Here is a 144,179-nt window from a genome sequence, read left to right as displayed (position 1 = left end):
AAAAACGCCTACTTTTCCTTCCAGGACTAAAGAACAGATATCTATTTTACATTCCAGCACGGGTTTCAGAGTTCCATACAAAGATAGAATCTATACCCTTGGCAAATAACACTGTCTGGATTACCTTAAACATGTCACGAAGCCTGATTTGGCTCAGCAAATCATCTACTAACGACCCCACTTTCCCGGCAGTGTTTTTTCCTGACACCAGGAAACATAGTCTTCCTAATGTTTCCAGATTCCTCATATTCATGTTTTAAGATGTTTTTGCAAATTGTCCTGCACTGGTTTTAAAGTTAGATTTCCATTTCAGTATTCATGCTGCAGTTTAAGGAAAACTAAATCCTCTTACAAATCATGTGTCAACAATCCGAACAGACCATTGTGGCCGAATGTAAGCAACCCAGAAAGATAAGTCAAGTGTACGCTCCTAGAATTTAGTCAGACCGCTAACAGCAGGTCGTAGATGATACGCTCTGATAGACGGCTACTTAACATTGCTTGGAAGATCTCAATCGTCAGCCTTATCTTTTTTGCTAATAGACTCCCTCACAATAAAAGAGGAAATAGAATTCAGAAATAAAGGAGACATTTTAGTTGCTCCTTCTCTTGCTGTTCATCATAGGTGCTTTTCCTTGCTGCCAGCTCAGTACATATGCAGGTTTAATGTACTTGGATATAGGTAAATCCAGACACAGGTGTGTTTTTCATCAACTAGGAGACGCCCGGGCTTGATTTACACTGTCCAGCCAAGCTAACCAAGCCAAAGTCCATCCAGCTGTGCTGGCCGTCCTGCATCTAAATCCCCCTTTATACGCTGTTTGCCGTGAACACTGCTGTGTGAAAATCGGTCACCTAGAAATGCAAGGTGAAATAAGCAAACCTCACTTGCACCCTGTACTTGGTCGCGGAATGTGCCCAGTGTACTGTGGGGCCAGTGTGAGGAAAGCAGGAGAGACTCCATCTTGAAGCCTGTCATCCATCCTAAAGACAGGATTCACACTGGGCCTGAACCCTGCCCAAGAGTGAAGAAACCGTTGCTAGGGAAAACCAGGTCTCCTGGAGACTTCCGTCCCTACAGATGGCAAACGGAGATTGTAGCTGAGGTCAGGCTGCCCCTGTTAGATTAACTATGGAGGCATCCCCCTTTTTGTATAATCATTGTTCCTCACCTTTAACCTTAATTGCTTGTTCTCCTAGCACCTACCTGTTATAAAACTCAGTCATGCACAACAAAGAGGTTGCTAACATGCAACCAGTCACGTAGTGGGGGGTATAAAACTGGGCCTCTCAGAAACATCAGGGTCCTTGTTGGGAACTGATTCCCCTTGGATCTGCTGGCGTAATAAACTGTACTCCACTGTCTTGAGTGTCCTCCGAGGTGAGCTTTACGACTCCATATCCCACAACATACTCAGTGCCGAAGAAGAAAATGGGATGCGAACATCCATTTGTCCCAATTCAGGGCTCCATTAGGGTAATTATAAACCAGTGCCCCTGGTGTGAATGGAATACACGATACTCAAAATGCTGCTCCTTTGGGGGAACCATTATATTCATTTTACAACCACCCCATCCACGTAAAGAAAACATCCTTCCTCTTGTTAGTCAGAAAACAACCCATCAAACTCTCCCTCAGTTGAACTAGGGGAAACATTTTACTCTAATACGTGGTCTTGATATTTTCACCTTTAAAGCTTTAATATTTTCCTGTTGTGTGCACTCATGCACCGCTGGCTTCCACACCCTTGTGTATCCCTTTGTCATACCAGGGTCATGGCAGCTCACCTTTTAAACAACCCATACTGAGCTGGAGCAAGTTTGGAGAAACAAACAGCTCACCTTTTAAACAACCCATACTGAGCCGGAGCAAGTTTGGAGAAACAAACAGACATAGCTGGCAAACAGGAACTGAGAAGTTCGTTTTCTGTGAGTTACTGAGATCCATGTAAGGCTTTATTTCCTTTTTACTACTCACATGTTTTACCTATCAAACACTAAGTGGGGAAACTTCCCTAGTGATCCAGAGGCTAAGACTCCATGCTCCCAAGGCAGGGGGCCTGGCATTTGATCCCTGGTCATGGAACTAGATCCCACACACTGCAACGAAAGGATCTTGCATCCCACAGCTAAGATCTGGTGCAGCCAAACGAACAAAAATAAGTAAACATATTTTTAAAAAACACACAAACTGGTTTGCTGCCTTTCTTTGGTAGCCAGAAGGAAGTTAACATACAAATAACTCCATGCCTTTGCCTATATCTCTAATGATTGATCCCAGGAGAACCAGTTCTGGGAACATTACTAGACAGGGTCTTAGGCAGAACCATCACCCAGTGGTCTCTCTCTCTTCATGTGTTTGCCTTTTTTAATTTTATAGACCAGCCCAAAGAAAAACTCCTTCAGAAATGAGTGGGGTTTTTTTCCCATGGACCCTGTAATGTTGTGCAGCATTTTAAAGACACTAAACCCTTGGCTTCTATTTATTATGATTTACTCTTACACACGAGCTTCCCAGGTGACACCAGTCGTAAAGAATCTATCTGGTAATGCAGGAGATATGAGAGACCCAGTTTCAATCCGTGCGTCTGGAAGATGCCCTGGAGGAGGGCCTGGCCATCCACCCCAGTATTCTGGCCTGGAGCACCCCCTGGACAGAGGAGCCTGGCGGGGTCCATGGGGTCGCAAAGCATCAAACGTGACTGAAGCGACTTAGCACGCACGCACACAATCTTATACATATGGAAATAGTACCTCCAATTAATCCTAGTTCCTTAAAGATATTTGGGCATTTTGTTCCCATAATATCCCATAGTGTTAGGCAGGAGTTACATAAACGTTGAAAGAATGAAGGAATGGAAGAGTGAATGAGTGAACAAACTGTGTCTTTGTTGGCCCCTCAGGTGTTCTGTTTTTTGTTTTCTTCAGGGAATACTCTGCTTGACTCACTGTGTGTGTGTGTGTGTGTGTGTATTTCTGTGTGAGTGTGTGCACATAGCACACATGTACATGTAAATTATTCCAATTTTTACCTCCTGATATAGTCTGGTTCGAATCTTCAAGACTCCGTGCATCTTCTCTCAAGTGGCAGCTTGCCAGCCTCCTCATTTCCACCCTGAGTTCCAACCACCCTCTTCCAGAGTCATGATCCAGCTTCTTCATAGGTTCCGAAAGCAGAGGAAGTCAAGTCGTGGATAACTGGAGAGTTAAGTAAAGTACGACATCAGCTGTTAGATAAGGAGAATGAAACCACTGGAAAGAGTGAGATGGCTATAAAATTAGTTCCTATGCAACTTTTATTACATGCAGTCACCACTATATCAATACTTTCCCATTGTATAGCCTCTTTATCCCCAAATTATTTTTGTAGCCATCCATTAATTAACATTCACGGTGTTTGTTTGTTTTTAACATTCACGGTGTTTTGAGTCATATCACTTGATTCATTTTGTGCTATCTTGAAAGCTGTCATATACTGGAGTTTCACCAGCCATATTTCTGAAGCAGTTTGAGCCAAGTCTCAATTTCTCACTTCCAGAATTGTATCCCTATTAATAAAAGACACACATCACAAGAATGGAGTTGGGAGAGGAGACACACTTCTACTCTTTCTGTGTTGAAACAAGATTCAGAGTCCTTTAAAAGAAATGAGAAAGGACAAAATGCTCAGGTGTGAAAACTTAAAACATTGTATGAAAAAGCCTCTTCCTTAAAAGGTAAGGAGAGGAACATAAACTAAATTTTTGATCTTGTTGTAGAGATAACTGTTCTATAAAAACAATTATTCATAAACTTCCAATGTTCTGCCCACCCTTCCCATGTAATAACTCCATTTAATTAAAGTTGTCACTTATTTGTAAATGCTTTTTTAAGAAATAGAAACAAGAACCCAACAAATAAATAACCAAATTTGGATGATTTGAATATGTTTGGAATGTTGAGAATCTATTTACATTTTAATAAGGTATTTCTTCAGTGCAGGTATTAGATAAATCTCCACAGAGATGAGGCTAGGACACAGAATTAAGAAGAAAGAAGCGCCCTTGACAATTTGGAGAAAAGGAAAGATAAGCAGAGTGGTGTTTAATAGAAACAGATGTGGATGTAATCCCTTTAGGAAGAAAAAAAAAGCTGTACAAATATAACATAAGAGATAGGGAAATGGCTTTAAACACAAAGAATGAAAAAACCTGGAAGAGTTTTGAGAAACCCAAGCTCAGAATGGCTTCATGACTCAGACTCTCTTCCAAGTCACATCCCAACATGGTGTGTTATATGGATAACTTAAAGAAAGACATGGTGTTATACACATTATATTATTTATAAGAAAGAGTAACATGGGTTTCTGAAAGTGGAAACAGAGGGCTGAAAAAAGGAGGGTTTGTCAGCCTAAAATGAACACATCATTATATATATATATATACAGTCACAGACACATATTCTGGTTGGCACATTTCTAATCTATGACCAGTGACAATTGTTTTCTAGTCCAGCAAGAAGGATTTGAATCAACCATAAGGATAAACCTATTGATTAAGATAGAGCATTAAAATACATTAATGGGAGTCAAGAATTCTATTAACTCTATTTTCTTTTAAAAATGATTACTTGTACTTGTGCAATGCTTTGCACACTTTGTTGTTTTTTAGTCACGAAGTCATGTTCAATTCTTGTGACTCCATGGACTGCAGCCCGCCAGGCTCGTGTGTCCATGGGATTTCCCAGGCAAGAGTACTAGAGTGGGTTGCCACTTACTTCTCCAAGAGATCTTCCCGACCCAAGGATTGAACTGGCATCTCCTGCACTGGCAGGCCGATTCTCTACCACTGAGCCACCAGGGAAACCCTTGGATGCCTTGCAGGAGTATAAGTAGATCGAGACTTATAACCCTACCATCAACTGATACATGGTTAATGGTTAAGTGATGAGGAGAATTTTGCAGAAAAGTTGGGTAGGACAAAATGTCTCCCAGTCCACTTTGACTCAGAATAGCATTCCCTCACTTTTCAAAAATATTTTCTCTGCCTGAGAAAATATTTCCACTCTTTGTTTTATGTTGTCCTCAATTTTAAGGAATTGAGACTCTGTGACACCTCCACATTGCTCTATAAAGAAAATGAAATGAACAGACAGGCTGTCACAGAAAACTTTTACTGGAGAGGATTCAGAGAAACAGGTATGCAAATCTTCCTAAAAACAATAGAAAGTAGCAATTCTGATTCTTCTAAATTTTGATCCTTCACTCCTGCGTCTCAGGCTGGAAGTCACAACTCTAAACACACCTCTCGAAGTACCCTTCATTGACAGCTATTACAGAATACTGTGAACAGTATTATATTACAGTGAATCAACTATGCCCAGTGATTCAACTAATTCTAAAGCTGTGAGGTGTGTGTGTGAAGAGGAAAAGTTAAAATTTCACCTCCTGCCTCTATAACTCAGCTTGCCCCTTGTAAAGCCTGGATCACGTAGGTCACGTAGTCTCGGAAAGTGGGGACTTGCAGTTCTAGGAACTGGAGTCTCTCTCACTCACCTTGTCCTGCTGTTTGCAGTCACCCAGCCCCTGCAAACCGGCTTAATCATGCCTGTCCAGGTGAGGCATCCCCCTCCCCATCTTGACCACTGTTCCCGTGCACACAAAACCCCTTAGTTTAAACCAGCCTACTAACAGCTAGTGTTGCCCACTACAGTCTGTCTATAAAAACCCTGTAATCCCTTTGTTCGGGGCTCAGAGCTTGCAGTGTTAACCCCTCTGGGCCCGATGGCGTAATAGACCAGAGTTCTCCCGCTCTGCAAGTGTGGTGCTTGGTTTCTCGAGTGCTGGTTTCTGCAACAGGCTCAGCCGCTCAGTCTTCCCTGACTCTTTGCAGCCCCATGGACTGTAGCCCGCCAGGCTCCTCTGCTCATGGAATTTTCTAGGCAAGAACACCATTTCCTTTTCCAGGGATCTTTCCAACCAGGGATTCTTGTGTCTCCTGCATTGGCAGGCTGATTCTTTACCACTAGCGCCACCTGGAAAGCCCTAGCTTTAAATCAGTTCAGTTCAGTTCAGTCGCTCAGTCGTGTCCAACTCTTTGCGACCCCATGAACTGCAGCACGCCAGGCCTCCCTGTCTATCACCAACACCTGGAGTTTACCCAAACTCATGTCCATCGAGTTGGTGATGCCATGCCATCCAGCCATCTCATCCTCTGTCGTCCGCTTCTCCTCCTGCCCACAATCCCTCCCAGCATCAGGGTCTTTTCCAATGAGTCAACTCTTCACATAAGGTGGCCAAAATATTGGAGTTTCAGCTTCAGCATCAGTCCTTCCAATGAACACCCAGGACTGATCTCCTTTAGGATAGACTGGTTGGATCTCCTTGCAGTCCAAGGGACTCTCAAGAATCTTCTCCAACACCACAGTTCAAAAGCATCAATTCTTCAGCGCTCAGCTTTCTTCACAGTGCAACTCTCACATCCATACATGACCACAGCAAAAACCATAGCCTTGACTAGACGGACCTTTGTTGGCAAAGTAATGTCTCTGCTTTTCAATATGCTATCTAGGTTGGTCATAACTTTCCTTCCAAGGAGTAAGTGTTTTTAATTTCATGGCTGTAATCACCATCTGCAGTGATTTTGGAGCCAAAAAAAAAAAAGTCTGACATCGTTTCCACTGTTTCCCCATCTATTTCCCATGGCGTGATGGGACCGGATGCCATGATCTTCGTTTTCTGAATGTTGAGCTTTAAGCCAACTTTTTCACTCTCCTCTTTGACTTTCATCAAGAGGCTTTTTAGTTCCTCTTCACTTTCTGCCATAAGGGTGGTGTCATCTGCATATCTGAGGTTATTGATATTTCTCCCAGTAATCTTGATTCCAGCTTGGGCTTCTTCCAGCCCAGCGTTTCTCATGATGTTCTGCATATAAGTTAAATAAGCAGGGGGACAATATACAGCCCTGACGTACTCCTTTTCCTATTTGGAACCAGTCTGTTGTTCCATGTCCAGTTCTAACTGTTGCTTCCTGACCTGCCTACAGGTTTCTCAAGAGGCAGGTCAGGTGGTCTGGTATTCCCATCTCTTTCAGAATTTTCCACAGTTTATTGTGATCCACACAGTCAAAGGCTTTGGCATAGTCAATAAAACAGAAATAGATGTTTTTCTGGAACTCTCTTGCTTTTTCCATGATCCAGCGGATGTTGCCAATTTGATCTCTGGTTCCTCTGCCTTTTCTAAAACCACCTTGAACATCTGGAAGTTCACGGTTCACGTACTGCTGAAGCCTGGCTTGGAGAATTTTGAGCATGACTTTACTAGTGTGTGAGATGAGTGCAATAGTGCGGTAGTTTGAGCATTCTTTGGCATTGCCCTTCTTTGGGGTTGGAATGAAAACTGACCTTTTCCAGTCCTGTGGCCACTGCTGAGTTTTCCAAATTTGCTGGCACATTGAGTGCAGCACTGTCACAATATCATCTTTCAGGATTTGAAATAGCTCAACTGGAATTCCATCACCTCCACTAGCTTTGTTCGTAGTGATGCTTTCTAAGGCCCACTTGTCTTCACATTCCAGGATGTCTGGCTCTAGGTGAGTGATCACACCATCGTGATTATCCGGGTTGTGAAGATCTTTTCTGTACAGTTCTTCCGTGTATTCTTGCCACCTCTTCTTAATATCTTCTGCTTCTGTTAGGTCCGTACTATTTCTGTCCTTTATCAAGCCCATCTTTGCATGAAATGTTCCCTTGGTATCTGTAATTTTCTTGAAGAGATCTCTAGTCTTTCCCATTCTGTTGTTTTCCTCTATTTCTTTGCACTGATTGCTGAGGAAGGCTTTCTTATCTCTTCTTGCTATTGTTTGGAACTCTGCATTCAGATGCTTATATCTTTCCTTTTCTCCTTTGCTTTTCACTTCTCTTCCTTTCACAGCTATTTGTAAGGCCTCCCCAGACAGCCATTTTGCTTTTTTAAATTTTTTTTCCATGGTGATGGTCTTGATCCCTGTCTCCTGTACAAAGTCACGAACCTCCGTCCATGATTCATCAGGCACTCTGTCTATCAGATCTAGTCCCTTAAATCTATTTCTCACTTCCACTGTATAATCATAAGGGATTTGATTTAGGTCATACCTGAATGGTCTAGTGGTTTTCCCTCTTTCTTCAATTTGAGTCTGAATTTGGCAATAAGGAGTTCATGATCTGAGCCACAGTCAGCTCCTGGTCTTGTATTTGCTGACTGTATAGAGCTTCTCCATCTTTGGCTGCAAAGAATATAATCAGTCTGATTTCAGTGTTGACCATCTGGTGATGTCCATGTGTAGAGTCTTCTCTTGTGTTGTTGGAAGAGGGTGTTTGCTATGACCAGTGCATTCTCTTAGCAAAACTCTATTAGCCTTTGCCCTGCTTCATTCGTACTCCAAGGCCAAATTTGCCTGTTACTCCAGGTGTTTCTTGACTTCCTACTTTTGCATTCCAGTCCCCTATAATGAAAAGGACATCTTTTTTGGGGTGTTAGTTCTAAAAGGTCTTGTAGGTCTTCACAGAACCATTCAACTTCAGCTTCTTCAGCATTACTGGTTGGGGCATAGACTTGAATTACCATGATATTGAATGGTTTGCCTTGGAAACGAACAGAGATCATTCTGTTGTTTTTGAGATTGCATCCAAGTACTGCATTTCAGACTCTTGCTGACCATGATGGCTACTCCATTTCTTCTGAGGGATTATTTTTCCATAAATGTTAAGTAAAATTTCTCCACCAATAAATTTATTGTGCATAGTTGTGGTTATGATACACACATTTATTCTGCATAGTTGTGATACAAAAAAGCAAACAGCCTTCAGCTAGAACAGTCACAGGGAGAGGAGCACAGCTGCACGGTGTAGGATACATTTCCCTACCACCTGAATCCCCAGTAAGCCATGCTTTCTGCCTCCTAATGCAAGGAGAATCTTTAGAGGATAAAGACAGCAGCGGGGCCAAGTCACAGTGAAATGTTCCCGAAGCTAACAAGTAAAGGATCAGCATTTTGTGACGCCTATTATAGATGAACAAAGAGTATAATAAAGGAAGTCCATTTCAAGTATATGTAGATTCAGAATAAATTCTCTACATGTGATCATTATTACTAAAATTAGTGTTGCAAGAAGGTTTATGTACTCTAAAGAAATCATTTCAGCATCATCACAAAATATTGCATTAAAAACTTCATCTGTGCTTTTATTATTAAATAATAATAATTATTATTTGGCTGCACTGTGAGGCATGCAGGATCTCATTTCCCCAGTCAGGGATCAAACTCACACCCCCTGCAGTAGAAGCGTAGTCTTAACCACTGGATGGCCAGGGAAGTCCCCATTCATGGTTCATAAAATACAGCAGACAGTGGATGTTATCTATTATAAAGTGAGAAATCGGTACTCAAGGAGGCCAAACTAGGCAAAAAGCACCTTTTCTAGAATCTGTATTAACAGAGATTATCTCTCTCATATAATTCTTTCCTTAAATACTCTGAGGAGCTTTGAGCAGGTCTTCCTATTTCCATGGCAGTTTATTTCATTAATGGTATGGCATATCGGCTACGACTAGCAGTTTGCTAGGTATCATCAGCTAGGTAGGAAAAGCACTTAAGAGTCTACTCACAAGCGCCTAGATGGGGACACTTCACACACACACACACATACCAGCGGTGTGCATGGATGTAATAGTCCAAGCATAAGGACATGAACTTTGCCTTGGGGGAGAGTAGAAATGGGAAGTGTTCCTCACAACAGGCAGGAGGTGGGGCGAGAGGAAACAGACCGAAGGAGCCTCCTGTGGCCCCCGGGACTGGGAGCAGGAGCTGGGGCTCTAGGGAAGGAGGCATACAAGGTTGGCTCTGCACACACTCAGTCAGAGGCTGGACGAGGTGCTACCACACCGGGCCTGGTGCTGCAGCTCCCTCATCAACCACAGCTCTAGCTGGGAGCAGAGAAGGACCTGCACACAGAGGAGTGCTTGAAGTCGAGAGAATGTCAGCCCACTGGGGGGTTATTATGTCAAACGACACATCATAGCATCATTGCTACCACATCATGAGATTTTCCTTCATGTTTACACAGTCAAGGGAAATCTAAAACTTTAGTGCTTGGATGAGCACCTTGGGTCATGCACCTTGGATCAGCCTATTCAACAAACCATCATTTCCAGCCACAGTCCTTTTGCATTTCTTCCTGTCCGTTTCCAGTAACAATCTCACTCTGACACTCGCCCCCAGAGCAGGAGCTGTGCCCAGCAGACTCTCCTGTTTTGATATTCCCCACGTAGCTTCAGGAAAGTGGCCGGAATGATTGAAGCCTATTAAATACCTGTTGTGGGTCTGTAGAAATCACCAGGAAAATATCACATCTGTAACTATCACCAAGTATTTCAATTTAGTAGTTAGAAATACAGGCTTCTTATCAAAATGGATTTTCTCTTCCTAGAGAGATAGTTAAGCCAGGATTCCCAATTCTTATCCGTGCGTATGTGCATGCTAATTCGCTTCAGTCATGCCTAACTGTTTGTGACCCTGTGGACTGTAACCTACCAGGCTCCTCTGTCCATGGGATTTTCCAGGCAAAAGTACTGGAGTGGGTTGTTAGGCCCTCCTCCGGGGGATCTTCCCGACCCAGAGACTGAACCTGCGTCTCCTGCAACTCTTCCATTGCTGGTGGATTCTTGACCGCTGAACTACCAGGGGAGCCCCAGGTCTTATCCATTTTTCCTTAAAAATTAATTGCTCTTAATAAGTGGTGCTGATCGGGAGAAAGGACCTTGGATGTGGGCTGATTCTGTCCTGCTCTGTCACCTCCTTGCCCCAGATCAGTGGAGAGCTGAGTGACTGCCATGTTGCCAAGCAACTCTGTAAAGACTATGACTCTTGTTAATTAATGAATGAACGAACTCTGAAGGGCACTTAGACAACATGGGCTATCTTGTCCTGCCAGGGCGGGGGAAATACCACAGGGACACAGTGAGAAGACCAGTCACAGAAGGAGTTGGGTGGACACAGTTTACACAGGCAAGATTTCCTGCCATTTCCCACAACAGGGATGGGCCATGAGGGCATTATGCTAAGTGAGATAAGCCGGATGGAAAAGATAAACACCATATGGTATCAGTTAGATGTGGAGTTTTTAAAAGCTGACCTTGTTAAAAACAGAGAGTAAAATGGTGGTTTTAGGGGTTGGGGGTGGGGTGCTGGGGATATTTGGGAGATGTTGTTTGGGGGTACAAACTTTCAACTAGTAGATTAGTAAACCCTGGAGATCTAATGCCCAGCATAGAGATTATAGTCAACAATACTATATTATAAACTTTAAAGTTTCTGAGAGACTAGATCTCAGTTGTTCTCACCACTAGAAAAAGAAAAACATGATAATTATGTGATCAGATAGGGATGTTAGCTAATGCTATAATGGTAATCTTATTGCAATATATAAATGTATTAAATCAAAACATGGTACTCCTTAAACTTACACAACGTTATATGTCAATTATATCTCAGTTTAAAATTTTTTTTCTGAAGGAGGAAATGGCAACCCACTCCAGTATTCTTGCCTGGAAAATCCCACAGACAGAGGAGCCTGGCGGGAGCCTGGGAGTCCATCCGGTCCCAAAGAGTTGGACATGACTGAGCAATTAAATAAAAAATTTAAAGGGATACTGAACCAAAGGAGTAAGGAAAAAGAAAAGTTAAACCACATACAGGTGCCTCATATCACATACCCTCTACAGAAAGCACAGTAGCATCTGAATTCTCCTGAAAATGTCTCATTTGGAAAGAGTAAAAACTCAGATACCCAATTTGTTTCTACACTTTCCCAGGCTTTGTCATTTTTCAGAAAATACTCTGAGGAGATGAGCAGACTGAACTGGCAGAAGGAGTGTCTTTTCTCCAGGTAGACTCTCCAGTCCCCTGTCACTCTCCTCGTGCTCTTTGAAATCAGTAAGTGCACACCTACTCTCTTTATTGCTGCTGTTTGGATTTCGTGGGTATCTATTTCATGCTTTATGCAAGTAAATGTTTCTGAGTAAAATGCTTCACTGATAAAAGTAGAATTCTGAAAGAGATGGGAATACCAGACCACCTGACCTGCCTCTTGAGAAACCTGTATGCAGGTCAGGAAGCAACAGTTAGAACTGGACATGGAACAACAGACTGGTTCCAAATAGGAAAAGGAGTGCATCAAGGCTGTATATTGTCACCCTGCTTATTTAACTTCTATGCAGAGTACATCATGAGAAATGCTGGGCTGGAAGAAGCACAAGCTGGAATCAAGATTGCCAGGAGAAATATCAATAACCTCAGATGTGCAGATGACACCACCCTTATGGCAGAAAGTGAAGAGGAACTAAAAAGCCTCTTGATGAAAGTAAAAGAAGAGAGTGAAAAAGTTGGCTTAAAGCTCAACATTCAGAAAACGAAGATCATGGCATCCGGTCCCATCACGCCATGGGAAACAGATGGGGAAACAGTGGAAACAGTGTCAGACTTTATTTTTTTGGGCTCCAAAATCACTGCAGATGGTGACTGCAGCCATGAAATTAAAAGACGCTTACTCTTGGGAAGAAAAGTTATGACCAACCTAGATAGCATATTCAAAAGCAGAGACATTACTTTGCCGACTAAGGTCCGTCTAGTCAAGGCTATGGTTTTTCCAGTAGTCATGTATGGATGTGAGAGTTGGACTGTGAAGAAGCCTGAGCACTGAAGAATTGATGCTTTTGAAGTGTCGTGTTGGAGAAGACTCTTGAGAGTCCCTTGGACTGCAAGGAGATCCAACCAGTCCATTCTGAAGGAGATCAGCCCTGGGTGTTCTTTGGAAGGAATGATGCTAAAGCTGAAGCTCCAGTACTTTGGCCACCTCATGCGAAGAGCTGACTCACTGGAAAAGACTTTGATGCTGGGAGGGATTGGGGGCAGAGGAGAAGGGGATGACAGAGGATGAGGTGGCTGGATGGCATCACTGACTCAATGGACACAAGTCTGAGTGAACTCTGGGAGTTGATTATGGACAGGGAGGCCTGGCGTGCTGCCACTCATGGGGTCGCAGAGTCGGACACGACTGAGCGACTGAACTGAACTGAACTTCCATCACTGTAAGTGAGGAATCACCATCATTTTGCGCATTAATTTGCTCATGTTTTGGGAAATTTGTTTGGATCCAATTCTCTGTTTGCTATCACTTCTATTACATTTGAAGAATTTTGTTTAGCCTTTCTTGTTGTACACGTCGGCTGGGGACAACTCCTATACATATTTGTCTAAAGAAAGTCTTTTGCCTTCATTTCTGATTTTCAGCCAACTTAACATTCCAAGTAAACAAGGATGTTTTCCTGTACCTTCCAGCACCACGGAGATGTAATTCCATTGTTCCCTGACTCTCATAGTTATTGACAGACATCTGAAATTATTCTTATCTTCACTGCACAATATGTAATGTATCTTTTATTTCTAATTGCTTTTAAGACATTGTTTTAAGCACTGGTTTCCTGAAATTTTAGTATGATGTGGCTCCATCTGTCTTCTTTTTCTGTATTTATCTAGCTTTGCTGGGTTCACTGAAACTTTAAGATCTGTGGGCTTATAGAGTTTATTAATTCTGGAAAGTTTTCAGTCATTATCTGCTTAGAAATTGTTTCTCATTCTTTATGTTCCAGGACAGCAATTAAGTGTAATTTAGACCATTTGACATTGTCCCAAAGATCACTAGGACCAATCACGGTTTTTTTTCTTATGTGTTTATTTTTCTTTTCCTACATCTTAAGGTTCATTGATCTTTCCCTTTACAGTGGCTGCTTTTAGTTCTGTCTAGTAAAATTTTCATTTTGTATATTCTCCTTTTATGTTCATCAGTTCATGGTTTATTTTTATGCCTTCCTAATTACATGTAAAGTGAAGATTTTAAACATAATGATTTAAAATAACTGTTTTAAAGCACTTGAGCTAATTTCATCACCTTTGCTGACTTCTACGTACATATCTATTGCTTGATTTTCTCTTAGTTAACCATAATTTTACAGATAAAAAATATATATACATACATTTGTGTACATATATGTATTTATGTTTATATAATACCTATATAAAATATATATAATTGTATATTGTTATGAATAATAGTATTATATATTTATTTTAATATATATGTTACTTCACATATCTTATAATTTTTTGTAAGATTTTAAGTGCTACATTGTTGAGTGTCAGACTGAGTGCTGAAATTTTAGGGGGCAAGCAATTGATTAACTTTCAGATCAGTTTCTTGTTAAGCTTTATTAGGGCTGAATTAGTCTTTATTCTAGGACTAAGTTAGCCTTAGTACTAAGGCTTAACCTTTCTGCCACCTCTATTGAATAATTACCCAGGTTTCAATAAGATTTCCAGAGAAGGCAATGGCACCCCACTCCAGTACTCTTGCCTGGAAAAACCCATGGATGGAGGGATCCCTAGTAGGCTGCAGTCCATGGGGTCATGAAGAGTTGGACACAACTGAGGGACTGCACTTTCACTTTTCACTTTGATGCATTGGAGAAAGAAATGGCAACCCACTCCAGTGTTCTTGCCTGGAGAATCCCAGGGACAGGGGAGCCTGGTGGGCTGCCATCTATGGGGCTGCACAGAGTTGCACATGACTGAAGCAACTTAGCAGCAGCAGCAGCAGCAGCAGCAGGAATGAGATTTCTCTCCTCCAGCTGGACAGAACTTGTCTCCCACCACTGTGTGAGTTCTGGAAGTTGTTCTTTGTGTTGCCTCATGGAGTTTCATCCTACATGTACATATTCATCCTACATAGTATTCAGCAACAAATTCAAGAGGATTTCTATTCTGATTTCTGGAACCGTTTTCCCTAGGATTTCATCTTCTTTAGTACTTTGCCCTACAAATTTCACCTATTTCATCCGAGAATGCTGTACTCTGCCTGGGCTAGCCTGTCCTATGCCATGGTCCACAAAGGATTTCCAGGGTGCTTGTAGCCAGAACAAGGGTAACTTTCACATCATTTATTTTCCTTTTCCCTGGATCACAATCCTTTACTACCTATTGCCCAATTTATGAAAACTGTTATTTCATATGTTTCTCCAGTTTTTAAACTCTTTATAGCAAGAGGACAAATCCACTACCAGTTACTTCAACATGACAAGAAGTGGAAAATCTATAGTTTTAGTAGGTAAGGTATTCAGAACAACCTAAATGGGTATTTCTGACTCTGAGTCCCTCATGAAGTTGCAGATGACTTGTTGGACAGGACTACAATAATATGAAGGCTTAAATGGGGCTGGAGAGTCAATTCCAAGGTGATTCACTAATGTGGATGGCAAGTGCTACCGCCTGTTAGCAGGAAGTCTAGTTTCTCACCTCCTGCACCCAGTCTGCTTGAGTGTTCTCCTGGCACATCAGGTGGCTTCTCTCAGAGTGAGTGACCCTAGAAATACTAACACTTTCTATGGCCACCAAAACATATAAAACACAGGGATAAAGTGCCTTTGATTCTTAGGAAATGACCAATCACTGACAGTCTCTTTAATACAAACCACACTGGATTGCATTCAGCACACATAGAAGAACCAAGTCTCTCAAATTCTTCAGTGAATTGCTTATTATGAAAAAACAAACCGAAGTTCAGCTTGGTTCAAACAAATGCAACCCCCAAGGAAGCTGAGCAGCATCCTGTCACTGTCCTCCCTTCCTTTCACAAGAAGGCTGTCATTTCAGAGACTCTAGAAGAAAATATACCCCCAAGAGCCACAAGAAGGCATGAGAGAATCTGAGTGACACACAAAGTCAGGATCCCCCCAGATAACTAGAGCCCTGATACAACACTCCCTTGGCACATCTGAGTGCACTTGGCTGCCCTTGCTGTTCATTTTCACAAGGCTAAAGCCAGCAGCCTCTTTCTGAGAGTACTGCCAGTTCATGCTATCACCGCAAAAATATAATAAGAAAAGAAAAGAAAGCCCTTTCTAATGAGGGGAATGCCAAGGACTACGAAAAAGATGATCAACCAGATGCTACTTCACTATAAATGGTCAGTTTAATAAAGGGCAACGCTGCTTTTGCTTTTAACTGGAGGCAACTTACAAACCATGTAACATTTTTAAATGCATGCATTTCCTTAGACTTTATGTATTCATTACAGAAAATCCACTTTTTGCCAAACACATAAGACTCATAGCTCTTAGCAATAAATTTAGCATTTAACATGCAGAAGACTAAGCCGGTAAGTGAACAGAGAGGGGAGATTCACACTGAACTTCTATGGCTCACACAAAAGTGAAAGCATATATATGTATATGTATATATATATATATATATATATATATATATATATATATATATATGCCTTTCCTGGTGGCTTAGACAGTAAAGAATTTGCCTGCAATGCTGGAGACCCAGGTTTGATCCCTGGGTCAGGAAGATCCCCTGGAGAAGGGAATGGCTACCCACTCTAGTATTCTTGCCTGGAGAATTCCATGGACAGAGGAGCCTGCAAAGAGTTGGACATGACTGAGGACTAACACCTTCTTTTTTTTCATATACATATATATAACTTAAAAGAATATTAAAAAGCAGAGACATTTAGCCAACAAAGGTCCATATAGTCAAAAGTATGGTTTATTCCAGTAGTCATGTACAGATGTGAGAGCTGGACCATAAAGAAGACTGAGTGCTGAAGAACTAACGCTTTTGAACTGTGGTGATGGAGAAGATTCTTGAGAGTCCCTTGGACTGCAAGGAGATCAAGCCAATCAATCCTAAACGAGACCAACCCTGAATTTTCACTGGAAGGACTGATGCTGAAGCTGAAGCTCCAATACTTTGGCCACCTGAAGCAAAGAGCTGACTCACTGGAAAAGACCCTGATGCTGGAAAAGACTGAGGGCAAGAGGAGAAGAGGACAACAGAGGATGAGATAGTTGGATGGCATTACTGACTCAAAGGACAATGAGTGTGAGCAAACTCTGGGAGATACTGAAGGACAGGGAAGCCTGGCATGCTGCAGTTCATGGAGTTGCACAGTATCAGACACGACTTGGTGACTGAACAACGGCACATATATGCATTCATACTCATATTATACATCAACTGCCATTTAGCTTTTCTAGATGAGAATTAGAGAAATAAACAGGTGCAAAGTCTAGCGGCCAGTTCACAAGCATTTACTGCTGCCTGACCTGTACCTGCGTCTACACTGTTGATGCAGATGTTGAGGTGTTTGCCTTCAAGAACCATTAACTAGGCAACACACACACAACTAACATGCTTTCAACTATACAGTATATATCAACCCCCTGACATGTTATATACCCTCTGCAAGACTCTAAGGGTTCAAAAAACAAGAGAAAGATTCTGACATTGACGTGGTCCAAAAAGAATAAGCCAGAATTAAAAAGGGGACATTGGGTGAGACATTAATACCATTTCTGTGATTGTCTAAAAATAAAAGATTAATTAATTTAAAAATATGTTTGTAGAGCATATGTTTCTTGGTTGATGGCTGGATATTTGATAATCATGAAATACCATAGAGATTCTATGCTAAGAAGATGTTTTAAAAATAAAAAAGGTCATCATTTCTCAGCCTTATTTATGTTCTCATTAATGCACTCTGGCATTTATAATGGCAATTTGTAAATAATCTTTAAACATCTAGTGATCCAACCTTCTTTTAATGTCTTAATTTCTACCATCCATAGCTGTGTTCTCTAATAGGGGAGCCATATTGGCTGTTTACATTTAAATTTGACTAAAAGTGAAAAATAAAATTCGTTTTTCAGTCATGCTATTCTCATTTTAAATATTCAGCAGCTATTGTATTACGATTCACAGGTGTCACAGTGGTAAAAACTCCACCTGCCAGTGCACGAGCCACAGGAGACATGGGTTCAGTCCCTGGGTTGGGAAAATCTCCTGAAGAAGTATCATAAAGAAGTTGGATCACAAAGCAAAGGAATTCCAGAAAGACATCTACTTCTCCTTCATTGACTACATGAAAGCCTTTGACTGTGAAACACACAAACTATGTAAAATTCTTAAGGATATGGGAATATCAAATCACCTTACCAGTCTCCTGAGAAATCTGTATGTGGGTCAAGAAGCAACAGAACTGGATGACTGACTGGTTCAAAATTGGGAAAGGGCTAAGACAAAGCTGTATATTGTCATCCTGCTTATTTAACTTCTATACAGAAGTTGTCATGCAAAATGCCAGGCTGGATGAATTACAAGCTAGAATCAAGATTGCTAGGGGAAATATCAACAACCTCAGATATGCAGATGATACCTCTCTAATGGCAGAAAGTGAAGAGGAACTGAAGAGCTTCTTGATGAGAATAAAAGAGGAGAGAGAAAAGCTGGCTTAAAACTCAACATTCAAAAACTAAGATCATGGCATCCAGTCCCATTGCTTCATGGCAAGTACAAGGGAGAAAAGTGGAAACAGTGACAGATTTTATTCTCTTGGCCACCAAAATCACTGTGGATGGTGACTGCAGCCATGAAATTAAAAGATGCTTGACCCTTGGAAGAAAAGCTATGACAAATCTAAACAGTGTATTAAAAAGCTGAAACGTCACTTTGCCAACGAAGATCAATATAGTCAAAACTATGATTTTTCCAGTGGTCACACATGGATGTGAGAGTTGGACCATGAAGAAGGCTGAGTGACAAAGAATTGATGCTTTTGAACTGTGGTATTGGAGAAGACTCTTGAGAGTCCCTTGGACTGCACAGATCAAATCAGTCAATCCGAAAGGAAATCAACCCTGAATATTCATTGGAAGGATTGATGCTAAAGCTGAAGCTTCAATACTTTGGCCACCTGATGCGAAGAGCTGACTCACTTAGGAAAAGACCCTGATGCTGGGAAAGACTGAAAGCAAAAGGAGAAGGGGGCAGCAGAGGATGAGATGCTTAGATAGCATCACTGACTCAATGCACATGAATTTGAGCAAACTCCAGGAGATAGTGGAGGACAGAGGAGCCTGGAATGCTGCACTCCATGGGATTGCAAAGAGTCCGACATGAATTAGCCACTGAACAACAATACCACTGTATTACAGAATATTTCCATTATTGTAGAAAGTTCTATTGGACAGAATTAGTTTATTGATTTCTAACATAAGAAAATAATCTTCCAACTCAAATCATATTGCTTGCCAAGCATGTTTCCATTGCACTTCATCTGTTTATCTTTATTAATAAGTTAACTTTTTACTCCAGTGGAGAACTCAATGCTATTCATCTTATGATTATTAAAATAGTAATTGATTAATAAACATGTTCCCTATGCTAAGTCTATTCTCTACCCAGTATCACCACCATTTGAAGACATCATATTAAAACTACACTTTTATGTCTATCAACAGATGAATGAATAAATAAGTGGTATTCCATTACACAATGGAATACTCAGTCAATTCAGTTCAGTCGCTCAGTCGTGTCCAACTCTTTGCGATCCCATGAATTGCAGCATGCCAGGCCTCCCTGTCCATCACCAACTCCCGGAGTTCACTCAAACTCATGTCCATCAAGTCAGTGATGCCATCCAGCCATCTCATCCTCTGTCATCCCCTTCTCCTCCTGCCCCCAATCCCTCCCAGCATCAGAGTTTTTTCCAATAAGTCAACTCTGTGCATGAGGTGGCCAAAGTACTGGAGTTTCAGCTTCAGCATCAGTCCTTCCAAAGAACACTCAGGACTGATCTCCTTTAGAATGGACTGGTTGGATCTCCTTGCAGTCCAAGGGACTCTCAAGAGTCTTCTCCAACACCACACTTCAAAAGCATCAATTCTTCGGCGCTCAGCCTTCTTCACAGTCCAACTCTCACATCCATACATGACCACTGGAAAAACCACAGCCTTGACCAGACGGACCTTGTTGGCAAAGTGATGGAAAACTCCTCAGTTCTGCCATTTGCAGCAACATGAATAGACTGTGAGAGCGTTATGCTAAGACAAAGAAGTCAGACAAAGGCAGACACTATACAGTATCACATGCGGAATTAACACACTAATGATTTTGACAGAAAAGAAGCAAACTTACAGACACAGAGAACAAACTCGTAGTTACCAGCAGGGAGAAGGAAGGGACAGGCAATATGCAGGACAAGGGATTACAAGGTAGAAACCATACAGTATAAAATAAGTTACAGGGATATATGGTATAACACGGGGAATACAATTAATATTTTATAATAACTATAAATGGAATATAACCTTTAAAAATTGTGGATCATGCTACTGTATACCTGTAACTTATAATATTATGCATTATACTTCATTTTTTAAAGCAACACTTTTAAATTTTTAACATTAAATTTGAAATACCATTAAAAATTTAAAATTGGATATGATAAAAATCAAATCAACTACCTATCTTCCTTATGAAACTCTCTGTGGAAGACACACTGAAAATGTATCCCTCCCTTCTTGGAAACTTGCAAATGGTTTGCTAATGAAAAATATGAAAATTCTGAATCTTGTACAGTATACTTCTAGATTTTGTTTTCCACAGTAGAGACTGGGAGAAATAGATTTGCATATGTTTCTTCAATTAAAGGAACTTTCAGATTGCTTTTTAAAACTCAAACTTTTATAACATCAAGTATAGTGATAATTTACTTGTTACTGGACAGAGAATTATCAGATAATGATCATTGGACTCAGAGCTCCTTCTTGGAAATTTTATTAAAATTGTTAATATTAGATAGGAGAAAATCCAACATGATAAATTCGAATATTCCACCAGACAGGGAAAGCCATATAATAGTGCATGTCATAACTTTATTTTTGTGAATAGGTTTTATCTGTGACTTTACCCACAAGAACATCTTTCTGTCAAGGACTTAAGATGATTCCCTGGTGGCTCAGTTGGTAAAGAACCCGCCTGCAATGTGGGAGACCTGGGTTCAATTCCTGGGTTGGGACGATCCCCTGGAGAAGGAAATAGCTACCCACTCCAGTATTCCTGGCCTGAAGAATTCCATGGACAGAGGAGTCTGGCAGGCTATCCAGTCCATGGGGTTGCAAAGAGTCAGACACAATTGAGCAACTTTCACTTTCACCTTATTTCCTTGGCAGATAAAGGCAGTTTTTCTGTCCTGTGTTTGATATCATGTTTGCCCAGATATTCATCTTCTACATTTCCAAGTTCCTCAATTAAGTTTGGGGATGTATCTATTCCTTGGGGATACTGCAAAATCTTTTCCCTAGTATGGAAGACTATCCAGGCTTCCCAAATCCTCTAACCCACAATTAGATTAAAATTTTAAATACACTATCAGTATAACTAACTCAGGCTTCCCAGGTGGCACTAGTGGTAAAGAACTCACCTGTCACTGCAGGAGATATGAGATGCAGGTTCGATCCCTGGGTCAGGAAGATCCCTGGAGGACGGCATGACAACCCACTCCAGTATTCTTGCCCGGAGAATCCCAGGGACAGAGGAGCCTGGTGGGCTACAATCCATAGGGTCGCTAAGAGTCAGACCTGACTGAAGCGACTTAGCATGTATACATGCATAACTGTCTCTAAGAGGAAAAGAACCTCACTCCTTTATGTTGGACACTTCTGAGTTAATTGTGGCTCAGCTGAACACAAAGGTCTTGGAAAGAGACATGCTCCCTATCTGGGGATTTACTTTCTTATGATTGCATTATTCTAATTCTCAGTAAAACTTAGTTTACTAATAACTGAAGAAGTCTGTCTACAATCTTGGGACCTTTGCTTTCCCAACACTCTCATCACACACTTTCTCGTCTTCAGCTCCAGGCAGATACACGCAGAGATCAAACATCAAACTCCTTGATCACAATGGCTGTCATTCTCCCACTAGAACAACTCTCCCCTTCTCTATACCAAAGGGCTGGTATGATTTTCCTGTTAAATATGCCAAGGAAGTCTTTAAAGGTGTCTGTCAGTTGCCAATATGAGGTCTGCCAGACAGGCGTGCTGCCTTCAGGAAGGAAGCAGAAAATTTCAGAGTTGCAACATAAAAGGCGGTATGACTCCAGGAATCCAGGAAAGAAACACCCCATTGGAATCTCAAATCTGGATTTTCATAATATGTGAATGTATAGGAAAACAGTTTGCACAGAAGCCTTGAAATGAGAAGATATAGCTTTATTTCCAAAACAAGACTAATGGGTCATTAAACTCAGTGTTCAGTATAGGGTAGAGAAAGTTCCCCATGAATTTAAATGCTATTTCTGGCAGATTTTCAGTGAAATGGAGACTTCCTACTAGGATAACATATTGATATCCTTTTTGGTAAGTATATCAGAAAAAGATAAGTATATCAAAAAATAGAGATGCTTATAACTTTGACTTCAGTCTTGTCTCAACTACATAAAAGGAAAGCATATATTTAAGATGCTGTTGCAGCTGCTGCTGCTGCTGCTGCTGCTAACTCGCTTCAGTCATGTGCGATTCTGTGCGACCCCATAGACGGCAGCCCACTAGGCTCCCCCATCCCTGGGATTCTCCAGGCAAGAACACTGGAGTGGGTTGCCATTTCCTTCTCCAATGCATGAAAGTGAAAAGTGAAAATGAAGTCGCTCAGTCGTGTCCGACTCTTCGCGACCCCATGGACTGCAGCCCACCAGGCTCCTCCGTCCATGGGATTTTCCAGGCAAGAGTACTGGAGTGGGTGCCATCGCCTTCTCCGATGTTTAAGATGAGTCACTGAATTTGGGAAGGGAGTTTCTGAAGTGGTCGAGACTCTAGAGACCTCTCAGCAGCTACAGGTCCACATGATTGTTTCTTCAGAGGAAGGACTAGAAAAAAGCTACCTCAAGTAGTTGGTCTATACAAGCCTCCTTTCAGCTCAGCAGCTGATTCATCAGATATACTTCTTGCTGTGCACAAGGGCTTTCCATCTGACAGAATGAAATTTGGCTTAGAAACCAGAGTTCAGATTGCTGTGTTTTCTGCCTTTCAAAATATGCTCTCCTAGTTCAGTTCAGTTCAGTCGCTCAGTCGTGTCCGACACTTGGCGATCCCATGAACTGCAGCACGCCAGGCCTCCCTGTCCATCACCAACTCCCAGAGTCCACCCAGACCCATGTGCATTGAGTCAGTGGTGCCATCCAACCATCTCTGTCGTCCCCTTCGCCTCCTGCCCTCAGTCTTTCCCAGCATCAGGGTCTTTTCAAATGAGTCAGCTCTTCAAATCAGGTGGCCAGAGTATTGGAGTTTCAGCTTCAACATCAGTCCTTCCATGAATATTCAAAACTGATTTTCTTTAGGATGGACTGGTTGGATCTCCTTGCAGTCAAAGGGACTCTCAAGAGTCTTCTCCAACACCACAGTTCAAAAGCATCATTTCTTTAGAGCTCAGCTTTCTTTATAGTCCAACTCTCACATCCATACATGACTACTGGAAAAACCACAACCTTGACTAGACAGACCTTTGTTGGCAAAGTAATGTCTCTGTTTTTTAATATGCTGTCGAGGTTGGTCATAACTTTTCTTCCAAGGAGCAAATGTCTTTTAATTTCATGGCTGCAGTCACCATCTGCAGTGATTATGGAGTCCCCAAAAATAAAGTCTCTCACTGTTTCCGTTGTTTCCCCATCTATTTCCCATGAAGTCATGGGACGGGATGCCATAATCTTAGTTTTCTGAATGTTTAAAGTCAACTTTTCACTCTCCTCTTTCACTTTCATCAAGAGGCTCTTTAGTTCTTCTCACTTTCTGCCATAAGGGTGGTGTCATCTGCATATCTGAGCTTATTGATATTTCTCCTGGCAATCTTGATTCCAGCTTGTGCTTCTTCTAGCCCAGCGTTTCTCATGATGGACTCTGCATATAAGTTAAATAAGCAGAGTGACAATATACAACCTTATTGTCAAATGGTCTCCTGAAGATCCTGCAATAAATAAACCACCTCTCCTTGCAGTCATCCTCTTATACTTTTAAGCAGAAACTAGAAAGTTTCACAGCTGAGCTCTGTATCAACCTTATAAAAAGTCGAGAAAAAGAATGCAATGAATTTAATTTTAAAATAACAGATAAATCAGTTCCTAATGGTCTAGACTGATGGGGAAACAGTGGAAACAGTGTCAGACTTTATTTTGGGGGCTCCAAAATCACTGCAGATGGTGACTGCAGCCATGAAATTAAAAGATGCTTACTCCTTGGAAGGAAAGTTATGACCAACCTAGACAGCATATTGAAAAGCAGGCATATTACTTTGCCAACAAAGATCTGTCTAGTCAAGGCTATGGTTTTTCCAGTAGTCATGTATGGATGTGAGAGTTGGACTGTGAAGAAAGCTGAGCACTGAAGAATTGATGCTTTTGAAACGTGGTGTTGGAGAATACTCTTGAGAGTCCCTTGGACTGCAAGGAGATCCAACCAGTCCATCCTAAAGGAGATCAGTCCTGGGTGTTCATTGGAAGGACTGATGTTGAAGCTGAAACTCCAATCCTTTGGCCACCTCATGAGAAGAGCTGACTCATTGGAAAAGACCCTGATGCTGGGAGGGGTTGGGGGCATGAGGAGAAGACGATGACAGAGGATGAGATGGGTGGATGGCATCACCGACTCAATGGACATGAGTTTGAGCGAACTCCAGGGGTTGCTGATGGACAGGGAGGCCTGGCGTGCTGTGATTCACGGGGTCGCAAAGAGTCGGACACAACTGAGCAACTGAACTGAACTGAACTGAATGGTCTAGAGTATGATTAATAAAAATTGACAATAATAGAATATGTGGGAGAAATATTGCTGGTTTCTTTTGAGATGATAATAGGATAGATTACTTGCTCAGAAAATGTTCAAGGATTTTTGGTTGCTTAAGAATCAGTTAAGGTAGAATGCATGCTTTATGAAATAAAAATTCAGATAATTATCTGAAAACTATCACATACTTGAATAAGTGAAGGGAAACTGTATATTGAAGAAGAATAATATAAAGTCACATCACTCTGTTTATGTCATATTTACTCCTACTAGAATAAATACATTTCAGTTCAGTTCAGTTCAGTTCAGTCGCTCAGTCATGTCCGACTCTTTGCAACCCCATGAATCGCAGCACGCCAGGCCTCCCTGTCCATCACCATCTCCCGGAGTTCACTCAGACTCACGTCCATTGAGTCCGTGATGCCATCCAGCCATCTCATCCTCGGTCGTCCCCTTTTCCTCCTGCCCCCAATCCCTCCCAGCATCAGTCTTTTCCAGTGAGTCAACTCTTTGCATGAGGTGGCCAAAGTACTGGAGTTTCAGCTTTAGCATCATTCCTTCCAAAGAAATCCCAGGGTTGATCTCCTTTAAGATGGACTGGTTGGATCTCCTTGCAGTCCAAGGGACTCTCAAGAGTCTTCTCCAACACCACAGTTCAAAAGCATCAATTCTTCAGCGCTCAGGCTTCTTCACAGTCCAACTCTCACATCCATACATGACCACAGGAAAAACCATAGCCTTGACTAGACGGACCTTAGTCGGTAAAGTAATGTCTCTGCTTTTGAATATACTATCCAGGTTGGTCATAACTTTTCCTCCAAGGAGTAATTGTCTTTTAATTTCATGGCATATTTAAGTCAAACTAAATAATAACAGACAGTGATTTTATATATATACATACACATGTGATATATTATATATACACACATAGAGAGGCCTGGTGTGCTGCAGTTCACGGGGTCTCAAAGTCAGACATGACATGGCGACTGAACACCACCACCACATGTATGTGTATATGAATATATTCCAATTATACATACAAATTTTATATTTATATAAATATATTTCATGGATGTATGTATAACTTATTTGGAATTAAACTATAATTCTAAAATACTTCATTGGAAGATTTTTAAATGATATGATAAAACATCAATAAATTAAGTGAAAAAAGGGTATGAAAATACTGCATTAGCCAGAGTTCATTCTATAACATGCTACACAAAAAACAAAACAAACTTTTTTGCCAACCCAATATTTTTATCATTCACTAGAGTAAAAAGTATTAAAATTCACATATACCATACATATTTATGATATTATAATACATAATATATTGTGAAACCAAAACTGGAAATGACACTTCAGCATAGATTTCACAGGCTTTTTTAACTTTTGCTCTTCATTATGAAAATTCTTAAATGTCCATCTTAACAAAGATAAAAGTAAGTTCTTAATGAAGTTTTATAAAGTAGATTATACTAATTATTTTAAGGAAAACAGTTACCACCCAAAGACCATGAGCATAATTTGATACACAAGCCTCCAATCTTGTTTTCAAAATGTACACTAATGTGTTTCTATTTCTGAATGATTTGTTTATTCATGGTGGTTCAAATTCAGATAAATAATCATTTGCATGTTTACAATATTCTTTCAATATTTCACATTGCATTAGGGTTTTTTTTATATTTTGTATTGTGCTGTCTCCTATTTTTCTGTCCACAAACTACTTACATCCAAATGGGCTTTCCTGGTGACTCAGACAGTAAAGAATCCTCCTGTAATGCAGGAGACCCAGTTTCAATCCCTGGGTTGGGAAGATCCCCTGGAGAAGGGAATAACTACCCACTCCAGTATTCTTGCCTGGAGAATCCCATGGACAGAGGAGGCTGGTGGACTTCAGTTCATGGGGTCACAAAAAATTGGACACAACTGAGTTAGTGCTTAAAATTCTCCAAGCCAGGCTTCAGCAATATGTGAACCGTGAACTTCCAGATGTTCAAGCTGGTTTTACAAAAGGCAGAGGAACCAGAGATCAAATTGCCAATATCCGTTGGATCATTGAAAAAGCAAGAAAGTTCCAGAAAAACATCTATTTCTGCTTTATTGACTATGCCAAAGCCTTTGACTGTGTGGATCACAATAAACTGTGGAAAATTCTTTAAGAGACGGGAATATCAGACCACCTGACCTGCCTCTTAAGAAACCTGTATGCAGGTCAGGAAGCAACAGTTAGAACTGGACATGGAACAACAGACCGGTTCTAAGTAGGAAAAGGAGTACGTCAAGGCTATATATTGTCACCCTGGTTATTTAACTTATATGCAGAGTACATCATGAGAAACGCTGGGCTGGAAGAAGCACAAGCTGGAATCAAGACTGCCAGGAGAAATAGCAATCACCTCAGATATGCAGATGACACCACACTTATGGCAGAAAGTGAGAAGAACTAAAGAGCCTCTTAATGAAGGTGAAAGAGGAGAGTGAAAAAGTTGGCTTAAAGCTCAACATTCAGAAAACGAAGATCATGGCATCCGGTCCCATCGGTTCATGGGAAATAGATGGGGAAACAGTGGAAAGAATGTCAGGCTTTATTTCTGGGGACTCCAAAATCACTGCAGATGGTGATTGCAGCCAAGAAATTAAAAGACGCTTACTCCTTGGAAGGAAAGTTATGACCAACCTAGACAGCATATTAAAAAGTAGAGACATTACTTTTGCAACAAAGGTCCGTCTAGTCAAGGTTATGGTTTTTCCAGTGGTCATGTATGGATGTGAGATTGGACTATAAAGAAAGCTGAGTGCTGAAGAATTGATGCTTTTGAACTGTGGTGTTGGAGAAGACTCTTGAGAGTCCCTCAGACTGCAAGGAGATCCAACCAGTCCATCCTTTGGGAGATCTGTCCTGGGTGTTCACCAGAAGGACTGATATTGAAGTTGAAACTCCAATACTTTGGCCACCTGGTGCAAAGAGCTGACTCATTTGAAAAGACCCCAGTGCTGGGAAAGATTGAGTGCAGGAGGAGAAGGGGACAACAGAGGATGAGATGGTTGGGTGGCATCACCGATTCAATGGACAGGGGTTTGGGTAAACTCTGGGAGTTGGTGATGGACAGGGAGGCCTGGCATGTTGTGGTTCATGGGGTCAAAAAGAGTCGGACACGACTGAGCAACACGACTGAGCAACTGAACTGAACTGAACTGAGCAACAAACACTTTCACGTTCACTTATATCCAAATGAAGAAAGAGGAGGAGTAGCAAATGCTACAGAAGATCAACTTTGAAACCACCATTCTGGATACCCTTGTGGTTTATAAGAAGTAGTTCATAAGGTCTCTGTAATCAGAGGTCAGTGTGTTTTATTTCCATGGTACTCCCGTCAAGAGGCCTGTTACTTAGCAACTATGACACATTATACATATCATAACAAACGCTTCTGGAGACTACAAGGTTCTAGGTAACCCAACACCTACAATATTCAGAAAGGATTCCCCAGGTTGGGTTTTTATTCATGAACTGTGCATGTTTATTTACATTTATGCTGTTGCTGTGTCCCTGAGTTCTATATTTTGGTTCCCCAGTTAGGAGGGGATATAAACGTTTAACATACAAGAACACAATGGAAAAATGAAGGTATAGTTAGTGTGCATGTAAGTAGCAAAATGCCACACAACTCTGTTTGAAGTCAGCACTTCTTTTTCAATAACTGAGCATCAGATTTTTTTATCCTAGAAAAATGGAACTCTTCTTGGGTGCTTTTCAAGTCAGTCAATACCACACACACTGATTGAACAGCATCTATGTATGTGCCAAGCTACTGTTGCTGGTACGGTAAATTATTCTATAGTGCAACATGTTATTTGGAGGAAAATTGGCACTATTTGCAAGGAACTTTGGGTTTAATTTGCATCTAAAAATTTTAAATACCCATAATTGTATACAGCCAGGAACACTATCCATGGTTAAACTGCATATTGTTCCTATTGTTGCTAAGATGTGAGGACATTTAACAATTACTACCTTACGCCACATGACGTTGCACATCCGAGAGCAAAGATCACTCATGGCTGAGGACTTGGCATTGAAGACTTTAGGGGTCTTGATGAACCACCAAACAGATTAACACCCTTTCATCTCATGCCCACTGAATTTCCCTTTGGAGAGTGCCTCCTGCCCAGGCTTTTGCAGACTCATCCAAGGACTGTCTGGCTCAATTATCTTGGTCCTAGCTGTCTGTAAGCAGAATCATATTTCAGAGGTTCAAAGGGCTCTGGGGCTATCCATCAGGCCAATTCCATTTCAAATATAAAAAAAAATCATGTGCACTCTGATCAAACTGACATTTCTCCTTCCTTACATGTCAGTAGCACAAAAGCTGAAGCTCCTTCCATTTTGAGATTCTGAACTTCGATCTTCTTTTAATGTAACAGTCCTTCCACTAAATCCTTTCTTGGGCTCATTGGCTGGTTCTATTGAAAATATTCTAACCTTGTACCCCTTTCTTGTTATGAATAAAACAGTTATTCAAACCCTATTGCTGAGAAATTTTTTCACAGTTCTCCAGCACTTTCATACTGCAACTCTGTTTCAATAGTAAAAAAAAAAAAAAAAAGAATCAAGACTCTGGAGGGAAAAAATTGGTGCTTCAAAGAAACAACTACGCATTGTCTATAGCATGTCTCCATATCATCTGTTTACAATTCCATGGCAACTATTCCATATCTTTGTAAACTATGGATAACTGATGCCAGGGAAAAATAGTTCTTATCTATAGTTACGCAAATCTGCCCGGTCCAAAGAGACTTAATTGACCTCCCTCCTCCACTGTGGAGAAGCCAATATTTGCTTTTGAATCTGTTAAGCATCTACTTAACCAGTAGCTCCCTAAACTACCATCCTAATCTACAACCCTAATCTACGACCAGTAATGCTGGAGAAGCTGAAGTTGAATGGTTCCACGAAGACCTACAAGACCTTTTAGAACTAACACCCAGAAAAGGTGTCCTTTTCATTATAGGGGACTGGAATGCAAAAGTAGGAAGTCAAGAAACACCTGGGGTAACAGGCAAATTTGGCCTTGGAGTACAGAATGAAGCGAGGAAAGGCTAATAAAGTTTTGCCAAGAGAATGCACTGGTCATAGCAAACACCCTCTTCCAACAACACAAGAGAAGACTCTACACATGGACATCACCAGGTGGTCAACACCGAAATCAGATTGATTATATTCTTTGCAACCAAAGATGGAGAAGCTCTGCACAGTCAGCAAAAACAAGAACAGGAGCTGACTGTGGCAGATCATGAACTCCTTATTGCCAAATTCAGACTAAAATTGAAGAAAGCAGGGAAAACCACTGACCATTCAGGTATGACCTAAATCAAATCCCTTATGATTATACAGTGGAAGTGAGAAATAGATTTAAGGGCCTAGATCTGATAGACAGAGCGCCTGATGAACTATGGAATGAGGTTCATGACACTGTACAGGAGACAGGGATCAAGACCATCCCCAAGAAAAAGAGATGCAAAAAAGCAAAATGGCTGTCTGGGGAGGCCTTACAAATAGCTGTGAAAAGAAGAGAAGTGAAAAGCAAAGGAGAAAAGGAAAGATATACCCATCTGAATGCAGAGTTCCAAAGAATAGCAAGGAGAGATAAGAAAGCCTTCCTCGGTGAGCAATGCAAAGAAATAGGGGTATACGATAGAATGGGAAAGATAAGAGATCTCTTAAAGGAAATTAGAGATGCCAAGGGAACATTTCATGCAAAGATCGGCTCAAAAGGACAGAAATGGTATGGACCTAACAGAAGCAGAAGATATTAAGAAGAGGTGGCCAGAATATACAGAAGAACTATACAAAAAAGATCTTCATGACCCAGAAAATCATGATGGTGTGATCATTCACCTAGAGCCAGACATCCTGGAATATGAAGTCAAGTGGGCTTTAGAAGGCATCACTACGAACAAAGCTAGCGGAGGTGATGGAATTCCAGTTGAGCTCTTTCCAATCCTGGAAGATGATGCTACGAAAGTGCACTCAATATTCCAACAAATTTGGAAAACTCAGCAGTGACCACAGGACTGGAAAAGGTCAGTTTTCATTCCAATCCCAAAGAAAGGCAATGCCAAAGAATGCTCAAACTACCGCACAATTGCACTCATCTCACACGCTAGTAAAGTCATGCTCAAAATTCTCTAAGCCAAGCTTCAGCAATATGTGAACCATGAACTTCCAGATGTTCAAGCTGGCTTTAGAAAAGGCAGAGGAACCAGAGATCAAATTGCCAACATCCACTGGATCATCTAAAAAGCAAGAGAGTTCCAGAAAAACATCTATTTCTGCTTTATTGACTATGCCAAAGCCTTTATCTGTTAAATATCTGGGCCTAATCATATCAGAAGGGACTAGGGCCTTAGGCCCTGAGAGAATTAAACCTATACTAAATCATCCCCTACCTATGACTTTAAAAACAATTGAGGGGATTTTTGGGAATCACAGGTGATTTGGATTCCAACTTATGGGGAACTTGCCCAGCCTTAAAGCGTCTGCCTGCAGTGCGGGAGACCTGGGTTCAATCCCTGGGTCAGGAAGATCCCTTGGAGAAGGAAATGGCAACCCACTCCAGTATTCTTGCCAGGAGAATCCCACGGACAGAGGAGCCTGGTGGGCTACAGTCCACGGAGTCACAAAGAGTCAGACACGACTGAGTGACTTCACACAAAGCCTTTGACTGTGTGGATCACAATAAACTGTGGAAAATTCTGAAAGAGATGGTATTTGGTATTCTGAAAATACCAAACCACCTGACCTGCCTCTTGAGAAACCTGTATGCAGGTCAGGAAGCAACAGTTAGAACTGGACATGGAACAATAGACTGGTTCCAAATAGGAAAAGGAGTTCTTCAAGACTGTATATTGTCACCCTATTTATTTAACTTATATGCAGAGTACATCATGAGAAATGCTGGGCTGGAGGAAGCACAAGCTGGGCTGGAGGAAGCACAAACTGGAATCAAGACTGCCAGGAGAAATATCAATAACCTCAGATATGCAGATGACACCACACTTATGGCAGAAAGTGAAGAAGAACTAAAGAGCCTCTTGATGAAAGTGAAAGAGGAGAGTGAAAAAGTTGGCTTAAAGCTCAACATTCAGAAAACGAAGATCATGGCATCCGGTCCCATCGGTTCATGGGAAATAGATGGGGAAACAGTGGAAACACTGGCTGGCCTTATTTTGGGGGGCTCCAAAATCACTGCAGATGGTGACTGCAGCCATGAAATTAAAAGACACTTACTTCTTGGAAGGAAAGTTATGACCAACCTAGACAGTATATTAAAAAGCGGAGACATCACTTTGTCAACAAAGGTCTGTCCAGTCAAGGCTATGGTTTTTCCTGTGGTCATGTATGGATGTGAGAGTTGGACTGTGAAGAAAGCTGAGCACCGAAGAATTGATGCTTTTGAACTGTGGTGTTGGAGAAGACTCTTGAGAGTCCCTTGGACTGCAAGGAGATCCAACCAGTCCATCCTAAAAGAGATCAGTCCTAGGTGTTCATTGGAAGAACTGATGTTGAAGCTGAAACTCGAATACTTTGGCCACCTCATGCAAAGAGCTGACTCATTTGAAAAGACCCTGATGCTGGGAGGGATTGGCGGCAGGAGGAGAAAGGGACAACAGAGGATGAGACGGTTGGATAGCATCACCGACTCAATGGACATGAGTTTGGGTGGACTCTGGGAGTTGCTGATAGACCGGGAGGCCTGGCATGTTGTGGTGCATGGGGTCGCAAAGAGTCGGACACTACTGAGCAACTCAACTGAACTGAAGCGTCTACTTGATTTCCTTATCGATTCACGAGTTAAATAAAATCTTTAATCATTATTCATTTTATATCTGCATGGGAGTCACACTTTTATCTTTTTTTAAAGTACCATTTAACAGCTGCAAATGAGGAAAAATAAGCGTAACAAGGTTATCGATCCCGGAGTTTATAAGAATGAGATGGTAAAGAGGACATATCCAGCAAGAGGGGGTCAAAAGTTATATTCTCTCATGCTTTTCTTAGCATTAACATGCCATAATTTAGTGGGAATGAAAATAAAGAGTTATTTTAATAATATTCTCTGAAAGTAATATCACGTTTACATTGGGAAATGATTACAGGGTGATGGTTAGTATCTGAAACCATTGTCAAAGCAAAAATCGCACCAGACTTAGTTAAGCAGGTAAGGAAGCCTGTATTCAAAGCTACTGACAGAGGGAAGAAAGACAATCTGAATGCAGCTCTGCCGAAACAATGGGCAGGAGGGTTTAAAAGCCGGGCTGGTGGATATCATAGGTCATCTGTGTTCACTAACTGGCCTTACCAAGGAAAAGGAAGGCTGAGAGAATTCAACACAGAGAGAGGAGAAGGCAGTGTAAGGATAGAGAGCAGCGAGGGATATGAAGATCCTGGCCCTGAGGACTAGTGCCATTCAGCCCCTAACCAAGGACTATCCAGGGCCCACTAGAAGCTGGAAGAGACGAGAAATTACTCTCCCCTAGGGCCTCTAGTGTGAGGAGAGCCCTGGCAACATCTTGAGTTTGACCCAGTGATAGTTACTTCTGACTTCTGGTCTCCAGAACTACAAGCGGATAAATTTCTGTTGTTTTAAGCCACCAAGTTTGTGGTAGGTTGTTAGAGCAGCCACAGGAAAACCAATACTGATTTTGGTACCAAGGAGTGGAGTATTGCTGTAACAAATACCTAAAAATGTGGATATGGCTTTGGAGTTAGTAATGGACAAAGGCTAGAAGAATTTTGAGGCACATAATAAATAAAACCTAGATTGCTTTAAACAAACTACTGATAGAAATATAAACATTAAAGGGACTTCCCTGGTGGACCAGTGGCTAAGACTCAGCATTCTCAATGCAGGGGCCTGGGTTTGATCCTTAATCAGGGAACTAGATCCCACATGCTGCAACTAAGACTTGGTGCAGCCAAACAAATAAACAGAAATGTTTCAAAAAGAAATATAAGCATTAAGAGCTCAGAAATAAGGGGGAAGCACAAAAGGGGAAGCTCGTATCATCTAGGAGAATACGCATATTGTCGTAAACAGAATATTGCTAGAAATGTGAACATTAGATGTGCTCAAAGTTCTCAGAAGGGAATGAGAGACATCCTGGTGGAAAAATGGGAAAAGGCAATCCTTGTTAACAGTGGCAGAGAGCTTCACTGCACTGTGACCTACTGTTGTGTGGCAAATAAAATCTTGCAAGGGATGAATTCAGATATTTAGCTGAGAAGAATTCCAAGCAAAACCCTGAACATACAGCCTGGCTTCTCCTTGCTGCCTGTACTAAAATGGTAGAGGAAAGAGACATATTGAGGAAAGAAATATTAAGCCAAAAGAAACCAGGACTTGATGATTTGGGAAATTCCCAGACTATCCAGATTGCTAGAGATACTAAAATTAGGAGGTTCACTGTTACAAAAGTGTCCTCTGGAGAGAAGTCCAGAGGTATGGCTAGAGAACCTTTCATCAGTGCAAAAGAGATTAAACATGAGTGAAGGGACGAATAGCTGGGGGGCTGGACAATCTAAGTGAGAAACGATGGCGCAATGGTTGGACAGTACGTGTGGCAGTCCAGCACAACAGGATGAAAAGCGGCTGGATTCTAAATGCATGCTGAAGACAGAGCTGACGATGTTTTCTGACTGACTGTAAACGCTTTGGGAGAGAGAAGGGTCGAGGGTTATTCCAAGGCATTGGGTCTGGGTAACTGGAAGGATAGGGTTTCCCGGGTGGTGCGGGGACAAAGATCTGCCTGCCAAGCAGGAGACACGGGTTCAATCCCTCGGTCAGGAAGAAATGGCAATGCACTCCAGATTACCTGGGAAATCCCATGGCAGAAGAGCTTGGTGGGCTACAGTCCACAGGCTCACAAAAGAGTCAGACATGAATGAGCAACTAAACAACAACAAGAAAGACAAAGCTGACATTTCCTGAGATACAGAAAAACACCAGGAGCCCAGTGTTTAGCATAATAGATTACTATTTCCCTTTAGAAAAGCAAGTAGAGATTCTGGGAAGGTAACTGAATTTCAGAGTCCAGAGATCCGCATCTCGGTCCGGACCACAGCTATAAATTTGGGGTCATCAATAGAGAGAGAGATATAAAGCCATGAGGCTGGAGGAGGTCATCAGGAAGCGTCTGCACATACAGAATAGAAGAGGTTCAAAAGCGGAGTCATGGGAGCCTGCAAAATTAAACGGTCAAGAAGAGGGGGAGGGGGCAGCAGAGGAGAGCGAGATGGAGTATGGCAGGGAAAAAACCAGGAGAATGTGGAGTCCTGCTGAGTCAAGAGAAGAAAGTGTTTCAAAGAGGAAGGATGATCAAAAGTGTCAGGTACTGCTGAGAAGGTCAGAAAGAAGAGGCTGACAGTGTCCATGGTGCTTACCAGTCCGGAAGTTACTGGCGATGTTGACTAGAGACGTTTTGCTGTGATACTGACATGATGATTTCGGTCGGAGATAAGAGAGGGAATTTAAAGACAGTACATGTAGGAAATGAAATGAAATGGACTGGAAAGTCAATTAATTTCGCTTTTTAAAATAATCCACAAATTTGGCCAGAATAAGCTCATTACTGACTTTAAAAAGTTTTGCTAAGATGCACCAGATGGCTTGAGGTATGGAGGAAATGAGTAACCAACATGGATCATTCAATTAGAGAGTTTGCTAATTAAAGAAAGAGGTAGTAAGTGCATGGTAATTTCCAAGAGCTAAGGGGAAAGCAAATGTGATTGTTTTCATCTGTTGAATCTGTTTAGTCTGTGAGATAAAAATGGAGAGAAAAGAGACTGAATGGGGTTCTTGAAGAATTGAATGGGGTTCTTGAAGAATTGAAAATGATGCAAACAATAACCAAAAAAAAGCCAAGTGAAGGAAATGACTTTGGTAAAGAAGTAATTTCTTCCTCAGAAATACTAGGGACAGATGAGAAGGTAACTGCACACCAGGCTTTCTCAATCTCAGCACTGTTGACACTTTGACCTGGATAATTTGTTGGGATGGCCTCTCTGCGCTTTACTGGACATTTAGCAACCCTGATCTCTACCCACTAAAAGCCAGCAGCACTTGCCCTCTGTCATGACAGCCTCAAATGTCTCCAGACATTGCTAATGTCCTCAGACAAAATCACCTCAGGGCAAAATCACCTTGGTTGAAAACCACTGATATAGAGATAAATTGAAGAACAGAGAACTGCATTGTGTGTGGTCTGAGTCCTATGAGAAATTGGAATGGTAACTTCATGTGAGCTATTAGGATGGCCTGGGTGATTAAGAGGAGAACTTCTGGGAAGAATAACAATAGATACTATGACAGCTTTGCTTTGTGTCGACCCTGGAACTGTCGTCTGCCAGAATGCCCTTCCCTGTATAGTTCTAGACTCATGTGGGCCACAAGAGACATTTTACGTGAGATTTGAAGGTGGAAGGAAACAGCCACCACATTCATTTCACACTTGGAAGGCTAAAGCAGAGCCCCAGGCAGGACCGCGGCTTGCATACACTGCCACTCGCCTGCTGGCCCGCTTGCGGTAAAGCAACCAGCAGCCCACAGCTCCTCCAGCTCCTGCGCCAGGTGCCTCTTTAAGCACTGTGATGAAGGGCGCCAGCTGCCCCAGCAGGTCAGCCACCTCGTTGAAGTGGGAGGCCTGGGAGCAGTGAGAGAGCCACGTGGGTCCCAGCTCACCTGGGAGGGCTCCAGCCCATCCCTGCAGTTTCCAGTTTGTGCTTCCTCTCCCCTCTCTCTTGTCCATCTTTCCTCCTAATCACCAATCCTACTGATTTGGGGCTGCAGCATCCAACACAGAAGCAGTAACTGTATATAAACTCTTCAGTGTGATCTCTCAATTGTCTCAGGTCAAATCCCACATTCTATACCATTCATTTACTACTGCCTATATGTCAAGTGTAACAACACTATAACTTACATTATAGTGTCCTTATTTTATTGGTGAGGAAACTGAGAGCCGGGAAGACTGACTCTATCAAGGTTCCACATTTAGTAAGTGGTGAAAACACAGAGCTTGAACAACACCAACCTTCCTTTAAAAAACCCTCTCTCCTTCCATCCGGCCAGCCTAAGAAATAAAGGAGGGGTAGAACATTTCTAAATGAATGACCTTGACAAATGACTCCACACTGTACTCTAATAATGGTAGGAAATAAATAAAAGCCCTTTTCAAGACAGCACTTAATGATGTTTTAGAGGTAAGAGGCACAACAGTTAAAGATAAGAATTACCTGCTCTTCACAGATACGAAATAAGAAGAGTCTCAGTCCTCTGTTTTCTATTACTGCATAATGCCTCTGAGACACCAGCGTTTGGGGGCAGCAAACGGCCTGAAAGTTTAGAAGGGGCCTTAACTAATCCATCAACACTCAGCCTACTCAGGACCAGGGCACAGTGACCAGGGCGCTCATGACTATTATTGTGCCTCGGCCAACGCCCTGGCTTCCTCTTTCCCACCTCTCACCCCAGGGGCACAGCTTCTAGGCCTCTCCCACACCGGCTGACACCGACATTAACAACAGCAGCCACATTCTCTGTACACAAGGACTGTGGCAACAGACCAAGATAGGACAAACCTCGCTTTTTACTTGCTGGCATTGTTCAAAGCAGCAGCAAAACCAGAAAGGTGAAGAAATTGTATTAGGTTGTCTGGGTGAACAATCTTATGTGCCCATATCTCCACGTCTACTACAGCATATGAAGTCCTGAGGTACAGAGATCAAATCTATGAATTACTTTCCAAAAAGGCAAGAATGATAGAATATCATCAATGGAAGGGAATTTTTCTTCAGGTCACTTAATCCATTCCAAGTGAATGAATCCATTCTAAAACTAACCAAGTAGTCATCCATGCTCTTCTTTCCCCCTTCAAATCCCACACCACCATTAACCAATTCAAAAGGAAGCCCTTGTTATCTTCTGAGAGCAAAGAGCTAAAAGCTAGAGGCACTCCTTGCTTTGAGCTAGACTATACCTGCCTGTGATTATGACCCAACGGTGTTGGAAGAGTCATTTTGCATCAGCCAGAGTATCTCCACCCATCATAGGCCATATTTATTATTTAATGCATGTTCTATAGTTATAATAATGGCAACAGTAATAAGACTGATATGAAACCAGCTATTTTGTACACCAGTTTGTTCCATCAGTAAAAAATTTTTAGATCAGTTACTGACAGCACAAATGATTATTGCTTTTGCCATAACTTTTTTCACTTTATACCATAGTAGCACTATGGTTAAATTAGGTAAAAAGGCAGTAATTATCTTATTATATTTATCTATTGTATTCATAGTCATTTTGAAAATCCTCCTTTCCTTGAATTCCACAGAAAAACTATTCACTTGAACAAAGTTTTATTTGTAAAGTTATAGTAAATGTAGGATATGTGGGAATTTATCTTATAAAAATAAGCTTCAGATTGAAGCCCACTTTAAGATCACAGTTTTATTATCTGAGAAAAGGATAAAATTTTGAAATAGAATATCTTCACCAAAACTTGGGAACAGTTTCTATAGAAATTGCCAATTAACTCTTGCATATTGTCTCCGGGTTTCTGAAGACCTCAGTGCAAGATGGACTCTGGTACGTGTTATGGCCCCTTTAAGCGTTGGAGAGGTCAGGTCACAAATAGTTCCTACCGTATTTTAGATCGCACAGTCATCTGCGAAAAGCAGAAGGAAGGGCTTGTGGTGACCATTCTTCTGCTTTGCACCCAGAGCATAGTCTCTCCAGGAATGCCTTGTATTTCACCTCATCAGAGTCTGTCTCCACGACGAGAAAATAGATGGTGCAGATACTGACAATATAAACGACCTCAAGAAAAAAATTACAGACAGGGCTGACATGTTGAAGCAAAGAGTTTATCAGGATTAAGAGCCAATTCATCAGGGAGTTCCCTGGTGGTCCAGCGGTTAGGACTCTGCACTTCCACGGCAGGGGTCCTAGCCAGGAGACAAGACCCCACAAGCCATGCAGATTCATCAGTTTCTGATTCATCAGTTTCATTTCTCAGTAACTGGGTTAGTACCTGTCCTCTAAATAAATCTGATCCTAGGATGACTGTGCTCTGATCAGTTACAGGTAAAATATATTCAATAGGAAAATTAAGATGGGATTGTTTCTTTCAGATAAAAGAGCAGAAAAGTCCTAGAGGGAACAGGCTAGAAATGATAGGAAGCTAAGTTTGATAATTCAACTTTATATGGCAGTACTCTATGGGAAAAAACACAATTTAGTGGGATTCAATAGTTTTCTTAAATTAAACTATTTGTTAGAATTAAGCTGTGCTCTGGGTTTTTAAATCAAAATGAATATGCTGTGGTAATTGGGGATATGAGAAAAAATAAATTAACACTACTTGGAACATAGTTAATGTGTCTGAATTTATGCCAATACCTGTTTGTGAGAGGGAACAATATTCTAGTAGATGAAAGCTGCCAATTATGTTTTAATAGGTTCATGTACAATGATAGTAGAATTATAATACTGATTTTCTTCTGAATACTCCAATTTGCACTGTTTTCCTCCAATAATTTCTGCTTCAATGACTGTATATTGATCTTCACTATGTACTATTTGTTCTCAAATTAAATACTCTATTTCTAAAGTTGTGGGAGGGGAGAGGAGTACATACATGAAAGACTAATCCAAATTCTGGTGAAACCACACACTTTGAGCATACATCAGTATGCTATTTCATTTTCAAAATAATTCCTGTGGCTTTTTTGCCTTGAACGTTCAGGAATTGGCTGCCCAATGCGTTTGTATTTATTCACCTCGCTTTCCTTCATATTTGATCTTTGTTTCTTGCCTTTAGTCATTTCACGGCTAATTAAATCCCTCTACCTTCTAAGTGAGAAGAAAAAAGACAAAATAACGTAAGCTATTGTAGTAGTGTCAAAGGAGAAAAAAAAGTAGAAAGGGACTAAACTGTTTCTCCAGCGTCAGTGCCAGTTGACCCCAGGTCTGTCCGCTTCCTCAGCACTGCCCCTGGGGATGAAAAACCCTTGACACGCAGCCCAGCTCAGAGATGAAGGCACATGTGCCGAGCCTGGCTGCGCGTGTGAGACGCACACGGATGCACCATGTCTCAGGGCTGCCGACAGTCCTGCCTCCCCAGTACAAGAAAGCCGTGGACAGAGCATGCTTACTGGGCACTCCCTTCATTCCCTCCAATTTCTTCTAAGGAATACAGCTCTGCCTTCTTTTCCTGATGGATAATCTGTACCTGGAGGGTCTAGAGTATTCCGTACCCTTGCTCCCATGTGGACAGATTTCTAACATGCTCAGTCGGCTCCCCATCACATTCTTGCCTGCTTCCTTCCCCTAGGGCCTAGAATTTACATATGTAACATCAGACACTGTTTCAGAGAAGACACACCACTGGGAAATCCGCACCATCTATTTACAACAAGTATTTCCCACCTAGAACTCCCCACAAGCACCCTGCGGCTGGTGTACACGACTTCGTGATTAAACCACCACCACACCAAACCAGGTTCGTTTGCCCTACACAGAGCAAGCCGGGTGCTGAGACGCCGAGGTTTGCAGCAGAGAAGAGGTTTACTCTCAAGGCAGCCAAGTGAGGAGAGGAGACAGAAGAACAAATCTCAAATCTGCCTCCCCCAAGGCAAGGGGCTAGGGATATTTATGGGACAAAGCTGTGCATCCTCCGTCACTTCAGCTGTGTCTGACTCTGCAACCTCAAAGGACTGTGGCCCGCCAGGCTCTTCTGCCCATGGGATTTTCCCGGCCAGAATACTGGAGTGGATTGCCATGCCCTCCTCCAGGGGATCTTGCCAACCTAGAGATTGAACCTATGTCCCCCGCACGGCAGGCAGATTCTTTACCATCTGAGTCACCAGGAAAGCCCATAGGGTAAGGTTGAGGTGTGGGGAATTGGGGAAAAGGGACTGGAGATAAGAAAAAGATGAGGTAATCATTATACTGGGCAGGTGCTTCTGAGCTATGAGCTTCTTCATGGACACATGTTCAGAAAATGGCAGGGTCCCCAGGCACTGAGGGTGGAGTTTGGGGCCCTCTGATGTGAGAAGGTCATCAATTGGACACTCATGATTGCCCAGTTGGAGGATCAGTGGTCCCGACTAGTCTTAAACAGCTCAAGCTCAAATTGAACATAGCTGACTCCAACTCCCTGAAAACAACTCAGGCAAACATCTTATTCTTTAGGTGATGTGAGGCTTGGAAGACATGAAAACTTTTTGTTGCAACGATTAAAGTGAGCTTGATTGATGAAGCCAGTTTACGGGTTTCACAGATCTAACTGATGATTATCCTCAGTTTCACTAGAATACTGTTCTCATCACCCTTCTCTCAAGGACAATGTTCTGGAGATTTTGCCACTTTATTAAAGGCAACACAGCCTTGGGTTTGTCCACTAATTACCCCCTGCCCGTTCCTGGTGCTCTCCACACCCCTCAGCAGCCAACATTCAAAGTCCTGTAGCAGCTCACATATTTTAGGCTGATTTAATGTCATCTTCTTGTTCCTGTTTTCTATTCCAGATCACCAAGATGTGACAGCAATTACAGTAGTAGCTGAGAACTGATGTTAGGTTTCTCTACAGTAAGTTTCTTTTTAGCAAGGTTGGTAAAATATGCACTCAAACTAGGAACAAAATATTGATCCAGCCTCCCTTTGATGAATATGAAGAAGGCCTAGAGGGATTCCAACTAACTGAAAGAATTAACCAAGCACAGATTTGTTTTACTTGGTCTTGTGACAAGGAAATTGGGGATCCTTTTCCCAAAAAATACATAAAGTCACTCTGTCTTATTCATTGCTGTGTTCCTTGTACCCATCAGAGTACATTGCCATATTGGGTTTCTATAAACATTAGTTAAATAAAAAAACAAATGGATGAATACAGGATCTCATGCCTGAATTAAGTTATCAAAAATAACTGAATAAACATCAGTTATGGGCAAATAATGAAAAACCAGTGAGGTGCTACCTAAACAAGCAATATAAAAGTTACAAGAGAGAATGGGATATAATGAAGAACACAGAAAAAAGTAAACTGATAATTTAGGACTAGTTTAGCCTTAAACCTGGGGGAAGGTTTAGCATTAGATAGAGACAAAGGCATTCCTGGCACCGGGAACAGAATACATGAATATTTGCATGTGCTTAAGAGCATGGACCAATGAGAAGAAATGCTCTGCTGGGAGTGGGAAATGTGTGGGAAACACTATCTACTACACAGATAGTAGGTGGACTGAAGGCAGAACATGGAGATCATTTTAAAACTCAGTCTAAGGAGCACTTGAAAAAGCACCAGGTCTGGTCTGAGTGAGATGTTTTTTGTACGTCTGGACATACCTGTCCAAAAGATGCATATTTCTTTCTCATGCTCTAGGTTAAACATAAGACCCCACAATCGGCAGGAGCAATAAAGAGTTGAAGGGCAGATGGTAAACTGGGTAAAGAGAGTCACAGTCAAGTGGAAGACACAGTGACAGGGACAATGATATCAAATGATGTCAATGTTATCAAGTGCTGGTTCTCCAAATTATCACCAAAGCAGCTACTGATAAGACAAAGCACAGCTAATCCCTTGCCACGGTAAGCGAGGACACTAGGTCAGCAGAGCCTTAATAATATCCTGCTGCTGCTGCTGCTGAGTCGCGTCAGTCGTGGCCGACTCTGTGCGACCCCAGAGACGGCAGCCCACCAGGCTCCCCCGTCCCTGGGATTCTCCAGGCAAGAACACTGGAGTGGGTTGCCATTTCCTTCTCCAATGCACGAAAGTGAAAAGTGAAAGTGAAGTTACTCAGTCGTGTCCGACTCTTCGCGACCCATGGACTGCAGCCTACCAGGCTCCTCTGTCCATGGGAGTTTCCAGGCAAGAGTACTGGAGTGGGGTGCCATTGCCTTCTCCATAATAATGTCCTAGGGAAGGACAAAGTCAGGATACTTACTGAAATTTTGAAGTCTGGTTTAAAGCAGGTCTTACAATGTGGAAGCTTGATTATGATTGGGCAGGAATCATGATGCAATACTTTCAGACTAGTAATAGTTGAGGACATAGCAATGCAAGACTTCTGAGGTGAAGATTCAGAGAGTCTGGTGTAAACTGTCCACAGATGCTTCCTATTAGTGAGTTGATGGAACTCCTTGGAAGTCCTTGGAGTGAAAAGTAAAGTTATTTACAGCTCATATCATCCAGGAAAAGAGCCTCATGACATACTGAAGTTAGATCAAAGACGGTGGGATAATAAAGTCATGTTAATGTACTAGTGAACTGCATAGATGGTTTCAATTCTGAGTGTACACGCATGCAAAGGACACAGGAAGCAGAACCAAAGAAGAGTTCTGAGCTCTGCTCGGTAGATTCAAAAGAGTCTTCAAAGAAAAGGTGGCCTCTGCACCATGAGCTAAAAAAAAAATGAGCAGAGTTTGATCTGTGTACAAAAGGAAGAAACGATTCAAGGAAAGGGCATAATGTTGTGTAAGAAAAAGGGTGAAAGAATGTGTCTTTCACCATAGATTCTACAAGCAGAACCCATCACTGTTGTTCTAACATACAAATTGATGCCCTTCTACTGTGTTTATTGTAATTACTCAGAGTATTTTGTTGGGAAAGAAATTTTTGCATAAGGATGATGTTTTAAATTATTGCTGAAACTACTTTCATGTTTTATGATGAGCTTAAAAACAAATACGGTTTGGGGATGCAAACTTAAAATCATGTGGGATTTTTTAAAATATTCTTTTTTAATAAACAAATTGTTAAAACACATAGAAAGTCGTTCCACCTAAAGAGAGTAAAAGAGAAAGGAAGCGTGGAGCTGCCAGCAGGGTTTGTAGTTTCTCTGATGCAGTGCAACAGCATTTCAAATCCTCCAGGAAAAAGAAGAAAATATTCTGTACTCATGAAAGCCAGAGTGGAGGCCATTTAGCTCTCTCCTCCATGTCAGGGAACTTTTAGTAAACTAACTTAGGAGAGTAAAAGAGAAAGGAAGCGTGGAGCTGCCAGCAGGGTTTGTAGTTTCTCTGATGCAGTGCAACAGCATTTCAAATCCTCCAGGAACAAGAAGAAAATATTCTGTACTCATGAAAGCCAGAGTGGAGGCCATTTAGCTCTCTCCTCCATGTCAGGGAACTTTTAGTAAACTAACTTAGAAATAAACCCAAAGGGATTATGATCACTGTGCATTATAAAAAAAGGGATGGCCATAAGGAGATTTAATCAGAAAATAAACTTCAAAAACATGCTTTGATGCAAGAACACTGGGAAACCAATCAGCATTTGATGCTCTTAGTAGCCTCTCCTAGAAAGCACCTTATCCCTCTGATGCCTTTGTGCGATAAAGGTCAGGGCACCCCTCCATGGCCCTTCATGAGTTGGTCAGACCCAGGTCCCCCAGTCAGTGATGAGCACAGCTCTGATTCAACAAGCTGCAAACCTGCAAACCCCACACCTGAGAGCCCAGACATTCAAAACAACCAGCTAATTAAACCTGGAGCAGCAAGCTATCATCATCCGAGATTCATGGGCATCCAACAAGCAGAAGAACTAGCAACACGGCACTCAGCAACAGCTGTCACCTGCTATAATGTTCTTTAATTATCTTAAAATCTCTAAGAACTGACAAATGGGTGACAAAATGCAATTTTCTGTGTCAGGAAGCGAGAGAGAAGCCCGTGTTTCTTTGATGAGAGGAAATACTGTAAACCATCTCTCTCTCGGCTCTCACTGGGGAGAGGGTGCCGTCGTCACTCAGCTCTGGTCTGTAAACACACTCGTTGTTGTTGCTGTTGATGTGTAGTCACTCGGTCATGTCCGACTCTTTTGAGACCCCATGGACTGTAGCTCAGCAGTCTCCTCTGTCCGTGGGATTTCCCAGGCAAGAACACGAGTGGGTTGCCATTTCCTCCTCCAGGGGATCTTTCTAACCCAGGAATCAAACCCCCATATGCTGCATTGGCAGGTGGATTCTTTACCACTGAGCCGATCAGGAAAGCCCATATAACACACTCATTACAGGACTCGTGGAGGGACACGTTTCCTTCTTTACAAAGACTGAAGAAGAGAAGCCAGGATGGGCACTGGGCTATGACAAGCCGGCCCCCACAGGCTCAACATGTCTTTCAAATGCAGCCCCAGCTCCAGGGCTAGCCCCACTGTGGTGCTTGTGTCTCATGGACATGCATTCCTGGGATGGACCACTAGCAAAGCCAATCCAAGTTCCCTGGGGTCATGTCACGCCCCTTCCCATATGCCCACTGGCATGGCCAAAAAAGTTTTTTTAAATAATAATTTTTAAAATGATAAAATAAAATAAATTAGTGTCAATTTAGTAAACATTCAGTGAACATTTCTGCTCACTATAGTATAATCATTTAAATTTTCTATTTAAATTATTTTAAGCAATTAGCATATTATTTTAAATTTCTATTACTAGTTAAATTAGTCTGTTTTTATGCTCTTTGAGATACAAGTTCTCTGGGAACAAGGACAAGACTTGTTAAGTGATTTTGTTCATGTTACTTTGATAATCAACATTTTGTATTTGGTCATTTTAATAATAAAGTCAACTGTTCTCTTCAAGACAATGTAGTCAAATTCATTAATTTTTTCCTCCTCTATTTTCATTCTTATTATCCACTCCATCAATGCTTCTCACTTTATCATTTCAGAGCCCACAGGTGAAGGCATCTTAGTGTACAGTACAAGCTTAGACCTGTTAATTGACACGGTACCTGAAATGGACATGCCACTAACCTAAAGAGATAAGAGGAGATCATTGCTTTCTCCAATCAACTTCCACTAAAAATGCAGGTAAGGGCATGAAGCTGATCCAGAAGAAGGTACAGCACCAGAATGCTGCCCAAGTTATGACCAAAGAAATCTATACTCCCAATTTACCTATTTTGCTTAAAGGAGAAAAAACTTCCAGTGAAAAACATACCCATTTTATATATTTAATATAACTGGGGAATATTAATACTGGAAGGAACCATTGTTTATCTCTGAAAAATGAAAGTGAAGCTATAAGAAAGAGCAAATTACAACAACCCTGATTCCCAAAGAAACGAACTCAAGCTTCCAAGCATGGACATTTAAATTACACATCACAGATGCTTTGGTGCCTTTCAAAATAGAATAAATAAAGAGGAATGTAACAAGGATCATTCTCCTCTCTCCCCATCTCTGCAAGGGTGGCCTTCAGTGGAACTTGGCCAGGAACACAGATAGCCCAGGCAATCCTGATAATCTAAAAAGGCTGAAGAAAGATGATGTACTATAGATATAAAAGATATTCTTTCACCGTGTCAAGTCAGTCTCAACAGACTGAAATTTGTTTTCTATTGTAATGCATTCTTATTTGTGAAATAATATCAAAATCTGAAAAGCACTTCACAGTTTACCAAATATTTCCATAGACCTTCTTTAGCACTGACAGCATCTGGACAGAGATAACGGGCTGACCAACACAGACCCATGCTCCTCGTTCATAACGCAAAGTTGGCGGCAAGAGGTGGCCCTGGCTGGGAGCATGTGATGCAATGTGGGCCAAAGCGATGTCTGCCATCTCCAGGCTCAGAAATTGAGTGCTGGGTGTTCAATGCCTTATGCTCTCACCTTTCACCACACAGCCAACTGAAGGCAAAGGACCCAGTGAAAGACACCAGAGGCATCCTCAGAGATGGGGAGAGTCACATTATAACAGGAGCGTCACACAGATCTGGGATGTAAGCAGGAGACTATCGAGATTTGCAGAATTTTTCTTGTTTCATTAGCTAGTGAAAACAACACACTGCCGAAAGAAATGACAATGCAGGTGCCAGTCAGGGCCTAGTTCACATCAGGCGTTCAACAAATGTTGGATAGATGGATCTGTCTGTCCATCATCTGGATGATGAATGGATGGATGAATGGCAGGTAGATGGACAAATGGCAGCCCTATTATATTCTAACCTATTAAATCTGGAAATCATAAAGTTTTGCCACAAATACAACACTCGGTAGTGATGTCAGTTTCTAACACATGTGACCTGGGCTGATGACTGTTTTAAAGAAACACGGCTGACCTGTAAAATTGTAATATACTTTTCAGAGGAATATCAGAGAAAATTGTAAATGGCACTAATTAGAGACTAAACCAAATAAGGTCTCAAAATATCTCCAGACTAGTAACCAGGATTTTCCCAAATAATTCAGAAGAAATGGGGATTAGGGTACTAATACATAGGTTTAAGAGCACTGGGCTTTGAGAATAGGAAGATGGTAATTCAGATGAAGGTTGCACCACATACTAACTGTGTAACTCCAACTGAATCCCCTACCCTCCCTAAGCTTCACCTCTCACATCTGTAAAACGGTAATGAAACATGAAAATCAAAGTAGAAAGTTTAGCATGGTGTCTGGCACATAGAAGACACTCAATACATGCTAGGCTATTATTCTTGAGAGTGACTCTATACACTGTTACTGCTAATTAAAATATATTCAAGTTACCCTGTCACAATGGCAGGTAATTTCACAGATATTAAACCATACAAATTAAAGGATTCCTCCAATTTTAAGCATAGTTAAAAGACAGTCAATAACTAACTCATATTGCAGAACTGGAAGCTTTTCAAGGGTGGCTATCAGTGGCTGCTGTATGATAATTGCTGGGCTCTTCTTACAAATTTAACTTGTCAATCCACTGGTTGCTAGCCTTTTCTGAACATCAAGGTCTGTATTCCTGACATTCTCATCTCACTCATTTCTCTCCAAACATGCTTCCCAGTGTTCCTATCACCATCTTCCAGACAAGCCATAATTTCTGCTTTCGAGCATTTTCTTGGACCTCCCCAGTTTTGTGAACCACCTTCCTCCTATTCTTTAATCTCCTGGGCAAATATCAGACTCAAGGTCACACTGGTAAAGCCTCCTGCAAACTTGAAATACTTGGCAAATGTCAAGGCTCTTAGCTCTCTACATTTACTTATACCACAGTGGAGATCTCCTCTCTTCAGATTCCGAGAGCACATATGATCCACATAAAACAGAGTATTTACTCCTATACTCTTGTATATTGATAGTTACCTATTTCACTTTTTTATCCCTCTTAAATAGGATTGTCAATTTCTCGGCAGCCTTAGTACCCTCATCTGTGAAATGAGGGCATTGTATTAAAGGTCTCCTGGTTTCTTCTTACTCCCAAATTTTTACTATCTCCTGAGGCATTTTGCCTGTGAAGACCAAAGCATTAAGCACAAAGATGGGCACGTTTTAGCTTAGTCACTGTGTAAAGAGTTAAGAGAAAAGACGTGTGCACGTTCAGTCGCTCAGTCATGTCTGACTCTTTGCGACCCCACAGACTAGCCCACCAGGCTCCTCTGTCCATGAGATTTCCCAGGCAAGAATACTGGAGTGGGTTGACGTTTCCTTCTCCAGGGGATCTTCCCAACCCAGGGATCAAACCCGCATCTCCTGCACTGGCAGGCAGATTCTTTACCACTAAGCCACCTGGGAATCCCAAGAGAAAAGTGATAAGCCATCCTTAACAAAACTCAACCAAGGTCAGGTCTAAAGTGAACCTTTTTAGTGTACATCAGCATATAGAACAACATTCACAAAGATTTTCTCTCGACAGATTTAGCTCTAAGGTTAAGAAAATTCATGGCATTTTTCCTCCTTATTTTTGTGAAACTGAAAAGCAACATAGGGCCAGGCAGCCTGATAGAAACTTTCCTTTGCCTACAGGAGAGAGTGCTCTCTTTTCAAAGGTTTCCTCAAATGCTCCGGGATTTCTGCTGCCCTCACTTACAAAAACCGACTCAGGCATAATTCCGCTTTCTTCTTTCCTCATGCTCAAATTGATTCGCCATGAAATAAGTAAGATGTAGCTTTTAGGGTCCCTTATTTGAGAGAATTCTAGCAATTTGTCCATGTGGTCCAACCTTATCTTCGACAAAGGAGGCAAGAATATACAATGGAGAAAAGACAATCTCTTTAACAAGTGGTCCTGGGAAAACTGGTCAACCACTTGTAAAAGAATGAAACTAGAACACTTTCTAACACCATACACAAAAATAAACTCAAAATGGATTAAAGATCTAAACGTAAGACCAGAAACTATAAAACTCCTAGAGGAGAACATAGGCAAAACACTCTCCAACATAAAGCAGGATCCTCTATGATCCACCTCCCAGAATACTGGAAATAAAAGCAAAAATAAACAAATGGGATCTAGTTAAAATTAAAAGCTTCTGCACAACAAAGGAAACTATAAGCAAGGTGAAAAGACAGCCTTTGGAATGGGAGAAAATAATAGCAAATGAAGCAACTGACAAACAACTAATCTCAAAAATATACAAGCAACTTATGCAGCTCAATTCCAGAAAAATAAACGACCCAATCGAAAAATGGGCCAAAGAACTAAATAGACATTTCTCCAAAGAAGACATACGGATGGCTAACAAACACATGAAAAGATGCTCAACATCACTCATGATCAGAGAAATGCAAATCAAAACCACAATGAGGTACCACTTCACACCAGTCAGAATGGCTGCGATCCAAAAGTCTACAAGCAATAAATGCTGAAGAGGGTGTGGAGAAAAGGGAACCCTCTTACACAGTTGGTGGGAATGCAAACTAGTACAGCCACTATGGAGAACAGTGTGGAGATTCCTTAAAAAACTACAAATAGAACTGCCTTATGACCCAGCAATCCCACTGCTGGGCGTACACACCGAGGAAACCAGAATTGAAAGAGACACGTGTACCCCAATGTTCATCATAGCACTGTTTATAATAGCCAGGACACGGAAGCAACCTAGATGTCCATCAGCAGATGAATGGATAAGATAGCTGTGGTACATATACACAATGGAGTATTCCTCAGCCATTAGAAAGAATACATTTGAATCCGTTCTAATGAGATGGATGAAACTGGAGCCGATTATACAGAGTGAAGTAAGCCAGAAAGAAAAACGCCAACACAGTACACTAACACATATATATGGAATTTAGAAAGATGGCAATGTCCATGTGGTCCAGTGTTGCACAATTTGCAAATGTAAGATACTTTATTCATAATTAAATGACTGTCGTCTCTTTTCACTCTGCTTTTTCCCCTTTTTACTGCCCTTTGCTGAAGTGGTAGTGTTGTGACCTGGGCACATGTGAAGACAAGGTAAAAAGATGTCAGTTTATGATACATAGTTGGGAACACAGTCAGCTCCTGTTTAGTCAGATGTTTTCACATGGTTCACCATCACTTCTGTAAAGTAAAGCTGTAATAGCTTGTCCAGTAAGTGGCAAAGCTAGGATTCAAACCTAAGTGTGTCTGATTCTAAAACTACCATATCATCTTATTTACTCCTATCATCTTCTTTGGAATCTGTTAACAAGTCTGATTCCTTAATTTAAGTATGATGCTCGATGCTCAGCCACTTGCCAGCATCTTGTACCTCCACCTCTCAATCTGGTGCCAACAGACCACTAACAGCTACCACTCCCCTACCTGTATAAACAACTCTATCCTTGTTGAACTCTTTTTCTTTTACAGATTGTAGTTTGGTTTATCTTTCCTCAGGCTATAACAGTTTTGACCAGTCACATTTATGTGAATTCTTACTAATTTTTTCCTGCTGCTACTGCTGCTGCTGCTGCTAAGTCGCTTCAGTCGTGTCCGACTCTGTGTGACCCCGTGGACTGCAGCCTACCAGGCTCCTCCGTCCATGGGATTTTCCAGGCAAGAGTCCTGGAGTGGGTTGCCATTGCCTTCTCCTGTAACTGCATAGTGATACACCAATTCAACTTACTGCTATGGGGGAGAAACACCATTTAATGAGACATGAAGACAAATTGACATAAAGCATTACCATCAATGAAGATAATATATAACTCATATTATACCACTACTACAAAGGCCACAATGAAAAACTGGGTTATGTTTGCTGTCAAATTTAAGAGTTGTCCACTAAGAAAACCTAGAGACAAAGATCAACCCAGTAGTACTAAAGACCACCAGCACCCAGATTTTGCTCTCTAAATGTACGTAAATATAATTTTTTAGTTTAAAAATTAGAGCACCTTGGGAAAAATTACTAATTACAGGTTAGGGCAGGAACTATCCAAAACTAGACCTTTTGTCGTACCTGCAACAAGAAAGATTACTGACATCGCAGTGGTCCCTCCTGTGCTGCTTACCAAGGTTTCACTGTGATTTCAGTTACCCCCATGGTCAGCTGCAGTCCAGAAATATTAAATGGAAAATTACAGAAACAAACAATGCACAAGTTTTAAACTGTGTGATGTTCCGAGTAGCCTGATGAGATCTCGTACCATCCCGCTCATGAATCACCTCCTTTGTCCAGCATATTCCCCCCTGCGTTAATCACTTAGTAGTCATCTGGGTTATCAGATCAACTGTTTCAGTACTGCAGTGCCTATGTTCAAGTAACCCTTATTTTACTTATTATTGGCCCCAAAGCACAATAGTAGTAATACTAGAAATTCAGATATGCCAGAGACACTGCCAAGTGCTTCTGTAAGTGAAAAGGTGTCTCAAGTTAATGAGGAAAGAAAAAAATGCTATGCTGAGGTTGCTAAGACCTATGGTAAGAATGAATCTTATATCTGTGAAAGTGTGAAGAAGGAAAAAGAAATTGGTGCTACTTCTGCTAATGCACCTCACACTGCAAAAGTGACGGCCACAATGTGTAACAAGTGCTTAGTTAAGATGGAAAAGGCATTAAATTTGCACAGTTAGATAGTTTGAGAGCGAGAGAAACCATATTCACATAACTTTCATTACATTATATTGTTCTGACTGTTCTATTACTATTTTAGTATCAGTTATTGTTATTAATCACTTACTGTGCCTAATTTATCAGTTAAACTTTATCATAGGTACGTATGTATAGGAAAAAAACATAGTATATGGATATACAACTCCATACTACTCAAGGTTTCAGGTACACAATAGGGGCCTTAGAAAGTATTCCATGGATAAGCAGGGACTTCTATATTGAGGTTATATCACAAGAACAGAGGAGTCAATTAGAAGAGGCTTCAACTGACCAAAGTATTGATAAGAATAAAAACACACAAAAATGTTAAAATTCATGAGTTTTAAATATTACTAAAACAAAAAATGAAACCTTCACTAATCACCTTTTAAAAATGCTCAGGGGACTTCTCTGGTGGTCCACGGTTGAGAATACACCTGCCAACGGAGGGGACATGAGTTCGATCCCTGGTCCAGAAGGATTCCACGTGCCAGGGACACCCCCCATGCACCACAACCACCGAGCCCGCTGTGCGCCCACTACTGAGCCCACACACCCTAGAGCCCAAGCTCTGCAACAGGAGAAGCTGCTACGATGAGAAGCCCACACACCATGACGAGAAAGTAGCCCGACTGCCACCACTAGAGCAAAGAAGACCTAGTTCAGCCAAAAAGAAAATTAATTAAAAAAAAACAAAGAATAGGAAGACTGGTAAGATTTAAAGAAAAACACTACAGAATCAACTCATTTTGGTAAATAAAGTAAATTAAATATTCAAGCTGCTTTTTAAAAATCATCTATACACAGGGTAACCAGATACTTTATTAGGAAAATTGTCTCTCTATGGAATCACTCCAAGAACTATAACAGGAAATGATTGAATAGTAACATTTGCAAACTCCTAATGAAGACAGGCAGTGGTCATGAATGGCTTCAAGCAGTCCCAAAGAAAGACAACCAGACACCTTGTACCTTATGACAAAAACGCATAACACCATTTATGACAGTCAAGTGTCTGCCTGCAGTGTGGGAAACCTGGGTTCGATCCCTGGGTTGGGAAGATCCTCTGGAGAAGGAAATGGCAACCCACTCTAGTACTCTTGCTTGGAAAATTCCTTGGATGGAGGAGCCTGGTAGGCTACAGTCCAGGGGTCGCAAAGAGTGGGACACAATGCAGCGACTTTCCTTTCCTTTCCTTTTGCCAATAAAATCAAATCTAAATCAGATCAAGCCTCTGGACATAATTATCAATATTTTGAGAAGAGAGTACACAGAGGAACATAGTTTGTGACATCTTTAAAATATGATTAGGAAAATCCAAACAATAATGACAATACATAAGTGTATGTTTTTACAGCACTTTTTTTACACTTTTATAATCAGCAAAAAATAAAAATGTTTTGGAACTATAAACAGGCAGTATAACAAATAAAGAAACTTAGCTTACTTGTGAAACTATTATTACCTAAACAAAAAGATTCTCTCCTTGACAAGATTATTCACCAAAAGACACCTTGGAGAATGAACTGAATTGGTGCATTTATACTTAGTCACAGCTCCTTGACTTATGGTCCTACATACGGAGAAATTCAAGAATGAAGTTTTAAAGGCTACACAGTCAATGGAAGACCCACTTGTACTAAGTAAAAAGTGTTTTTAAAATTATATCACTGAAAATATTATACGTTGAAAGAAAACATATACATTTGCAAAGATATCATTTAAATTTTATCATTCTGTTGTTGTTGAGTAAGTAAGATGTGTCCAGCTCTTCGCAACTCCATGGACTGCAGCATGCCAGGCTCCTCTGTCCTTAACAATCTCTCAGAGTTTCCTCAGATTCATGTCCATTGAGTCAGTGATGCTATCGAAGCATCTCATCCTCTGTCATCCCTTTCTCCTTTTGCCTTCAATCTTTACCAGCATCAGGGTCTCTTCCAATGAGTTGACTCTTCCCATCAGGTGTCCAAAGTACTAGAGCTTCAGTTTCAGCATCAGTCCTTCCAATGAATATCCAGGGTGGATTTCTTTTAGGATTAACTGGTTTGATCTCCTTGCAGTCCAAGGGACTCTGAAGAGTCTTTTCCAGCACCACAATTTGAAAGTATCAATTCTTCAGCCTTCAGCCCTCTTTATGATCTAAGTCCCACATCCATACTTGACTATTGGAAAAACCATAGCTTTGACTATACAGACCTTTGTTGGCAAAGTGATGTCTCTGCTTTCAATAAGCTGCCTAGGTTTGTCACAGCTTTCCTTCCAAGGAGCAAGCATCTTTTAATTTCATGGCTGCAGTCACCATCCGCAGTGATTTTGGAGCCAAAGAAAATAAAATCTGTCACTGCTTCCACTTTTTCCCCTTCTATTTGCCATGAAGTGATGGTACTGGATGCCATCATCTTAGTGTTGTTTTTTTTTAATGTTGAGTTTCAAGCCAGCTTTTCACTCACCTCTTTCACCTGCATCAAGAGTCTCTCTAGTTTCTCTTCACTCTCTGCCATTAGGGTGGTATCATCTGCGTATCTGAGGGTGTTGATACACACATGCTTAAAATCAGGGGCAAATGTATCTGTGCTAGCCCAGCTTCCTGCAGGTCTCTTCAGAGTGCAAGTCACCACCGTGCATCATCAGGGAGAACTCCCCTTCGTCTGCAGAAGGAAGCGGCACCAAAGAGCCAAGGCAATAGATCTGAGTCCTAAGGCAGGAGACCAGAAGTTGCAGGCGAGATGTAAGTACGTGCCACGCATGCTGACTTATGCTAGGGCCTTGTGTTTTTTATTTATTATTTTTTTAATCTTTTATTTTTATTTTTACTTCATTTTGCTTTACAATACTGTATTGGTTTTGCCATACATACACTGACATGAATCTGCCACGGGTGTACATGAGTTCCCAATCCTGAGCCCCCCTCCCACCTCCCATCCCATATCATCTCTCCGGATCTTCCCCGTGCACTAGCCTCAAGCATCCTGTATCCTGTTTTTTATTCTATTAATTCTATTTTATTATTTAACTCTGCCTTGCATAACCAAAAAAAAAGATAACTTTGTAAGTCTTTGGCACCCTCTTTTGGACAACATGATTATTTCAAAGCTGAAATTTGTTTCAATAAAAAGGATTTCTGAGTATGTTGAAGGCAAATTGAAATCAGATACATATTTTTATGTACTTTTGTTTTTATAATGAACAGACTTTACTTTCAGGGTGGTTTTAGGTTTGTAGAAAAATCGAGTAGATAATACAAAGTCCCTATATGTTCCCATTCCCACACAGTGTCCCCTGTTATTAACAGTTTGCATGAGTGTGGTATATTTAAGTTAACAAAACAATATTAGCACATGATTACTAACTAAAACCCAGAGTTTACAAAAAAGTTGTACCTATCGATCTTTATAAATTTCACATATCCACTGTCACAGTATCATATAGTTCCACTGCCTTAAAAATCCCTGTGCTTTACTCCGCCTCTCCACCCGACCCCTGTAACCACTGATCTTTTTACTGTCTCTGTAGTTTTCTGTGTCTCTGTACTTTTCCAGAATGACATATCATGGATAATAAAACATGTATCCTTTTCAGACTGCTTTCTTTCACTTAGCAATATGCACTTAAGAGTCTTCCATTTTTGGTTTCCATAGTTCATTTCTTCTTGTCACTGAATAATATTCCATTGTATGGAAGTGCCAAAGTTTATCCATTTCCTACTGATGAACATCTTGATTGCTTCCAATTTGGGCAGTTATGAATAAAACTGCCATAAACATTTCTGTGTAGGTTTTTTTGTATGTGTTTGCAGAGTTTTCAACTCATCTGGGTAAATGCCAAGGAGTTTGATTGCTGGATTATATGGTAAGATAATGTTTAGCTTTGTAAGAAACTGCCAAATTGTCTTCCAAAGTGACTGTACCATTTTGCATTTGCACCAGCAAGGCAAGGAGTTTGATTGCTGGATTACATGGTAAGATAATGTTCAGCTTTGTAAGAAATTGCCAAATTGTCTTCCAAAGTGATTGTAACATTTTGCATTCTCACCAGCAACAAATGAGAGTTTCTGTTGTTGTGCATTCTCACCAGCTTTTGTATTGTAGGGGTTTTTTTGGATTTTAACCATGTATATTTAGGACAAATCCTACTTGGTTATGATGAGCAATTTTTTATTCATTATTGGATTTGCTTCGCTAATATTTTGTTGAGGAGTTTTACATGTATGTTCAGAAGAGATACTGGTCCCTGGTTTCTCTTTATAATGTCATTATCTGGTCTGGATGGTGAGTATAATGTGAGCTCCATTGGATATGTCAGAAAGTGTTCCCTCTGCTTCTATTTCCTAGAAGAGGGTGCAGAGAATTAGCGGCATTTCTTCTTTAAATGTATGGCGAAACTCACCAGTGAAATCATCTGGAGCCACTGCTTTCATGTTTGGGGTTTTATTTATCAGGGATTCAAACTCCTGAATAGATACAGCTCTATTCAGACTATTTCTTTCCGTTTGAGTTTTGATGTCCAATTGGTCCATTTCATCTGTTACCAAATTTGTGAGAATGGACTTATACATAATATCCCTTTATTACCCTTTTATTGTCCATGAGATCAGTAGTGATCAGTTCTATTCGTTCTTTATTTCATGTATTCTGATGCTCTGTTGTTAGGAATATGCATATTAAGGGTCACTTTCCCTTTTCACTTTCATGCACTGGAGAAGGAAATGGCCACCCACTCCAGTGTCCTTGCCTGGAGAATCCCAGGGACGGGCGAGCCTGGTGGGCTGCCGTCTGTGGGGTCGCACAGAGTCGGACACGACCGAAGCGACTTAGCAGCAGCAGCAGCAGCAATGACCTCTTGGAGAATCGGCTCTGTTTTAATTATGTAATACCTCCTTTTATCCCTGATAATTTTCCTTGTTCTGAAGTCTGGTTTGCTTAAAATTAACATAGTTACTCCAGTTTTGTTTTGATGGATGTTAAGATGGTATATCCCTGGAGAAGGGTATGGCAACCCACTCCAGTATTCTTGCCAGGAAAATCCCATTGATAAGAGGAGCCTGGTGCACTACATTCCATGGGGTCACAAAGAGTCAGACACAACTGAGTGACTGCATACAGCACAGCACAGCACGATTGTGTAACTTTCCACAACCCTTTACTGTTCATTTACCTGCATCTTTATATTTTAAGGGCTTCTTTACAGACACTAGATAGATCTGAGTCCTGTTTTTTAATCCCTTTGATAATCCCAATTTAATTGTTATATGTTATATGTAAACCATTCACATTTGAAGTCATATGTGGATAGGTGAATTAAAATCTACCATCTTTCCATTTGTTGCACTTTTTTTATTCCTTTGTTTAAACTTTCCCTTTTATTTAGTTTGAAAATATTATTTTATTGCTAGAATCAATAGATTCAATAGAATCTTATTCAATTCAATCAAAATGATTCATAGATTTCATATTCATAGTCCTAATCCCCAGAATCTCAGAACGTGACTCTATTTGGAAATAGACCCTATTGGGGTCTTTAAAGAGGTCATTAAATTAAAATGAGGTCATTATGATGGTCCCTAATCCAATATGATGGGTGTCCTTTTAATAACAGGAAGTTACAGAGGGAAAGCAAGGTGAAGACATAGGGAGAAGACAGTCATATACAAGCCAAGGAGATAAGTCTTGGGAGACACCAGTCCCACAGACACTCTGATCTCAGATTTTCAGCCTCCAGAATTGTGAGAAAATAAATTTCTGCCACTTAAGCCATCCAGTCTATGGTACTTTGTGTGACTGACCTAGCAAACCAATATAATCACCAATCAGCATTAAGGTTTCTTTTTTAATATAAATTTATTTATTTTAATTGGAGGTTAATTACAATATTGTATTGATTTTGCCATACATCAACATGAATCCGCCACAGGTATACATGTGTTCCAAAACAAGTGCTTTCAATTTGCATTCATATATCTATATTTCAGCCCAAAATTTTTATTTTGAAACCATTATTTTCTCTTTGACTACTATACAGAAGCCATTCTTGAGGTTATTTGATACAGTAATGAACAGGGAAAGTTAGAAATGTAGTTATAACATAGGTTTCACATAGCTCAAACTGCTGGCTGCTTCCTGGTGACTAGATATTTTTATAATTCCCAAATAATTACAAGGCAAAAATCAAGTCCATGAGAATACCTGTGGGGTTGTGCATGGGTGAGCCTTACAGCATCTCATGTTCAAAGTCTCCCAGGGACTGTGCCAAATGCCCACACAAATGGGAAATCATGTAGGTTGGGGGATAAGACTCAGGATTCTACTGAGTATTTCTGTTAGAGCTCTTACCTGCAGTCTGAAGACTTCAGTTCTCCTCTAGACTCAGCTACCAATTTAGAAGAAGCCAGGCAATTCATTTCACTTTACAAGGGGTGCTCACGTGTTTTCTCATGTATGAAACAAAAGGATCAATCTGCTAGCCAATCTCTAAAGCTCTCAATGGCTCCCAAAATTTCTGAACCATAAAAGTAGGAGATGACATCCAATAAGAAGCTCCATGGTGGTGGCCTTACAAGAAGTTTGAGTCAATCTTTCCACGGCACCCACATGACTGGACAAGTGTGTATGAAAAAACCAAAGGCAAAGCAGTCATCCCACTGTAATGTAAGTCATGTCATTGAGGTAAGGTCAGTAAAAATGTCAACATGATAACCTCTGAAAATGTACCACTTCATAAAAGTAACAGAAGAAAAGCTAGCAAAATTTGTCAAAATCAACTTTTTCAGACCTAAAGGTGTTAACCAAAGACTCGTAATAACCCAAGGAGCATTTATTCAAGAAAAATGGCTGCATTTAGTCATGAAAGCAGCAAGTTCTGTGGTGTTTTAACTTACCCTAGTACCATCCACACTGCCCCTCTCAGCAGTAGCCTTGGGAACCAACAGTCTGCATTCCTATAGACAGATGGAGCAAAGCATCATGAAATACAATCCACAGAATGGGAGAAAACATCTGCAAATCATATATCTAATAAGGATATAGCACCCAGAATACAGAAAGAACTCTTACCATTCATAATGAAAAAACAAATTTAAAAAATGGGAAAAAGTTCAAACAGACATTTCTATAGATAGACACTGCAATTGCAGAAAGTGAAGAGGAACTAAAGAGCCTCTTGATGAGGCTGAAAGAGGTGAGTAAAAAAGCTGACTTGAAACTCAACATTAAAAAAACTAAGATCATGGCTTCCAGTCCCATCACTTCATGGCAAATAGAAGGGAAAAAGTAGAAGTGGTGACAGATTTTATTTTCTTGGGCTCCTAAATCACTGCAGACGATGACTGCAGCCATGAAATTAAGAGGCTTACTCCCTGGAAGAAAAGCTAAGACAAACCTAGACAGTGTATTAAAAAGCCTCTACTAACAAAGGTCCACATAGTCAAAGCTATAGTTTTTCCAGTTGTCATGTACGGATGTGAGAGTTGGACCATAAAGAAGACTGAGTGCCCAAGAATTAATGCTTTTGATCTGCGGTGTTGCAGAAGACTCTTGAGAGTCCCTTGAACAGTAAGGAGATAAAATCAGTCAATCCTAAAGGAAATCAACCCTGAATATTCATTGGAAGGACTGATGCTGAAGTTGAAGCTCCAATACCTGGGCCACCTGATGTGAAGAGTCAACTCACTGGAAAAGACCCTCATGCAGGGAAAGATGGAGGGCAAGAGGAGAAAGGGGGTGACAGAGGATGATGAGATGGCTGGATGGCTTCACTGACTCAATAGACGTGAGTCTGAGCAAACTCTGAGAAATAGTGGAGGATAGAGGAGACTGGCATGCTGCAGTCCATGGGGTCACAAAGAGTTGGACACAACTTAGCTGCTGGCTCAGCTGGTAAAGAATCCGCCTGTAATGTGGGAGACCTGGATTTGATCTATGGGTTGGGAAGATCCCCTGCAGAAGGGAACAGGTATCCACTCCAGTATTCTGCCCTGGAGAATTCCATGGGACTGTATAGTCCATGGGGTCACAAAGAGTCAGACACGACTGAGCACCTTTCACTTCACTTCACTTAGCAATTGAACAACCAACATAGATAGACAGATACATAGGTAGGATGGATAGGTAGACAGATAGGCAGGGCAAATGAGCACATGAATGCTCATCATTCATTAGAGAAATAAAAAAATCAAAACTATGATGAGATACCACCTCACACACACACTGAAATGGTTATAACTTTTAAAATTTGAAATAACAAATATTGACAAGGATGTGGGGAAACTGGATCTTTATGTATTGCTGATGGAAGTGAAAAACACCACAGCTGTTGTGGGAAACAGTTTTGCTATTCCTTAAAAAAGTTACAAGAAGTTACTGTATGATAGCAATTTCACGCCTAGGTGTATATACTCAAGAGAAATGAAAACAAATGTTCATAGCAGCATTATTTATAACAACCAAGAAATGGAAACAAATGGTCATCAACTTATGAAAGGATAGATAAAATGTGGTATAAGTAGCTATACAGTGAAATATGATTCAGTTAAAGGGAGTGAAGTACGGATACTTGCCGCTGAATCTTGAAAAGTTTTTGCTAACTGAAAGTAGTCAGACACAAAAGAGCACACATTCCATATCATTTTACATGAAATGTCCAGAATAAGCAAATCCATAGAGACAGAAAGTACATTAGTAGTTTCATCTTTTCCGGATTAATGAAATATTCTGGAATTAGTCCTGATGGTTGCACAATCTTATCAGTGTACTCAGAACACCTGAAATGTACACTTTAAAATGAATTTTATAGTATGCTAATTACATATCAACAACAACAATGAAGCAAGACACAATTAAGCCAAACATTGCTGCTGATTCCAAAAGGCTGACCTTAAACATGGGGCAAACAATCTACACCAACAAGAATGAACAGGACACCAGCACTGTGGCTTCTCTGGGTTTGACACATATTCTCAATCTTTTCAAAGTCCAATAGTGTTGCCAATAAGGCATTTTCATTTTAAGCTTCATAATAAGCTGGTCCATTACTCCTTGCCTGACATGTGATTTTATTTTATCTTCACAACAAAGTAATTCTTGATAGATCACAGTAATTTCAATCCGTGAGGATCTTTCAACTGTAGGAGTGAATTAGAAAGATATTTTTATATTGCCTATTTGAGATAACAGGTCCTAGCACCACGCTTCAGGCAAAATACATCAAAAGAATGAACTGAAGGTTAAGTTTCCTTTTAGATCACAATTTTTATAACATCACAACATTCTTGCCTAAAAGCAATCCGAATTATTCAACTGCAAGATATTCTATATTCACCTCATTCAGCCTCAGGGAAAGAACAAAGTCAGTAGCTGGAGACACTTCTGAGGTGGAGGCACATTCATCTTCTCATTGTGCCCTCCTAAGTCACCAACGCCTGAATTCAACATCAACACACTAGAGAGAAAATGCAAGTAAAAGCTTCCTGAAAAGCTTTCTATTATGCTGTATTTGCAAAGGTAATCCTCACGTGGAAAGAAGTCATAAGAAATTCAAGTCATGAAATTTAAATTCCATGTTCAACAATTATTACCATTTTATCCTACCCAAATCAGTCAATTAAATATAACTATCTCTCCAAATTAGTGTTGCTGCTGCTGCTGCTAAGTCGCTTCAGTCGTGTCCATAGCACTTAATCCCAATTTGATTTAAAAAAATTTACTTTATGTATATTCTTGTTTCTATGAAAAAAAAAAAAGTTCCTTGCTGTGATTATGAATCTTAGAGAATTGAAAGATTCAAGGCTCTTTGCCTTCAATGCTGTTTATCACAGAGCAAGATTTGTATTCAGTTATAGGTGGATCCACGGGGGTCTTTCCCCACAGGGGTTTATTTACTGAACTATCCAGAGATATTCATTATGAGGTGATTTCATATATCATTATCCATGAGCAACTTTGGTGTAACAAGTTTGTATTTAATCAGGTCTTTCTTGGTTTCAGTCTCTTTTGCACAAGACCTGACCTTTGACACGCACAGAGCCCGCTGGGGTTGTGCAGTACTGTGGTCCTGCTTAACAAATGCTTCTTTTCTTAATCTTTATTGCGACATAATGGATATACAAAAAAATCACTCATGTAATGTATACATCTTGATAAGTTTGGACATATACTTACACCTGTTACACCAAAGCTCTAAACATATGCAAAATTTTCCTTGTATTCTTTTGAGTTTCTTGTTCATTTGCTGTTGGTTTGGGAGGGGTTAGAACATTTAATAGGAGATGGACCCTCTTAATATTTTAATGTATATGCACAATAATATATTATTAACTATAGATACTCTTTAAATAAATGCTTTCTGATATTGATGATGACGACAATGGACATGACATCAGGTAATATTACCCTCATTCATTCACTCACATAATCAATGATTTGGTATTGATCACTCAGTTTGTACCATGGCCTGTCTTGGCACTGTTTGACAGGATGATAAAGAAGGAAAACACAGCCCCTGACCTCATTCAGCTTTACACTTTAGTGAGAAGACAGAGAAAATACACATAGCCTGAGTGAATAAGATCACTTCAAATACTTGTAAGTGCTGTGGGAAAAGTATGGCTCCTGAGACAGGAAGTGATAGGACAGAACAATTCACAAAGTGTGCTAAAGTGTCGAGAGAGGAGTCAGCTCACCAGGCAATCCTGCCCCTGCAAAGACCACTGGAGCTCCAATACAGAGAACACTGTGGCAACATGAAATGTCCCAACAGAAGACGTTTGATGGCCAGGTGAGGAATCAGCGCACCAATAAGAACACCCAACTCACATCAGTTTTACACTGGGATCTGCTTCAAAAAGTCTCCCATTAGAGAGACTTTAGTACCATTAGTACACATGTAGCTCTGTCTTGTTTCAGCTTTCAGAAGGTGTCCACTGAAAGACTAGCCACCGTTCTGATATTTTACACTGAGAAAAACCAATTTCCAATTTTATCTGGAAGACAATTCAGGAACTGTGAATCCTGAAGAATCCCACTGAACCGTTGACATACCATCCTACTGAGAAGTAAGAAGTGGGATGTAATTTTCCAATCAACAAATTAACAAGGTCAAAATGCAATTTGGGCAGGGAAAGATATCTGCTAATGATCAAGGTATAAACTATCAACAGTCATTCCTTTAAAGACATCTGTTTTAATACTTCATATGATATTGAGATGAGCCTCTGAATTTATGTAATGTTTTTCATATAGTTGATGAATTACGTATACATAGTAATTTACAAATTCATACAAGAACGCTATCTGCAAAGGTGAAGCAGGAGGTGTGATGCTCCCTACTACACTTGGGAAACTCTTGGCTGAAAAAGCCACATTCATCTGAAGGACTAGCAGATGGGCAAAGACATGGAGAGATGGGGCCAACTCAAGTCTCCTCAGGCATCTTCTGCAATGCAGTGTGAGATAACATAGGTCAAATACTTCAGTTCATCTTTGTTCTTTGTCCTAGTCCATCTGAACTGCTATAACAATAATACCACAGACTGAGTTACTTACAATTTAACAGAAATTTCTTTCTCACAGTTCTAGAAACCGAAAGTCTAAGATCAAGGTGCCCTAATGACTGGGTTCAGGAGAAGGCCCTCTTCTTGGTTGCAGACTGCCAACTTCTCACTATGTCCTCAGAGTTAAGGCACCTCGTCCTCTCTCAGGTGTTGGCTTGAGAATCAGCTACAAAGTTTTCTTTTCGAGATAATTCTAATCCATCTTCACTTGTAATACCAGAACTTCTTAGAACGTGATTGCTCTTTTTAATGTCTGTGCTTTGTTAATTTACAAGGGCCAAAATGAAATACATATTTTTTGAACTGGACTATAACTTTCGGACACAACTGAAGTGACTTAGTGACTATTTATCTCAGTCTTAATCGAGTGCAACTTTTTTTTTTTAATTATTCCCAGGATTTTATTTACTTATTTTTGGCTGCACTGGGTCTTCACTGCTGAGCGCAGCTTCCTCTGGTTGAGGTGAATGGGAGTTTCTCTCCAGTTGTGATGCACAGGCTTCTCACTGCAGAGGTCTCTCCTGGCGCAGAGCACAGGCTCCAGGGCACAAGGGCTTCAGTAGTCGCAGCCTGCAGACTTAGCTGCCCGGAGGCGTGTGGAATCCCAGACCAGGGATCAAAGGAGTATTCCATTCACTGGTGGGAGGATTCTCAACCACTGGAGTACCACAGAAGTCCCGAGTCACATTTGCTGAGTGTTGGGCCCCTGCCTACACGCTGTTGTCTTTTCACGCTGCAGTTTGAGCCACTTAACCTGGAAAGCGTATGAAAGGGCATAGGACTCCCAAGTTGCACAGAATGACAGGGAACAAATAGAACAGCGTATCTCCATTAGCATTTACTTTATATGAAAAGTAAGAAAGTACTGAGACCTCTATTTGCTTGGGAGAGGAATCTTGCTCAGTTCATACACAAAATGGTCATGCTGAATGTGCAGTGCGCCAGGCTCAAAGAAACAGTGGAATTCCACCAAGATATTCACATTTTCTGAAGTGAACAAGAGAATGCCGAGACTAAAATGCCTTCGATTCCATTTAAATTAGCCTCATTATGATATAAAACAGTGATCTAATCAGACCTGACATATAATCTGCAAAAGATTCTAAGTTGTCAATTCTACTTCATCATTAGCACGAGTGTCACAGGTCTGTTTATATTCTGTAATCTACATAGTATATTTGGATAGGATGTACTACTATATAGGTAAGATTCATAAATAACTAGACATAAATATATTGGATGTTTACTAAACCAATATTTTATTACAAAGACTGTACAAAAGTTTGGAGACTCTAGTCTAAAACACCATTTTAATCCTTTCGATCACTTAATTGAAAGTCATTTAATCTGCACTAGCTAAAAGCTATAGTCCAAATTCTTATTGCAGCAAATTTGGTGCTTCACAAAGCGGCCCCAACTCCCTTTTTTAAAATTGTTATTTCTTGCCACTCTTCCCGTGGACTCACTCAGTAAGCACTCGCTGATCTTGTCATGATGTTTTGAGTACCTGTTTCCTTCTGCTTTATGTCATATTTAGAATTTTGAGGATGGATGGTTATTTGCCCCTTTCTCAAGTGGAAATTTCCTAGACCTCTTTTGAATCCCAATGGATAGACATCTACTCTGTGACACCTCCCAGACCCCCCCACCGCCGGCAGCTACAAAGCATGTTGCTTCATGCTGTCATTTGGGGTCCACATCTGTGTCCCCTCACCAAAGACAGGAGCCCTCAGAGGCATGAGATGCATCTCATCATTCTTCTCTGTGAGGGCCTTATATAGCAGACACAAATGAACGCTAACCAACACCCCATAAACACACAGAAATCCATCTAAAGGCTGAAAATAACCCTACCTACTGTGTCGTTCCTGTTGAGTCCTAGGGAGGAGAATCACTAAATCTACATAGAGCAAGTATTATTTTAGGCAAAATATTTTTATAAATTTTACACTGAAGCTAAAAACTACCATCATGACAGATACAAGAATACAGTAAAGCAAATCAGACTGGGTTATCCAGATTAATGCCAAATATATCACTTTATGCATCTTTTAACCTAGAAATGCTGTCTCTGCTGTATAACATTGCCATCTAGCGGTCAACTTCAAAACACTAACTCAAAATAAGACTTCACTGTTTCAAAGGTAAGTACATAAATAGGACCTTAGCTTCTGGCCATGATAGAATAATAAGGAACAAACTTTCCCTTCCATCAAGAGAAAAAAAGAAGACAAATCACATAATTGTTTACAAAGCACTGAACAACAGGCAACAGAGGACAGTGGTTCTGTGAGACAGGAAACAAGCAAGGCCAACCCTACAATCTCCCCAGACTGTTGCCTTGAAAGAGACTGCAGGCCATGGGGAGGGGAGGCTAGTGGACTCATTATGGATCATGTATGAATATTTGTTCATCAGCTGTAAGAAACATGCCGCACTAATGCAAGATGTTAATTATAGTAGAAACAATATGCTATAAATAATATAAAGCAAAAGCTATGTCTTTATAAGGACTCTGTGCTCTGTTTTTCTGTAAACCTGAGCGTGCTCTGCAGAGGGTGTGCAGGCAAGGCTCGCAGAGCGCTGGAGGATCCCCGGCTGAGACATTTACAGCAGCTCACGAGCTACTTCCTGAAGGGCTCTGTGATGCAGTGGGTACAATCCATGTCCCCTTCACGATCTCTGAGAGCCCTCTCTGCTGCTCTCCCAGCCTCTCCCCACCCCGAGTCATGTAGTTCACGGTCAGCCTCCTTCATGAGGCGGAGAGTACCCTTCGGCACCTTTTCCTCCACAGGAGATCACAGGCCCAGAAGCTCTCTCTTCCCTATGCCGTGCTGTTCTGGGGAAGGAGTGATGTGGGCAAAGTCAAGCTATTCCTCTTATCCACACTCCAATGCGTTCAAACTTCTTTTTTCCTCCAACAGTGTGGGGCGCTAACTTCTCCTCTGGAAACACAGACTTCTACGAAGGCTCTCTTATCAATGTCTTTTAGAGGCTCCCTGGTCTGAGGCAGAGAAGGGCTGGAGCCGGTTCACAGGCCACTGCAGGGTCCACCATCAGGACCAAGGTCTGTGTGCCTATTACCCAATGTTCAGGGGGTGAGACTCCTCCTGGACCCCTTGGCATACGGTGCTATATCCCACAGATCTCACAGAGACAATTTGTGGATGGATGTCAAATTTTTGTTGCTGGGGTGGGGGAGTGAAAAAAGCAAGTGACATCTTACACTGCCATGATGCTGACATCCTGCAGACACGTTGATTGTCAAGGCGGGGAAGGATGCTACTGACATCTAGTGGCTAGAGAAGCTGCTAAACATCCTACACCATCTAGGATGCCTCCCACAAAGAATGATCCTGTACAAAATGCCAATAGAGCCAAGCTTAAGAAATCCTGATGAATAATACCGCTTTGAAAAGGAAGAACAAAGTTAGAGGATTTAAACCATCTGATTTCAAGACTTAATACTATAAAGCCATGATGTCCAAAACCATGCAGCTGGTGTACAGAAAGACAAACAGATCAATGGGACAGATTAGTGATGGCAGAAACAGACTTATACATACAAACTGATTTTCCACCAAGGTCCCAGACCATTCGATGGGAAAAGGATAATCTTCCAACAAATGATATTGAAACAATAAAATATATGTGTAAAACTCTACCCTTAATCTCACACCATAGACAAAAATTATGTTGTGTCATAAACCAACTTTAGGAGCTTAATCTGTAAAATTCTAGGAGAAAACATAAGCATAAATTTTAGCGATCTTGGGGTTGGCAAGGTTCTTAAGTATAACACAAAGAACACAAAGATTTTTTTTACCCTAAACAATTGGACTTCATTTCTATCTATATTTACCTTGCTAGAGAAAGGTCTCCAGTAGAATTGCTATGCATTGTGAGGGGAGAAGCCAGGGGCTGGCAGGGAGGTCCCCACCAACCTAGGACCCTAAACGCCCCACATGCAGGCTGCAGCAGGGCAACCTCACTTGGCCACCAATGCAGCAAAGGGTGGAATCCATGCTTCCGCGTCCCACATCCAAGGCCTGTGTTTGTTTATCTTCGGAAAAGGTGGGGGTGTGAGCCAGGCTAGCATCCTTGGCACTTGCACTCATGATGTGAGATTGGCACAGCTGTGTTCTCGGCGCGGGGTCACTCACCCTTGGCTAAGTGGTTGGGTGTACCTGGATTTGCACCTCCCAGGCCTGGCACCAGCTCAGTCCAGCCAAGCAGCCAGATCAGGCTTCTGGAGTAAGTGACCAGCCCTGGCTCTACACATAGCCGTGTCCCACGTAAAGACAAAGCATATTTCAGTGTGGAAATGGTGGGCACCAGGGATGGCAAGAGAGCTTGAGTTTGTGATCTGTCCTGGGCCAGGCCCTGATGGTGCTCTCATCTGCCTCACTCCCAACCGAAGCCTGAAGGCCTCTCTCCCAAGGAGCAGCAGGGTCTGCAAAAGTCAGAAATGAAAGGGGATCAAGGACTAAGTATCAGGAAATACTGGACACGGGGGTTCTTACTGCAGTTGTTGGTGACCTGCAGACTTTTCCACAGACCACTAACAGCTCCATGTGGGAATGTGATAGGGCTGCAATTCTTAGACAAGGTTCCGTAACCTTGGACTATTTCATGTGACTCTCAGATGTCCTTCCTTGTTATTCTGTTTGTAGATGGTGCAATGACAGTATTTTGTGGCTACCCATAAGACCATCAAAATGATCAGAAACACAAAATTTTCTCTTTTTTTAAATGATTTACTTTTATTTTTGCTCTTCTGTTTTCATTGCCAGTGTTTAAGTAAGGGCAAAATTTTGGTTGTTTCTGTTTAACAAGAGCCCATAATGGGAACACTAAGAGAGAATTTACATGAGTGGACTCACAACCAGAAAGATTTGGAAGGCAAAGTTTATTTCAACGTAATGAGTTACAACACTAACATGTTCAACAAAATTAATTTTTGATTTAAGAAAAAGTAGGTTGTGAAACATTTTACATGGCCCAGCATCACTTTCTTCAGCATTCATCGTGTGTGGTTTTATACTGACAGCCCCTGGGAGTTCTGCCACCCTTCACCCTCAGAACCGTGCTCTGGGCCTGGATGAGCAGCTCAGAGTGGGCGCATTCCTCCAGACGCAGCCTTCTTAGGGGGCAACGCTCTCTATCCACCCTCCATCAGCACCATAACCCAGATTAACATCTCCCAAGAGAGCCTTTCAAGAAACATGTTTCTGTTAAGTTTGGTGTAGAAGAAAAGAAAGTCATCAAAATATGTAAGAGGTTCGCTGAACTCAGACTTAACCCTAAAGCTCAAGCTAAACTCCCCAGGACGCTCCTTAAGACACAACTTTAATCTTAACACTGAAATGTGCCCTAAGTGGGCACCCAGCCAGTTAATAGGTCAAACCCAGCACTTTCCAGCCAGGCCAGCCCATGGCAAGATGACTGAAGGAGGATTTTGTTCAGGGTCCTGATCCCTTTCTCTCTGAGCACTGACTGATTTATCTGAAGTGTCCCTGGATATCAAATTTGCCTGGGTGATCTCATGGTGTCCAGGACAAGCCCGACTCAGTCAGTTCAGTTCAGTTGCTCAGTCGTGTCTGACTCTTTGCGATCCCATGAATCGCAGCATGCCAGGCCTTCCTGTCCATAATCAACTCCCAGAGTTCACTCAGACTCACGTCCATCAAGTCAGTGATGCCATCCAGCCATCTCATCCTCGGTCGTCCCCTTCTCCTCCTGCCCCCAATCCCTCCCAGCATCAGAGTCTTTTCCAATGAGTCAACTCTTCACATGAGGTGGCCTAAGTACTGGAGTTTCAGCTTTAGCATCATTCCTTCCAAAGAAATCCCAGGGCTGATCTCCTTCAGAATGGACTGGTTGGATCTCCTTGCAGTCCAAGGGACTCTCAAGAGTCTTCTCCAACACCACGTTTCAAAAGCATCAATTCTTCGGTGCTCAGCTTTCTTCACAGTCCAACTCTCACATCCACACGTGACCACTGGAAAAACCATAGCCTAGACTAGATGGACCTTTGTTGGCAAAGTAACGTCTCTGCTTTTGAATATACTGTCTAGGTTGGTCATAACTTTCCTTCCAAGGAGTAAGCGTCTTTTAATTTCATGGCTGCAGTCACCATCTGCAGTGATTTGCCTGACTCGGGTCCAGGCAAATTACCTCCTAGCAAATACCTGTCTCTCAGCACATTATTCTGGGCACTACGCCCACCAATCTGTTTCATCCTTTATCTTTTATTTGCGATCGTATGTTTCCTTATGTGCTGCGCTGTGCTGTGCTTAGCCGCCCAGTCGTGTCCACTCTTTGCAACCCCACGGACTGTAGCCCACCAGCCTCCTCTGTCCATGAGATTCCCCAGGCAAGAATTCTGGAGTAGGTAGCCATTTCCTTCTCGAGGGATTCTTCCCAGTCTAGGGATCAAACCCAGGTCTCCCGCATTGCAGGCAGATTCTTTACCATCTGAGTCACTGGGGAATTATAACATCGTTTTTATTTCTCTTGATATAATAGGCATAAGTTTATGAATTTTGAATTATGGTTGAATCCAACTTAAGGATGTCTGAGAACTGGATCTGGCAGGGAAAAGCATGTAGGAAGTCAATAAATAATTGCATTAACCATGGAACCTCAAGACAAAATCTGGAATATGCGTTTCAGCAGAAAACCTTCTCTTTTTTTTCCCCTAGCCGCATCTTGTGGCTTTTAGGATCTTAGTTCCCCCACCAGGGATTGAACCCAGGTCACAGCAGTGAAAACACTGAGTCCTAACCACTAGACTTCCAGGAAATTCTCCAGGCAGCCTTCTCTTTAATGACATTTTTGTACTTCCTCAGTGGAGTGAAAAAGTGAAGCTGCTCACTCGTGTCTGACTCTTTGCGACCCCATGGACTGTAGCCCACCAAGCTCCTCTGTCCATGGAATTTTCCAGGCAAGAGTACTGGAGTGGATTGCCACTTCCTTCTCCAGGGGATCTTCCCGACCCAGGGCTTGAACCCGGGTCTCCTGCACTGCAGGCGGACGCTTTACCGTCTGAGCCACCAGGAAAGCACCTCAGTGGAGTGGGAGATGTCAATAATTAAGAAAGTAAAATTAGAAAAGAGAGAGTTTAGAAGATTATTTGTATAGACTGTTTTATATCCCTTCCAATTGATAAGACTATTTAGGAAACATCAAGTTTCAGAAAGGTTAAGTGGTATTTTTCTTAGACAAAATAACAGAAGGATAGGTATTCCCCTGGAGGTCCAGCATTTAAGACTCTGAACTCCCAATGGAAGGGGCATGGGTTCAGTCCTTGGTTGAGGAACCAAGATCCCATGTGCTGCATGTCCAATAAATAAATAAAACAAAACATTAAAATAAATAACAGAAGGATACTTACTCTCAGCATATACAAGTGTTATATAAATAAATATACATACATCTATATTTGGGCTTTCCTGGTGGCTCAGAAGGTAAAGTATCTGCCTGCAATGCAGGAGACCTGGGTTTGATCCCTGGGTTTGGAAGATCCCCTGGAGGAGGAAATGACAACCCCCACTCCAGTATTCTTGCCTGGAGAATCCCCATGGATAAGGGAGCCTGGCGGGCTATAGTCCCTGGGGTCGCAAAGAGTCAGGCATGACTGAGTGAGTAGGCACGGCACATCTATATTCATTCATATTCATATACAGTGTGTTATACTCTTAGGAATATTAAGAAAGTGCCACACTTATTCCTCAGTGTGAAGTGTGTGCTATAATGGACCCAAAGTTGGAGATAAGAATATGTGATTTGACATAAAAGTTGGTAGTAAAGAAAATCTTACAGTGTGAATACCAACTATGAAGGTTTTGGCTACTTAGGTCAAGTTTTCTAGGTTTTAGCCTAGAAAGAGTAATATTTACCCAAGAATCCCAAACTGTGTCCCATGTCATTAGCATCCCAGTCATGGCAGCTTAACCAATTTATTCCTGGGAAAATGTTGCTAGTGTGTCATGATTATACACATATGAGCCATTCTGAAAAGGACTCCAGGACTGAATGAGAAGAAACAATATATTTCATATGTGCTCAGTTTCATTGTATTTAATAACATTTCTATTCTTGGGAATTTCACATTTTTATTTGAATATTTTAATTAGAATATTAGAAATAAAATATGGAGAGGGATAAATTAGGAGTTTGGGATTAACATATATATATTCCTATGTATAAAATAGATAACCAACAAGGACCTACTATATAGTACAGAGAACTGAGTATTTTGCAATAACCTATAAGGGAAAAGGTTTATTTCCCATATAGGGAAAACATTCTTATTATATAAAAAAATACATCTATATTTATATATGTATAGGGAACATATACACATATATAAAACTGAATCACTGTGCTGCACACCCAAAATGTAACACTGTAAATCAACTAGAATTCAATTTTAACAGATAATAATATGTTTAAAATATAATTAATATAGTAAAACCTACTTACATTTCTTCCTATAGCACTCAGACACCTCAGATTTTAGAACAGCAGAATTCAGTGGTATGTTGATTTTTATCAAGTCTAGGAGTCAAGGGAAAACAGCATGAAGATCTTGGAAAATCAGAATGATATTAAAGCACTGGAAGACTAGAAGGGTAGATTTAAATGATCATACTATTATAATAATTATAATTTTAATGGGTAAATAATTAACAAAAATATTAAATATGAATTCTAATGGCAAATATATAGCAAACTTCAATTTCATTAATATTATATGATCTGGGCTTATACTATCAAGCTATTAAATAAATATTAATAATGAAATAATTTATCAATATAATTATGTATTACCATTAAAATATTAATAGAAAAAACTTTGAACTTAAAATATTTTATTAATACCAATGTTATATTAATGATTGATAAATATTACATTTGCATGTTCATTTAGGGCAGTACTTTCCAAGTTTATCATTAATACTTACACAGAATGATATACAGTATCTGTTGGTCAATAAACAAAGTGATGCTACTTATATTGATGTCATTTTCCATTTGACTGGACAAAGAAAATGAATAATTTGGAAGTGAATGGATGTTTTTGAGTAATGTTTTAATGTCCTATTATTTTCAACATAATCATATTTTTCATTTCATACTTTTGAAATTTTCATGTGTTCATATCCTCACTTGAAAAACTGAAACTATTCACAAAATTAAATGCATATTTAGATTTTTTTTCTGGTGAAAGGTACTTTACGTAAATATTCATTATAGTCAACTGACCTCTTTTAATCTAAGCATGTGATCAGTGTTGACAAGTGTTAATATGAATGGGATTATATTTCACCATAATATGAATGGGATTAAATTTCACCATATTAACTCCTTAACTTACACTTTCATTTTAGCAATTTTGAGATGTTTCTGGAAAGTTTCCTCTGCACTTGCACTTATCCAGGTGGCAGAATACTTCCTAAGCCCCTCCCTTATGTTTTTATAAGCTATTCTTTTTTAATACATTTTATTAAAAGTATAACTTATTTGCCATGAAATGTGTCCTTTCAGGGTGTGCAATCCAGTGGTTTTCAGCAGAGTCAAAGAGTTGTGCCACCCTCAACCAAAACAAGAGCTAATTTTTTAAAACTTCCATAACCTCTAAAGAGAAATCCCCTATCAATTAGCAGTCAGTCCCTATTCTCTCCACTCCCTAGAAACCGCTAACCTACTTTCTGTCTCTATGGATTTGTCCATCCTGGCTGTATCATGGAAATGGAATCAGACACACAATGTTGAATTTACAATCAATCAATTTACAGAATACCTTCACAGCAACACTAAGATTAGTTTTTTTTAATAACTGTGGCGTACAGAATAGCCACAATAACACATAAACAATATCAATGATGGAAATTTCTGTAACAGCTAAGAAAAATAGAATACAGAGTAGGAATATCCATATAATATTAAAATACCATCAAGCCAAAATAAGAAACAAAAGTTTTAAAAACTATACAGAAAAAAGCATATATTATATCAATGTATACATACATATGTATTATATAAACTAGAAAGCACAGATTTTAAGTCATATTTGGAAAGACGTCATGATAGATGCAAAATTAGAAACTGGTAGAATCTGTATTTCCTCTTAATCCAATTACTTCAAGTTTCTTCTGAAAAGTGTATTAAAGATATTTAATGAAGGGATTAAGTAGGAGAGTGTTTAAGAGATGGGTGGGCCATCCTGGGTGTTTACAAATCCTGTGTCTTGGGGAACTGCTCAGTTGTCCACTCGTCTCTGCAGAATCCAGATACCTCTTCCCAAGACGGATCAAAACAGCACTACTAGTGGTCTTTTGCTCCTTTCTTGGTAATGCCACATGCTTTATTTTCCAGAGTTTATAAAAAGTAAAATCACTATTATGATTAGAGGAATAGATAGCTGAAGTAGGTGTTGTTTTGCAGTGGTAAGCTGTGTCAGGGGATTGATGGGTACTCTGAAGTTAACAGAATGGAATCCCATATTTAAGAGGCAGCACTGAGTCCCATAAGTGGGTTTTCAAAAATCTTAAAGTTAACATTTTTAATGGAGAAAATTTATACAGCATATACAATATTTTACATTTAGCTTATATCTAACAATTTAATACATTAATGATTATACCTAATGCTTTAATTGGAGAAGCCAATGGCACCCCACTCCAGTACTCTTGCCTGGAGAATCCCATGGAGGAGCCTGGTGGCTGCAGTCCATGGGTCGCTAAGAGTTGGACACACTGAGCGACTTCACTTTCACTTTTCACTTCCATGCATTGGAGAAGGAAATGGCAACCCACTCCAGTGTTCTTGCCTGGAGAATCCCAGGGACGGGGGGAGCCTCGTGGGCTGCCGTCTACGGGGTCGCAAAGAGTCTTAGCAGCAGCAGTAGCAATGATTTAATATATTAATGATAACTCATGATTTAAAATATTAATTTTATCACAAAATAAGTTTTGTATATTTTATTTATCCCTTTAATCTTTTTCATATTTTACTTGTTTCACTTATTTCCATTCATTTTCCTAACTCCTATTTTCTTTGCACATAATTTTGTGGATTTCTAGTAATTTCTTGCTTTGGTAACTCAGATAACAGACTGTCTTTTTTTACATATTATATACATATATATATATATATCTGACCTATATGTCTTTTTTTTTTTTTTTTTTTGGCTATGCGGGGCTGTTTGTAGGATCTTAGTTCCCCAAATAGGGATTGAAGCTGAGCCCTTGGCAGGGAGGGGACAGAGTCCTCACACTGGAACACCAAGGAATCCCCATGTCTCCAGTTTAGAATGACTTTAGGCATAGCCTATAAGTAAAAATATAAAATAATCATTGAATCTACAGACTTTCAATCTGAACTAAACATAAGTTACACGCTCATACAGGTTTTAATCTATAAACATATCCTTCATACTTCTCCCCATTTTCTCCTCATCGGACAGTCTACAAAAAGAACCCTGGCAAGGCAAGATTATTTACAACCAGAGTCAAAAGCATCCAAGCATGGTTTGAATGCTCTTCACCCTGAACAAGCAACCAGGAAACAGCTGGCTAAGGAAATTGGCATTCCAGAAATCTAAAATTCAGGTAAGTATCAGATATTTCATTATTCTGGTTCAAGGTAAAGAAAAAAAGTAGGCTTAGCACTGGCAGGCAATTACTCTTATGTCAGGTATGTTTCCCAGGTTTTTCCTGTTATATACTTAAAACAAAATAAAAACAAGAGTTACCTCTTTTACCATGGAAGAAACCTCTATTACTTCTTTTACCAATTGGTTGGGCCTATTTACCATTGGAGGAAAAAATATACTGGAGTATCTCTCCCAATAGAAGGTAACTGAATTGGCTTTTTAAATTAATTAATCTGGCTGCCTCGGGTCTCAGCTGCGCGCTCAGGCTCCTCTTGCTGCGCACAGGCTTCTCTAGCTGCAGGGCACAGGCTCAGCTGCCCCATGGCATGTGGGGTCTGATTTCCCTGACCAGAGACTGAACCTACGTTCCCTGCATTGGAAGGGAGCTCAGCTGCCCCATGACATGTGGGGTCTGAGTTCCCTGACCAGAGACTGAACCTATGTTCCCCGCATTGGAAGGGAGATTCTTAACCACTGGACTACCAGGTTAGTCCCTAAGTCAACTTTTGAGATTTAGAGAATATAGGAAATCGGATCACTGTGTTAATGATATGGTATCATTAATGATATGGTATCACTGGAATATACACTGCAGAATAATGATTAATATGTGAGGAAAACTGTGGGATAAACACACATGTAAATTCCCAATTCTCAGGCTAGTATTTTTTCCCCCACTAATCTTAGAAATGTAACTTACATACAGAAGTATATGAAATAAAATCCCATATTGTATCATTTTGAATAAACTACTGATGTAAAAATAAAGTTGGATTTCTTCAGTCAGCGAAGAGCTATAAATAATACAAGAACACCAACTGAAACAGTATTGAAACCAATAAAGGTCAATAAAAAAGATGCTTTGGGGGAAGCAGGGGGGGAAAGATGCTTTTAGAGGAGACGAATGATTTTTTTATCAAAAATAGTTTCCAATAAACCACTATATGTAAGGGCTATAAGGGCATCAGTCTGAGGGGACACTAGGAAGAAGAAAATTTCCTCTTTTCTTAATGTATTTGTTTTAGGAACAGGAAACAGTTTCCTCAAATCCCAGTAAAAAAGTGCACTTTGGGGGAATATCTGAAGCTTCCTTGGTGGCTCAGACAGTAAAGAATCTGCCGTCAACGCAGGAGACCCACGTCTGATTCCCGGATCGGGAAGATCCTCTGGAGAAGGACATAGCTCCCCACTCTGGTATTCTTGCCTGGGGAATTCCGTGGAGAGGAGCCTGGTAGGCTACAGTCCCTGGAATCGCAGATTGGACACGACTGAGAGACTTTCACTTTCAAGACGTCTAGCGACTGGCCGCACAAGAGGTACTAGGCCCGTCTGAACTGAGGTGGAGAAAGGCAAGTCCGGGAAACAACAGAGGATGAGCTTGTTTTAGCCACTGTGTTCAGTAACTTACTCATTAATTTCCAGTTTCCACTTGGGCTTAAGACTTACTGGAAAATATTTTGATTAATTAAAGAACATATATAACCTTTTAGAACAATGCCTGGGATACGAGTGATTCATCAAATACTGGTTATCATTTACACTCTACTCTTACCATGAATTATCAAATTATCAAAATAAAACACTCAGAAATTATCGGAACATACATTGCAATGCTGGCTCCAGTAATGAGGAAACAAAATACTGTATTCGTGATAATTTTAAAGCAAGATTCTATGATGAAGACGAAGTAAGTAAGAGGAAGTGTGGATGAGTTAGCCCTGCTCGTGACTGTGGCTAATTCCACTGTCTTACATAAAGAAATCCTTTTCTAAGATATATTCCGTACGTATGGCATTTCCAATGAAGAGTTGATGCGACATGAGGGAGAGACTGATTTCCTTTGAGAGAACTAACAGTGTTTCTTAAACCGGTGAAATTTACGTTGGACTCCCTGAGGATGGCCATACAGGAAATGCTAATTTGAGTTGAGAGCAGGTTGTGCACTGTCCTGAATTTTATGCTAATAATAGCATCATTCCCAGGATAATGCACTTTCTCTTAGGGATATTATCCCAAGAGCAACTGATCAACTAGTTTTGTTTAACTGCAATGATATTTGGAATAACACAGACTGCATTACGTGACTTTCATGTCTTCCTTTCCCACTCAGATTTGGTTCAAAAACCACACAGCAAGATAGACGACTGGGGTTCAGCTCCTCCTTAGAAGACTAAACCCATGGCTAGAACCAGCCTTGGCCTTATACTCAAGGTGAGAACCCACCAGTCCAAATGCAGTTCACCAGTGGAATCAGCTGAGAGAGGAATCAATTCTGCATGTTGTACCCAAATTCACCACAGAGAATCCTTAGCTTTGGAGCCAATCACAGCTTGTTCTTTGTAACCGAGGGTCAACAATAGGTGGCTGGGACAGACAGGTTCTGAGCAAGCAAGTCTTTGGACTTTTTGGTCCTGCTGCTCTGAGCAGGGCAACAATCTCCTCTTCTGTCATCTCAGGGGGATTCAGGGGGAGTAAGAGGTTAGCACTAACTTCTCAAGTTTGAGTTTCCAGCTTGAATGCAAAAATGTCCTAAAACCCTCCCTTTTGTCCCTGAGTTCTCTTTTAGAATACTGACCAAAAGAAGCCACACAAGACCAGACAGCTGTCCCAAGATCTTAATCAAACATTCTAGTTCAAGCTTTCTAGAGGAACCAATACCTTGATATTGCCACCAGGAAAACACTAGCCAAACAGGCATTTGGAATTGAGAATTCAAGTAAGTTTGATGTCTATGGCAGCAAGTATCCCTTCTGTTAAATGATGTTACCCCGAGTGGTTGCTGGAAAACTGTACCTAACCTAGATTATCACAGTAATCAAGGACAAAAGCATGGGATGGTAAACATCTGGCATTGCAAGTCACACTCCTGAAAAAGGAAGAATTTTCTAATTAAATTGTCAGTGATGCATCTATTCAAAACTAGCAGCAGCAGAACTATAGACAATGTAAAAGTGAATGCCTATTTTGAGAACACTCTGTTAGGTTCTCTAAAGCTTGGCACTGTTGTCATGTTGGGCCAGATATTTCTTTCTTGGGAGGGGCAGTCTGTCCTGGCATAATGTTCTTCAGCGTTCCTGGCCTCTACCAACGAGATATCCTGCAGACTTCTTTCCCCATTCTTAACAACCGCCCCCCCGCCCCAGAAGTCTACAGGCACAGTCAAACTGGGGAACAAAATCACCCTCATGAGTTCCTTCTTCGACCTAAATTATGGGGAAAGTGGTTCATATATGTTCAATGTTCGTGACAAGGAAGCACGTTCTTAGGTCTATCAGCAGAATGACTCTCAAAAACACTTCTGTTTATTAACCCTTACTCAGATTTATACATGTTACAAGATATGTATTCCTATGCACACACTGATAAAGAGGAAAAAAATGTCAGCCTGGTCAGGAGACCTTGCTCCCTCGCCCATCGCTATAATCGGAGGGTGGTCCTAGAGCATATGCCTTTTCAGCCAAGTTTCAATTCATCTAAGGTTGACTGCTGAAAGTGCTATGACCTAAATCGATGTTTGTATGTATATGTATACACATACACACATGTACACATACAAACATACTGAACACATGAACCAGGGTAATTAATTTCATACACATATCTCCTGAGATTTGCACCCACATAACAGGCCTTATTTCTTGCCTTATGATGTCCACATCTCTGTTTTTCTCACAGAGATGTGGTTTCAGGACCCAAGATCTCTGTACCCTGGGCAGAGGAGAAGTGAGCCTGTGGATTCCTTACTAGATGGCCCAAATGTGAGACCCAGTCCGACAGTTCAGCAGCCTGAAATTGACCTGTGGCCTCTTCCAGGCTGATCTCATCATCTTCCTTCCTCCAGTTCTTTCAGCAGGAACCAATCATTTCTACCCATTTTTCTCCCTTCCTACGTGTCCCTAGTGTGATCCAAGGTCAAAGTGTCATCATGCAGCCTGTGAAGCTGTGCAGGGAGAACTCTCTCCACGCCAACATCTGGGAATGATGTGCCTGTACCGCTGACTATGGGAGGAGACCCAGATACTCAGGATCCTTTCTGGTCTCAATACCAAGAACACCAGGACCACCAAGGACAGACTGATACGGGAATGCTACAGTTGGAAGACTATTCTCAGCCTCAACCTGAGCACACACAAAAAAACAACCGCCACAGGATCGGGGCCAGGTGGACATATCTTTCATTCTGCAGCGGTGGGATGAGTGCTGCCAGGCTGACTGTAGAGTGGAATCCTCAAAAGGGAACCATTGAAACAGGCTGATGGCCACAGCACATGTGAGCTTAAGAATCATCTCATATCCTCACCCAGTCTCACCAGCAATATACAGAAACCTCAAGAAGACTTTAGGTGAACTCCTGCCATCCACAGATTGTCAGCAAAAGGTACAAATTTTTTGAATCCTCATTCACAGGAAGAGGACCCTCCAAGGACTCCAGCTGTGCCTCAGGGAGTAAGATTTTCAGGCTCTTCTGAACACACTGCAAAGTTCACCAGGGCCTGAGCTTCTGGAGGAAGATGGCATTCTGAGTCTGATCCAGGCCTCCTTTCTTTTGATGCAGATCAGAATTTAAAGAACAATGATCGTGGAAGCCATCCTGCCGGGGCAAGGTTAAAGTGAGGAAAGGAAAAACCAAGTGGAAACCCAAATGGAGGTTATCTTGTGGGCAGTGGTTATCTTCTGTACTCCACTAAGGATTCTTTCCAAGCTCCACTCTGCCGCTGGAAGCACCATAGGACACATCTGCTGAATTCTTGTGGGAAAAAAAGCATTTTACTGACAAGTATGACCTCTGTGATGACCACGTCCTCCACCACCTGGAAAATCCACAAAGGGTAGCCTAACTCAGGCGAGAACAGGTCTCTGAGGGACATCAGAACTTCTCCTTCCTGGCAACATGGGAAGGCAAACTTGAAATCTGTTATGTAAAAAATGAAGGGATGCTGTACTTCCTGATGGAGTTCATAAAACTAAACTTTTCCCCAAAGCTCCAAGGGTTTAAATTAGGAACCAGACACTACTTCAGTATCCATCATTAAAGGAACAATTAAATGGATTAGGACAAAAACTTCAATACTGAGTAGTCTTCACTTAGAAGTGTATTTTTATTTAAAACATACAAAAAATTGTAAGAATCTGTAATAGCAACACCATATCATCACCAAACATAGTCTAATGATGTTAATACTTCCACTTTTTAGGGTTTTTTATACATTTGCATATATGATTATATATGTCCATAAAATTTTTCCTCAGATAAACTTTGTATGTTTATCAAAACTTGGTAAACCATTCTCACTGTCCATCTTCTCCCTTCTTTTGAAAAGGTAACTTCTAAAAAGATTTTGGTGTATGTGGGTCTACCTTGGTAATAAAAATGTCTTTAAAAAGTATTACTTCAAAAAAAATTACTTCTTTATTTCATCAATCTGTTTTCTGTTTCGTCATATCTGCTTTACTTTCCATATGAAGGTATTGAAAGATCAATACATATACATCTAGTTTTACAGATACCAGTTTTGCGCAAATAATAGTTGTGAGGTGGACATCCTTCTGGTATCTGGGTGTGCTACGTGCAAGAGTTCTCTAGGTGTTCATACTGAAGCACAAGTGCCAGAATATTCCAGCACCAAGATTCATGGCCAAATTACACTCAGCACAAATAAGCTGTATCTTCATTAACCACTTACGGAATTAAAACTCACATGCCTATGTACAGGTATTTGTGGCACAAATCTACCCAAAAAATCTGATATGATTATTTGACAGTGTTGATACCATGCCCAGTTTGATTTTTAGATTGTTCCACCAGATGATTCTCATGCAGCCAAAGCTGAGAGCTCCCAGTATCTTTCCTGTACTTCAACCATATGTAGACAGTTCTTCAACTTATGAAAACAAGTCTGATGACTTGAGAAGGGAAGACTATACATTTGTATCTGTAATCCTCTTCACTTACATGAACATCTGTATCTGCATGTTTATAGGTATTGCTCCTCAGTTCAGTCGCTCAGTCGTGTCCAACTCTTTGCGACCCCATGAATCGCAGCACGCCAGGCCTCGCTGTCCATCACCATCTCCCAGAGTTCACTCAGACTCACGTCCATCAAGTCCGTGATGCCATCCAGCCATCTCATCCTCTGTCGTCCCCTTCTCCTCCTGCCCCCAATCTCTCCCAGCATCAGAGTCTTTTCCAATGAGTCAATTCTTCCCATGAGGTGACCAAAGTACTGAAGCTTCAGCTTTAACAACATTCCTTCCAAAGAAATCCCAGGGCTGATCTCCTTCAGAATGGACTGGTTGGATCTCCTTGCAGTCCAAGGGACCCTCAAGAGTCTTCTCCAACACCACAGTTCAAACGCATCAATTCTTCGGCGCTCAGCCTTCTTCACAGTCCAACTCTCACATCCATATATGACCACTGGAAAAACCATAGCCTTGACTAGACAGACCCTAGTCAGCAAAGTAATGTCTCTGCTTTTGAATATGCTATCTAGGTTGGTCATAACTTTTCTTCCAAGAAGTAAGCGTCTTTTAATTTCATGGCTGCAGTCACCATCTGCAGTGATTTTGAAGCCCCCCCAAAATAAAGTCTGACACTGTTTCTACTGTTTCCCCATCTATTTCCCATGAACTGATGGGACCAGATGCCATGATCTTCATTTTCTGAATGTTGAGCTTTAGCCAACTTTTTCACTTTCATCAAGAGGCTTTTTAGCTCCTCTTCACTTTCTGCCATAAGGGCGGTATCATCTGCATATCTGAGGTTATTGATATTTCTCCTGGCAATCTTGATTCCAGCTTGTGTTTCTTCCAGTCCAGCGTTTCTCATGATGTACTCTGCATATAAGTTAAATAAGCAGGGTGACAATATACAGCCTTGATGTACTCCTTTTCTTATTTGGAACCAGTCTGTTGTTCCATGTCCAGTTCTAACTGTTGCTTCCTGGCCTGCATACAGATTTCTCAAGAGGCAGGTTAGGTGGTCTGGTATTCCCATCTCTTTCAGAATTTTCCACAGTTGATTGTGATCCACACAGTCAAAGGCTTTGGCATAGTCAATACAGCAGAAATAGATGTTTTTCTGGAACTCTCTTGCTTTTTCCATGATCCAGCGGATGTTGGCAATTTGATCTCTGGTTCCTCTGCCTTTTCTAAAACCAGCTTGAACATCAGGGAGTTCACGGTTCACGTATTGCTGAAGTCTGGCTTGGAGAATTTTGAGCATTACTTTACTAGCATGTGAGATGAGTGCAATTGTGCAGTAGTTTGAGCATTCTTTGGCATTGCCTTTCTTTGGAATTGGAATGAAAACTGACCTTTTCCAGTCCTGCGGCCACTGCTGAGTTTTCCAAATTTGTTGGCATATTGAGTGCAGCATTTTCACAGCATCATCTTTCAGGATTTGAAACAGCTCAACTGGAATTCCATCACCTCCACTAGCTTTGTTCGTAGTGATGCTTTCTAAGGCCCACTTGACTTCACATTCCAAGATGTCTGGCTCTAGATTAGTGTAAATACATATCTATTGTTCACCTACACAGCCCCTATAGCTCCCCTCTATCCTCTATTTATCTCTCTGTATCTACACATGTATCCATAGCCTCTGGGTGGACACAGGATGACTTTCTCTAGAGAGAGAAAAAAGTAAATTTTCTCTTCTGAAGCAAGCAGTGAGGTTAAGTCCCTAGAGAAAAATGTAGGGAACAGTGTCTGACCAAGGGAGTCAGGCTGACCAGTTCAGAATCTCAAGTCTGATGTGCCTTTCATGAACTGGATGACCAGACATCCTATTTGAGGTGATCTATGGATGTGGGCTGAGCTCAACCAGTGGAGGGGTTAAAAGTTATCATGGTCGAGGCCTCCACAGCCTGAAAACAGGGTTGAGAACACAGAGTCTGCAGGGTTTTGAACCTTGCAGGTGGCAAGTCCAGTGGACCTTGCTTGGTGCCCAGGACTAGAGCATCTGATCACCCCGTCCCAGCAGTGCCTCCGGTAAAAGGCATCTGCTCTCTTCCAAGAGGCTCCTTGGGTCCCAAGAAGCTGGGCCCTTAGATTTCAGACCCCTCTGGGCTGAAAACCTTTGGACTGAGGGGCTTCTGAGAAAGGCTGCCCATAGTAAAAGAGACTCTTGGAGGAAACCCTCCCTCTTCGGCTGTTGGGAGCTGTAGCAGCCACCTTTCAACCACAAGGGGAGTGGCTGACAGGACAAGCTAAGGATGGCAGGGCAGAAAACTAGAACCTTAAAGCCCCCTAACTCAAGACTTGTTATATATACAAAATATAAATTCCCTTACTTGTTGAAGTTCTTTAGAGTTAGGTTTTCTGTTACATGTAATAAACACCTGGCTTTTGATAAGCCAGGTGGGGTTATGATTTCAGCAAACAGCATTAGTCCAAAAGCAAGAGAGGATGAGAATAAAGCAAACAGCAGCATAAACTTTTAAAGCTGCAACCACTTAAATGGAATAGGGACAGAGGAAAACAATACCAGGAATATTTCTTCACTGCTGCAGAGAAAGAGAAGACAGAATGTTTCTGCCACTATGGAAGCTGTGGAGGTTACTTAAGGCTGGAATAAGGAATCTCAAAAGCTGGAATAAGAGAATGCCAGGGGGGAATAATGAGAAAGGCCCAGAACTCAAGAGCTTAATTAAATGAGTTAAGAAATAAAGTCTCCCAGAACACAAGCAGAAAGCAAAGCCAAACTTACGAAGTCAAGGAAAGAAAAAGAATAAGAATCTAGCAGCTTAAGGCAGAAGTATCTCGGTATTAAGACTTAAAACAGTTGGTCTTTGGAACAGATATAGGTATAGTTCAATACCATTAACTATTAAAATCCAACTCATTTTCCTTGCTTAGTTTTGTGCTCCCAAAAATACTTCTGATAATTTGTTTCCCCACATATATACCAGCCCAAGAGATGAAATGATCTGAGAAATTACAAAACCAGGTATTAGAAAATTATTGGTTTATAATGAGCACTAGAAGCTGGCGCGTGTTTTGGTTTAAACATGTCTTCTGGCAGTACGGGTATAACAAATCAGACCCTTTTGCACATGACTGACAAAACTGGGATCTCTAGCTCTATAAAGCCAATAGGCTGTGGTAACTACTAAGGTACAGACATGGTGGATGACATGTCCATTTCACATCTAAAGCAATGATTTTCAACCACCCTAGTGTCACATCACAATAGAAAAACACATTTTAAACAAACATCCACCACCAACCCCTCCCAAGCCCCATTTAAGAATCACTACCATAGCGTGTTCCCTGGTGACCCAATGGTTAAGACTCATGTTTCCACTGTAGGGGGCTCGGGTTCCCCAGTAGGGAAACTAAGACTAAGATCCTGCCTGCCACAAAATGTGGCCCCAAAAAAGTCACTGCTATAGTGAGCAAATGGGTGTACTTTTTTTTTTTTTTTTAATATTTATTTTTGCACTTATTTGGGCTTCCCTTGTGGCTCAGCTGGTAAAGAATCCACCTACAATGCGGGTGACCTGGATTCAATCCCTGGGTTGGTAAGATCCCCTGGAGAAAGGAAACACTACCCACTCCAGTATTCTGGCCTGGAGAATTCCATGGATAATCTGTGGGGTCGCAAAGAGTCAGACACAACTGAGCGACTTTCACTTCACACGCACTTATTTATCTGGCCGTACCCACGTCTTAGTTGCAGCATGCAGGATCTTTGATCTTTGTTGCAATGTGAAATCTTTTAGCTTTTTCGCGGGTTTTGTCATTTAGTTTAGCTATGACATGCAAACTCTTAGTTGCAGCACGCATTGACAGTGCGGAGCCCTAGCCACTGGACCACCAGGGAAATCCCGGCACTTATGTCGTACCATTCCAACAAGCGGAGGAGGAGGAAAAGGTTAAATGCTTTGATTTAGGCCAGGTTCTGCCAGAAGCAGACTCCTTCCAGAAGAAAAGAGTGTGAGTGCAACTGATGATTCCGGATGCACTAGGAGAGAAGCGGGGATGTAAAGTAAGAGCAGGAGGCCTATGAAGGTGCAGTCATCCCACTGCAAGCAACTATGCTTTCTTCTACTGGCGGCCTCCCACAAATGGCATGGAAACCACCATCCCATCCAAGGAGTAACTCAAATATTCAGTTGTCATCTCTCTGGTCAGCAAGGAAGCTGAGTATGCACTCTCTGATTCGCATTCACCATTGGGTAAAAGCTGCTTTCAGGGGCATTAACTCCACAGCACTTCACACAAAGAGAGCGCCTCCAACAGGTGCTGGCAGGAAGACTCCTGCTGTTGGCATGTGCTGGACTGGTGAGCGCTCAGGCATCTGGGACAGGTACTGACATCTTGTTTTACAACGGATAGTTTCTCATTGACTTCTCTCCCCTTTGGCTCTCAGCAGTTCACCTGCTCATGCCATCTTTCACAGTCCTTGACACAGATCTTCTCTTTGCTCCGTTCAGAAGAAATAGCTTCTTTCTAATGGCCTATCAGTTCTAAATGGAACCTCTTATTGGTTCTAATATAAAAGCCAAAAATGTTAGTTCCTTTATAGCTTTTATACCTAAAAGGTTTTATGAATACAACCAAAGAAAACACTTTGTGGAGACTCAAATACAAAGTTCTATTTATTTTCAACAATGAAATCAACACAACAAAGAGGAACTAATCCTCTTATTTTTAAATCTAACACAATTCTTAGCACAAAACGATCTTCAGTAAATAAAAACACATTACTAGTAAACAAGTAAGACTTTTCTTGAGACTCTCTTGTAGTGTGTGTCTGAAACAAAACTAGATGATAGGTAAAGAAACACATGCTAGAGACTTCACTGACACAGACTCAAAGAAAAGAACAGCCAAGGAACAGGGTTCCCAAACATTAAGCTGGCAAAAGAAACACGGGCTTTTCAAAGCAGCCCAGAAATCAGAGCTCACTGAGGGATACAAGAGTTTGGAACAGTCCATGTTCAAGGCCTTGTAATTAAATTTTTCCGTATTTCTAGATTCTTGATTTGGAATCTATCACAATCTAGAGGAGCTTCTGCCAAAAGACAGGAGGCTCTTTATTCACGGTCTCACAAGGCCCATCTCATTTTCTTTCTTTGACTTCATGACTAGCTCCTATCAGCAATATAGCAGGGATTCCACTCCAGAAAACGACCACTACTATGTAAACCAATCTCTCCGTTCTCGATTTTCCTTTCAAAAATACACTGATACTGCCAGGAAGAGCTCGAAACATATCCCATTTCTTTTATTTCCATTTTCTTACACAACTCTGCATGGCGTGCTACAGTCCATGGGGTTGCAAGGAGTCGGACACAACTGAGCGACTGAACTGAACACAACTCTGCTTGGGTACAAGATCTAGGACTCACAGTGCAACAAAACTGGTCAAAAGATTAGTGTCGGGTTCCAATGCAAAAATTTCTGAAGTCCAATGGTCACACAAAAAAATTTAATGTCTTATCTGCCCAACTTTTTTTTTCCATTATCTTGCCAATTATTTCTTTCGGAATTCAATCCTCCGAGCTACATTCTGAGCACCAAATTTTTTGACCAATGCATCTCGAGTAGCCTCATCATCTTTTTGCAAATCTAAGTCATCCTGTCGGGACCAAATGGGATACCCATCAGCCCTCTGACCAGACTCTAAAAAGGAGGAAGTAGCCTCCAGCTCACCACTATTTTTCAGGAAGGCCTGTGTGACTGTTGATAGATCCAAGTTAAACTTTTCCATCAACTGCCGGATGATCTTAATGGCAGCTCCCACCTCTGGTGCAGAGACTTTTTCTTCTTCTTCTTCTTCCTCATCAGGCTGTGTTTCTGAGTCTTCCTCAGGCGTGGGTGGATCATCATCACACATTGTTATGTGTATTTCAAAATCAGGACTCTCATCCACCTAGACAAAGTGAAGAATAGAACCAGTGCATAACAACAAAGTCATAAACACTTACTCTTAAAATATCTGGTCTCTCCCAACTACCACCCCCTCTCCCTTTCACCCCTTCCTTCAGCTCCTCTAATGTGTTATGTTCCTTCTTGCATTTAGTCAGGCTAGATGTGTGGATACATGCATGTGTGTATATATACATACACACGCACATATATATGCGCCTTAGCGTAACCAGGAGTGTGAGTATAGGGTATACATGTGTCGATGTGTGCATGTGTAAACATATAAATACGTGTATGTATAATCATGGTATTCCAAAGAACATTAGAAGCTACACTGAATGTGAAAAATATATGCATATATAGGCACACATATATGAGTATACATGTATGCATTAGATTATCTATTAAAAATTTGACTTCCCTCTCAGGTTGTAAGCTCCATAAGGTCAGGAACTGTATTTTGCTTGTCACTACATCCTCAGTGCTTACCAATGCTTTTACATAATAAGCGCTCAAAAAACACTGCTGTATGAATATATTAGGGCCTCCACGCTCCACTACATTTAGGCACATTACAAAGAATGAAGACCTATGTAGGCCATGTTTGAGAGTTGTTGAAGTACCTGAAAGCTTGTGAAAAATGAACCAACTTTAAACTAAATGAATTTTAAACTATTTCGCGATTTAGACTAAGACCTAACCATTTTTCTTGGTGTTAGTAAGAAAAGTTAATTAACAAGATTCTTTTTCTTAGAGAAATATGCACATATAATTTGGATTTTTTAAAAAATTATTTTATGGTTGCCTTTCTCTATTACTATGATTAAATATGGGATTCCAACAAAATATCAGAAATTAACTGAATATGCAGAGCTAAAAAAGCTCTAAGTATATAAACAGCTAAAATTGTTTAATAAAAAAAATTAACCTCCTTAAAAAATTGCTTTTACCTGAGAAGCACAAAGTATTTTAAAAAGATAAATCCACAGTCTTAACTTAGAAAACCTTATAGATAAAAGTACTCAAAGTGAGATGCTTTGTACTGCTGAAAATCATGCTCGCCTTTCTCCCTCTCCCCCTCCTTCAAGCCTCCTACCAAACTCTGAAAGCTACATGCCTGGAACTTGGATTGGTCCCACTTTCCATCTTCCTCCTCCATCTTGAACTCTCTTACCTTTATGGGCCTCAGGTGTATAAAAAGGACAGATGGGATGACCACTTTCAAAGGAGGAGAACAGACGTAGGGAAAAAATGATTTCTAATCAACATACCACAATCTCCTCAAACTCTCGGGAAGCTTCTACAAGCATCTTTTTGACTGCTGCTTCATTCTCCTTCATCTCTTCTTTTTCAAATTCTTCTTCAGGCAAGTCTGGAGTTCTCTTATTCTGTGGTTCTGTTAAAGAGAACAGCACTAGATTAGAATTAGCTCTGGGCCACAAGTTAGGCTGAACTTTTTTCCCTAACAGTTTTTGATCAGAGGGTGAGAAAAACATAAGACACACATATTCAGTAATTTCTAATTTTTCAGCTTGCTACTGAAAAGTTATACAATAAAAATAATGATAATTTTACTAAGTTCTCATGTATAAAATAAAAAATACTCTTCAAGCTTAATTCATTGTTTTGTTTTGTACTTATATAGATTTTGCAAAAAAAAAAAAAAAGGCTGCCATAAACTGGGTTTTCTGGGAATCAGATTCTGAGATGGAGATTAACGTGTAACGTGTTGATCAGGGAGTGCTTAGCGGGCAGAGAGAGAAGTTGAGCTGTGAAAGAGCTCCAACAAGGCCTCAACTGAAACCATGGAGAAGTATGGAGCTGGGAAGGCCCTTCAGAGTTGACCATATTGGGGAAAAGGGGTCAATAACACCACACAGATTAGTCATTGGACGCTAGCATAAAATGACAGAACCTTGCCCAGCTGAAGATGGATCTGAGGGGTCTACCACAATCCACTACATACCATCTACAGAAAGAAGAGCCTCATAAAGCTAAACACCTTCCTATTCTCCTTTTACTCTGTTCTCTGCGGATTTAACTCTGCTGTTTTCCACTTAACAAAAACTGACTGTGGAGGGGGAACTCGAGGGAGTTTTGCAATGAAGCCGTTTCTGAATTCTGATTATGGTGATGGTTACACAAATCTATACATGTATTAAAACACCTAACTGGAAAACTTGTATGGCAATTCCTCAAAATATTAAACATATAATTACCATATGATCCACCTATTCCACTTTTGAAAATATAAAAAAATAAATAAATGAAATGAAAGCATGGTCTTAAACAGGTATTAGTACACCCATACCATAGCAGCATTATTCACAACAGCCAAGATGTGGAAGCAACTTAAGTGTCTATCAATGGATGAATGGATATACAAAATGTGGTTGTAAAGTGGAACATTATCCAACCTTAAAAAGAACAAAATTCTCACACATGCTACAACATGGATAAGCCTTGAAAATAAGCCTTTCACTTATATTAAACGAAATAACCCAGACACAAAAGGACAAATACATTATGACTGCACTTACATGAGGTACCTAGAGAGATCAAATTTATAAAGACAGAAAGCAGAATGGTGATTGCCAGGGGGAGGGAGGAATGGGGGGCTGGTGTTTACAGGGTATGAATTTCAGTTTGGGAAGATGAAAACATTCTAGAGATGGATGGTGGTGACGACTGCATCACAACATACTTAGTGCTACTGAACAGAGCACTTAAAAACTGCTAAAACGATAAGTTTTATCTAATATATATTTTACCACCATAAAAAAATTAAATACCTAACTGTACATCAAAATAAGTCAGTTTTATTTTATATAAATTTTTTAAAAGAAGCCTTATATTTTAGAGATATATGCTGAAATAATTAACAGATAAAATATGACATTGCCTTGCTCTGATCTACTTTTCTAAAAAACACAACCCCACACACTATTTCAGTTTCCATGGGTCAGAAGCCCAGGTATGGCTTGTACCGGTCCACTGATCAGGGTCTAATTTACTTTTATTTTTTAATAACATTTCTGCATGTATTGGCCATTTATTTATTCCCTCTTCTGAAAACTTCCTGTTTCATTTCCTTTGCTCATTTTTCTACTAGTTTCTCTTTTACTTACTAACTTCAGCAAGCCCTCAAAGGGAAACACTAAGGAAACTTGCTTTGTTGCAATGTATTGGGTATATTTTTCCAATCTGCCCTCTGACTTTATCACGAAAAGCTTTAAATTTTAAGTAATCAAATATATAAGTTTTTTTCTTCATCTTCCTGGCTTCAGAAATAACAACACACAGCTATTAAAAAGGCTATTCATCCACATTCTTTCCTGGTCCTTTTCGGATCTTAATTTTTATATTTAAATATCTGAACATGAAAACACTGCATAGGATGAGTCCAGTTAATTTCATCCCAAGTCATCTCTATGTCACTGATTTATATATTAAAAAAAAAAAATACATATATATATATATATATATATATATATATATGCTTTCCTTCACCCATACACATAGCCCTTTCCTCTCTCCAAGAATTCTCCCTCTTCCTTACTCCATCCCAGTCACACTGATCTCTGTTGCTCCAAGAAAACAACAGCCATACTCCACCTCAGGACCTTTGCACTTAATACCCCCAAAACCTGGAACATTCTTCATCAAATAACCACCTGTTTAGTTCCTTCACTTCCTTTGATCTCTGCTCAAGTATGAGCTTATGACAGCGAACTTCCCCTCTTACCCTGTAGAAAACAACCTCTTCTCCGGTCCTCACCCTTTTAATTTTTTTCTACAGCACTTGGAGTTGGTGATGGACAGGGAAGCCTGGCCTGTTGCAGTTCATGCAGAGTGGGACACGGCTCAGCGACTCAACTGAACTGACAGCACTCACCACTGCCCAGCTAGCATTTTAAGCTCCATGACTACAGGGAGTTTTATATACTGTTACCACCCAGGAGGTAAGAGTCTGGCGCTCAAATACTTGTTGGATGAATCTCAAGTATCACTTTACCAAAAACAAAACTCCTAATAAGCATACTGAACAGGAGAAAATAGATTTTACCTCCCCAGACTTCAACTGTTACGCAGAATAGTCACACAAGGAAAGAGACGATAAGTGGAGGAAGCGTAACTCTAAACGAAAGTGTCAGACAGTTTAAGCTCAATATCGATTATGCAGAAGAGAAGATTCTCAACAGCTATGCCCTGTGTCCTAACCACGTCGGAAAACCAATACTCAGTTCAACTGCGTTAGAAACTCACCTCACCCGAGCGAAACTAGGAAGCGGCTCCCAATAGAACCTTCTATGAATATGCATTCATTTAAGCCAAGACATGAAAATAAAATGGACTAGAAGGCAATGGCACCCCACTCCAGTACTCTTGCCTGGAAAATCCCATGGACGGAGGAGCCTGGTGGGCTGCAGTCCATGGGGTCGCTAAGGGTCGGACACGACTGAGCGACTTCACTTTCACTTTGATGCATCGGAGAAGGAAATGTCAACCCACTCCAGTGTTCTTCCTGGAGAATCCCAGGGATGGGGGAGCCTGGTGGGCTGCCGTCTATGGGGTCGCACAGAGTCGGACACGGCTGAAGTGACTCAGCAGCAGCAGCATGGCTTTAAAACTGGCTTATACCGAATCTACCTAAAGCCATGAGAAACACTGTTTAAAACGAGTCTGTGAAATATCTCTGAAAAGATACCCAAGATACAGGTTGTCTCTGGGGGAAAAAAACTGGATAGCTGGTGGGAAAAGAAAGGAGAAGGGGAAGAATTTTCCACAGACTCTTTCTGCCTCTTTTGCATCTCGGGCCACGTCGTGTTAAAGAGAGATTTCAAAATGATGCTAACTTTACCCGAATGTTTAAAGACAGATTGCAAAATGATGCAAACTTTAGCCGGACGGCAAAGGGGGTTAAGGAGAGGGGCTGGGCGATGCCCCTAAGACGCCCACATAGACTCCCCGCGGAAGGGGAGACGCCCCCGCCCCCAGAGCACACCGGTGACAGCGGAGCACCCGCGCGTCGGCGACCGCAGACCTCACCCCCGCTATCAGCAGCCTCCGGGTCTTGCTCAGCCTTCCTCTTGAGTTTCTGCGAGGAGGGGCTCACGGGGGCCTCCCCCAGCAGGTACTTGTGCTCCTGGCCCCGCAGGCGCTTCAGGTAGCGGTCCTTCATGGACTGCCAGGAGTGCTGGGTGAGCGAGCTCTTCTCCATCGCTTTCCACAAGGCGTTACCGGTGACGGAGCTGGCCGAGCGGGCATGTTCCTTCACGTAGGTTAAGATGGCCACGTCGTCCGCGTCCGTGAAGACCATCCGCCCCGCCGGCGACTGCGGCTCAGGCTCCGCCGCGGCGGCGGCGGCGGCGGCGGCGCCCCGGGCCTGGACCCCGGGCTTCGTCTCTGGGGCCTGGTCGGCCGCCGGAGCCGGGCCCAGACGGTAGGCCTCCAGCTCGAGCTTCTCGTTGCGCTCCACGCAGTCCAGAATGTACTGCGTGGAGATGAAGTCGCCCGAGGCCTCGGCCGCCGCCTCCCCGGGCTGGGCCAACAGCACGGCCCCGGGCTCCTGAACGCGACAGAGAGTGCCGCCGCCGTGCAGGATGAGCGTCGAGAGCCGGCGCTTTGCCGGGCTGGGACGCACGTAGAAGGACATGGAGCTGCCATCCTCCCTCACGAACAGGGTAGAGGAGTGAGTGGGTCCATTGGGGTCTTTGCCCAAATCCATCGCCTCCGCCATGGCTCTCCCCGGGAACCCGAAAAAGCTGCCCCCTTGCGCGCGCGCGCGCGACGAACAAGGAGCTGCAGGGATTCAGGTAAAGCTCCGGGTGACGCCTGCGCCAGGCCCCGTAGTGCGCCTGCGCATTGGTTGCGCGCGAACAGTGCCCCGCCCCCTTTCCCCGGAAGAGGCGGGGCTTCTGACATTGACCTGGAAGTCGCCGCGCGACTCCCCGTCCTCTTTAGGTCCGGCCTTTGGGGAAGATGGCTGATGTGCAGGGCGCTGAAGTTAAAGTGGACTGCAGCGAGCCGAAACTGAGCAAAAAGTAAGTGTCGCTGCGGGTCATTATGCGATCGGAGAGTCTGGACTAGGAAGCGCCTCGAGGCTCCGGCCGGGACGGCTGTGCCTGGGGTCTTATTGCCGGTTCTCGTGGTTATGAACACGTTGGGACGCAGACGCTGCGTCCCGAAACTACATCCCCCAAGCAGCCCGAGGGCCCCGCTGGTTGGGTCCTTCCTCCCTGTCGTACTCCTAGAGTAAGAGAATGCGGAGAACTGGGCGGCGACGGAGAAAAGCGAAATTTACTCTTTTCGCGGAGAAATGTGTTATTGTGCCACGCCCCGGTAAAGAAGTTGGAGAAATGATAAATACCCAGCTCTTCAGAAGGACCTTCAGATTTTCCTTGGCCTCGCCAAGGCCATTCTGAGCCTTTTGTATTAAAGGGATCATTCTAAAACTGTCGTGCAGCTATCTTTATTGGTTGGTCAGAGGATCTGTGAGAATTGAGTGAATCACCAATCAGCAGTATGGACTGTCTTATTTAGCCGAGTACACCAAGCTGCATTTAGTACTGCTGGAAGTATCTTTGTTAATCACCCCAAATCCTTGGAGTATAAAGGTAAATATAAATGAATTAAGATTGGCCTCCCTTTGACCGATTGTCCTTTGTATTCTCTTAATACTGCATTCCTCAACCGGAGTCCTTCATAGAACCTAGGCAGTGATAAGAGTGACTAATTGCTCAGTACTCCCAAAGATAGTACATAAATATAGTACCCTTCCAGGGTCATCGGAGAGAAGTTAGTTTCTTGCATTTAATGGCTGCCTTAGTGCATTTTTTTTACTTCTGTGTCTTGATTATTCTTGGAACTTCCTTTGTCAGAATCTTTAGTGAGCACCACTGTATGCCAGTTATTGTCTCCAAGTTTAAAAGCAGGCTGCCTGCCAGGTGACTCAGTTAAGGCCTCATTCATTTTAATGCAGTGAAGAACATGATCTCTGTCATTGTGTTGCCTTCCAGTGTTAATGTATAAACTTAATGTAGTCCAAGACTCTTCCTGAAATTCTCCTTTCCTTCTCATTCCTAGAGCTCCAAACAAGTCTTTGACTCAGGTGCCTTTGCGGCTTATTTTTAGCTTTGTCCAGAGTTGGCAGTTGATGATGACATTTTGTATGTTTCACATTGCCATCTTTGTAGCTAGGTGTCTCATCTCCAGGAAAGAAACTGCCTGTCAGGAACTTGAGAAACACTGCCTTGTGTCCTGTCTCCTATTTCCTAGAATGTTGTAATCATTTGTACCTGTAAACCATTGATTGACTTATTACTGACTTGTGACCCCAGATAAGCATCATCGTACCATAGCCAGGGCTGAGAGCATTGTCAGTTACATGTGTGGCACAGTGAGTGTTAGATGGCTGCTGTCAGTTGAGAGGGTCTTGCATGAAATGGGACACTAAAAGGTTGTGTAACCTCCCCTTCTCCCCCAACCCAACCCGTAACAGTGGGAGTGCTGGCTGGGGGTATATGGTACTGCCTGTCCCATCTGACACCACATCTCTGTTTCCTGTTAGGTGGTGGTAATCATTCTTAGGTGGTTCCAGGGTATTCTGCCATGTTGATGCAATCCGCTGTAAGGCTTGTTAGGGGGTCCCTGCGCCAAACCTCCTGGGCACAGTGGGGGCAGAGGGAGCTGCGCCTGTGTCAACTTGCTCCTTTTACAACGATTCACAAGGACAAGCCACTTTCTGATAAGAGAAGGTTGGTGCCCTTTACCTTCTTTATTGCTCTGGAAGCAAAGGTCCTTCTTAATTAGTTTCTCATCTGTAAAGCCTCTGGCTGAGTTTTGGACTTGTTGCCAAGTAAACAGCCCTGCTACCTACTACCCAAACCAATAGTCCTTTCTCAGTTTCTCTTTAATAAATTCAAATTCTCACTCCATAAATTCTTGAGATGACGTTTAGGTCTTATGCTAGAACAGTGCTGAGACAAAACGCTTGTATGAATAAAGAAGAATTTGTAACACCGATTATTTTCCCGTCCCTATCTTTCTGGAATTTCTTTGCTTCTGAGATTTAATTTGGTTAATAGTCTAAGTTCTTATTCCTAGAACCTTTCTGGATAACCCTTTTTAGTGATTTGATTTAAATGGCAAAAACTGGTGCTGCTGCTAAGTCACTTCAGTTGTGTCTGACTCTGTGTGACCCCATAGACAGCAGCCCACCAGGCTCCCCCGTCCCTGGGATTCTCAGGCAAGAACCCTGGAGTGGGTTGCCATTTCCCTCTCCAATGCATGAAAGTGAAAAGTGAAAGAGAAGCTGCTCAGTCGTGTCCAACTCTAAGCGACCCCACGGACTGCAGCCTACCAGGCTCCTCCCATGGGATTTTCCAGGCAAGAGTACTGGAGTGGGTGCCATTGCTGCTAGGAAGAACCAAATAGGCTTAGATGCTCCTGACTGAATGACAGCACAATAAATCTAGCACATTCTGGAGAGGCGGCTTTACAACTGATACAAAACAGATCATACCCAGAGACACGTACTTTGGGGCCTCAGAGTCAGTTTTCTTACTTAAAAGATGGTCATTTCAAATCTCCATTTTTTAATTGAGTTATTCTAAATTCATATATAATTAAGAATGTGCCCTGAAACCAAACAATAGCAAGCATGACGAGGGATCATTTGCCATGGTTCATTATTATAGGATATTCATTTAACATTGGTGGTTTGAAAGAACAATGAGGCTATCCCTCTCTGCCCAAATCTGTTTGGTTTCTGAGTCTCAGCTAACAAGTATTAAAAGAGTTTGGATAGTGAGAGATATGACCAGAAATTTAATCCACATCTGTAAAGTTTCTGTCCTTGAGGCAGGGTGTGAAGAGTTAAGACAGTGGGGCAATACCTAGAGTAGTTCACATTTGCATACTTAAATAAAGAATGCAGTTAGATGCTAGGGATGGGGGTTATCTCTGTGTGTATTTCAGTCCTCACCACATTTAGGGAAGAAGATGTCTATTACTATTTTAAAGGAATAACTTGAGTAATTGAGTACCTTGCTCAAGCACACCAAGTCAGGTTTTAGTCCTAGACAGTCTGGCTCCAAAGATGGTATATTATCCCCTACACCATGCTGCTTTGTACACTGTCTACCCAGTTGGTTGTCAAAGTCCAGCTCCTCTGGGGAAAGGCCAGTGCTGAGGGTCACTGTCAATGCATTGATCAATGCTGAGGGAGAGATTGTCAGAGGAGTGTCTCCCTGGACTTCGTCACCCCACCCCAGACTAATCCACTCCTGCTGGGAGGGGAGAGAGATGACAAAGCTAGGACTTTCACCTTACCACACATCAAATCTAATGCTCTCAGAACTTCATGTTGTCCACAGGATACCAAACAACTCAGTCCCTGGCCTCAAGGGGCTCCCAAGACTAATTAGCCTGAGAAAATCTCGGTGATTTTCTGTAAAACATTTATTCCTATCCTGACTATAAACTAGTATATGTAGGGTTTTCTTTGTCCTTGTGTATCTTGATTTTAGACGGGACCTAAGGCCAAGGACCTCCGACTGGAAAATAGAGACTGAGAAAAAGATCTTTCACATCTTGCTTCTAAGTTTTTTTTTTCCTGTCTATTTCATGTATAGAGTTTAGTAACTAAGAGATAACCGTGGGGGTGTGGAACTGGACAAGTGTGTTTCCCTGGGCAGTTGATATTTTTGGTAATTGGTGATGGGGCAGAACGTAGGGGACTCTTCAGGCACCTGTTACATTGAACACTTTCATCTTCCTGACAGTGAGCTAAAGAGACGCCTGAAAGCTGAGAAGAAAATAGCGGAGAAGGAGGCCAAGCAGAAGGAGCTTAGTGAGAAGCAGCTGAGTCAGGCCGCCACCACCAATCACAGTGCTGATGATGGCGTGGCTGCGGAGGAGGAGAGCTTGGACCCAAATGTGAGTTCTCGGGACAACTGCCCTCCCTGGGCTCGGGGCAGCTTCTGATGAGAATTGGGCAGGTTCCCCGGGAAGAGACAGTAGGAGGGACCAGTGACTGGCGGGATAAACAGGAACTGGGGCAGGCACTGGGACTGATGAGGGGGGCCCACCACTCCATCTGGTTGAAGGCACAGGCCCTGTGCATCTTTCTTGTCTTTTCTTGCTTAACATTCAAGAAAATCCAGTACTTTCAGGTGGCTGCTACTCCTTGGAGTTAGCTGGACCTTACAGCAACCCTGGTGGCTCAGACGGTAAAGTATCTGCCTGCAATGCGGGAGACCCGGGTTCTATTCCTGGGTCAGGAAGATCCCCTGGAGAAGGAAATGGCAATCCACTCTAGCACTCTTGCCTGGAAAATCCCATGGATGGAGGAGCCTGATAGGCTACAGTCCATGGGGTCGCAAAGAGTCGGACACACTGAGCGACTTCACTTTCACTTTATAGCAACCCTAGAGAAAATCTCTCCCTACAGGTGGCCTGGGGGGGTTATTTTAGCTGAGAGATTGGCAAACCGTGGCCCCACCATCCCTGTCACTCCTCCCTAGTTCTGTAAGTAAAATTGTGCTGAAACACAGCCATGCCCATTGTTGACATGTCTTAAGGCTGTTTCCACACTACAACCTTGAGTAGTTGACTAGTTGCATCAGAAAATGTTTGCTGACCCCTGATACAGAATATTCATACCTCCAGGCCCGTGGGTGTGCCTTGGGGAAAACTCTGGTGTGTGACCAGGGATAGGAAAGTAGGAGAAGTGACTCAGCAGGCAGATGTGTCTCCAGAAGTGGTAACCAGCGCCACCCGCACCAATTAAACTTAACTGTTTTAGTGAATTTCCTGGCAGTCCAGTGGTTAGGTCTCTGAGCTTCTACTGCTGGGGGCCGTCCCCCGACCCAAAAAAAAAAACAACTTATTTAGACAAAAATGTGGTTTTTCTTTTTGTCACATCTTGGCATTTTGGAATTCTGGTCTTTATTCCCAGCTATATATCTGGCCACCCTGCATATTTAAGTGCAAGTCTCACTCCATAGCCAATCCTTGATTTCAAGGCTGGGGAGAGCTTGGTTAAAGAAACCTCACTGTATTGGGACCCCTCTGAGGCAGAATACTGAACTCCGCTAGACCGGCCACTGGTCTAACTGGGCTCAACTTCTCAGAAGCTCTTTTGTTTTTTTTAACAGCAATACTTCAAAATCCGAAGCCAAGCAATCCACCAGCTGAAGGTCAGTGGGGAAGATCCGTACCCACACAAGTTCCATGTGGACATCTCGCTCACTCACTTCATCCAAGAATACAGTCACCTGCAGCCTGGGGACCACCTGACTGACATCACCTTAAAGGTGGCAGGTAGGAAGACTCCCTGGCAATTTGCTGGGCTCCCGCAGCAGGCAGGCCTCTGCAGTTGCGCAAAGGAACGTCTGGGGTGGTCTTGCTCTCTAGGAGCTTGTGCCTGAGACTACATTCCTAGAGACGGTGCCATTATGTCTATTCACAGAAGGTAGAGCAGCTCTGAGGCATGAGGCCACATTCCAGCGTCGAGGCTGCAGAGGAAAGGGCATTCTTTGTGGGGGACCTCTGACCTGATGCTGCTACTTGTTCATAGTCCTTTATGAGACTTTATCCCACCAGTGGGAACCATGCCCTAATAAGCTCCTGAAAATTCGGATCTGAGTCCCTAGACTGCTATACATTAGGCTATATTTCTAGAGGACTCTTATTTTGTGTAGGATCTTCTCCTTAATTCAAAAAATAATTAAATCTTGTCTTTCATTTATACCCTACAAAAATATTTCTATATAAAACTACCAGTTGTAGAAAATTTAGAATGTTCAAACATTCAGAGAGGCAAAGAGAGAAAAGTTTAATTACCCATAATCTCACCACCTAAAGAGAACCCCTGCCAATACTTAAATGCCCCCCAAATATGTTTTATCTTTGCTTTTTTGACACTTTTTCTCAAATTTCTTTTTTTATCTTTTTTATACTGTGATTTTTTAATTTTATCCTCCTTTCCAGATTTTCTTAAGGCATTACATGTTTTATTTATTCAGTCTTCCTTCCTTCTAATTTAGGCTTCATTTCTGAGATGGTTTTTTACTTTATTTTCTAATTTTTTCATGCCATCTCATTTCTTAGTTTTTCTAACTCTGATTTGTGTTCTTTCATATTTTGTATGATATTCAAATGTCTTTCAGGTTGTGAAATAGAACTCTTTACTTTTTCCTGAGCATGTCTTTCTCAAGTGCTTTCATTGTCTGTGGAGATGTTATTCTTGTTACTCTGTTTCTAAATTTAATATTGGTGTTTGACCTTGGTTTTCTTTATTAATAGGCAAGAAATAGATTTATTAATATAAGGTGCTTATAAGAGATACACATGAGCAGGCAAGAGAGCTCTGCTGTGATGTTTTTTTATTTTAAATGTGAGATTTTTTTTTTTTTCCTGAATATTAAAAGGAAGCTCAGGGGACTTCTTGGTGATCCAGTGGCTAAGACTCTGCTCCCAACACAGGAGGCCCAGGTTCAATCCCTGATTGGGTCCCACATGTTGCAACTAAAGACCCCGCATGTGGCAGCTAAGACCTGACAGAGCCAAATAAATATTTTTTTTAAAGGGAGGGGTGGGGAGCTTGGTTCAGATCGCTTTTCTAGTTTCACTGAGATCTCTCTTCTGTTTTTTTTGTGTGTGAAGCATTCAGAAATACAGCAACTTGCTTTCTGGGAGTTTCAGTCTCTTCTCCTTCCTTGCTTTTGTTGGACTTTCTCTGTTTTCTCAGTCTTGTTCAGTTTGGGGGGGCCTTGTCCCAGGAGAGATCCCTGGCCGTTGAATTTAGAGAGTTCTTGGGGGCTCTACTAAAGGGCTTCATCCCCTAGACCTTCCCGGTGCGCAGCCCACAGTACTCACTTGTATGGCAGTGAGCTGCAGTCCTTTACTTAGCCCTGCCACATTTTCCAGTGAATACCTGTGGTTTTGGGGGAGACTTCCCGTTCTCAGACCTGTCAGAGACCCCATTGATTCCCATAGCTTTTTCCTCTTGGGGTCCTTGGTGGTTTTTACCCATGCTCCTATTGGGGGATTCTTGGAATATCTTCCCACGTAATTTTGCTGTAAATTTTGGCCGTGGCTTTTTGCCCTCCCCTGTCTAATTGTGCTTTCTCTTTTTATGTGGGGGTTTAGGAAGATCCAAAAACACTGCCACCAACATTCTGGGAATCCATTGAGCTGTAGAAAAGGGCAGGGCTTAGGCCCCGGGCTACAATCAGATTGCTCTAGTTTATGTTCTGCCTGGATGTGAAAAATGCAGAGGGAACTTTTTTGGCACTGACACCATGAAATAGCTTCTGCCAGTATTTCTGCTGTTCTTTCTCTAGGTAGGATCCATGCCAAAAGAGCTTCTGGAGGAAAGCTCATCTTCTATGACCTTCGAGGAGAGGGGGTCAAGTTGCAAGTCATGGCCAATTCCAGGTATATAGAAATACCATTTACAGGCCTTTCTCGATTGGCCCGGAGCAACATGACAGAGAACAAAGTCCATGTGGTCTTCTTTTCTTTTGGAAATAAAAGTTAAAGGGAATGGTGTAAGGTGGGGAAAATAAAATAGCCCTCTGGTCACCTAGAGACTGACGCCTGTTCTTGGGTTGTGCGACAGACATTTGACCTTGATCTAGGAGTCGTCTTAGATTCACAGTAACAGTTTAGCAAGGGTTCTAAAGTTAAACCAGAGGTCAGTTTTAATCTGGAATATTGTATACTGAGTTAAATTTTCCATTCATTCAGGAATTACAAATCTGAAGAAGAATTTATTCGTATTAACAACAAACTGCGCCGGGGAGACATAATTGGAGTCCAGGGCAATCCTGGGAAAACCAAGAAGGGCGAGCTAAGCATCATCCCCTATGAAATCACACTGCTGTCTCCTTGCCTGCACATGTTACCTCATCTTCACTTCGGCCTCAAAGACAAGGTGAATTCTTGTGGCCTTCTGGCTCTGATTCTACCATACCATTGAATGGAACACATCAGTGATTCCTCTCTGTTCCTTCTCATTTAGGAAACACGGTATCGTCAGAGATACTTGGACTTGATCCTGAATGACTTTGTGAGGCAGAAATTTATCATCCGCTCTAAGATCATCACGTATATAAGAAGTTTCTTGGATGAATTGGGATTCCTAGAGGTGATGGAGAGTTCTTACCTGACATGAGCTGCCTTGCGGTGCCTGCCTCTTACTCTTCCTTCCCTTCCCTTCCCCACAGGCACATCCTGTGTCAGTATGCTTCATGCTCAATGAAAAGTCCTCTTTCTTGCCCTGATTTGGAAGGTAGGACAGGACTGCAAAGATAATGAACACAGCAGAGGGCCAGTCACGTGCTAATGATGCCATGTTCAATATGTTGCCAACTCGTTTTGCTTTTTCGTAGAATTAAAAGTATTTTTCTTAATTTTTATTCAACTTCTTTAAACTGAAAGATGTTGTTTAGGAAGAATTTTAGAACAAAAAATTTGAATATTTTCTAATTGAGAAATACGAGTACATGTTACCATAAAACAAATTTAGATAATAAAGAAGTAAGTAGAACAAAACTGAAAGTCCCCTTTCATTTTTTCCCAACTAATTTCCCTCTCCAAACATGCATTTGAATATGTATCCTCCCTTGCCTTTTACTGTGTATATTTATATACATACCAATGCATGTTGCAGGTGGGGTACCTGTGTAAATGTTTTAGAAGGGTTTTACTCTTTGTTTTAAACATAAATGAAATCATGTTGTATATATTATAATGGACCTCTCCACCCCCAACATATTCTAGGACCCTTTGCATGTCTGTGTGTGTGTGTGTGTGTGTGTGTGTGTGTGTGTGTGTGTGTTCCTTTTTGATACTTTATAATTATTTCCTCTGTTGGTAGTTTAAGTTTCTGATTTTCTTTGATAACATTTTAGTGAACATCTTTGTACATGTGCAAACGTACAAGTGTTTCTGTATGCTGGATTTATGTCAAAGGATATAAGCCATTACATTTTTAATAAATACTGCAAATTGAACTCAAGAAAGGGCATACCCATTTAGAGTCCCACTGACAGCTTGTGAAAGTTTATGATACTGTGTTAATGGTGTTTGGCATTAATAGAAAGAGACACTATACTAGAGAATGAGGCTGCTCTACTTTTTTTCGAGCACCTGCAAATGACCATTGAACTTATCTTTACTTGGGATATAGGAGACTATCCCAGTCAAAGCATGAGCCATCCCCTCAAACTAGAGGAGCTCCGTCTGTAAACTAAACGTTTTTCCCTCTCTTTTAGATTGAAACTCCCATGATGAACATCATCCCAGGGGGAGCTGTGGCCAAGCCTTTTATCACCTACCACAATGAGCTGGACATGAATTTATATATGAGAATTGCTCCGGAACTTTACCATAAGGTAATCAATAAAAGATGCCCTGTGTCCTTAGAGAAGCAGAAGGCTGAAAAACATTGGCTAGACAGGTACAGTCAGAAATAAGAGGAACAGTGAGGGTAGAACAACAGAAGAGTTCTAAATGTCGAGTTTGTGAGTGTTACATTTCTGGAATTTATCTACAGGATCAGTAGAGCCTTCTCTAAGGGCAAAGGGAGTGTCTTTCCTAGATGGACAGATCTTCCTAACCTACTTTGTTTCCCATAAAACTTTTTAAGTTTATAATTCTTATATTAAATCTGATTTTAGTCTTTTGTTGAGAAATGAGTTGAATCTCTGCCTGAAAGTTGGAAATATCCTCAAATCACCAGAATAAATATCAAAGACTATGTCATTGGTTGCAAACAACAAAAACTGTTACAGTATTTAAGCAAAAGAAAAATGTATCCAAATATACAGGGAAGTTCACAATTTCCAGGAGGATCAGAGAATCGGGCTTGGAGACCACACAATTCGAATGGTTCTGAATCATATCAAAGGGCTGTCCCCGTGAAGAACCCAGTATCTTCCATTTGGGAACTTAGCACAGCTCATAAGCGTGGTGTGAGGCACAGGTCGTTGCCATTAGGACCTCCACAGTTACTGCCTTTATAAGCCGGATACCTCTGGCCCCTTCACCCCAAGAGATTCTTGCTATATCTGCATCCTCTTTGCACGTGGAAGTCTCACAGATGGGTCTGACCGGGGAGCTTGGGTCATGTGTCTGCACCCTGACCTCCAGGAGGCTTCCTGTAGAAGCTTACACAAGATGGGGGACACCCCAGAGAAGAGTATTCAGTGTTCCTGGGCAGCCAGAGTGAATTATAATTATCCACAAAGACCTGAAGAGAGTAGGGCATTCAGCATTTAGGTGGAGACCTGAAAGCATGGCTTGAGCTGTGAAAACCAAGTTACAACTTCTGTAGACAGAAACTTTCCCCAGCCAGACAAGACTGGCTGCCGTGACCATGACCGTGGCCATGTGTTACTAGATGCTGGTGGTTGGTGGCATCGACCGAGTTTATGAAATTGGACGCCAGTTCCGGAATGAAGGAATTGATTTGACTCACAATCCTGAGTTCACCACCTGTGAATTCTACATGGCCTATGCCGACTATCATGATCTTATGGAAATCACAGAGAAGATGATTTCAGGTGACCCCCCCCTCCTGCTCCCTTTGTCTTTCCAACGTGTCTGGAGGACTGGTGTGCTGCCTTCAATTGGACTTGCTGTTGGTCCTCTTTAAATGACACGTTTCTTTCCCAGGGATGGTGAAACACATTACAGGCAGTTACAAGGTCACCTACCATCCAGATGGCCCAGAAGGCCAAGCCTATGAGATTGACTTCACCCCGCCCTTCCGGAAAATCAGCATGGTAGAAGAGCTTGAGAAAGCCCTGGGCATGAAGCTGCCAGAAACGAACCTCTTCGAAACTGAAGGTAAAGTGAAGCACTCCTCCAGTTGTAGGGCCCTCCTTCCTGTTCAGCTCTGAATTAGATTAGGTCAGGAGTAGAATTCCCCGTGTAATTCTTACATTGGGGTGGTATTGTGATGGTGTGATGTCTTCTGTCCCAACTTTTATGTTTGTGTTACAGAAACTCGCAGAATCCTTGATGATATCTGTGTGGCAAAAGATGTCGAGTGCCCTCCACCCCGGACCACCGCCAGGCTGCTTGATAAGGTGGGAGGCCGGGCACTGGCAGTAGATGCCCACATCCACTGGAAATGCACCCTGCTCCCTGTGAAGGAGAACTCTGCCATAGAGAATTAACTTCCCCAGCTTCACAGGAATGCTCTAGAGAAAGAAAGGAGAGAACAAGTTTTAAATTCCTGCTGTGCTAAGCTCTCTGCCAAATAGTTACATTTGTTACCTTAGTTAATCCTTACCAACCTTTCAGCAGCTTAAGATAAACCTCTGTAGCATCAGGTGTGGACAGGAGTCGTCTGCCACCAGGACTGAGCCAATCAAAATGGCATTTGGAAGGGCTCTAGCTGTGCTCTGCTTTTTCCTTCAGCTTGTCGGGGAGTTCCTGGAAGTGACGTGCATCAATCCTACCTTCATCTGTGATCACCCGCAGATAATGAGCCCTCTGGCCAAATGGTAAGACAGACTGCAGTGTCTCAGTTACCTGTTGCTGCATGATAAGCTCAGAACTTAGTGACATAAAGCAGTTCATTCTTAAGAGTGTATGGGCTCACAGGGTTGTCCTTCTGCCCTATGTGGTGTTGGTGAGGGTAACTCAAGTGGCTTTTTTCACCTGGGAATTCGGCCAGCGTGCCTTGCATCCCCTTGCAGGGGATTCTCCTCCTCCAGAGCCTCTTCTCTGGCAGCAGAGCCAGGGCTCCAAGTGGAATCATTTTGAAAGACTAAATCCTGGTGTGCAAACACACACCAAGCCTCTGCTGATGTCCCACTGGCCAGAGCAAGTCACCCAGGCAGCCCGGAGTCAGCGTGGCAGGGCATGAATACGGGTTTGGTTCGGGGTCCCAGTCTACTGCATAGGTCTGTTGTAAGATAATTCAAGCTTCCTTGTCTCTAACCGTCCTGGGTAATGTAGCAAATGATTCAGTGCTGAGGATGCATACAGGCCTCAGGTCACAGTCAGAAACAGTTTTGAGTCAACCAGATTTCAGGAGTTCCTGTGCTTGTACCACACATTCTGTTTATTCCGCCTCCCCGGTGGTCTGTCCCCAGGCACCGCTCTAAAGAGGGTCTGACTGAGCGCTTTGAGCTGTTTGTCATGAAGAAGGAAATATGCAATGCCTACACGGAGCTGAACGACCCTGTGCGACAGCGCCAGCTCTTTGAAGAACAGGCCAAGGTAAGGAGGGAGCTCACCAGAAGACACCTGCCTTCACCCTGGTCTGTGTCTGGCCTGCAACTCCTGCTGATGAGGACAGAAATGAGGCTGAAAGCCACGGGCCTCACAGGAGGAGGTCACATTTCAAGATGGAGAACTTGACCAGTTTGGGCCCTAGAATTTCTGTATAAATGGGGCTCAGGCGTGATGATCTGCGGGGGGAGTGTGACACTTTTTTGACGAGGATGTTACGTTTTCTTAAATGGTACATTTAACGAGGTGGCCTAGGGATGGGAACACAGCACCCACAGGCTGCCTGCATTAGCGTTGCCACTGACGGGTGGTTCAGGAAATGGGAGAGACACTGTTGGGGATAATCAGTCTCTGAAAATCAACTTCACTGGACTCACAGAGCCCCAGGCAGTGGAGGTATTTCCATTTGGCAGAGAAGTTCGCATGTGTTCTGGGGTACGGTTCATCAGTCCTGACCTTCAGGTCTTCGAAAGAAATGGCTCCATCCTGGAGTTCCTGGGAACCCAGTTTCCAGCAAGTGCTGGGTGTCCAGAGCAGCGCTGGGATGGAAACGCCTCTGGCAGTTTCCACGTGCTCACTCAGACGCCAGAGCACGCAGCCCGGAACAGTATCACTGTGTGCTTCTGTCCTCTAGGCCAAGGCCGCTGGCGACGATGAGGCCATGTTCATAGACGAAACCTTCTGCACCGCCCTGGAGTACGGACTGCCTCCCACAGGCGGCTGGGGCATGGGCATCGACCGCGTCACCATGTTTCTCACAGACTCCAATAACATCAAGGTACCCGGCAGCCCTGGAGGGGCACCACCGTGTGCACCAGTGTCAGAAGCGTGGCCTGGCGGGCCTGGAGCGCAGGGGAAGGGCGTTGGGCTGGGAGGAGGGGCAGGTGGAGAGGTTACCGGTGACTTCACAAGAGGACCGCCAGGGCATCTGATTGTACAGAATTGGGGGGATTCTACCCAAGGCAGAAGAAATACCAATTGTTTGCATTTCTTAAGGATCCAAGGAACATACTGAGCCGTCTTCATGCATTACCTCATTTAACTTAAGTCAGCCTGGGACATGTAGAAACTATTGCTCTCCCCATATTTACAGATGAAGAAATCATTTGGAGAGAACCTCTCTGTTTATTCTTCTTTTGATATCGTGACCTCGGCAGTGCTGTGCATTTTCCTTTGTAATATTTACTTGTTTGGCTCTGGGTCTCAGTTGCAGCGTGCGAGATCCTTTAGTTGTGCATTTCTTCTTTTCCACTGTTTGTAACTGAGAGGGACTGAACTCAAATGAAACAACACAACACAGATCTCCAGGTTTTGGTGATAACAGTAACGGGGGCGGGTCAGTGGGGAGGAGTGGGTGGATGGGCAGGAAAAAGTGCTTCTTAGCTTCAGAATCCATTCTCTCTCCTGTAGGAAGTGCTTCTGTTTCCTGCCATGAAACCTGAAGACAAGAAGGAGAATGTAGCCACCACGGATGTCCCGGAAAGCACAGCACCTGGCACTTCTGTCTAGAAAACAGTAATGGCGAGTCATGTGACGGGCATTTTTGCATTTCTGTAATCAGGGACTGCGAGGGAATTCCTGTGTGTGTTGCTGTCTATTTGACTATCACATTTCACTTCAGCCGCCAAAAGCGAGAAGAGGAATCAAGAATTCCTTTTTACTCCTTGTTACCAAATAAACCATTTGTCTCTACTCTTGTCTTACCGCTCTTTTTACTTTTGAAATGTCATCTTATCTCCCAGACAACTGACCTAATGAATGTTTAGAATTATACCACTTTACTCATTCAACAAATTTTTCTAGGTGACATCTAAGTGGAAATCTAGAAACAGAGATCTGAGTGGAAAAGCATAGGCCAGACCAGAGGGCTGCATTTTTGAGGAGCTCCAAAGGGGTGTGGAATGACCAGAAAGGAGTAAGTAAAGCTCAGTGAGGGGCCAAATCATGCAGGCACCTGTAAGCCATGCAAAGGAGTATGTGTTTTATCATGAGGGAGATAAGAAGCCATTGGAGGGTTATGAGCAGTGTTTTTCAAAGACTGTCCTAGTTAGTATGTGGATAGCAAGAGTGAGAGAGAGTTAACTCTGCATTTGCAGGCTGAGGAGGACATGATGGCTTATTTTGGATGGTATAAAATGATGGTGATGGTTATGAGTTACTGGAGTTTGTGTTCCTGAGGTCAGAATCTGTTTGATAATGTGGGCTGTGAGAAGAGGAATCAAATAATTTCAAGGTTTTAGGCCTAACCACCTGGAAAGCAGAGTTGTCATTGACTTGAGATGGGAAAAATTTGAAGGGCAGGTTTGAGAAGGAAGGTCGAGTGTGGTTTTGGACATAGGAAGCATGTTTGTTAGATGTTGGGTGCAAAGAGTGAGTAGGGTGTCGACTAGTGAATCTGGTGTGTTCAATTCAGTGAAAAAAAACGAGCTGGGCAGAAAAAAAGTCCAAGATTAGCACAGCAATCCAAGAGGAAGACAACAGCAGTTTGTCCAAAGGACTAGGGTTTTGCCATAAAAGTAGAACTGGGTGAATTCAAGAGAGAGAGCAACAGAACTTGGTAACAGATTATATATTGGATTATAATATGAGGGTGAAGGGAAAGGAAATGACAAGGTGATTCACTTTTCAATTTATGCAACTAGATGAACGGTGGTACTAATCCTTGAGATAACTCTGGAAGATGATTCCCCCCACAAAAAATCTTTTAAAAAAACTAAAAGTCACAGATTAAACACATTAGAGAGAGGAACAGGATACGTTATCTTTGGAGGAGTAAGGAACTTACCCTTCCTCTGATCTAGAAAAAAAGAATGGGAGTCAATTAAGCTGCACTTCTCTAGCTTTGGAGGGATAATATGAAAAGTAAATTCTCTCTCATCTTTCAGTTCAGTTCAGTCGCTCAGTCCTGTCCGACTCTTTGCGACCCCATGAATCGCAACACGCCAGGCCTCCCTGTCCATCACCAACTCCGGGAGTTCACTCAGACTCAGGTCTCATCTTTAGGAATTGAGGTATACAACTGCCAATACAACAGACTCCTGAGCTATCCAGACAGCTATACTATATATTACTACGTATTACTAGTAGTATGTGTTACTGACAATCTGAAGGTTTTAGACCTGAACTGTTACTAAATAAGTCATGAGCCACATGCGGCTATTGCACATTTGGAATGTGGCTGATCAGAATTGAGATGTACTGTGACTTCACCTGGCTCAGACTGTAAAGCGTTTGCCTACAATGCGGGAGATCCGGGTTCGATCCCTGGGTCGGGAAGATCTCTTGGAGAAAGAAATGGCAACCCACTTCAGTACTCTTGCCTGGAAAATTCCATGGACAGAGGAGCCTGGTAGGCTACAGTCCATGGGGTCGCAAAGAGTCGTACACGACTGAGAGACTTCAATGTCAATGTCCATGTAAGTGTAATATACAAACCAGACTTCTGAAACTTCGTATGGAAAAATATAAAATACAATATTTTTTTTAATTGATGACACGCTGAAATATGTTGTATATGTCAGGTTAAATAAAATATCGTTTAAGTTCATCTATTTTGAGTCTTTAAAATGTAGAAATTTTTAAGTTACATATCTGGCTCGAATTATATTTCTACTGGATAGCAGTGTTTTAGACAAAAATTTACCCTAATGTTCCAAGATACGACATCATTCTACTCTTGGAATCTATTCTCTCGCACACCATCAGCTTCCCGAGCCCCTTTGACTGATACGCACAGCGCCGGAAGTCGGATCTGACCCTCCCGCCTAGCTCCGCCCCCTAAGTGACTACAGAGGCCGGAGTGCACGGTGTGTCGCCTTTTAGTGACGTCACGTCCGCTGCGCCGCACACGCTCCGTCAGCTCCCTTCGACGGCGTGTGTCGAAGAGGTGGGAGGGTCTCAGAGAGTGTCAGGGAGCCGAGGGCGCGCGAGGCGGGCGTGGGGCGGTGGGGGTCCTCGTGGCTTCTGGGTCAGGTTCCAGTGTCTGACTTTTCCCAAGCTCCGTTTGTGTGGGGAGAGGACGTGACAACAGTACCTCTCCCACCACGCGTCCGGTGGTAAAACGCGGCTCCTTTAGTGGCAATACCGCCCTCCCGGCGCGGAGAGCCCCCGCTGCGGGCGAGCCCGGAACGCGTGGCGGTGCTGCACGTCCTACAGAACCAAAGAGGGCAGGCACCCACCTAGTCCTGGCTGCAGGGGCCCGGAGTCTCCTGTTGACTGGACACCTTGGCCCTACCCGGACCTCTTGAGGGTGTTGAGCCGGGGGCTGACGGAAGTAGGCTTCCCTTCCAACCCTTCGAAAAGGGCTTTTCGCCCCTGGCCCTAACTTTCTTTGAAAAGGAAGTGGTCTCTTCAGCCTTTTGCAACTGTTAAAACATGCAACCTTGTGGGCAAAGAACTAACAGCTGATCTTTTGTTTCATATTAAAAATTATTCACGTTCTAGGAGAGAGTGGATTTGAATTTTAGTGGACTCAGTGTAGCAAAACTTTTATTCGTTTCAACTACTGGGCACGCTCATCCTGACAGCACCGAGAATGTGATGATACAAGTTCTGGGCTGCTGCTTCATAGAGAGTCAGCGTTTCTTCTGGCAAGTTCTGTCTTCCTTGGCTATTATGGTTTGTGTACCTATGATTTAATTTCAGGTGGGTACCGGAGTATCTGCCTTCATAAAGTATACTGCCTTCTGATGCTCCTCGCCCCCTCGAAATGAGAGGGAAATCTCTTCCAAACGGAGGATTGGTGGCTTACCCATGCCTTTCTTTTGCTCTAACAAATACAAGGTTTATGCTGCGAGAGCTCCCTGGCGGTCTAGAGGTTAGGATCCGCTTTTTTTCCTGCAATGGTCCAGTTTCAATCCCTACTTAGGGGAACTTGTGGTTGTGGTTTAGTCACTAAGTCGTGTCCGACTTCTGCGACCCCGTGGACTGTAGATCTCCAGGCTCGCCTCTGTCCGAATACTGGAGTCAGTTTGAGCTAAAGACCCGGCAAACCAACCCGTGGGGCAAAGAAAACTTATGATGGTTCTCTGACTTATAAATCACAATTTATGTCAGTTCGGCAATGGCAATCCACTCCAGTACTCTTGCCTGGGAAATCCCATGGACGGAGGGGCCTGGTGAGCTACAGTCCATGGGGTTGCGAAGAGTCAGACACTACCGAGCGACTTCATTTTCACTTTTCACTTTCATTCACTGGAGAAGGAAATGGCAACCCAATCTGGTGTTCTTGCCTGGAGAATCCCAGGGATGGAGGAGACTGGTGGGCTGCCGTCTATGGGGTCGCACAGAGTCTGACACGACTGACGTGACTTAGCAGCAGCAGCAGCTGCCAGATTCTTAATTTAAATCACTATGATATGATGTACTATGACCGTTTATTGAAATAATAACCCACACATCAGAACAGTTAAATGATAAACTGAAGCATATTAGAATTTTATAAGTTGGGTTAAAAACCAATTCCAATTGGGCAGCACCAAAGCAGAAGTAGTTAGGAGCCCTCTGCAGACAGGAGGCAAGGTAGACTGTTACAGAAAAAGTGCAGAAACAAAAGAAGAAATCATTTGATTGGCTACAGCTGGAAGCCTAGCTGACAGCTGTTGGTTGGTTGTCCTTAGCAGTTTTGATATGGTGACCTTAAGATATTTACACACTTAGATCTTGGTTTGCTTAAATAGGCCAACAGCATTAGAGGCTCATAAATCGAATCGTCTCCTTGTTTTATTAATTTGACAGTGCAGAGAGCTTATTGTGGAAAAATCAGTTGTCTGCTATATGCCTTGAGGCTCAAGTGGAGGCTTTTTTTTGTTTGGTGACACATTTGGCTTTGCCCATCACCTTATGATCTTATTTTTTCCTAAGAAGCTTTTCATACATTTCAGTGACCAAATGAGGTCACTGAGTGAGCATTGATAGTGTCAACAATGAGAAGAGTGTCAAGGGAAGTGTTCTAGGCCTCTTTTAGGTCCGCTTCATGGTCTCTTATTCATGGCTTTACATATGCATCACAGATCCACTCTCTGCCAGGGAGCTCAAGGCAAATGAAACAGGAAATTCAAATGTTCTTATTTGTAGTATTACTCTCAATTGATGTAATTATGTTGGACACTGTGCCAACTTTTTGTAAATATTATTTAAGCCTCACAGAAACTCCAGTGGATTAAATACTATTGTCTCTTTTATCAGATGACACAGAAAGGTTAAGTAATCTACCCAGCATCTCATAGTTAATTTGTAGCAAAACCAGGATTAGAATCCAGAAAGGCTAACTCCAAAGCCCTCATTCTGAGAAGCAGAACTGCTGTCTCACTTGAGTGGTGAGAAACCACTGGGCTCTGTCACTTCCCTCTACATCATAAAAGATTGTGGAAGAGATTAAAATGTTGCTTTCCTGATGGGGGTGGAGGCTTACTAGACAGAGGATAAAGAACCTCTCTGCTATGAGGGAAAGAAAAGTAAAATGTCTGGGAAAAAAGGATAGAAAAGAAGACCTTTATCCCCAGAAAGATGAACTTTGTGTGGTGAGGGTCTGTCTGAAGCAAGCTGAGGTCTGCAGCCCTTTACGTGCTATTCCAAATGAAAAGTGGAATACCAACAATATTTCCTCATATGCTTTCATTTTGAGTACTGGGCTCAGATTCATTAGAGACATGTCATATAGCCAACATTAGAAAAAAAACAGCTTGAAGAATAATGTATCTTCTGGGGTTGTGAGATTTGAGACTTTGTTGCTCTTTCATTAATGATAAAAAGAAAGCAGAGGGGTAGTCAGAGAAGATGATACACAGAGTTACAAAAGGGGAGCTTCACCAGGAACATGAAGGGGTTACCTGGGAACGCCTGCTGCAGCAAGGTGTGGGTTGCAGCATCTTGCCTTGGCTCTCCTTTCTGTCCTGACACCTATGGGTTTTGATCAGGGCCTGAGCACCATGTGGACTGCGGATGAGATTGCCCAGCTGTGTTACGAGCACTATGGGAGCAGGCTGCCCAAGCAAGGGAAGCCTGAGCCCTACCACGAGTGGACGTTGCTCGCAGCCGTGGTGAAAATACAACCCACAGCTGACCAGGCCTGCGACCGCTCTGACGGACCAGTGCAAGGTGAGACCTTTTCTCCCTGAAACACACTGTCTCTCCCAGTAAGAGACACAGGGCTAGACAAGGGATGGTGGTGGTTGGGTATGATCCGAGATGCCGGGCACATTCTGCTGCTGCTGGCCAGGCGCTGCGGGACCTCTGGTGGCGGGAGATGGCCGTGCAGAAACCACAGCCCTCAGCTGGGGCAGCCTGTGAGGGAGTCCTCTGGATGAATGTTGGGGGGCGGGGGGGGGGGGGGGGGGGGTGTTAAACTTGCCAACCATTCAGATTCTAAGAACTCATTTCATGATTTGCTTTTTTGCCCACTCAGTGACAAAGGAAGTTGTCTCAATGGGAACAGGAACCAAATGCATAGGCCAGTCCAAAATGAGGAAGAGCGGTAAGGCTGGGTGGGGTCTACACGGGGCCTGTTAGGGAGTTTTAGAAAACCGGTGTCCGTGTCACCTGTTTCTCTTCCCGGCAGAGCAAAGGGGCCTTATCACTAGGTGGCTGACCTTTCACTTCCTGCTGACTGTCACTCCAGTTGGAAGGACAGAACTCATTTAAAGAATGGAAATAAGTTTCAGAAGCAAAGGCCACCAGGAACATCTTTCTGAGTGGATTGAAAGTTGGCCATTTATTTTCATGCTCAAACCAAAAGTTCCCTGAGTTTAGCTTTTCATAGTACATCTGAAGCCCCAGAAAGCAATCGTGAATTAAATGGAGATTTTGGCACAAGAAAGAGTAAGAAAATCCCTTAGAGGTCTGGCATCTTCACTTTCTGGATGCCAGTTAACAGAGTCCTCCAGTTTGCTTCCCTCATCCTAGTTTTCCTGGGGATACGAGGACACTGTTCCAGGACTGCTATTGATTGAATTCAACAGAATTGTTTCACCATGGGCACAAGTATGGCACCAGGGACAAAAGATCTGGACCTCTGTCCTCCTGATTAAGATTTCCCTAAAAGTCAGGAGTTCTCGGCTAGGGGAGATTCGCCCCCCAGGAGACATTTGGCAATGTATGGAGACATTTTTCGCTGTCAAAACTGGGAGAAGAGGAATATGCTAGTGGTCTCTAGTGAATAGAGGCCAGGAATGCTGCCAAACATCCTGCAGTGCACCCCCCCCCCACACACACACACCCCCCACACACACACACACAAAGCTGAGGAAACCCTGCTGTAAATGCTGCGCCAATAATGATTGTACTGCTTTCTGGCAAAGCCCTCCAGGAGTTATGTGGCCAGTCTGGGTGCTGGGGGAAACTGCCATGTTCTGCTTTCAGGAACCGGGGCCTCTCTAGGCTCCATATGTTTTCACTAGTGTCTTGTCTTCGCCACAGGTGACATCCTCAATGATAGCCATGCTGAGGTCATAGCCAGAAGGAGTTTCCAAAGGTAAAGCCACACCCCCAGAGAGCTTGATCTAGCATGGGTGGGGGCCCCAGAATTTGCATTTCTAAGAAGCCCCCAGGTAATACTAATTATGTCAGCCTCTGAACTGTACTTGAAATACAGTTGGTCTGGTCTAGATAGAGGTTCTCATGCTTGAGTGTGCTTCAGAATCACCTGGAGGGTTTGTTATAACCCAGATAGCTGGGCCCATCCCTAGGGGTCCTGATTCAGCAGATCCAGGTGGAGCTTGAAAAGTTGCATTTCCATTTTTTTTAAATGTTTGTTTATTTGCCATCTCGGGTCTTAGCTGTGGCCCATGGCATCTGTGTTGTGTCATGCAGGATCTTTTCCACGTGGCGCATGGACTCCAGCTGCAGCACGTAGTTGCACCCTGGGGGCTTAGTTGCTCCACAGCACATGGCGTCTTAGTTCCCCGATTAGGGATCGAACCCTACTCCCCTGCATGGTAAAGCAGACTCTTAACCACTGGATCACCAGGGAAGTCCCAGAAGGTGCATTTCTAATAAATTCCAGCTGGTGCTGCTGGTTCATGGACCCCATTTTGAGAATCACTAGCTCGTTCTTGTAATTCCAGGTCACTGTCTGTTTCATTGGTCTCCAGTATCTCCTTCCTTCTTAGTAATCACCCAACCAGAGTCTCTCCCTTGACGACAGACATGGGTGGTTCGCTCTGGTAACGCCCCCCACCCCGTGTCCCATTAGGTACCTGCTCCATCAGCTCCACTTGGCAGCTGCCCTGAAAGAGGACAGCATCTTTCTCCCAGGATCTCAGAGAGGACTGTGGAAACTCAGACCAGACCTCTTGTTTGTGTTTTTCTCCAGCCATACACCCTGTAAGTATATTCAAATCTCTGGATTCATGTTACGTTCATCTTTACTTCCTTATCGGTGTCTTATCCGTGAGTATGTTTCTCAAAAAAAAAAACTCTTTAGCAAACGTAGTTACAGCCAGTGACAGTGCCTTTTTGTGAACAGCCCAGTGTGCCTAATCACTTCGCTACCAAGGAAAGTGGAGGGCACATCACTCACACTGTTATTCAGTTCTTAGTTCTCGATCAGGATCAGGAAACTTAAAGGTCCAAAACCAACAATAGGACTTAGAAGTCCAAAGCCCTGAGTTCTGTGGCGATTTATCCTGACACTCATTCATTCATTAAACACATCAGTTTCATTTAGTTGCTCTGTCATGTCCAACCCTCTGTGACACCATGAACTGCAGCACGCCAGGCTTGCCTGGCCATCACCAACTCCCAGAGTTTACTCAAACTCATGTCCATCAAGTCTGTGATGCCATCCAACCATCTTATCTTCTGTTGTCCCCTTCTCCTGCCTTCAATCTTTTCCAGCATCGGGGTCTTTTCAGATGAGTCAGTTCTTCGCATTAGGTGGCCAAAGTATTGGAGTTTCAGCATCAGTCCTTCCAATGAATATTTAGGACTGATTTCCTTTAGGAGTGACTGGTTGGATCTCCTTGCAGTCCAAGGGACTCTCAAGAGTCTTCTCCAACACCACAGTTCAAAAGCATCAGTTCTTAGGCGCTCAGCTTCCTTTATAGTCCAATTCTCACATCCATACATGACTACTGGAAAAACCATGGCTATTACTTGATGGACCTTTGTTGGCAAAGTAATGTCTCTGCTTTTTAATATGCTGTCTAGGTTGGTCATAACTTTTCTCTCAAGGGACAAGCGTCTTTTAATTTCATGTCTGCAGTCACCATCTGCAGTGATTCTGGAGCCCCCCCAAAAATAGTCTCTCACTGTTTCCATTGTTTCCCCATCTATTTGCCATGAAGTGATGGGACCAGATGCCATGATCTTCGTTTTCTGAATGTTGAGTTTTAAGCCAGCTTTTTCACTCTTCTGCTTCACTTTCATCAAGAAGCTCTTTAGATCTTCTTCACTTTCTGCCCTAAGGGTGGTATCATCTGCATATCTGAGGTTATTGATATTTCTCCCAGCAATCTTGATTCCAGCTTGTGCTTCATCCAGCCAGGCATTTTGCCTGATGTACTCTGCATATAAGTTAAATAAGCAGGGTGACAATATACAGCCTTGACATACTCCTTTCCCCATTTGGAACCAGTCTGTTGTTCCACGTCCAGTTCTAACTGATACTTCCTGTCCTGCATACAGATTTCTTAAGGGGCAGGTCAGGTGGTCTGGTATTCCCGTCTTTTGAAGAATTTCCCACAGTTTATTGTGATCCACACAGTCAAAGGCTTTGGCATAGTCAATAAAGCGGAAGTATATGTATTTCTGGAATTCTCTTGCTTTTTCAGTGATCCAACAGATGTTGGCAATTTGATCTCTGGTTCCTCTGCCTTTTCTAAATCTAGTTTGAACATCTGGATATTCATGGTTCACGTACTGTTGAAGCCTGGCTTGGAGAATTTTGAACATTACTTTGCTAAGGAGTGAGATGATTTCAGTTGTGTGGTAGTTGAACATTCTTTGGCGTTGCCTTTCTTTGGGATTGGAATGAAAACTGACCTTTTTTTTTTATTTTACTTTACAATACTGTATTGGTTTTGCCATACATCAACATGAATCCACCATGGGTATACATGAGTTCCCAATCCTGAACCCACCTCCCTCCCCATACCATCTCTCTGGGTCATCCCAGTGCACCAGCCCCAAGCATCCTGTATCCTGCATCGAACCTAGACTGGGGATTCGTTTCTTACATGATATTATACATGTTTCAATGCCATTCTCCCAAATCACCCCACCCTCTCCCTCTCCCACAGAGTCCAAAAGTCTGTTCTATACATCTGTGTCTCTTTTGCTGTCTCACATACAGGGTTATCGTTACCATCTTTCTAAATTCCATATATATGTGTTAGTATACTGTATTGGTGTTTTTCTTTCTGGCTTACTTCACTCTGTATAATAGGCTCCAGTTTCATCCACCTCATTAGAACTGATTCAAATGTATTCTTTTTAATGGCTGAGTAATACTCCATTGTGTATATGTACCACAGCTTTCTTATCCATTCATCTGCTGATAGACATCTAGGTTGCTTCCATGTCCTGACTATTATAAACAGTGCTGTGATGAACATTGGGGTACACGTGTCTCTTTCAATTCTGGTTTCCTTGGTGTGTATGCCCAGCAGTGGGATTGCTGGGTCATAAGGCAGTTCTACTTCCAGTTTTTTAAGGAATCTCCACACTGTTCTCCATAGTGGCTGTACTAGTTTACATTCCCACCAACAGTGTAAGAGGGTTCCCTTTTCTCCACACCCTCTCCAGCACTGAAAACTGACCTTTTCCAGTCCTGTGGCCACTGCTGAGTTTTCCAGATTTGCTGGCATATTGAGTGCAGCACTTTAACAGCATCATCTTTTAGGATTTGAAATAGCTCAACTGGAATTCCTTCACCTCCACTAGCTTTGTTCATAGTGATGCTTTCCTAAGGCCCACTTGACTTCACATTCCAGGATGTCTGACTCTAGGTGAGTGATCACACCATCATGGTTATCTCCGTCATGAAGATCTTGTTTGTATAGTTCTTCTGTGTATTCTTGCCACCTCTTCATTAAACACATATTTTCTACTGTTTGTCAGGAAAGTGTGAAATATGGTTATGTAGCAGTGAATAAGACTAGTCCCTCATTTACCCTTTAATTTTTCAGGAGATATAGACAGTCATGGTGAGTTAAGGTAGATTTTGATAAATTTAAGGGGATGTTCAGGTGCTGTAGTTGCGTTAGGCAGGCAAATCAAACCTGGCCAAGGGGGTCACTTCTATCCTTTGTTTTTCTGTCTAGAAAACTGAGAATAATTTCTACCCTTGTAGACAACTCAGGAATGATAGTAAATTTTCTCACCCTAAAAATTTTGAAATAAGGAAAGAAGATTGTCCCATGGGTATATTACACTAATCAGTCTTTAGAGACAAGAACTAAAGGTCATAATTCAAATACAAAATATAACTTTATGAGAGAACAGAAAAATGACATACAGAGAAAGGCAGAGCTCATCCATACTCTGTTCTTAGCAATGTCTTTGGACCAAGGCACCCAAGGACCAAAGGATGTTTCTTAACTCAGTGTTTCTCAAACTGTGATATATATAATACGCACCCAAGAACTTGTTAAACTGAACATTCAAATACAGCAACTCTGGAGTGCATCAGGAGGCCTGCATGTCTAACCAGCTCCCTGGTGATGCCAGAAGTCTTAGCCTGTGGATCCCGCTTTGACCAGCCAGGGCCTGGATGATCCCAGTAGCAGGTGTAGCATTCTTGTGGAGAGAGATATCTGGGGATCACAGCTGGCCTGACCACCTAATCAAACTACGAAACTCAGTGGTCCACAGGCTGGTACTGCTCTGTGAGAGAGCGCTGAGCCATGGCCACATGAGAAAACTCAGGACTGTTCAGTGAGTTGTTCAAAAAGCTAATTTCTTTCCATTTTAAGCTTATGAGATCTTTATGTATTTTTAAATTAATGATAAATAAGCTTTTTAAAGATCTTACTTGCTGGAATATAAAATTGACAACACTCTATTGATCTTAAAGTCTTTGGGGATTTTGGGTCTGTGAAATCAAAATCTGAAATTGCTGATGTAACTGTCTGGGTCATGGGCCGTCTTTTACAGTGGGATGTCCCCACTGGGGGAAGAGAGAATAGTAGAGAATGTAATGGTCTGGCTCACTTGGCATTTATTCCTCATTACTAACTGTTAAGTTGGTGCCTGGGTTGGCTACTTCAGACTTGTGCATTTGAGTTGTGTTAGCATGAGTCAGACTCCCGAGTTCAGACATCGGTCAGGATCAAATCTCTGAGCCTTCAGAGTGGGAGGTGGGCCCTGGGGAATTCTTCGAAGTCACTGTCACCTTGTGAGGTCTCTGGAAGCCTGCCAGCCAGCCTCTCTGGCAACACTCCCATTTCTGCATCTCTTGCCTCTCCCACTCTTAGGTTATATAGACCACAGATGTATTATTTACACACTTTAGAAAAGCAGTACACATTAGGTTAGTGTTTGAAGAATCTCCCTTCTCTTGGGAAAGCTATGCTTTTTACTGACCTCTGGTTTTCTTTGGTTCAGTGTAAACACAGAGTAAGTCAGAAATCTCTAAACCAGCACAGGGAAATACCAGTTATGCAAGTCTTTACTGAGAGGATACGCAAGATGGGAAAATTATAAGCATTATTTGCCGAACTTATTTAACCATGAAATCAACCCTCCACTTTTATTTTCCAAGGCATGTTGGGGATAACACTCCACAAAATGCACTTGGGAAACTGTGCTCGTTCTAAACCAGGGGTTCCCAACTCAGGACAATTTTGATCCCCAAGGGACACTTGGCAGCATCTGTAGACATTTTGGTGGTCAGACTCAGGGGTGCTATCAGTATTTAGGAGGTAGAAACCAGAGAGACTGTTAACATCCTGTAATATATAGAATAAGCCCCCATGGCAAAGAATTATCTGGCCCCAAATGTCCATGTGGAGGTTGAGAAAGCTTGGTCTAATCTAGTGTTTCCAAAACGTCCTGGGATCTTTGTTAAATGGTTCAATTTTTTAAAAACTCCTTCCACTGAGAGATTCTAGCTCACTGGGTCTAGGTGAGAACCCCAGAGAAATGTTATTAGGGAAATTTGGCCAAGTGTTCTTAATCCATCTCAGGTCAGCTGGGAGAAGAGTATTAAGCTTCATTTAGAGCAGTTGTTCGGAGAAGGCAGTGGCACCCCACTCCAGTACTCTTGCCTGGAAAGTCCCATGGGCGGAGGAGCCTGGTAGGCTGCTGTCCATGGGGTCTCGAAGAGTCGGACACAACTGAGCAGCTTCACTTTCACTTTTCACTTTCATGCATTGGAGAAGGAAATGGCAACCCACTCCAGTGTCCTTGCCTGGAGAATCCCAGGGACGGGCGAGCCTGGTGGGCTGCCATCTATGGGGTCGCACAGAGTCGGACACGACTGAAGCGACTTAGCAGCAGCAGCAGCAGAGCAGTCGTTCTCAAACTTGAGGTTGTATCAGAATCACATTGGAGAGCTTATTAAAACAGACTGCTAGGTACCACCTCAAGAGTTTCTGATTCAACAGGTCTACCATGGGTCCCAAGATTTGGCATTTCTAACAGGTTCACAAGGGATGCTCATGCAGCTGGTCTGGGGACCTCACTTTGGGAACAACTGGTTTAAAGGATTTCTTCTCCTGCAGGTGGGGATGCCTCCATCATTCCAATGCTTGAGTTTGAAGATCAGCCTTGCTGTCCTGTCAGTAGAGATTGGGCCAGTAACCCATCAGTAGAAACTAGTGATAACCTAGAAGCTCCTGAAGATAAAAGGAAATGTGAAGACCCAGAAAGTCCTGTGACTAAAAAAATGAGGCTGGAGCCCAGGACTCCTGGTGGTACAGCTCACTGTCAGAGTTTTGGCAGTCAGGAAAAGGGCCCAAATCCACCAAGTGTCAGTGGCTCTAATCTCACGGCAGAGGAACTGGCCAGTGTCACTGGAATGACCCCTAGTGGTGCCCAAGTGGTGGATGTTTATAGAACTGGAGCCAAGTGTGTGCCTGGAGAAGCTGGAGACTCAGGGAAGCCTGGTGCTGCGTATCACCAGGTGGGGCTGCTCCGAGTGAAGCCAGGCCGGGGGGACAGGACTTGTTCCATGTCCTGCAGCGACAAGCTGGCACGGTGGAACATCCTCGGATGCCAGGGGGCACTGCTGATGCACTTCCTAGAAGAACCCATCTACCTGTCAGCTGTGGTCATTGGAAAGTGCCCCTACAGCCAGGAGGCCATGCAGAGAGCACTGATCGGGAGGTGAGAGGGCAGGGGGGCCGTCTTGCCAAGAAACGGTCTAGGGCTATGTCCATGGGGCCTTGAACGCGGGTGCAGACGTAGAAAAAGTTAGGGTTTGTCCTAAGGGAGTGACTAAGAAATGCTCAAACGTTCATTTTGTGTACACTAATTAAGAAAAGAAAAAGAAACCACAGAAGTGGCCAGCTATAGAAGATTGTGATTGTTTTTTACAACTAATACTGATGAGAATTAAACATGGAAAAATGCTCATAATGTTTAAAGAGCAATTTAGAAGGTAAGATGAGTTCATTTCAGTCTTAAAGTATATTTTGTCCATAGGAAAAAAAATTATAGAAAGATATATACCAAGAAAGGTATTAATATGATTACCTCTGAGTTGTGGTTTTATGGGTGTTTTTTTTCCTTCTTTATGATTACTCTCTTTTTTTTTTTTGCAGTGCACACAGTTTGCTATTGTTATGTTTAAGAACACTCAAACAGTAGTGTTAATTTTTAAAAAGAAAAAAGATGAAGGATGAGCACCCAAGTGCGATCTCCCTAAAGAAGGGCGGCCACGCCTGATTCCTGCTGTAGTACCGAGGGCAGAATATGGCCAGGGCCTGGGGAAACCTGGGCGCTCTTGTCAAATGCACTCTCCTAAAGCCAGCCCTTGGGAGCAGTGCCAGGATATGACCCACTAATTCCACTCCCAGGTACATACCCAAAAGGAATGAGGACATGCATCTGCATAAAGGCTGTGCATGAGTGTTCAGAGCAACGTTAGTCATAATACCTAAAAGTGAAACGACCCAAATATCCATCAGCTGCTCAAACAGATCAATCAAAGATGGTAGCTCCCTATAGTGGAATGTTAGTCAGCCTCAAAAAGGGATGGAGTCTGATACATGTCATAGCAGGGATGAACCTTGAAAACCTTCTGCCAAGTGGAAGAAGCCACACGTATGATTTCATGGACTGAAATGTCTGAAGTAGGCAAATCCAGAGAAGGTACATTCATGGGTGCCAGGGGCTGGAGGAGACAGGGAGTTACTGCTGTTAGGGAGTGACGGATTTCTCTCGGGCTGATGGAAATGTTAGATTTTGGTGCTTGCTGCACAACTCTGTGACTAAAAGCACTGAATTATAACTTGAAATGGGTGAGTTTTATGGTATATAAACTTGTACCAATAAAGATGCTAAGGGGGAAAAAAGGCAATCCTAGGCACGGTGCCCAAGGCATTTTCTCTGTTTTCCATGTTTTCTTGATTCTGAGACTATAAGTTGCTGTCTACTCAGTTCTAGACCCACTTCATGCTGGCATCTACTTTGTGTAAAATAGAAAAAATGAAGTTTTATATTACAGAATAATTACGGTTTCTGGTATATTTGAATGACTTCTTAGGAAGCTACTGCCAACATGTTAATATTTTTGCTTAACGTCTTCAAATCTATCAAACCCATTACAAGGAATAGAGTTTGGCGCTGCTGAAGCCCCTGAGGGACGGTGGTAAGATCATAGCTTCACTTCAGGGTGACGGAAGTGGTTTTCCCTCACTCATAAGGCTTGGAGGATCTAGGTTCTGTTCTGTCAGTACCTCCTATACCATCCCCATAAATAAATAAACAGACGCACACATCTTCTAAAGCTTTGGCCCCTTGCTGAGACGTGGGTGGTGATGTGGTGCTCAGCCCTAGATATTCTCTCTGTCGAGGAGTGAGCCAAATTTCATGCATTTTCCCTCACATTTAGGTGTCAGAACGTCTCAGCTCTACCAGAAGGCTTTGGAGTTCAAGAAGTAAAAATACAGCAGTCAGATTTACTGTTTGGACAGAGCCGCTGTGCAGTGCAGACGAGAAAGGCTGACAGCCCAGGCCGACTTGTTCCTTGTGGGGCAGGTGAGGGGTGCAGGTTCCACTTGCACTGTCCCCAGGCTGTAGAGAGGCCTCGGAGACTCTCCATCCTCCCAGCCTGGGGTAGCACTTTCCCACACAAGTTGTCAATAACATGGGCTCAGGAGACACCCACAGTGGGTCAGGATCATGCTGTGTGACCCTGGGCAACTTGTTCTCTCTTAGCCTCAGTTTCTTCATCTTCAGATAAGAATTTGTCACTTATTTGTCAGGGTTGTTATGAGGAATAAATGAGAGATTTTTTTCACGCATCTGCTGCGTGTACAGCATATAGTAAGTGTTTTAAAGACTGTCAGCCCTGATGGTGATGATGATGAAGAATCATGAGCTACTTTATACTCATGTACTCCGGAGGGCAGGCGTCAGAGTGATAGCCACTGTCTCTGACATCATATCCAACTGTCATGGGTCTGCAGCGGTAGGGAAATATTCTTACTAAAATACCTCTGACATTTACGGAAAACTGAACACCTTTAACCCCAGAATCTTACCTTTTCCTAGCCATCAGCTGGAGTGCAGTGCCTGAGCAGCCCCTGGATGTCACCGCCAATGGCTTTCCCCAGGGGACAACAAAGAAAGGAATCGGACGCCTCCAGGCCAGGTACAGAATACTGGGGCAGGCGGTGGTGGCAGTGTGTTCACACCTCACCACCCTCCGATTCCAGAACATTTCCACCCCCGCACCCATGAGCAGTCCCTCCCCTCCTGTTCTCTCGCCCTTGGGGCCCACAGGTCTACTTTCTGTTTTTATGGATTTACCTGTTCTAGACTTTTCTCTGCAGGAAATCATACAATATGTGGCTTCTTTCACTTAACATGAGGTTTTCAGGCTTCATCCATGTTGTACCATGTGTCACTCCTTCATTCCTTTACTCCATCATACGGAGATACCAGTTTAGAGGGGGGTGCTGGTGTTTTTAATTCTTATTTTTGGGCTGCACAACTTGTAAGATCTCAGTTCCCTGACTGGGGATCAGACCCTTGCCCCTGTAATGAAAATGCAGAGTCCCAGCCACCAGACCACCAGGGAATTCCCTGGGTATACCAGGTTTTTAATCTGGTCCATTGATGGTTATTTTACTTTGGGGGTATATGAATAATAATTCTGCTCTGAACATTCAGAATGCAAGCTTTTGGGTGGACATTTGTTTTCAATTCTCTTGCGTATACTTGGAGTGGGATTGCTGGGTCATGGGATAACTTTATGTTTAACTTTTGAGGAACTACCAGACTGTTTTACATAATAGCTGCAACATTTTAGACTTCCATCAGCAGTATATGAGAATTTCATTTATCCCACATTCTTTCCAACACTTGTTTTTATCTGTCTTTTATTGTAACCATTGAATGTAAAGTTCTGTTTCATTGTGGATTTGATTTGCATTTCTCTAGTAACTAATGATGTTGAGCATCTTTTCCTGTATAACCAATTGTATATCTCTTTTACAGAAATATCTATTCAGATCTTTTGCCCACTTTTAAAATCAGTTCATCTTTTTATTGTTCATTTGCAAGATTTCCTTGTATATTCTGGGTATGAACCCTTTATCAGCTATATATTTCAAATATTTTCTCTAATTCTGTGGATTGTCTTTCGTTTTTTTAAAGTGTTCTTTAAAGCAGAAAAGTTTTCTATCTTGAGGAAGTCCATCTTATCTATTTTTTTATTTCATGGTTTGTGCTTTTAGTGTCATATGTAAAAATCTGTAGTCTAATCCAAGGCCACAGATATTTACCTCGTATTTTCTTCTCATAGCTTTAGCTTTTATGTTTAGGACTTTAATCTATTTTGATTTCGTTTTTATAAGGTATGAGGTAGGGATCCACCTTTATTCTTTTGTATGTGGATGTCCTTGTCCCAGCATCATTTCTTGGAAAGGCTATTCTTTTCTCTTGTTGTTCAGTTGCTCAGTCGTGTCTGACTCTTTGCAACCCCATGGACTGTAGCACGCCTGGCTTCCCTGTCCTTCATCATCTCCCAGAGCTTGCTCAAAGTCGTGTCCATCAAGTCGGTGATGCCATCCATCCATCTCATCCTCTGTCATCCCCTTCTCCTCCTGCCTTCTATCTTTCCCAGCACCAGGGTCGTTTCCAGTGAATCAGCTTTTCCCATCAGGTGGCCAAAGTATTGGAGCTTCAGCTTCAGTAGCAGTCCTTCCAATGAATATTCAGGGTTGATTTTTTTAGGATTGACTGGTTGGATCTCCTTGCAGGCCAGGGGACTCTCAGGAGTCGTCTCTAACACCACAGTCTGAAAGCATCAATTCTTCAGCCTTCTTCTTTGCCCTGGAAAATTTTGAAAAGAACACTTTCTTGGGTCTTAGCACAAGAAATTCTGGTTTAGTAGAACAAGGCTGGAACCCAAGAATCATTTATGAAGCTTCACAGTGATTAGACTGGCAAGAAGAGTGCCATAAATACAAGACTTTGCATCTTCAGATTGACTTTTGTTGAAATGTGGAGCATGTGCTCTGCTGGACATGAGACTTGGGTATCATGCCTGTGTGTTTGGAGGTTCATGTATCTGCCTTATTGGTTCTTCTTTTGTTAACTGTTCACCTTGGCCACTCTGCCTTTCACTCCCAGTGAACCACAGAGGGTCTGCAGTAACCCAGGGGTGCACGGGGCTGTGGGCTAGTAGCCTCTCCAGCAAGGTCTTTCTGTCCGTCTGGACTGAGCTGCTGCTGAACGACTGTTGTCAGACTCCCACAGTTTGAAAGTAGTTCTTTTCACTTTAAGTGGCTCTTCCATGTCTTTTTTATGCCCCCTTATAAGGAGTTGTATTGTAATGAAAGTTCACAGCTGGACTTGTTTCTTTTCTTTTTGACATGCTTATTTGTCTCCCTCAACGGAAACAATAGTAACAACTTACATCCTTTCGGACTTAAAAAAAAATAAAGTATTTTTCTTCACAAACACTAACAAGCCTTCAGACTCCTGTTCAGGAGATCTGGCCTGTCTCTTAGTGGCCTAAGCTATTGAATCAAGTAGTATTTACAAAATTTTTGCTGTTGTTTTGTTTTCAGGGATAGAGATTTTTTGCAGGTTTTCTCAAGGACCTCCCAGCTTCAGGCCAAGGTCTGCATCTCTCAGGGGATCAGCCCTTAGCCACAGACCAGGATGTGTGAGCAGAGCAGGTCAGGAGGGACAGGGAGCACACTTCCTGCTGCGTTCTGCCTTTGCAGGCAGTGACAGACTAGCCGCACCCCATGCTGGCCCCACCCACCTGCCTGCGGCTTCAGTTTGTTGCTTTGCTGAGGTCTAAATGCTCTTCACTGTGAACCCATACCATCTTTTACCTTAAAAACTTGCCTTACCACTGCTTTCTGGCTCAAAATTACCATCTTTTCTCCAGATTCCTAAAGTGCTCTTTTCCAGCTTGTCCCAATATGTAGTTGTTTTCTGTGTGATTGGGAGTGCCCCTGTTCTCACCCTGGCTCTGTCTCCAGTTACCCAGGTGTCTTTGGACAAGTCCATTAGCCCTCTGGGCCTCAGTTCAGTTCAGTCGCTCAGTCTTGTCCGACCCTTTGTGACCCCATGGACTCCAGCATGCCAGGCTTTTCTGTCCTTCACCAACTCCCGGAGCTTGCTCAAACTCTTGTCCATCAAGTCGGTGATGCCATCCAACCATCTCATCCTCTGTCATCCCCTTCTCCTGCGTTCAGTCTTTTTCAGCATCAGGGTCTTTTCCAGTGAGTCAGTTCTTCTCATCAGGTGGCCAGAGTATTGGAGTTTCAGCTTCAGTATCAGTCCTTCCAGTGAATATTCAGGACTGATCTCCTTTAGGATGGACTGGTTGGATCTCCTTGCAGTCCAAGGGGCTCTCCAGAGCCTTCTCCAACACCATAGTTCAAAAGCATCAATTCTTCAGCACTCAGCTCTCTTTATGGTCCAACTCTGACATCCATACATGACTACTGGAAAAACCATAGCCTTGACTAGACGGACCTTTGTTGGCCAAGTAATGTCTCAGTGTGTAGTAATGTCTCGGTGTGTTCATATCTGTAAGACAGATATAGCCTCATAAGACTGAGGCCTCAGAGTTAGGGCCTCAGTATGTTCGTATCTCTAAGCCGAGGATACTGGAGAAGGCAATGCGAGGCTTCTGTCGTATTGTGGATGTCTCTCCATTTAGAAGGTAGACTTCATACAGAAGGAAGTTCATGGTGGAAAGAGCAGAAGCTCTGCAGTTCAAGAGACTGATGTTTAATTCCAGGCTCCTTTCCCCTAGTAATTGAGCAAATTACTTTACCTCTCTGAGCCCCAGTTTCCCCAACAATAAAACAAGGGTAACTCCGAGTATCTATCACCCAGGAATGTGAAAATTGAGAGAGAGTGCCTCTAACATGGTGCAGGGCTTTCAGGAGACATCTTGTTAAGATAGATGCCCCCTTCAGTCATCAAATGAAGCTGCATGTTATGTTCGAAAGAATCAGTTGCTTTAATTCTAAAGACTGACCACTGCAGGGGAGAGAGGGTTTCCTCACTTTTCATTCCTGAGTGCCCTCCTGGGACTCATTTTAGAACGATCTGGAATACAAACTCAAGACTGGGATGTTAGAAGCATTTAAAATTCTAGTGCAATACTCAAAGGTAGTATTTTTATACCTTTTTAAAATTAGTTTGTATTGGAGTACAGTTGTTTTACAATGTTGCGTTCGTTTCTGCTGTACAGCAAAGTGAATCAGTTATAGATATGCAAGTATTCCCTCTCTTTTAGACTTCCTTCCCGTTTAGGTCGCCACAGAGCGCTGAGGAAAGGTCCCCGCGCTGGACAGCAGGTTCTCAGCACTATATACTTTTGTTGTTGTTTAGCTGCTAAGTCATGTCCGACTCTTTTGTGACCCCATGGACTGTAGCCCACCAGGCTCCTCTGTCCTTGGGATTTCCCAGGCAAGAATGCTGGAGTGGGTTGGTATTTCCTTCTCCATTTGTATATCTAGTAGTGTATATACACCAATCCCAATCTCCCAATTGATTCCATGCCTCCCTTCCCCCTCTTGGTATCCATAAGTTTGTTTTCTCTATATCTGTGTCTTTATTTCTGGTTTGCAGATAAACTCATCTGTACCATTCTTCTAGATTCCATATATAAGCAGTATTATGCAATATTTGTGTTTCTCTTTCTGACTTACTTCAGTCTGTATGACAGTTTCTTAGTCTACCCATGTCTCTGCAGATAGCACCATTTCATTCCTTTTTATGGCTGAGTAATACTCCTTTATATATATTACCACATCTTTATCCATTCCTCTGCTGATGAACATTTGGAGTGCTTCCACGTCCTGGCTGTTGTGAATAGTGCTGCAGTGAGCACTGGGGTGTGTGTGTCTTTTTGAGTTACGGTTTTCTCTGGCTATATGCCCAGGAGTAGGATTGCTAGATCATATGGTAGTCCTGCTTTCAGTTTTTTGAGAAACCTCTAAACTATTCTCCATAGTGGCTCTATCAGTTACATCCCACCAAGAGTATAGGAGGGCTCCCTTTTTTCCACATCCTCTCCAGCATTTATTGCTTGTAGATTTTTTGGTGATGGCCATTCTGATTGGTGGGAGGTGACACCTCATTGTAATTTTGATTTGCATCTCTCTAGTAATTAATGATGTTGAGTAATTTTTTCATGTGTTTGTTGGCTATCTCTATGATGGCCAACCAACCCTTGAAAAGGTAGTATTTAAGTCTTCGTGTTTATTGCAAACAAGGAGATAATAACAGGAATCAGATAAAGGACCCGCATTTTCCAGAAGCTTAATTTTACTCTTTGTCCCAAAGTGGCAAATCCTTTTAAATTCTCTTTGCTCTGAAGAGGCATATGCTCTTTCCATCCCACATGAGCCACCACAGCATCCTGGAGAGATCATTACATGGCTCATTGGATTATAAAAGAGAAGGATAAGAGAGGAAACAAAGTGTGTCTAAGTGTGTTAGAATAAAGATGGGCCTAGGTTGAATGTGAATGTGTGATCTTCAAAAAAAATTATGTATATATGTATAGCTTTCCTAGCTCTTTGATGTACCAATCAGCAACGTTAACTACCTCACCAGGGAGACGTTAACATCTAAGAAAGTAATCCTCTTAGTACTGCTAAAAGGAACTAGGGTTTATTGGAACATAGCATCTAGCAGTCACCAAGATGGTTTTGCTCCACAGATGACATTAATAGTTATTGTTAGGTGAGTCTCTTTGACAGAGAAGTTATTAGTGTAGTCACGCTGTTCTGTTGTTGAACAAGTCTTGAGAAAGGTCTTATTTCTCTGGAGGGAGATCTTTTCCAGCAAAGGAGAGATTCCCAATTTATCTTTATAGATATAACACCTAAACATTACTCATGAGGTGACTTTGACCAAAAGCACTCATAAGAGAAAGTACCATTTGGTACCCTAGAAGGAAGAATGTTGAAAACATTTGCAGATCTGTTCTCAAAAAGCTGCTAAGCTCTCTATCATTGATGGCTTCTCACGGTGATGCTAGAGGCCTTGACGTTTCACCACAGTGTTGGTGGTAAACAGAATCCAGCTGACTCCTTCCTGTGAGGTTTAAGCGACGTGTTTCTTTAATGAACCTTGAGTGGATCCCTTCTCCAGACTACAGAGCATGGCATGGTTGATTGCTGAGGCTTCTGGTTCTTGTGAATGAAATTCCTTGACATATTTCATTAATGTTCTGTAATTATGTAGCCAGATGTTCTTTCATAGTTGTACATCAGCAGCCACTGGGCTTTAGGAAAAATCTCATGGGCTCTCCTATCAGTATTTCAAAGGGAAACATGAGCATCTGGGACAAGATATTAGCTTATTTTTTGTATTCCTCTTTTGCTGATTCTGGGTGATGTGGGCAGTGGAAATGTTGGCTCTGTAAGACTCTCTAGACTTCCTGAAAATATGTGGTCATGTCACCAAAAACGGTTGCAGACTCTTAAATCTAGAAATGAAATCTTTGATTCCAGGTAAAAGTGAGCATATCAACTTATCTACCTGAAAGCATACATGCAATAAAGCATAAATAATGTTAGTTTTTAACTGGGTAAAACCAACCATGATACAGTACTAATTATCTGAAAAAAATTTCTAAATCTTCCCCTTTTTGAGGGTCACGAACTTCTGGCTTTACTCTTAATATGTTTCTGTTAGCTAAATAGACTTCATTCTCTCTCTTTTAACGTTTAGGCCTAGAAAGCACAGGGAGCTGCCAGAGACAGCCTCATTTCTTTGTCCTATATGAGATTTTTCCAGGACCATCACTTCGCTGCTAGAATGATTTCTCTCTAAAGTTCCCTGGTTCTGTTACAGAAGAATAATGTTAGCACCTGAAATCCGTGTTTGGAGCATCCATGTATAATTGTTTCTTACAAGTCTTCAAGTGTTAGGTTGATCTAGCTAGTTGGTATGCCAGTGAATGAACCAGGCAAAGTATTATGGGAAGCAGTGAGGCTTGGCTAAAAGTAATTTATTGATTGTCTAATCAGTCAGTATGAATTAGTCAGCATTATTCACACTTAGACTACTAGATGAATAAAAGATTTAACATTACAGTTGCCTTTGGTGACCACCCTTTGGATATATTTTCACTAATATTGAACAGATTATTTTGTTCTTGAGTAGTAATTTTCAGTTATAATGCAATCATATACACGCTTGCCCTGTATTTTAATTCTGTAATTTAAGTTCAGTTTCAGGGGATTGGTATTTCAATCTGACAGTTCTTACTTAATGGCAGCTTTAGCTCCAGCTCCTTATTAGCTCTACCAGCCCACTTATTGAGTGGAAAAAATATGAGCACTTTGAGCTACAGGAATTTCACTTATCTGACATCTTTCTGGTACACCCACCATGACCCAATACATGGTTATGTATAAAAGGCTCTCATACAATACAAGCTCCCTGTCAGAGAAACTCATTTTATTTTCTTTATAGAAAAAGAAACTTATAGTAATTTTATTGAAATCTATGTTTTAAGTGAATACATATCAAACTTAGAATATTTTATGTGTATATGTATGTATGTCTCTTTCTGGGCATTCTGTTCTATTCCATTGGTCTGTTTTTCCCTGCATAGCTTTATAATAAGATGACATCTGTTAGGGGACAAGTCCCCTTGCTTTGTCTTTCGAGAGTGTCTCGGCTTTTCTTAGACTTTAAAGATCGGTTTGGGGAGATTTGACATCTTTCATTGTTAAGTCTTCAAACCAGGAATATGGTGTTTATCTCTGTATATAATGCTGGTGCCAAATTGGCAGTTGTGCCCCAAATCTAAAATAGTTTTGAAAGTTCACTTATTTAGATCTTCTTATATATATTTCAGTAAAGTTTTATGATTTTCACATCTTTTATTGGATTTATTTCTTGATGTTGTATTCGTTTTCTGTTGCTGTATAACAAATAACACCCTCACCCTGTGGCGGGGTGGGGGAGAACACCTTAGTAGCTGAAAACAACAGTTAACATCATTTTACAGTCTCTGTGGTTCAGGAATTTGGGAGGAGCTTAGCTGGATAATTCTGACTCAGGGGCTCATGAGGTTGCACTCTCTTACGTCAGCCAGCAGTGCAGTCGTCGGAAGCTTGACTGAGGCTGGAGGATCCAGTTTCCAGTAGCTCTCTCGTGTGACTGCCAGGTCAGAGCTGGCTGGCTGTTGGCGGGAGGCCTCAGTTCCTCTCAACCTGGGTCTCTCCATGATGCTACAGATATTCATCTTTACAGTGTGATGGCTGGTTCCCCCCGACTGAGAGGATGCATCCCAAGAGAGCAGGGCAGAAGCCACAGAGTCTTTTATGAGTAGCCTCAGAAGTCACACTGCAGCCCAATCTTCTAATGGTTATTGGTGTCAGCCCTGTTCTATGTGGGGTGGCATTGCATAAGGGCTTGAATGCCAGGAGGCAAGAATCACCATTCAGAGATTGCTACCACTGATGCTATTTAAGTCATTTCCTTTATTTCATTTTCTGGTCATTGCTACTGCAATCAATTTCTATTTTGTTTATTTCTCTCTTACAATAAATGTATCCAGCAACATTGCTAACTCTTACTATTCTACTGATATATGTATTAATTCTTTAAAAAAATTTTAATGTAGACTATCTTTTGCAAATAGTATTTCCTTTCCAAGTTGCCACTCCTTTTCTTTTATTTTTTTTCTCACTTACTGTGCTAACCAGAAGTGACAATATCACAGTCATCTCTGAATAATGTCTTCAGTTTTTGCTTTTCAATCTTTATTCTTTTATTTCTTGTCTTACTAGCCAGACCTTCTGTATAACGTTGGATAAAAGCAGTGATAGCAAGTATCCCTCTATCATTCTTGATTTTAAGAACATGTATCAGCTGTAGGATTTTTATAGAAACCCTTTATGAATTTAAATACTATCTTTCCTAGTCCTAGTTTGCTAAAAGGTTTTATATCACTCAATGGATGTTGAATTATAACAAATGCATTTTCTGTACATATTTTCCTCAAAGTACTTTTCTCCTTTGGTCTGTTAATGAGATCCATTAGTTTTTGGTTGTGGTTTTTGTTTTTGTTTTGTTTTGTTTTGTTTTCATGTTAAAGCAGCCTACTTCCCTAGAGGTCCAGTGATTAGGACTCTGGCTTCCCTTGTGGCTCAGCTGGTAAAGAATCCGCCTGCAATGCAGGAGACCTGGGTTCAGTCCCTGGATTGGGAAGATCCCCTGGAGGAGGGAAAGGCTACCCACTCCAGTATTCTGGCCTGGAGAATTCCATGGACTGTATAGTCCATGGGGTTGCAAAGAGTCAGACACAACTGAGCGACTTTCACTTCACTTGACTGCTGTGGGTCTGGGTTCGATCCTTGGTCTGGGAGCTGCTCCACAAGCTATACAGCATAGCACAGCCAAAAACAAAAAGCAAACAAGCAAACAAAAAAAGCAGCCTTATGTTCCTGAATGCTGGCAGCCACTCTAACACAGATAAGGCCCAGAGAGAGTGGCGTGTGGGGACTCATATTCCCCTTGAAGCAGTGATGTCTCCAGTAGGCTAGGTCCCAGCCAGGCAAGGGAGCTTTTCAGCAGCCTATACAGTTCCCTGCTTCATATATGCCAGCAATGGCCTCTGTGTCTCAGCTGATGGTACGATTTTCAAGGATGGAGACGGATATGGTATGTAAAATAAGACTATACCTTGTTGGCACACACAACGCTTCCCAGCTTCTAAGTAAGCCCATGAATTGTGTATGAGGGAAAGGAAGGAGGCACAGACACTCTCAGCCCCAGCTGTTACAAATGAGCAAAACCAAGAAGACCCAAGTAACTGGTAAGGAATTCACACTGACTTCCCTCACTACTTCACACTATGATCATCATGAAGCTTGATTCAGAACTGAAGGATTCACCTCCCAAGGACTGTAATCCCCATAGGAGCAATCTAGAGATTCTTCCTCTGGTGCCTGGGCTAAATAGACTTTATAACCACAGTTCATATAGGGAGCAACACTCAAGTCTCTGAAACAAATCTTTCAATGTCTTGTAAGCAGTGTTACCCAAGGGGCCAGCTCCCTTGAAAGATGGTAGCCAAATAACAGCTGATGGGTATCCTTGGGGGCAGAATTTAGTAATTCCCTCTGCCTTTAGCCCATTTCAGCCTGTCACCTTGATGATTTCACTGCTGATAATGTTTATGAAATGAGAATCATTTTTGTGTCTCAACCTAATCAGACTCTCTGGATTTTTCTTGCCAAGCATTGGTGAAAACAGGGGCTCAGGACATTCAGACCTAGAAAGATACCATGTGAAGCCCAGTATCTTTGATGGTGGCCTGGTGCATACTAAACACTTAATAAATCCTCTTGGTCTTTTTTCAAACAGATCCCGAATCAGCAAAGTAGAGCTCTTTAGATCATTCCAGAAGCTGCTAAGCAGTATTTCAGAGGACAAGTGGCCAGACTCACTCAGGTGATGCCTTTGACCTACATTTTTCATATTTATGAATGGCTGGACGTTTTGGCAGGAGTAGTGTTTCAGTAGGCCGGTGAGTACTTGGTACTGACCACATGCTCTTCAGTCCCCAGAGCCGCAGCTGCAGACATACGTGTGATCTGAGATGTGATGGATGCATAGTTGGTGGGACAGAGTCACAGAGCCTGCGGGTAGAATTGGGGCCTGCCCGTCCCAGGCCCTCCTTTAGTCCAGCTCCAGATGGAGAGCACTGTGAGAATGTGAGCGCTGAGGTGTCAGTGTATTCTGTTGGGAATATTATTCTCTTTTTCTCTTGTTCAATCAGTGGTTGTGAACTAAAGCTCGAGGACTTAAATTAGTTTCCGAACAGGAATGTAGAGACTATAAAACCACTTCATGAGCAGGTGGGTGGGTGGAATTCAGATGCTAACAAGAGTCAGGCCAAATCTCACTGGGTAAGGGCACAGTGCCCACAAACTGACCTCACTTCGTAACACCAGCCACATTCTAGGGGGCCCCAAAGCCACTCAGGTTGCGACTACCCCCTCAGGTTCAATAATTCACTAGGAAAACTCACAGAACTCTGGAAAGCACCATACTTTGAATGCCCTTTATTGTAAAAGATACAAATAAGGACCAGATAAAAGAAAGGACACATAGGGGAAGGTCTGCAAAGGTATCCAACCTGCTACTTCTGTGTCCCCAGGATGCATCACCCACCCAGCATATCACTGTCTGTCACCGACCAGGAACGATGTGATTGAACTCAATCTCCACCTTCTCCTCTCCCCACCCCAGGATGTCAGATATCAGATGACTCAGGGCCCCAAATTTCTAATCTCATGGCTGATCTTTCAGCCACAGCCAGCCCATTCTGAAACTATCTAGGGCCCACCATAAGTCACCTCATTAAGCAAAAAGTTGAGATCCAAGGGGTCCACCATTAATAACAAAGACACTCCTATCATCAAGGAAGTTCTGAAAGTTTAGAGGTTCCCTCCCAGGAACTGGCAACAAAGATCAGCCAGATTCTTCTTTATACAACAGTGGGGAAGCCAGGGAGTAGCTAGACACTCCATATGAAGAGGCTGCTGCCTGTTTTCAGCATCATGTATCCTGCAGCCAGTGTCGATGCCCTCCAGCCATCCATGGTCAGTTTGCTTGTTTCTTATCTGGAAAAATCAACAAGATTGGAACTGGGTGGGTTGGCATACATTCTATGACTTAAAAACAAATGTGGACTTAGGTAAGGAGAGACTTCATTTGAAGGCTTTGTTGCAGTAAGAGACAGGGCCTGTTTCAGCAGGCGGAGAAGGACTGATGCAGTAGCAAGAGCATCGCAGTCTTAAGGTCTGTGAGCCTCTCTAAGAGCGGGGGCAAAGAAGAAGTTTCGTCTAAGCAAAGTCAGAGCTGGAAATGTGGGAGTGAGGTGAGCGGGCAGTGTGATGGGACCACTGAACAGGAAGTGTCAGTCCTCAGGAGGGGCTGTTAAAAGAAAGGGCTGGTACACCTGCCTACGCTGCCTCAGAAAGAGTGGCTCTAAGTTCAGGGGTCTGCAGGAGGAAGAGATGCATAACTGGTAATTAATATTTGGTCAAATTATCAGGCATTTTGATGAGATTTTGTCAGTGGGTACAAACAGTTCAGCTAATCATTAAGAGACAAAAAACAGGTGTTTGGAGGGTCGGTGTCTGCCCTTGTCACAGGTAAACCAGGGGGGCATCCATGAGTCTAAATCATGAAGAAAGGTGATTCTTTCCAGTCTGCCATTTCCCACACACAGAAATATAGGAGGGAGGTTTCTTAACCATTGCTTGTTTTAGGAACTGAGGGCTCAGGTAAAGTTTAATGTTGTCATGCATGTAGCTCCCATCCATTAACCACCAAAAAGCTATGGGAACTTTATCAAAGGACTAGAATCAGTGTCTGCTACTATTAGCAGCTCGGCTCTGTGCTGTAGTGAGTGAAGAAACAACTGGGGTCTCCTAAGATCTTTGCAAAGAACAAAAGAGTAGAAGCAGGGTAAAACCTGACTCAGTGAGCTGCAAGTTTCAGTTTCTTCAGCTATGAGATGACAAGGTCATAGTTCAAGGTTGGGGCTGGGTCAAGAAGAGGACTTTGAGAAGCCTGACTCAAGTTTGATCAAAGGAAAGAATCTTTGTCTCAAGAAAATCTTTTTATCTGGGTGTTAAGTGTTACAGACATTGCTCAGCACATTAGCCATTCTTCAGCAGTCAGAGACACTGAAGGATTTGGGAAGGGGTGTTGGCTTTCATTACACAGGAGAATATGACTAAGATGAAAAGTACTTTGGGAAAATGCACTTGAGAAGTGTCTAACGGCTCGATTCTACCAGTGAAGATTATAGCCATGTAGAAAACTTTAAACCAAGTAGTAGATACAGTTATTCTTTTTTATCTGATTCCAGGACCGAAAAAAGAAAAGAAACAGGCTAGTACTGTTTATTTTTCTCTGTTTTAACCCCATGTTGTTTCCTGGTGAATTTCCTCCAAAGGAGCTGAGTCACTCTAGGACAGCTAACAGAGCCCTTCTGTCCCTAAGTCTCTCCTCATAAACCTGTCCAGCCAGTTGCTGAGGTGTCTTTCTGGCCACAGTGGCGAGCTTTCCATTGAGAACGTGTGTGTTTGGTGGTGTGTGTGCATTAGGGCACAGAAGCTAGCGACGTACCAAGAGTACAAGGAGGCTGCATCCACTTACCAGGAGGCCTGGAGTGCACTCCGGAAGCAGGCGTTTGGATCCTGGATCAGAAATCCCCCAGATTATCACCAGTTTAAGTGAGCAACGGGTGTTTTCCATTCCTTCATCCTGGACTACTGTCTTCCTACATGCTAAACAGGCCTTAGATTTTCTTGTGGCTGATCAGGAAAAAAGACTGCCGTCTATCAGAGCGATAGATCTCTTCTATGTCAGATGGATGGAATTTTGGACATGAAACAAACTATACTTGATTGAACTATGCTTTCAAACTGTGATGCTGGAGAAGACTCTTGAGAGCCCTTGGACAGCAAAGAAATCAAACCAGTCCATTGTAAATCCTGAATAGTCATTGGAAGGACTGATGCTGAGGCCAAAGCTCCAATGGCCACCTGATGCAAAGAACTGACTCATTAGAAAAGACCCTGATGCTGGGAAAGATTGAAGGTAGAAGGGGAAGAGGGCAACAGGATGAGTGGTCAGATGGCATCACCAATTCAATGGACATGAACTTGGGCAAATTCTGAGAAATGGTGAGGGACAGGGAGGCCTGGGGAGCTGCAGTCCATGGGATTGCCAAGAGTCAGACACTGCTTGGCAACTGAACAATAACTACTTGATTGAAGTAGCTCTCTGCTAAAAGAGCATCTTGCTAATGACCTTGGTGTGTGTCCTGTATTTTATTGCTTCTCTAAGAATAAGAATTTGGAATGTGATGCTGTAGAAGTACTCTGCAGTAGCTCCATTTAGTGTGTTCCTCATTGATTCAGCAAGTATTGGGCTGAGATGATGTTTGAATCTCTGTAAACTTTAGAGCTTCACCTGTCATAATGGACATGTATTTTGTATACCCAGCCTTGCTTCCTTTGAAGAACCACCCTTTTTTCTTTATCCCTGAGACTCGGGTGAAGCGAACTTTCCTCGTTGACTCCAGCAGTGTGAGCCAACCCTGAACAGTCCTGGAACTAATACCAGAGCAATCGGGACAGATTCCCTCTCTTCTCGTATCGGGAGCTGTGAGCGCCGGTAACCCGGGGCTGCCTGGGGCTGCCTTTGCCCACTGCACAGAGACAGCCAGCTGGAGAACAAGGTGATGAAGGAAACAGCCCAGAGGATGAAGGCTCTCATGACCTTGTCTGAGTGCCTGGACTTCAACGATGTGAGATAAATTGCTCTTGTTATTTTGAGTAAGCCCCTTTGACTCCGTTTTCTGTGAGTTTCATTGGAAAGAGTTCTGTCTAAAAGGCCAAACAAAAGTCCCTATAGCAACTCAGCAGCACACCTAGAAACCAGGCCTATTTTTCCTAACATCTAGTATTTAACTCAGAGAAGGCGATGGCACCCCACTCCAGTACTCTTGCCTGGAAATTCCCATGGACGGAGGAGTCTGGTGGGCTGCAGTCCATGGGGTCGAGAAGAGTCGGACACGACTGAGTGACTTCACTTTCACTTTTCACTTTCATGCGCTGGAGAAGGAAATGGCAACCCACTCCAGTGTTCTTGCCTGGAGAATCCCAGGGACGGGGGAGCCTGGTGGGCTGCCGTCTATGGAGTCGCACAGAGTCGGACACGACTGAAGTGACTTAGCAGCAGCAGCAGTATTTAACTCTCAACCTCTTCACACTCTAATATATTGACTGAAAGTGGAAGTTCTCTGTGTTGGGATTGCTCAAGGACCTTGTTCGTTCTTCAGTATTTCTTTATAGCTTTAAATATTTTTAATAACAGCTTTATTGAGATGTAATTCACATACAAAAAATTCATCCATTTAAAATGTACAGTTTAGTGGTTTTTAGTATATCCACAAAGATGTGCATAATCATCACAATCGATTTTAGAACATTTGTGTTCTAAATTGGGAGTGGGGGGTGCTATCTGATCCAGTACAGTACCCATTAGCAGCCGCTCTTCATATCCCCTCAACACCCCCACTAACCCCAGGGCAAGCAGCAGTCTATGTTGTGTCTCTATGGATTTGCCTATTCTGAACTTTGTATATAAATAAAATCATACAATATGTGGTCTTTTGTGACCGGCTTCTTTCATTTAACATGATGTTCTAAGACTCATAATGTTGTAATGTAATTGGTAACATCATTCAGTACTTTATTCCTGTTTATGGGATAAAAATTACATTCAGTTCTATGGATATATACCACATTTTGTCATCTAATCATCAACTGATGGACTTTTAGGTTATTTCCACTTTTTGGCTATTGTGAATATTGCTGCTGTAAACATTCATGTACAGGTTTGCATGTGAACATATGTTCTTAATTTTTTTTTATTGCAGAAATAATACATAAGGTTTCTTTTTTGTTGTTTCTTTTTTTTTTTTTTTTTTGCCTTTTTATCATTGTAGCTTTTGGCAGGGGGCGGGGGGCGTGGCAGGTACCGTGTGGCCTGTGGAATCTTACTTCCCCAATCAGGGATTGAACCCAAGCCATGGCAGTGAAATTGTCAAGTCCTAGCTACTGGACCGCAAGGTAATTCCCCCATAACTTTCTCATATTGAGTTATCTTTGAACCTTTTTCTACGAGGAATCCTTTTAGGTGGGTGCAAAGACAAAAACTGCACTACCAAAGGCCAGACTTCCCATATGCTGCTTTAATCAACCCTTTGCCTGACCTGACCCCAAATCCTATGATATGAGAGCAGTTAAGACACCTCAGCTGGCAGAAGCTCTTCTTATCCTCTGAAGATTATGCATCACTCTTATGAGATCCTATTTTCAAAGATGAAGATTTCTATGAGAATGTGAGGAATTGGTGTCTTTTCTTTCCTAAAATTCATGGTGTTTGTCACATGTGTACAGAATGTAAAACACACCCATCAATTTAGACTTTAGAACAGAGTCTAGGAAACCCCGAAAGCTAGAGACCAGAGGCGTCTTCACTTTGGACTCTGCCTGTTTTGTCAAGAGATAAAAGGAGAGCTTAGCCCATTCCCTCAGCTTCCCTGGTGGCTCAGAGGTTAAAGCGTCTGCCTCCAATGCAGGAGACCTGGGTTGGAGAATCCCATGGACGGAGGAGCCTGGTAAGCTACAGTCCACGGGGTCGCAGAGTCGGACACGACTGAGCGACTTCACCTTCACCTTCACCTTAGCCCATTCCCTATGTTTTGCTTTAATCTCTTAAAAACCCAAGTTAAGAATCTCACCTATGCCTTAAAATCACATCTCTGCAATATTGGCAGGTTCTCAAACGTCATACATTTAGATCGTGTGTTTTTACTGATAACCACTTCCAATTTTTAACTACCTTTTAAAAAGAAACTTCTTATAGAAATTTTTAAATAGACTCAAAAATAGAAAAGCACAGTGGACCTCCACGTACCCATCACCCAGACCAAACATCCATCAGCTTTATGCTGTTGTTATCTGATCTTTCCCCCTCCCCTCCAACTTTGTTTTTCTTAGAACATTTTAAACTGAATTCTAGCTATCCTATTCCACCCAGTAAAATTAACAATCATTCTTTAATATCTATTATGCAGGCTGTGTTTAGTTTCCCCTATTGTATCAAAAATGTCTTTTGACTACTGATGTGTTCAAATTAGAATCCAAACAACATCCACACAGTGCATTGGGTTGATGTATCTTTTGTGTCACTAAATCTCTAGCAGTTCACTCTCCTTTTTATGTCCTTGACAGATGGGTCATTTGTCTGGTAGACTCTCTCCCATCCAGGATTTGGCTGCTTATTTCCTCCAGGGTTGATAACCGGTTCCTCTCCCCCTCATATTTCCTATAAATCTGTAGTTACATGAGAGGCTTGATTACAGCCAAGTTCAGTTCTTTGCAGGAGATTCTGCACACTTCTGTTACATTATATTAACCTATGGGAACATGACATCAGGCTGTCCCACTTTCAGTAACTGATCAGAGAGTTCAGTGGCACCAGCCTGATCCAACCCCTCCCCCTCCCCCTTTCACAGAATGGTTTCAGCAGCTGTGTCTTGAAGTCCCCAAGACCACCCTCAGACTGAGACGGTAGACAGACTCACAGAACTCAGAAAAGCTATTGTCCCTCAGTTACCATTTATTACAGTGCAAGTCAGCCAAGAGAAGGGCGCGTGGGGAAGAGGGTCTGCACGAGCTTCTGGTTGTCCTTGCTGTGCCGACGCTCCTGGTGTCTCTGGCGTGACATCTTTGCCTCGCTCACCCTGGAGAGCCTGCCCCTCCTGGAGCTAGCCAGTCCCAAGCCCACTTTCCCAGCCCGGCCCTTGCCGGTCCCTTCACACTGATGGCTCTTGCCCACATTTCCTCCTCACCCCCAGTGACTCCTGACCCACCCTGGTGCTTCCACGTGTGGCTCCTCCTGGCATGGCCTGCCCCCTCCTGTATTTCAGAACATTCTCCTGGGGCACTCACACAGCACAATGCTGGGGGGGCAGTGATGTCTGACCATATGTGTGAAGTATCACTGCCAACCAGGGAGGCTCACCTGAGCCTTGGGTGCTGACACCCTATGATACACAGGACAACCCCCCACGACAAAGAACTATATCCCACCCAAAATGTCAGTATTGCTGAGGTTGAGAAACCTGAACTAGGGATTATAGGTGTTTTTCTGCTTTTGTTTTTGGAGACACCCAGAGGCTTGTAAGATCTCAGTTCCGCAACCAGGGATTGAACCTGGGCCACAGCAGTGAAAGTCCCAAATCCTAACCACTGGACCACCAGGGAACTCCCAGATTGTATGTCAAAGTCACTGGAAACAGTTCCTCTCTAGTTACTGTTCCACATCTATACACAGTTAATTTTGTTTCATTTCCCTTTCCATTTTTAGGGGAATTTTTTACCAAAAAAGTTATATAAAATTTCAAACAATTTTTTTTAAAAAAAGGTATGTTCAGAAAGGTCTTCCATCTTTGTCCCTTGACTTCTGTTTCTGCCCCCAGCAGTAGCCTTTTTTTAGTTGGTGATCAGTTCAATTCAGTCACTAAGTCGTGTCCAACTCTTTGCAACCCCATGGACACCAAGCCTCCCTGTCCATCACAAACTCCCAGAGTTTACTCAAACTCATGTCCATTGAGTTGGTGATGCCATCCAACCATCTCATCCTCTGTTGTCTCCTTCTCCTGCCTTCAATCTTTTCCAGCATCAAGGTCTTTTCACATGAGTCAGTTCTTCGCATCAGGTGGCCAAAATATTGGAGTTTCAGCTTTAGCATCAGTCCTTCCAATGAATATTTGAGACTGATCTCCTTTAAGATGGACTGGTTGGATCTCCTTGCACTCCAAGGGACTCTCAAGAGTCTTCTCCAATACCACAGTTCAAAAGCATCAATTCTTCAGTGCTCAGCTTTCTTCACAGTCCAACTCTCACATCCATACATGACTACTGGAAAAACCATAGCTTTGACTAGATGGACCTTTGTTGGCAAAGTAATGTCTCTGTTTTTTAATATGCTGTCTAGGTTAGTCATAACTTTTTTAGTTGGTGATAAACATTTCAAATTCTTTCCTTTTGAAATACTCTGTGAATAGAATATTTTGTATTTTTGCCAGTATATCTTTTGGGTAGATTTCTTAGAGGTGGGATTCACTGTGTCAAAGTGTAAATGAACACAAAAGTTTTCTTTATTTAAATCCATCTTCAAAGTTCTGTTTCTAAATACAAGTACAAATGAAAAAGCAAAATGTAGAACAGCATTGTAACATTCCATTTCTGTAAAAAAAGGATGAAAGTTATATATCTTATGTTTTGCTAAACTGTCTCTGAATAGACACATGGGAAACTACTAACACAGACCTGAGGGGAAAGAAGGAGAATTGCTAGGGCCTGAGAGCAGGAAGGAGACTTTTCTCTGAATACATTTTATGTTTGACTATTTTTAACATTTTAAACCATGTTAATATAGTAACTATTTTTTAAAGTAAATTTTATTTTATTATTATTATTTTTTAAATTGTTGGCTGTGCTACGTGGCATATGAGATCTTAGGTCTCCCACCAGAGGTCGAACCTGCACCCCCTGCACTGGCGATACAGAATCTTCACCGCTGGACCACCAGGGAAGTCCCTAAAGTACATTTTCGAAAATGGAAAAAAAATTTTTTAAGTCGTTTTAAACTGTAGGAATACCACAATATACTCAGAAGTGACATTATATAGGGAAGAGGGACTCGGCATGCTTTAGGCAGCTAATTCCACAGAATTCTCTTTGCTCACAAAATGTCTTCTGAAATCTGGCTCTTTCAGGGTAGATTACATTTTCAGCATGGCTTTCTCTTTGTTCTGTGTTCACGAGTGGGTGACTATGTGTGCATAACTTTTATTCTCTTTTTCTTTAGAGTTTTAAAAAGTTGGCTTGATTTAAATAATTTTGCGTATATATTCCATGTAGTCATTTCTGCCTTAAAGTGTGCAGTTAAATGCCTTGTTTTCTGGAGTTTTTCCGTGCCAAGCATTAGCTCATTGTCTAGGGAGCCAGCCGATGTGGAGAAAATGACCGTGCTGGCTGCAGCGCCCCACTGGGGAGAGGCAGGGCCCGCCAGTCTGGTCGCCTCCGTGGCTTGTGGAAGGCTCCCTCCACCTGGACCCGGGCAACACTTTGTGGCTTTCAGGCAACGTTCTGAGCAAGCTTTACCCGAAGTTTGCCAGTTTCCGAGACCCAGGTCCCTTGCTGGCAAGTCAGATAGCTTAGGACATGTTAGGTTTTTAACGGCCACGTCCTCCTGTGATGATATCTGGGGCAGTCGAGCTGTCAAGAGGAGTCCCCTGAAGCAGCAGGTTCTGGAAACTGGGAAACGGCTTCTAAGCAGAGAGCTAATGCGCATGTGCTTGGTTTCAAGTGCTCAGGCAATTCTTTCCACTGCAACAAAGGCAGCTACTCTGAAGGAACAGCAGGATATGCAGAGAGCCGAGGAGGCACATATTTTGGAGAACGAAACTTGATTTTCCAGCCAGGAAGAGCTCCTTTTATGCCACATCTTGAAGAATCATATTTAATAGCTAGCCTCCACTTCTTCTAAATGTGAATCCATTTAAACCTAAATATGTCTGTACTGGGGCTACAACTGACTTTCTGGAAGAATGTCCAGATGGATCCAAAACAAATCTTAAGCAGTACTTGTGGTCCAAGATGGGGAGGAAAATTCTGTAGAGAGACTTTTCAGGGCTGCAGGCAAATTCACATGCATTCATTTTTTATTTTTTGAAACCAGGACCCGAAAACTAATCAAAGTGGATGGAAGTCACAGCAGGGGTCATTGCTGGGTGCTGGAACATGGAAGAAGGGAGTTGAGTAGAAAAAGACCCAAGGCAACTTCTAGAATGATGGATACATTCCATGTTTCAACCAGAGAGTTGATTACATCGATGTAAACATTTGTCAAAATGTATTAAGCTGTACACTTAAGATCTGTGCATTTTATTACATGGAATCATATTTCAATATAAAAATGTTAAAAAAAAAAAAAAACCTAGTCATTATCCATGACTTGGCATAGAATAAACTTTGGTTTAGATATTAAAGTGTTAATAATTATGTCCTGGTACCAATTCTGTCACTACTTCCTATGTGGATGCAGAGAAAGCATTTAATCTCTGAATTTTAACCTTTCACCTGATCTAGAAAATGAGGCCCCAAGGTTAAGATGTTCAGTTTTTTCAACACTGAGATGAGATTTCTCATAAAAATTCTTAATTGGGTAGACAATGCAAAGAGAAATTTTCTCCAAGAAACTTAACTCATTGACACTGTGAGATATGTATGGCTTCAGTCATGTTGGTAACAAGAGAAATGGAAATAATTTTGTCTCAGTAACCCAGGCACTGTAATAACACTGTAATACAATGTAATAACGATGTATTAAAAAGCAAAGACATCACTTTTCTGACAAAGATCCATATAATCAGGGTTATGGTTCTTCCAGTAGTCATGTATGGATGTGACTATTGGACCATAAAGAAGGCAGAGCACCAAAGAATTGATGCTTTCAAACTGTGGTGCTGGAGAAGACTCTTGAGAGTCCCTTGGACTGCAAGGAGATCAAACCAATCAATCCTAAAAATCAGCCCTGAATACTCACTGAAACGACTGATGCTGAATCTGAAACCCCAATACTTGGCCACCTGATGCAAAAAAGACCCTGATGCTGGGAAAGATTGAAGGCAGAAGGAGGAGAGAGTGACAGAGGATGGGGGGATTAGCTGGCATCTCCAATTCAGTGAACTTGGGCAAACTCCGGGAGATAGTAAGGGACAGGGAGGCCTGGGGTGCTGCAGTCCGTGGGGTCACAAAGAATCGGACACGACTTGGCCACTGAACAACAACCCTGGCTCTGGATTTGCATGTAGATTTTTTGTCCCTCGTCCCAGTGAGCTAGCAGGATGAGGAATTAGCTTCTAGAACTAAGTGTGTTCAACACTGCTCTTCAGTCTCCAAATTCAGGAACTGTCTCAATAGGAAAAAGGCAAAGGCAGAAAGTCGCTCCAAGTGAGGACCCAGGCTGCCAAATGTTGGTCTCAAACACATGTTCCCTGAACCTGGGCTTGGCTCCATGAGAAGAGCTCACAATGGAAACAGTGACGGATGTTTGCTC

The 144,179-nt window shown here is 42.2% G+C and overlaps 4 protein-coding genes across 5 annotated transcripts; 3 read left to right on the top strand and 1 right to left on the bottom strand.

The window, feature by feature from the left end:
• Positions 1–42,250: 42,250 nt before the first annotated feature.
• On the top strand, positions 42,251–78,979 carry DUXB (double homeobox B). Its single transcript, XM_052656155.1, is given in 9 exon segments — positions 42,251–42,348; positions 74,535–74,585; positions 74,587–74,610; positions 74,612–74,670; positions 77,356–77,439; positions 78,399–78,536; positions 78,732–78,853; positions 78,856–78,929; positions 78,931–78,979. Coding segments are annotated over 9 exon segments (699 nt in total).
• Positions 78,980–85,307: 6,328 nt separating this feature from the next.
• Positions 85,308–92,419, bottom strand: TERF2IP (TERF2 interacting protein). The gene is made up of 3 exons (XM_052655719.1): positions 91,647–92,419; positions 87,869–87,993; positions 85,308–86,601 (listed from the first exon to the last, which is right to left on the bottom strand). Exons 1-3 carry the CDS (start codon positions 92,335–92,337, stop codon positions 86,203–86,205), a joined length of 1,215 nt encoding a protein of 404 aa, XP_052511679.1. The 5' UTR covers positions 92,338–92,419; the 3' UTR covers positions 85,308–86,202.
• Positions 92,420–92,510: 91 nt separating this feature from the next.
• KARS1 (lysyl-tRNA synthetase 1) lies at positions 92,511–106,544 on the top strand. 2 transcript variants are annotated; one of them, XM_052655228.1, is made up of 15 exons: positions 92,568–92,641; positions 94,168–94,354; positions 96,383–96,536; positions 97,757–97,922; positions 99,947–100,040; positions 100,353–100,539; positions 100,627–100,752; positions 101,882–102,001; positions 103,009–103,171; positions 103,284–103,457; positions 103,614–103,699; positions 104,034–104,119; positions 104,714–104,840; positions 105,487–105,630; positions 106,263–106,544. In XM_052655228.1, the coding sequence occupies exons 2-15, from the start codon at positions 94,209–94,211 to the stop codon at positions 106,359–106,361; spliced, it is 1,872 nt and encodes a 623-aa protein (XP_052511188.1). In that variant the 5' UTR covers positions 92,568–92,641; positions 94,168–94,208; the 3' UTR covers positions 106,362–106,544. The 2 variants fall into 2 exon arrangements, with proteins under 2 accessions (XP_052511189.1, XP_052511188.1); XM_052655229.1 differs by lacking the exon at positions 94,168–94,354 and having other exon boundaries at positions 92,511–92,641.
• Positions 106,545–109,372: 2,828 nt separating this feature from the next.
• ADAT1 (adenosine deaminase tRNA specific 1) lies at positions 109,373–137,577 on the top strand. The gene is made up of 10 exons (XM_052655968.1): positions 109,373–109,496; positions 111,770–111,950; positions 112,258–112,326; positions 113,268–113,322; positions 114,043–114,173; positions 119,513–120,116; positions 121,846–121,991; positions 122,508–122,607; positions 132,825–132,911; positions 135,581–137,577. The coding sequence occupies exons 2-10, from the start codon at positions 111,782–111,784 to the stop codon at positions 135,711–135,713; spliced, it is 1,494 nt and encodes a 497-aa protein (XP_052511928.1). The 5' UTR covers positions 109,373–109,496; positions 111,770–111,781; the 3' UTR covers positions 135,714–137,577.
• The last annotated feature ends 6,602 nt before the right edge of the window (positions 137,578–144,179 follow it).

Source organism: Budorcas taxicolor, chromosome 18, assembly GCF_023091745.1.
Source record: "Budorcas taxicolor isolate Tak-1 chromosome 18, Takin1.1, whole genome shotgun sequence".
Classification (NCBI taxonomy): Eukaryota; Metazoa; Chordata; class Mammalia; order Artiodactyla; family Bovidae; genus Budorcas; species Budorcas taxicolor.
Note: the sequence above shows the minus strand (reverse complement) of the source record. Positions and strands in the feature narration are given on the sequence as shown.

Bases quoted from the DNA above. Each gene is read 5' to 3' on its own strand.
- TERF2IP (XM_052655719.1), bottom strand. From the start codon at position 92,337: ATGGCGGAGGCGATGGATTTGGGCAAAGACCCCAATGGACCCACTCAC. The intron at 87,994-91,646 runs GTGAGGTCTGCG...TCTCTTTAACAG, and splicing joins GGAGGCTGCTGATAGCGGGG to AACCACAGAATAAGAGAACT. The intron at 86,602-87,868 runs GTATGTTGATTA...CACTTTGTCTAG, and splicing joins GAGAGTTTGAGGAGATTGTG to GTGGATGAGAGTCCTGATTT.
- KARS1 (XM_052655228.1), top strand. From the start codon at position 94,209: ATGTTGATGCAATCCGCTGTAAGGCTTGTTAGGGGGTCCCTGCGCCAA. The intron at 103,172-103,283 runs GTGACCCCCCCC...TTTCTTTCCCAG, and splicing joins CACAGAGAAGATGATTTCAG to GGATGGTGAAACACATTACA. The intron at 104,120-104,713 runs GTAAGACAGACT...GTCTGTCCCCAG, and splicing joins ATGAGCCCTCTGGCCAAATG to GCACCGCTCTAAAGAGGGTC.
- ADAT1 (XM_052655968.1), top strand. From the start codon at position 111,782: ATGTGGACTGCGGATGAGATTGCCCAGCTGTGTTACGAGCACTATGGG. The intron at 111,951-112,257 runs GTGAGACCTTTT...TTGCCCACTCAG, and splicing joins CTCTGACGGACCAGTGCAAG to TGACAAAGGAAGTTGTCTCA. The intron at 121,992-122,507 runs GTGAGGGGTGCA...ACCTTTTCCTAG, and splicing joins ACTTGTTCCTTGTGGGGCAG to CCATCAGCTGGAGTGCAGTG.